General features: G+C 41.1%; 3 protein-coding genes across 6 annotated transcripts; 2 read left to right on the top strand and 1 right to left on the bottom strand.

Moving 5' to 3' along the window:
• The first annotated feature begins 26,306 nt into the window (after nt 1-26,306).
• On the top strand, nt 26,307-42,140 carry ALKAL2 (ALK and LTK ligand 2). Its single transcript, XM_068416768.1, has 6 exons — nt 26,307-26,529; nt 27,580-27,889; nt 30,365-30,418; nt 30,536-30,616; nt 32,967-33,033; nt 41,503-42,140. The coding sequence occupies exons 2-5, from the start codon at nt 27,631-27,633 to the stop codon at nt 33,029-33,031; spliced, it is 459 nt and encodes a 152-aa protein (XP_068272869.1). The 5' UTR covers nt 26,307-26,529; nt 27,580-27,630; the 3' UTR covers nt 33,032-33,033; nt 41,503-42,140.
• On the bottom strand, nt 41,592-64,342 carry ACP1 (acid phosphatase 1). Of its 2 annotated transcripts, none has more exons than XM_068416581.1 (6): nt 64,238-64,342; nt 55,983-56,056; nt 55,758-55,871; nt 49,278-49,339; nt 46,874-46,979; nt 41,592-45,975 (listed from the first exon to the last, which is right to left on the bottom strand). In XM_068416581.1, exons 1-6 carry the CDS (start codon nt 64,278-64,280, stop codon nt 45,898-45,900), a joined length of 477 nt encoding a protein of 158 aa, XP_068272682.1. In that variant the 5' UTR covers nt 64,281-64,342; the 3' UTR covers nt 41,592-45,897. The 2 variants fall into 2 exon arrangements, with proteins under 2 accessions (XP_068272682.1, XP_068272767.1); XM_068416666.1 differs by lacking the exon at nt 55,758-55,871 and adding an exon at nt 55,589-55,702.
• Nucleotides 64,343-64,549: 207 nt separating this feature from the next.
• Nucleotides 64,550-115,997, top strand: SH3YL1 (SH3 and SYLF domain containing 1). 3 transcript variants are annotated; one of them, XM_068416376.1, is made up of 10 exons: nt 64,550-64,668; nt 77,756-77,866; nt 78,883-78,996; nt 79,502-79,566; nt 82,768-82,880; nt 85,517-85,645; nt 87,665-87,809; nt 88,498-88,570; nt 89,286-89,342; nt 115,426-115,997. In XM_068416376.1, coding segments are annotated over exons 1-10 (1,008 nt in total). In that variant the 5' UTR covers nt 64,550-64,667; the 3' UTR covers nt 115,626-115,997. The 3 variants fall into 3 exon arrangements, with proteins under 3 accessions (XP_068272477.1, XP_068272402.1, XP_068272558.1); XM_068416301.1 differs by having other exon boundaries at nt 87,665-87,827; XM_068416457.1 differs by lacking the exons at nt 64,550-64,668; nt 77,756-77,866; nt 79,502-79,566 and having other exon boundaries at nt 78,932-78,996; nt 87,665-87,827.
• The last annotated feature ends 28,182 nt before the right edge of the window (nt 115,998-144,179 follow it).

Here is a 144,179-nt window from a genome sequence, read left to right as displayed (position 1 = left end):
TACTCCTTCTAGCCTGGACCTTAATTCACTGGGGTAGGAATTAACCTCCTGGTCTTATTGCAAGCATGTGTGTTTCGTTTTATTACAGAACACAAACAGATGATTTGCTAGATTCAAAAAAAGACATATGAACTCTGTTTGAGGGAGCTAACAAAATGAGTTCTTGTGAGTCATCACTGCATTGCTGGTAAAGTGAAAGTATTCAGAACAGGAAGAATAGATTAATTAGCTTTAAATTTGAACCCTGCAAAGATTGCATAGCTAGGATAAAACCAGGAACCAGCAGGCATATAACGACTTTTATTTTATTTTCTAGCAAGTACTGATACGTGGTTTATAAGGGTAACAGAGCTGAAGAGCAAAGGACAGTCATCTACAGGATTATAATGAGGGTCAGAGATCATAACTGTCATGGGTCTTTGGCCTACAGCAGAGCCATCAAACTGATGTTTATTTCTGAAGCAAATATGATCATCATGTCATATAAGAAATATAGCTGGTTTTCAACAACTCAAAATAGGTTATAGTGCATGTGATGGGATCCTGGGCTACTATTAAGTAAATGGTTTTGCCTGGAGTTGGGCTACGGTTCAGGACTGCGAAGAACTGGGACAAGTGCTGTATAATTCAAATCTTCGGTTGAGTAGGGTGAAGGCTGGAGTTAACAGGCATGGTTTATGGTTAACATTTTCTGAATTTACTTCTAAATATAAAGTGACTTGTTGCTGTCATGAGCAATAGTATAAATAACCTGTGACTGCATTTCTCCCCCTACCCCCATTTATGAGAAAAGTAGCTGCCATTATGTAGTTTAATACTCCTGATGCATAACAACAACAGAATAAGATATGGAAAGTCTGAAGAAGTGTCCTTGGAAAGATAAATAAAAGAATATTCCAGTCAGTGCAGAAACAGCAACCACTGAGAGTGGAGGTGTTACCAGCCTCAGTCAAAGAAATGGAAAAAAACTTTAAAAGATGGTAAGAACAAAAAATACGTGAATGCTTGAACTGGTAAGCACTTCGAACTTAAAGGAACTGAATATGCACAGCTCTCTGAAGTATCTGTTCTTCAGATACCAGAGCGTTTCCCAAAACATCTGTCCCATAGATCACAAAGAGATCCTGTTAATGGAGGCTGTATAGTACTGCCTAGAATTTTGCAGCAAATACATTCATTAAGACGCATGTGTTGGAAGACAAACTACCTAACTTCCATTGCTGACTGCTCAGATGTCCTCTATTCAGGTCTGTCACTTTGGTAGATCTATTGGTTTGTAGGCTTGTAACTTAGGTAAGAGGTGGGATGAGGGTGACATCAGCGGCGGCAGCCCCGACAGCGGCGGCAGCGGCGGCAGCAACTGAGGTGAGTGCTGGGGCGAGGGCGACATCGGGCTATAACCAGACGGTTTTCATACTCTGGGCCCCCCGAGCAGCAGCCCCGAGCTGCTTCCCCCCCAACCCCGGACCCGGAAGTTCCCAGCAACGAATCAGGAGAGGAGGGGGCGTAGCACCACCCCCTGTGATCAGGTGATAAAAAGCCTCCTGGAGGACAGGGACTAGTCCCTGCCCAGAGGGGAGAGGGAGACTTAGCTGTGACTGGGTGTGTCCCAGGGCGGGAGAGGTCGCAGCCGTTTGCAGCTCGTTGGGGAGGGCGCTGACTCCCTCCCAGTGCACAAGGCGAGGAAGGTGCCAAGGAGCTGTGAACCAGGGGTGGCACCAACAGGTATTTCCCAGTTCAGTGAAAGAACAATGGTATCTACCCGGCGGAAGAAGACCAAAATGGATGTGGGAACCCAGACAGAGCTCCCACGGAAGGAGGCAATGGTGCAGGTCGCAGGCTGCAGGGAATGCTACAGCGTCTCTGTGGTGACAGGGGGCTGCGTGCGCTGTGAGCAAGTAGATGATCTGCTCGGCCAAGCGGCACAGCTGCAAAGCCAGGTTGAAAGGCTTCAAGCTGAAGTAGAAAGGCTTAGGAGCATTCGGGAGGCTGAAATGGAGATAGACTGGTGGAGCCAGGCTCTGCCCTCCCTGCAACAAAAATGAGAGCACCTGCCGGAGAGCTCCCAGGATCGAGGGACCCCTGTACTCTGCCCCTCTCAGGTGGAAAACAATAACCTAGAGGAGAGGAGTGAGTGGAGGCAAGTCTATGGCCGTGGCAAAAGGCGAGTGCCCTCCTTGCCTACCTTGCCTCCACAGGTGCCTCTGAGCAATAGATATGAAGCCCTAGTGGAATACAGCCGGTCCAATGGGGATGTGGTGGAGAGGCAACCTATATCAGAGGTCCCACCACAGTCAGAAAAACCTGACAGGCGTATAGCTACCTCCTCCACAAGGAAGAAGAGAAGAGTTTTAGTGGTTGGAGACTCCTTCCTAAAGGGATCTGAGGGCCCAATATGCAGAGCTGACCCCCATCACAGGGAGGTCTGCAGCCTGCCTGGAGCCCGAATCAGGGATATCACCAGGCAACTCCCCAACCTGGTGAAGGCCACAGACTACTACCCCCTGCTGATCTTCCAGACAGGTGGGGAAGAAGCTGCATCCCATAGTCTGAGGGGGATGAAGAAAGACTACAAGGCCCTAGGACGGTTGGTGAAAGAGTCTGGGGCACAAGTTGTTTTCTCCTCCCTCCTTCCATTTTCAGGTGATGACGTGGGATGGAATAGTAGGATTCTCTCTATTAATGCCTGGCTACGAGACTGGTGCTACAGGCAGGGCTTTGGGTTCTTTGATAATGCCTGGTTTTATAAGACACCAGGTGTGACCGTAATACATGGGAAAGGTTTATGTCGTAGGGGCAAAAGGGTTCTGGGACAGGAATTAGCAGGGCTCATTCGGAGAGCTTTAAACTAGATTCGAAGGGGGATGGGGTAGTAGCTGGGCTTGCACCACTGGGGCAACGCTCTAGTGTTGAGGTAGACCAGGAGGCCTCCCATCCCCCTGGGGTGAAATCGGTGTGCTCAGCTCGCTCCCTGAAATGCCTGTACACCAATGCGTGCAGCATGGGGAATAAACAGGAGGAGTTAGAAATCCGTGTTCGGTCGGGGGACTATGATCTAGTGGCAATTACAGAGACTTGGTGGGATGCCTCGCATGACTGGAATGTGGTCATGGATGGCTATGTCTTGTTCAGGAAAGACAGGTCGCTAAGGAGAGGTGGTGGAGTTGCTCTTTATGTGAGTGAGCAGCTAGAATGTATTGAGTTCTGTCCAGGGGCGGATCAGGAGCAAGTTGAGAGTTTGTGGGTGCGAATTAAGGGGCAGGCTGGCAGGGGTGATATTGTTGTGGGTGTCTATTACAGGCCACCGGATCAGGATGAGGAGGGTGATGAGGCCTTCTACAGGCAGCTGAGAGCAGTCTCGCAATTACAGGGCCTGTTTGTCTTGGGGGATTTCAACTACCCTGATATTTGCTGGGAGGCCTACTCAGCCAGCCATCCTCAGTCCAGGAGGTTCCTCCAGTGCATTGATGATAACTTTCTGATGCAAATGGTGGATGAGCCAACTAGGAGAGGAGCGCTGCTGGATCTTATCCTCACTAACAAGGAGGGTCTGGTTGAAGCGGTGAAGGTTGAGGGCAGCCTTGGTTGTAGTGACCATGAGATGGTAGAGTTCAGGATCTCATGTGGCAGGAACAGAACAGCTAGCAGAATCGCAACCCTGACCTTCAGGAGGGCCAACTTTGGCCTTTTCAAGCAATTGCTAGGGGAAATCCCATGGGACAGGGTACTAGAAGGTAAGGGGGCCCAAGATAGTTGGTTAGCATTCAAGGACTGCTTCTTCCGAGCTCAAGATCAGACCATCCCAGCAGGCAGGAAGTCAAGGAAGGGTACCAGGACACCTGCATGGTTAAACAGGGAACTGCTGGGCAAACTCAAGTGGAAGAAGAGGGTGTACAGATCATGGAAGGAGGGGCTGGCCACTTGGGAGGAATATAAGTCTGTTGTCAGAGGATGTAGGGAGGCAACTAGGAAAGCTAAGGCCTCCTTGGAATTAAACCTTGCAAGAGAGGTCAAGGACAACAGAAAGGGCTTCTTCAAATACATTGCAGGTAAAAACAACACTAGAGGCAATGTAGGCCCACTGATGAATGAGGTGGGGGCCCTGGAGACAGAGGATAAAAAGAAGGCGGAGTTACTGAATGCCGCCTTTGCCTCTGTCTATACTGCTGGAGGCTGTCCTGAGGAGCCCCGGACCCCTGATGCCCCAGAAGAAGTCAGGATAGAGGAGGAATCTGTCTTGGTAGATGAGGGCTGGGTCAGGGACCAATTAAGCAACCTGGACGTCCATAAATCCATGGGCCCTGATGGGATGCACCCGCGGGTGCTGAGGGAGCTGGCGGAAGTCATTGCTAGGCCACTCTCCATCATCTTTGCTAAGTCGTGGGCAACGGGAGAGGTGCCTGAGGACTGGAGGAAAGCCAATGCCACTCCAGTCTTCAAAAAGGGCAAGAAGGAGGACCCGGGGAACTATAGACCGCTCAGCCTCACCTCCATCCCCAGAAAGGTGATGGAACAACTTGTCCTTGGTGCTGTCTCTAGGCACATCAAGGATAGGGGGATCATTAGGGGCACTCAGCATGGCTTCACCAACGGGAAGTCATGCTCAACCAACTTGATAGCCTTTTATGAGGACGTAACCCGGTGGATAGATGATGGTAAAGCTGTGGATGTGGTCTATCTCGATTTCAGTAAAGCGTTTGACACGGTCTCCCACAGCATCCTCGCAGCTAAACTGGGGAAGTGTGGTCTGGATGATCGGGTAGTGAGGTGGATTGTGAACTGGCTGAAGGAAAGAAGCCAGAGAGTGGTGGTCAATGGGACAGAGTCCAGTTGGAGGTCTGTGTCTAGCGGAGTTCCGCAAGGGTCGGTTCTGGGACCAGTTCTATTCAATATATTCATTAATGACTTGGATGAGGGAATAGAGTGCACTGTCAGCAAGTTCGCTGATGACACAAAACTGGGAGGAGTGGCTGACGCGCTGGAAGGCTGCGCAGCCATTCAGAGAGACCTGCACAGGCTGGAGAGTTGGGCGGGAAGAAATTTAATGAAATATAACAAGGGCAAGTGTAGAGTCCTGCATCTGGGCAAGAACAACCCCATGTACCAGTACAAGTTGGGGGCAGACTTGTTGGAGAGCAGCGTAGGGGAAAGGGACCTGGGGGTCCTAGTGGACAGCAGGATATGAGCCAGCACTGTGCCCTTGTGGCCAAGAAGGCCAATGGCATCCTGGGGTGTATTAGAAGGGGTGTGGTCAGCAGGTCGAGAGAAGTTCTCCTCCCCCTCTACTCTGCCCTGGTGAGGCCGCATCTGGAATATTGTGTCCAGTTCTGGGCCCCTCAGTTCAAGGAGGACAGGGAACTGCTAGAGAGAGTCCACCGCAGAGCCACGAAGATGATTAAGGGAGTGGAACGTCTCCCTTATGAGGAGAGGCTGAGGGAGCTGGGTCTCTTTAGTTTGGAGAAGAGGAGACTGAGGGGTGACCTCATTAATGTTTATAAATATGTAAAGGGCAAGTGTCATGAGGATGGAGCCAGGCTCTTCTCAGTGACATCCCTTGACAGGACAAGGGGCAATGGGTGCAAGCTGGAACACAGGAGGTTCCACATAAATAGGAGGAAAAACTTCTTTACGGTGAGGGTAACCGAACACTGGAACAGGCTGCCCAGAGAGGTTGTGGAGTCTCCTTCTCTGGAGACATTCAAAACCCGCCTGGACGCGTTCCTGTGTGATATGGTCTAGGCAATCCTGCCCCGGCAGGGGGATTGGACTAGATGATCTTTCGAGGTCCCTTCTAATCCCTAACATTCTGTGATTCTGTGATTCTGTGATTCTGTGATTCTGTGATTCTGTGATTCTGTGACATGTTAGGGCAGCGCTAGTGAGAAGATAAACCCCAAGATCCAGGAAGTGGGCTGCTGCTGGTAGGAACAAAATGTTTATGATGGCATGGTCCCATGCTGTTGTGTTAGGGCTTGGTTGCACAGGAATTTCAGGTTATGTTAGGACCCCTCAAAACCTGCAGTTAAAGTGAGGACTGTATCCAACATGGGCAACTGTAGGTTTATCAAAAACTGCAGGGAAAAGCTAGTTCACTGACTTCTGTTAAATCTAACACTGGGCATAAGCTAGTGGGGCTTCTTGATAGAGCTTTAAACTAGACATGAAGGGGGATGGGGATAATATCAAGCCTTGCCTGTGGCAACCTGTGGGATGACACGCCAAGGTTAGAGGGACGGGGTGCTAGTGAGGGCCCTCAGCCTGCTGCACTGAGACATGCTGAGTACACTGGAACACAGTTAAGTCTTATAGAGATGAGCCAGGGGCTCCTGAGGTAATAGGAGACAACACGGAAACACCAGTGAAATACCTCAAAGGAATTAAGGGCTGTTCCTCTAAGAAGGTGACATGGTCAACAGCCCAGCTGAAGTGCCTCTACACCAATGCACGTAGCATGGACAACAAACAGAAGGAGCTGGAAGCCACTGTGCTGCTAGAAAGCTACGACATAGTTAACATTACTGAAATCTCGTGGGACAAATCCTATGACTGGAGTGCAGCTATCGATGGCTACCAGCTGCTCAGAAGGGACAGGCAAGGAAGTAGGGGTGGAGGTGTTGCCCTCTGCATCAAGAAATGGATAAGAGTGTGAAGAGCTGCCTCTGAAAAATAGCCACGAGCAGGTTGAAAGCTTATGGGTAAGAATTAGACACCAAGGCAACAAAGGAAGCCTTGTGGTTGGTGTCTACTACAGGCCGCCTGATCAAGGGGAGCCTATTGACAAAGCCTTCTTACTCCAGCTACAGGAGGCATTGCACTCCCAGGCTCTCATCCTGCCGGGTGACTTCAACCACCCCAACATCTGCTGGAAAAATAGCACGGCAAGCTGTAGGCAATCAAGGAGACTCCTGGAGTGCATTGAGGGTAACTTCTTAAGCCGGGTAATACACAGTCCTGCCAGAGGGGATGTGACACTGGACCTGATGGTCACCAACGCAAGTGAGCTAATTGGTGATGTCAAGATTGGAGGCAGCCTGGGCTGCAGTGATCACGCACCAGTGGAGTTCACAGTCCTGAGGGATATGGGTCAGGCAAAGAGTCAGAACCCTGGATTTTAGGAAAGCAAACTTCCAGCTGTTGGAGGAATTAGTCAATAGGACCCCTGGAAAACTGCCTTCAGGGACAAGGGAGCAGAACAGAGCCTGCAGATCTTTAAGGATGCTTTCCATAGAGCACAAGAGCTCTCGATCCCCAGGTGTAAGAAATCAGGCAAGGAAGGCAAGAGACCGGCATGGCTGAGTGAAGACCTGCTGGTCAAACTAAAGGGCAAGAAGGAAATGCACAAGCAGCAGAAGCAGGGGCAGGTATTCTGGGAAGAGTACAGAGACGCTGCCCAGTTGTGTAGGGATGGGGTCAGGAAGGCCAAGGTGCAGCTGGAGCTTAACTTGGCAAGGTATGCAAAGAATAAGAAGGGCTTCTACAGGTATGCCAGTCAGAAAAGGGAGGTGAAAGAAAGCCTACCCTTCCCTGATGAGCAAGACTGGCAAACTGGTAACAACGGACAAGGAGAAGGCTGAGGTACTTGACAACATTTTTGCCTCAGTCTTCAGTGGCAACCTCTCCTCCCACACCTCTCGAGTGGATGGACCTCAAGGTAAGGACCAGGGAAGCAAAGTCCCTCCCACTGTAAGAGAAGATTGGGTTCGAGACCACCTGAGGAACCTGAATGCATGTAAGTCTATGGGACCTGACAAGATGCATCTCAGAGTCCTGAGGGAACTGGCTCAGGTAGTTCCAAGCCACTCTCCATGACATTTGAAAAGTCATGGCAGTCAGGTGTAGTCCGTGGTGCTTGGAAAAAGAGAAACATTGCACTCATTTTCAAAAAGGGTAGAAAGGAGGACCCTGGAAACTACTGACCTGTCAGCCTCACCTCCGTGCCTGGGAAGATCATGGAACAGATCCTCCTAGAAGCTATGCTAAGGCAAATGGAGGACAGGGATGTGATTCGAGACAGTCAGCATGGCTTCACCAAGGGCAAGTCCTGCCTGACCAGCCAGGTGGCCTTCTATGATGGAGTGTCTACATCAGTGAACAAGGGAAGAGCTATGGATGTCATCTATCTGGACTTCTGTAAGGCCTTTGACATGGTCCCCCACAACATCCTTCTCTCTAAATTGGAGAGGTATGGATTTGATGGGTGGACTGTTCAGTGGATGAGGAATTGGTTGGATCGTTGTATCCAGAGGGTAGTGGTCAACGGCTCAATGTCCAGATGGAGACTGGTGACAAGTGGTGTCCCTCAGGGGTCCGTATGGGGACCAATACTGCTTAATATCTTCATCAATGACGTAGACAGTGGGATTGAGTGCACCCTCAGCAAGTTTGCAGATGGCACCAAACTGAGCAGTGCAGTTGACACGCCTGAGGGATGAGATGCCATCCAGAGGGACCTGGACAAGCTTAAGAAGTGGGCCTGTGTGAACCTCATGAGATTCAACAAGGCCAAGTGCGAGGTCCTGCACATGGGTCGAGGCAACTCCCAGTATCAATACAGGCTGGGGGATGAAGGAATTGAGAGCAGCCCTGCAGAGAAGAGGATTTGGGGGTACTGGTGGATGAAAAGCTGGACATGAGCTGGCAAAGTGCACTCACAGCCCAGAAAGCTAACTGCATCCCGGGCTGCATCAAAAGAAGTGTGGCAGGCAGGTCAAAAGAGGTGATTCTGCCCCTCCACTCCACCCGTCTACTCCACTCTGGTGAGATCCCACCTGGAATACTGCATCCAGCTCTGGAGTCCTCAGCACAGGAAAGACATGGACCTGTTGGAGCAGGTCCAAAGGAGGGCCACAAAGATGATCAGGGGGCTGGAGCACCTCTCCTACAAAGTCAGGCTGAGAGAGTTGGGATTGTTCAGCCTGGAGAAAAGAAGTCTCCGGGGACACTTTATTGCATCCTTCCAGTACTTAAAGGGGGCACTTTATTGCATCCTTCCAGTACTTAAAGGGGGCCTATAAGAAAGATGGGGACAAACTTTAGCAGGGCCTGTTGTGACAGGACAAGGGGTTTTAAACTAAAAGAGGGTAGATTCAGACCAGATGTAAGGAAGACATTTTTTACAATGAGGGTGATGAAACACCGGAACAGGTTGCCAACAGAGATGGTAGAAGCCCCATCCCTGGAAACATTCAAGGTCAGGTTGGACGGGGCTCTGAGCAACCTGATCTAGTTGCAGATGCCCCTGCCCACTGCAGGGGGGTTGGCCTAGATGATCTTTAAAGGTCCCTTCCAACTCACACCGTTCTATGATTCTGTTCTATAATTCTACGATGTTATGATTAAGGTCATTTTATAAATGATGACAGAAAGCAGATTTATTACTAGATTCTATGAAATTTGCAGAGCAAGGATGTTGGACACCAGCAAGGGTGAATTGACTAAATTCTGCTGTTGATATAAACTGAACTGGTTAAAAACTATGGTTAGGTTTGAAATAAGATTATAGTTATAAAAATAGAGACTGAAGATGCTAATTAATTGCTATGTTTTACAGTGTCCTCGGAGCTAGGAGAAAAGTTAGAGCCAGTTATGCAATTTGTAGTTGATTTTGGGGTAATTGAAGGCAAACAGGCTCCGGATAGGCTTAAAACGTAGCCCCAAACTACAGTCACAACTGCTAATTTTTATTCTGACAGATCTGGACTGTGTTGTGTTTTAAATTTCTTAATGCCCTACGCTGAATTATTTGATCTCACCCATAACATTCCTCAAGAGTGGCCATACCTGTTGGAACCAAGATTCCATGTAGACCAGCAACCAGACTCTGACAAGAAGGTGCATAGGTGATAGCATAGAAGTGCATGCATTTAATGATATGTTTATCAGAAAAGATTACACTTTGAATCCCCAGGAGCTCATTCACAAACTGAGGGGATAAAGGTGTCATTTTTTTAAATTCAGTAGCCTTTTGTTTTAGATTTTTCTTCCATAAATTTTTCCAGTCACCTCTCAATACTTTTAAACTCTCACCATTTGGAGCACCCTGTGTCAAGGTGTTTTGCAGATAAACCACACGTTGTGTTAAGAACCACTTCCTTTCATCTGTTTTGGATCTAAGGCCCTCAAACCTTGCATTAGAAGGCACATCATTCCCTTTTACTGCTCTACCCATGGCACTCTTGATTTCATAGACCTCTACCACATACCCCTTCACTCATATAATTTCCAAGTTGAAAGTCCTAATCCACTTAGCTGTTCCCTGTGCAGAAGCTATTTCACATACCTGATCACCTTTGTTAAACTTTTCAGAACCTCCTCCAGTACTAGTACATATTTCTGTAGTGGGGAGGGAGGAGGGGACACAGTTGCAGACAGATCAACCTGTTCTGTGGAGAGGGAAAGAGTGGTTTCCACTGTGTTCTCTGTTCTTTTTTAAATAGTTCTTAATATCAACTTGATTTTGAGCACCAGGATGATGTTTTTAACAGAACTATCTATTCTAATTCCAAGACATCATTCCAGAGGAATAGTAACCAGCTCAGAGATCAATCTACTTTCTGTGTAAAATTTATTTTCCTTATATATTTTGCTTAACATTGGACGTATCTACACTGAGTTTCATCTGCCATTACAGTGACCATTCAGTCTTATAAGGGTCTTTTCTGATTTTTCATAGTCAGGCTTTCCTGAATAACTTAATGTCAGTAAACACTATCACATTTTCCAAGGAATGCCTCATTCATGAAGATGCTGGTAATTATCAATCTTAGCACAGATTCCTGAAGGGTTCACTGATAACCTTCTTGCACTATGAAAATTTACTCCTTATCCCAATCTCCATTTTCTGTATTCTAGGCAATTATTTACCTATGTAAGGACTTTGGTTCTTATTCAGTGAATGCTTTATATGTAGGAACCTTTTGAGAGAGTTTGTTGACAGTACCAGCCAGATTTCCCTAATGCATGCTGATTCCTCCAAAAAAGCACAATAGATTTGTAAGGCATGACTTCCCTTTACAAAACTGGTGTTAATAATATTGAAACACAATGATAGGTAGCTAAAACCACCTGAACTATAGGAAAGCTAACGACTACGGAAAAAAAAAAAACATTTGTGGCACAGCTGAGTGAGGAATTCTAGTGCACTGAAAAAGCAATGAATCATAGCAATGAAACTGGCCTTTTAACTAGACATGAATTGTTAAATTATTAATAGTGCAGAAAAGGAACACTTATTCAATTAATACTTTCGTTCTGTCTTTAGAAGGAAGCCAGATAAGATACACAGATCACATAGGAATAAAGGAAAGATTCTTAATTCACTAGTAACTGAGAAAGATATTAGACAACATCAAAAACAGATAAGCATCTTACAGGCACATAAGATGTTTCCAGTAACACTTAATTGTTTGCTGAGGAAATATTTGGCCTCCTGATTTTAATTTTATTTATTTATTACAGTGACAATGAAACTGTAGAAGACTAAAAACACTGATTGGTTTTTTTTGTCACCATTCAGGATGAGGAAATGGAGTGATATGGATGATAATTGATTAGTCTGATTCCAGTCAGAGGTAAATTAATAGAAAATTATTTAAAAAACAATAAATAAAGAATCAAAAGATGGGATTCTAGTTAATCTCAGTCAACACAGATTTTACAAAAAAATAAGTTTTGTCAAACAAGACAGGATGGATTTTTTTTTTAGACAATAGATTTTTGTTGACAAAAGTAACCACTCAGATATCATATTGTGAAGAAGTTAAATCTGTGCTATTAATATAATAACCCAATGCCATCCTGTAGCAAAATGACAGAATGAATTGGCACTTGAATTTACTAACAAGATATACAACTGTAAATCCAGATACAGAAGTGGTGAGACTGTTACTGGCATGGTATAAACTCTTTTGATGTTTCCTTTTACAAAAGGATGCAGGGGGAAAAAGTGGAAGGACCACAAAAAAAAAGAACATAAAAATAATTTAAGGGCTTTAGAAAGTGTCAAAAGAAACACTCCAATATAAACTGGAACAAGTGTCAGTAGTTCTTTCCTTGAACAACATGAGAATCTGTTAAAACAGGCAAGTAAACACAATAACTTATGTCTGTTATCTTCCATCAAGCTATGGTTAATCCACTGATGTTTGAGTTGTTAATTGGGGCTGGCTTCATTAAGACCTTTTCTAGAGACATAAAATATATGAGTATTTCATCAACTGAGAGAACTAGGACCAAGGTTAATGTGGCTCTACTGAGTTAAGTATCACCTCAGTTTGATCTTCTGTATGTATTCCTTTGGGTAAGACAAGAAAGAACCACACAATTTCCCTTTCAAGGCAACAAAAATGTACCTGTTTTCCACATTACCTGGAGCAACTAATCAGAGCATCCACTTACCCTGGACATATATATGATCAATATTGGAATAACGTTTCTTTTCCCAAGTATGCTACAGAAAACTGCCAGAACCATTTGTCATTCTCCTGGGATATGCTGCTGACAGATAACTGTTCTGCTGTCAGGGCCATCTCACCTTGAATATAGATTAAGATGAATACGATGCAAACACTTATGTTTGCCATGAACATAAAAACCAGAATTTTTTCTGCTGTTTGTTTGTGCCTCACTGTTTGGTACGTAACTGCTTGTCTGCACAAGGACTTGCTTGTTGAACACAGTGAGTTTTACCTTGTCTGTAGAAAAAAAAAAGCAGCAATATTTAGCATTTTGCTACTAAGAAATACCCTAAATGGATGATGCTCCTTTAATTTCTATTCCTTCACCCAGTTTCTCAGACTGAGAACTTCCTACTACATGAAGAAAGCTAGTAAGATGTTTTCAAACATGGCAGTATTTCATTAGAGGAGCACAAAGTTCTGCGGAAATATTTTACTTTCTGTCAACCTCCGACAAATCACAAAGGCAGCTCCCTAGTATGTTGCATCAGATTGTTTCAGAGTCAGGCAATTGGGGACTTAAAACAGACTGAACAGCCAATCTCAAGATCAAGTTTCTTGGCACAGTCAGGAGTTGCAGGACATCATGGAGCCAAGAACATAGTAGTCTTGGGAAATCTAGTTAGATCCAAGCTTTAAAGAACCTGGAAGGCCCTTCAAGACTTCATTTGTTAGACATCCTGTTCCACATGTTCACTGCGCTAGTCCTAATTCTGGGGAAGTCCCAAGAGTGCACCCACTTCTGAATTAGATGGGTGCACCATTTAATTTTGGAAAAAACATGGGATATTCTGATTTCCTGAAATTCTTTTAATATTTTTGAAGGTTTTTTATTTGTTTGTGAGATTGTCTCAAATGAAAAGAAAGATGTTTTGAAATGTTGGACTTTTTCAGAGAATGGAAGTCCCAGACTTCATCTAGCTCCTAATCACTGTTACTACTACCCTTTTCCTTTGCGTATTGTCCTTTTGCTTCTCTACCAAGTGAGGAATGGACACAGGAGACAAATAGCTCCATCTGAAATGAGGGGTTTTTTTTCACTCTGAATCCTGTGTTTTCAAATAGAATAATTGCAGAGCTCACAGCTGCATTGGGCAACACCGAGAAGGGAACATTCTCACGCTATGACAGCCTCTAACAGAAACATCTGACTGCAGTTCCTGACTTAACTGAAACTACCAAAGTGATATTTCCACTAAACTAGCACTGCAAAATAAGTAAGAAGATGGGTGTAAACAGCCATATTTATGTGCAGTACCTGATGGCAGTGATAGAAGTCAATCTGCATTCCTTTAATTACAGACACAAATTCTTTGGTATATCAGAACAACATTTTACAAAAATTTGCATACAAGAGAAATAACCTCTTGGTTGAATATTTTAATTGGAAATTAACACTTTAAGACAGAAACGTTTCCCTTTTGGTATTTGTCATTAAAACATTATAAAAACGCATGAAGACTTTCCCAGGTGACTATGCCAACTGGAAAAGGTGAAAACAATTGCACTGCTTCTGTTATCCATGCTGAGCTCAATGTAAAATCCAAACGAATAACATAAATAGCGAATCATCAATTAGCTTTTTATCTTTTATGATAACAAATAGCTACTAATTCAGCAACGTAAGGTCTTCTCATACCTGTTGTTTTTTTTTTTTTACGGTTAGCTGTGTTTCCAAAATAGGAACAAGTTAGAGCAAAAATTGTAGAAAAGAATTTTACAATGTGATTTTTTTAATATGACACTTCAACACCAACAATAAAACAATTCAAATCCAAGTCAGTTTTCAGTTTCAGAACCATTTGACATTAATGTGCTATGAGACAAACTTGGACAAACCTGACATTTTAGCTTAGAATAAGGCAAAAAAATTGTGTGTGTGTGGGGAAATTCAACAACAAAAAACAATCCCTCAAATGAACAGAACATTTTCACTGTTCTTAAAATGGTATTATTCATTTATGTGTGAAAATTGAGCCCCCCACGAGCATCAGCCCCGAGCTGCTTTCCCCCCACCCCGGACCCGGACCCAGAGGCTCCCGGCAACTAATCAGGATAGGAGGGGGGCGTAGCCGGAGGCACCGCGGAGGCACCGCGGGCAATTTAAGCGATTTAAACGCACCACCCCCTGTGATCGGGTGAGAAGAAGTCTCCTGGAGGACAAGGATTAGTCCCTGCCCAGAGGGGAGAGGGAGACTCAGCTGTGACTGGGTGTGTCCCAGGGCGGGAGAGGCCGCAGCCGTTTGCAGCTCGTTGGGGAGGGCGCTGACTCCCTCCCAGTGCACAAGGCGAGGAAGGTGCCAAGGAGCTGTGAACCAGGGGTGGCACCAACAGGTATTTCCCAGTTCAGTGAAAGAACAATGGTATCTACCCGGCGGAAGAAGACCAAAATGGATGTGGGAACCCAGACAGAGCTCCCACGGAAGGAGGCAATGGTGCAGGTCGCAGGCTGCAGGGAATGCTACAGCGTCTCTGTGGTGACAGGGGGCTGCGTGCGCTGTGAGCAAGTAGATGATCTGCTCGGCCAAGCGGCACAGCTGCAAAGCCAGGTTGAAAGGCTTCAAGCCGAAGTAGAAAGGCTTAGGAGCATTCGGGAGGCTGAAATGGAGATAGACTGGTGGAGCCAGGCTCTGCCCTCCCTGCAACAAAAATGAGAGCACCTGCCGGAGAGCTCCCAGGATCGAGGGACCCCTGTACTCTGCCCCTCTCAGGTGGAAAACAATAACCTAGAGGAGAGGAGTGAGTGGAGGCAAGTCTATGGCCGTGGCAAAAGGCAAGTGCCCTCCTTGCCTCCACAGGTGCCTCTGAGCAATAGATATGAAGCCCTAGTGGAATACAGCCGGTCCAATGGGGATGTGGTGGAGAGGCAACCTATATCAGAGGTCCCACCACAGTCAGAAAAACCTGACAGGCGTATAGCTACCTCCTCCACAAGGAAGAAGAGAAGAGTTTTAGTGGTTGGAGACTCCTTCCTAAAGGGATCTGAGGGCCCAATATGCAGAGCTGACCCCCATCACAGGGAGGTCTGCAGCCTGCCTGGAGCCCGAATCAGGGATATCACCAGGCAACTCCCCAACCTGGTGAAGGCCACAGACTACTACCCCCTGCTGATCTTCCAGACAGGTGGGGAAGAAGCTGCATCCCGTAGTCTGAGGGGGATGAAGAAAGACTACAAGGCTCTAGGACGGTTGGTGAAAGAGTCTGGGGCACAAGTTGTTTTCTCCTCCCTCCTTCCATTTTCAGGTGATGACGTGGGATGGAATAGTAGGATTCTCTCTATTAATGCCTGGCTACGAGACTGGTGCTACAGGCAGGGCTTTGGGTTCTTTGATAATGCCTGGTTTTATAAGACACCAGGCGTGACCGTAATACATGGGAAAGGTTTATGTCGTAGGGGCAAAAGGGTTCTGGGACAGGAATTAGCAGGGCTCATTCGGAGAGCTTTAAACTAGATTCGAAGGGGGATGGGGTAGTAGCTGGGCTTGCACCACTGGGGCAACACTCTAGTGTTGAGGTAGACCAGGAGGCCTCCCATCCCCCTGGGGTGAAATCGGTGTGCTCAGCTCGCTCCCTGAAATGCCCGTACACCAATGCACGCAGCATGGGGAATAAACAGGAGGAGTTAGAAATCCGTGTTCGGTCGGGGGGCTATGATCTAGTGGCAATTACAGAGACTTGGTGGGACGCCTCGCATGACTGGAATGTGGTCATGGATGGCTATGTCTTGTTCAGGAAAGACAGGTCGCTAAGGAGAGGTGGTGGAGTTGCTCTTTATGTGAGTGAGCAGCTAGAATGTATTGAGTTCTGTCCAGGGGCGGATCAGGAGCAAGTTGAGAGTTTGTGGGTGCGAATTAAGGGGCAGGCTGGCAGGGGTGATATTGTTGTGGGTGTCTATTACAGGCCACCGGATCAGGATGAGGAGGGTGATGAGGCCTTCTACAGGCAGCTGAGAGCAGTCTTGCAATTACAGGGCCTGGTTGTTGTGGGGGATTTCAACTACCCTGATATTTGCTGGGAGGCCTACTCAGCCAGCCATCCTCAGTCCAGGAGGTTCCTCCAGTGCATTGCTGATAACTTTCTGATGCAAATGGTGGATGAGCCAACTAGGAGAGGAGCGCTGCTGGATCTTATCCTCACTAACAAGGAGGGTCTGGTTGAAGAGGTGAAGGTTGAGGGCAGCCTTGGTTGTAGTGACCATGAGATGGTAGAGTTCAGGATCTCATGTGGCAGGAACAGAACAGCTAGCAGAATCACAACCCTGAACTTCAGGAGGGCCAACTTTGGCCTTTTCAAGCAATTGCTAGGGGAAATCCCATGGGACAGGGTACTAGAAGGTAAGGGGGCCCAAGATAGTTGGTTAGCATTCAAGGACTGCTTCTTCCGAGCTCAAGATCAGAGCATCCCAACAGCTAGGAAGTCAAGGAAGGGTACCAGGACACCTGCATGGTTAAACAGGGAACTGCTGGGCAAACTCAAGTGGAAGAAGAGGGTGTACAGATCATGGAAGGAGGGGCTGGCCACTTGGGAGGAATATAAGTCTGTTGTCAGAGGATGTAGGGAGGCAACTAGGAAAGCTAAGGCCTCCTTGGAATTAAACCTTGCAAGAGAGGTCAAGGACAACAGAAAGGGCTTCTTCAAATACATTGCAGGTAAAAACAACACTAGAGGCAATGTAGGCCCACTGATGAATGAGGTGGGGGCCCTGGAGACAGAGGATAAAAAGAAGGCGGAGTTACTGAATGCCGCCTTTGCCTCTGTCTATACTGCTGGAGGCTGTCCTGAGGAGCCCCGGACCCCTGATGCCCCAGAAGAAGTCAGGATAGAGGAGGAATCTGTCTTGGTAGATGAGGGCTGGGTCAGGGACCAATTAAGCAACCTGGACGTCCATAAATCCATGGGCCCTGATGGGATGCACCCGCGGGTGCTGAGGGAGCTGGCGGAAGTCATTGCTAGGCCACTCTCCATCATCTTTGCTAAGTCGTGGGCAACGGGAGAGGTGCCTGAGGACTGGAGGAAAGCCAATGTCACTCCAGTCTTCAAAAAGGGCAAGAAGAAGGACCCGGGGAACTATAGACCGCTCAGCCTCACCTCCATCCCCAGAAAGGTGATGGAACAACTTGTCCTTGGTGCTGTCTCTAGGCACATCAAGGATAGGGGGATCATTAGGGGCACTCAGCATGGCTTCACCAACGGGAAGTCATGCTCAACCAACTTGATAGCCTTTTATGAGGATGTTACCCGGTGGATAGATGATGGTAAAGCTGTGGATGTGGTCTATCTCGATTTCAGTAAAGCGTTTGACACAGTCTCCCACAGCATCCTTGCAGCTAAACTGAGGAAGTGTGGTCTGGATGATCGGGTAGTGAGGTGGATTGTGAACTGGCTGAAGGAAAGAAGCCAGAGAGTGGTGGTCAATGGGACAGAGTCCAGTTGGAGGTCTGTGTCTAGCGGAGTCCCTCAAGGGTCGGTACTGGGACCACTTCTATTCAATATATTCATTAATGACTTGGATGAGGGAATAGAGTGCACTGTCAGCAAGTTCGCTGATGACACAAAACTGGGAGGAGTGGCTGACGCGCTGGAAGGCTGCGCAGCCATTCAGAGGGACCTGGACAGGCTGGAGAGTTGGGCGGGGAGAAATTTAATGAAACATAACAAGGGCAAGTGTAGAGTCCTGCATCTGGGCAAGAACAACCCCATGTATGAGTATAAGTTGGGGGCAGACTTGTTGGAGAGCAGCGTAGGGGAAAGGGACCTGGGGGTCCTAGTGGACAGCAGGATGACCATGAGCCAGCAGTGTGCCCTTGTGGCCAAGAAGGCCAATGGCATCCTGGGGTGTATTAGAAGAGGTGTGGTCAGCAGGTCGAGAGAAGTTCTCCTCCCCCTCTACTCTGCCCTGGTGAGGCCGTATCTGGAGTATTGTGTCCAGTTCTGGGCCCCTCAGTTCAAGAAGGACAGGGAACTGCTAGAGAGAGTCCAGCGCAGAGCCACGAAGATGATTAAGGGAGTGGAACATCTCCCTTATGAGGAGAGGCTGAGGGAGCTGGGTCTCTTTAGCTTAGAGAAGAGGAGACTGAGGGGTGACCTCATTAATGTTTATAAATATGTAAAGGGCAAGTGTCATGAGGATGGAGCCAGGCTCTTCTCAGTGACATCCCTTGACAGGACAAGGGGCAATGGGTGCAAGCTGGAACACAGGAGGTTCCACTTAAATATGAGGAAAAACTTCTTTACGGTGAGGGTGACCGAACACTGGAACAGGCTGCCCAGAGAGGTTGTGGAGTCTCCTTCTCTGGAGACATTCAAAACCCGCCTGGACGCGTTCCTGTGTGATATGGTCTAGGCAATCCTGCCCCGGCAGGGGGATTGGACTAGATGATCTTTCGAGGTCCCTTCCAATCCCTAACATTCTGTCATTCTGTGATTCTGTGAAAATAACTCCATTAAAAAATAGACTAGTAATTTTGTGGGGAAAATCAGGTTGGGAAAGAGGCTGAAGAGAGCAATCGCAGTAGCAAAATATTCAGTAAGTATGTTATAGCTTGTTAAAAATAATGTAATGTGAGGCAAAGTCATTCTCTATCTTAGGAGAAAGACCGGCTTGTAAAGGTCATATAAAATTATTTTTTAACCTTTTCTTTTCCTCTGGGCCAAAACTAAAGTTATTGATAATTTAGTCCATTGCCACACAAGATCTAAAAGATCTTGCATTTATACAGACATTGCACATGAGACAAAAAAAGAAAAAAAATTGTTTTATTCAACTCAGTTGATTTCACTGTGATTCTGCCCAATTTACATTGATTGTTTGCTGCCTCCATTGGAAGCCGTGTACAGCTGCTTCACCGTAAAGATATGGAACTATTTTTTAAGCTGATTTCAAGTTTGGAAGCTGCTTTTTGAAGATGCTGCAGTTCGCAGATTTTATTCCAATTTAGGCCATGATGCAAAAAAGCTCCTGTCAGTTCCACTAACTGGTAAGACTCCCCAAAGGGATGGCCAGTTTGCAGCTGTCTCTGTCCCTTGCGACATGGATGGGACCCACAGGTTGTGCCTATACCAGAAGATAAAACTGAATGCTGCCAGGGTTCCTGGCACTGGAACTCACCCATCAATACTGTTAAATTGTTAAGAGTGGTCCCTGGCACATGGTTAGTCTGTGACAACTCTCCTGATCGATTCCTGGGTACTGTTGGGAAGCTAGGCAGTCCAGGAAGTGTTCCTAATGAGTAGTTTGCGTAAAGCTGTCCTCTCACAGGCAGAAGAATGGACAGAATGGATGTGGCCTATCCTGTGCCAGCTGGCTTAAGTGCCACAGACTTTATCAATGCTCTTGAGCACATGATATTTACTCCTGCACATGTAGCCTCTGTATGCCACGTCCTGGACCTCCCGCCGTTTGGCTGACTCAGGATTTTTTCTCTCCTCTAAAGGACAGCAGACTTCCATACAAGAAGAAATAACACTCACCACCCTGGGCTAGTGGATGATTTCTTTATATTACTTCAAGTGCAGAATCAAGAAAGGCTAGGAGTTGAAATTCTAAATCTATAGACTGTTCTTTATAGTCTGCTGCTGCTGCTGAATAAACTTTCTGCCTTTACCCTGGAAGGCAGCTTACTTCGTTAGGAAGTTGGTCATGAGGAGGCTGCCTGGGTACAGTTGGGACTGCAATGCTGGTTTCTGGAGGGAGTGAACCACTGGTCAGCAGTGAACACACATATAGAGGCTCACTGCTGCACAGTAGCTATAGAACTGCTTACGGCCTGAAAGACAGTTTCTTAGAATGGGATTCACCTCCCACCCTCCCTTAGCTGCTTGTGTAGGCACCTCATCTTCCAAAGAGTATGCTTGCTTAAAAGCAGTCCCTAGACCATGATCTTGCCGATAGGCCTGCTCTACATCTGATCCATAAAAAGTCATCCAGCTGTCCACCAGATACTCACGGGGCCTGCTCGCTGAATGAGCAGCGTGCCTGCCTACTGATGACCCACAGAAGGAAAAAAGTACTTCTGCTTTTTAAAGTTCTCGATGCTTGTGCTTAGCATTCAGATGCTGATAGTCATATGGGAGATCCTTATGTTGCCTAAGAAGGCATTTGTTTTTCAGCATAAATTTTTTAGGAAGTGGTGCAAACACACTGTGAGATAACATACTCAAATTTAGGCTACACTATCAAAACATATTATCATTTATCAGCAATGGCTCTGAAAAACACATGTGATCCACTTGTCTCCTTGAGCTAAGAACCACAATTGGCAATGAAAGAGGAAGCTACTCTGCCTCTACAACTACTGAGTTCTTATGTACACTGAAGCCATCCTCTTTCCTTTGGCACAGAGAGATCAGAGCAGGCCAGAAAATGTAATGCACTCTATTAGCTAATGAGACATCAGCTATGGCTTTTGCTCATAGTCTTAATTTGATGTAGAAAGACAGTTTCTGCAGCTGCAGCTATATAACTCTAAGTGAACAGATAGGAGTCAACAGCGAACACACACATATAGTTATAGGCTCAATGCTGCACTGTAGCTATAGAACTGCTTATGGTCTGAAAGGTAGTTTCTTAAAATGGGATTAACCCCTCACCCTCCCTTAGCTGCTTAAAAGTTAGTGGTCTGGTCTATGTTAGTGTCCTCCTGTAGGCAATAGTCTACAGTCAAGAGAGATTTGACTTGCTTCCCTGGAGCACTTATCTTTACTGTGCAAAATAAAAGTATCTCTGAAAAACTAAATATGGAATAATTCAGAGGGGTGGTCTCTGGAGATATCAGGGGATACACTGAAGACCATGAAAAGCAACTAAAAAAAGTGAGACTCTTCTTGAGAGACTTAAACTTCTTCCTGCTGGTTCAGTAGCATCTCCACAGTAGCTTTTCATTGGTGCAGGACTGTTGCATTGGTGCAGCAGTGCAAAGCTGACTGAAGATAATGTTGAAACCGGCTCAATAACTGGTGTGTTGGCCAACTCAGAGCTGTCTTTAGCCTTGAATTTACATGCAGAGAAAAGTTCTAGCCAGAAATCTGGTTTGGGTTTTTTGCTGTGTGGGGTTTTTTTTTTTTAACTTCCTACCAAACATCAAGCTGGCCCTGTCTGTCATACTGATAAAACGTTTGGGAACTGTATCAAAGTCCTTCAGTTTTGGTTGTAGAGATGACTGATGGGATTTTAATCCTGTTGGCATTTGCATCAGGTAGGAAGTGGGGAAAGTCCTTAAAATGCTCATTTGGCTTTAATTGGCTAACATCTGTTGGAAGTTTTTGTTCTAGTTATATATGTTCTCTGGTTGATTTCAGTGCTACAGGAATTCTTAATGCCTCATCTTTACTTTCCCCAGGAGCTGTCATTGGGCATTGCCTCTGAGAGTTGGAGGCTCACAGAGATGACTGAGCCAGGTGCATAAATATTATTTTATACTTATGTACAATACATTATATTGAAAACATATTCTGCATTTTCATTACTTGGAGCAGAGGCTGTGGAAAGTATCATCTGTTGGATGCAATGTATATATTTTTCTATACAGATTTAAAGAGTAACTATCAATCACACATGTAGATTCCATGTGTGTGGTCAGTATTTTGGAAGCCCAGTTGCCATGTCAGCCAACTGATACCCACTCAATTAACCTAACAGAATTACCAGCCCCATCTCATTCCATCATATTTATCTCTAGTGGGATTGACCTGTAACCTGAAGATTAAATACTGCTTTTCTTCTGTGAGGAGTGAAAAGTCTGTTTTTTAAACCAACAGTGCAACTTGACTTTTTAAGATTTTTGTAAGTTGATGTGATGTTTAAGGAAAAAATGTATTTAAAAATATTGTTTTGAGGTTCTGAGGTCAATAAAGAGCAATGCAAGAAGCATTTTTGTAGTCTAGTCATATGAATGTCCGTTGCAAATTTCTCCTAAGCGTACACTCACTTCATGTATTGGTTATGAGCCTGATTTAGACAATCAGCTCTGCTCTGCAATCACTTCAGAAAATGTTGCACTTGCTTTTATTAAATATAGATAGGAACCCTTATGTCTGTTATAATCAGCTGAAACAAGAGCATTCTTGAAACTCTAGGGCTCTTAGCATGAAAATTTCACCAGTCTTAGAAGACAGAACCAAAGAGAACACATTTTCTTGTTTTCACATACACCATGGAAGTAAAAGAAGTCAAGATATCTTTCCTTTACTGTCTTAGCATGGCATAATAGAATGGAATTGGTGAAAACACTAACTAATATGTGTTATTTAACAAAGCTAGAAGTTATGCCTGGCATTTGTTCCAAACCCCAAAAGTAGTGCCTCTGTTTCACAATCACCAAGGCAATGTGGGACAGTACAATGGTTAAAACTATCCACCAAATACTGCATCTGCATTTGATCTTCTCATTCATGTATGCTTACTTCACAAGGTCCTTATTCTGAGGATCACAATGTTTAAAGATGATAGGGCATTTTTAATAACATTGTAGATTGCTCTGTTCATAGATTTTGATTGCAGAAGAGTTCACTAACTTGATGTCCTGTAAAAATAAGCCAGAAAAATCACACCAGGTGTTTTTAAATAACACTCACCCCTCTAGGACAAGCCAAAATACTCATTGCATAGCATTACCTCTACGATCTGCTCTCCCAGGTTCATGTTACTTTTTGAGACCGGGTTTCCTATTTCCCTCTCCACCTACTTTCAAGGAAAGCAAGCAGGTTTTTGTCCTGGCTGGGAAGGTGTGTTCATCTTTCATCTCTGCCTGAAGGGATTAAAACTTATATCTTGTAAATCCTGGAAGAATGTTTTCTTCACCATCCTCGCTGCTTAGTGTTGACAAGAGTAAAGCTCTTCCCGGTATCCAGGGAAGAAGTCCAAGAACGTGTGAGCGGTCATGGCAAACAGCGCACCTACTCACTTCAGAAGGTTCAGGAGTCAGACTGAGGGTGGATGGAAGTCTCAGGGATCACAGTTTTGGCAATATATATGCAGAGTAGGAGTTTGGTAGCATTTAGGTAGTTAGCACCAAGGTGGTTAGCTTAGATGGAGCCCTAAGAAAATGTACTTAAGAAAATGTAACCTGTTGGAACATTAAATTATGATCGTAATTCTATCAGTGTGAATTTCAGTTAGCTCCACTGAAGTCATGGGAGCTACTACACATCTTTGTATAATTCAGTGTAAACAAATCAGAACAGACCCTTGCCTCAGTTTCTGCATTCATAAAAAGGCAACAGGTTGTTTATTTATCTACCTCATATCTCAGTTAATATCTCCATTGTATTTTGAGTCTACGTCTATATTAGTGAATTTAAAGGGAATATTCCTGTGCATTGGAATGAAATTGTCTGTGATGTTAAGTTGTCCTTGGTGTGTCTTTGGCCCATGCCAGCTATCCCATTCCCAGACTCATGGTGGAGTTACCTCATAAAAGGGATTAACACAGAGATTTTGATAATGTCCACTGTCTCTTCAAAAGGAAGAAAGCTATATAAACCATACTATGCAACCAGTCGCAGGTTGTTCCATGCCAGCTGGTGTCTGTGCCAGACATGACAGACATGTCTGGCTCCATCTAACTTACTAGGAAAGACGCAGCCTGATGTTCCTGAGTTGAACTGGTGTGCACTCGAAACACAGGCTGCTCCTTCCTTATGGGATGGTGACCAAAAATGACACAGAAATTGCAGTTGTAAGCTAGGGGAGAATCCACACAGGTGTTTAGTTGACTTCCTGAACATCTCTTTCAGTTCTGCAGCTGTATCTACCTTTTGCCAAAGAGAATACTTTGGGTGAAGGACTGCTTGGAATGTAATCGTAGAAACAGAACACCAGGCTGTATACTACCTGGCTCATTTTCCATCTTCCCTGTTTCCATTAGGTGACCCTAATGTGTCAATATTTGGTATGACTAACTTGTAAATATAGCCGTACCAAGTCATGTCATGCAAGGGGCCGTTCTTTCTTGCTGTTGAACTGCTCATTCAGTTTATTTTTTTCCCCCCAAGTCTTAAGGTGACTGGAAACAAACCATGAAGCCAAAGAGGAGGAAGGGCTCTGGACCCCTGACAAACCGTTCTTGCTCAGTCTTGCCTCTGGGTGTCTTTCTTCATCACGCTGTGTATTTTTCCCTCTTTTTCTTTTTTTTAGAAACTTCATTCTGGCAGCACGGGCTAAGACTTTTGTAGCAACAGACATACATGCCATCTATATCTTGTTTTTAAAGGAAAGGTAAATCAGCTAATATAAGTAAAAACAGTAAAGTAGTCGCTAGGGAATACAATTGCATAGAACAGGAGATGTACGGGGAGAAATCTCCATTTTCCCTTTCGCCTGCCCGACAGCCCCCCGAGCCCACCCGCACCGCTCCCCCTGCCCGCCCTCTGCCCGCCGGGAAGCGGCACCGCCTCCGGGGGGCACCGGGGACGGCCGTTAACGGCCGCCCGCCGGCCCTCGCGCGCGGGGACCGGCCCCGCGTGGCGGCCGCGCCCCTCAGCGCCGCCTCACGGCGGCAGCGCGCGGCTCAGGCTGGGCAGCGGCCGCTGGGGGTCGCCGTTGCCGCTGCTCGCGTAGGGGCGCGCGCTACCTGTCCGCGGCGGCCGTGGGGGCAGCGCGGGGCGCGCGGCCCTGCCCGCCGTAACCGGCGCTGGCCGCCGCCGCTGCCCCCTCGTGAGGCGGGCCCCGCGCGCCCCCCGCGCCCACCCCGCCGCCGTTCGGGGTTTGGGAAGTGCGCCCGCCACGCGATCCCGCTCCGTTTTTGCCCGTCTCGGCTGCCAAGGGAGAGGTTTATCCACGCAATCAAAGTAAACAGGAAAGTTCAGCCGGATCGTGTTTCTCACACGCACCCCACCCCCCCCGCCCCGCCCCGCACGCTCCGAGGGGCTCCGCGGGGAGAGCGGCGGGGGATTCGGGATGAGTCTGTTTGGTTTGGGGGGGTGTGCGGGGGTGCCTCTCGCAGGGGGGGTGTGCGGGGGTGCCTCTCGCAGGAGGGGCTCTGGCTTTGACAGGGAAGCACCATGCCGCCAGGAGGCTGTCGCCCCCCTCGCCCTCCACCGCCGGTTCCCCCACGCCAGCAGCTCCCCTTCGCTCTGGCTGTCACCCTCTCGAGGGAGCCGGCAGCGCTCTGCTGCCGGTGGCACTGCCTTCGCCTTCCTCCTCCTCCTCCTCACCCCACCCGGCCCCGCCGGGAGCGCTTCCAGGCAGCCGCCGAGAGCCCAGGAAGCGGCCTGGCCACCCGGGACTGCCCTTGCCAAGAATCGGCGAGGAAGGCGACACGCCCGCCTCTTCCACCCAGACCCCGCTCCAGCCACCTCTCCGCGGGCTTCCCGGTCGGCAGCGGCAGAAAATAGCCTTCCTCTTCCCCGGCAGCTCTCCCCCGCCCCAACACCTCCCCTTCCCCGCCGCAGCCAGGCCCGGAATTCCCGGTAAACAAGCGGCTTCCCCACCCGCCCCCGCCACGCGTCCCGCCGCGGGGGGCGGCGGGCAGCGGGGCGGCTGCGGCCGCGGGGCCGGGGACCCGCCTGCCGGGGAGCCGCGCCAAGGCCATGAATATTTCAGAGGTTCCTTAGCGCGCTTCTAATTAAAGGCTCGGGCGAGGCGCGGCCCCCCCGTCCCCATCTTCCCGCCGCCGCCCCCTCCCACTTTACACACACACACACACACTTGAGACCGTCTCCTTACGTCGGAGAGCGGCGAAGGAGTGACTGAGCCCTGCCCGGGAGAGCCGAGCGAGGGGGAGGGACGGGGGGGACCGGGGCGGGAGGGAAGGGAGGGCGGGGAGGGGGGGGCTTGTGCAAGCAGCGACGCTCCCGAGGTTGCCAAGTGGACTTTTATTGTTTTCCACCCACTTCCAAGTCGATACTATCTGCCGTCTCATGTCCATCCTATAGCCTATATAAGCGGCTGCGCTGGGGCTGGCGGCGATGGAGTAGTTTGTGGATACGGCGAGAGCGCAGGGACGGGACGGGGGGCGGGCGGGCCAGCCGCGGAAAACTTGGACTCCCCGCCGCCCGCGGGCTGCTGCCGTCCGGGGAGAGCCGGGGGAGCGGCTCCCGGGGGGAAGACACCTCGACTTCTGGGACGGAGAGACAGGTAAAGCGGCCGGGACGGGCCAGCAACCCTCCTTCCTCCCCGTCCCTCTCTCCACGCCCCCGCCCCTCTCGCCCCGCTGAGCCGGAGCGCGGCGTGCGGCGGGGCCGGCGGCACCGCGGGGCCGTGCCGGTGACAGCCAGCGGGCGGGAGGCGGGCGCCGCCGGACACCCGCCGAAGTTGGCAGGGGAGAGCCGCCACACGGAGCGCGGGGCAGCCGTGTGCCGCGGGCCGGCCGCCCCGCAGCCGGCGGAGCGGGCAGTCAGCCGTCCGGAGGCGAGCGGCTCCGGCGATGAGGCAGCGTCCCTCGCCGCGCCTCGATGCTGCTCCCCGCTACTCTCTGCGCGGGTGGCCGGGGCCGCCCGCGCCCCTTCCCCGAGCTGGGAGGGAGAAAGCACAGCGAAGGGGAAGGCTGGCGTTGCCGCTCCCTACCCCCGGACGGCTGCCCCCCGCCGCGCACCGCCCGTCCCGCCGCTCCTGCCCGCAGCCCCGGCGCGGAGCCCCGCAGCGGGGGTGGGGGGGCGCGTCGCTCGTGCGCATCCGCCGCGGCTCTGCGGCAAAAAACTTTCGGGGAAAGTTGTCGCCCCGGGCCCGCGCTCCTCCGCTCCGCGGGCGGGGCGAGGCGGGGCCGGGAGGTATGCATCGGTGGCCCGTCGCGACCGGGGATCTGCTCCGCCGGGGCGCGGGGGGTCCCGCCGAGGCACCCCTCGCCTCGGCCCGCTGCGCGGCTGCGCAGCCCGCCCTCCCGCGGGGCCCCCGTGGGCGCAGGCTGCGGGGCGGGCGGCGCTGGGGAGGCTCTCCCCGCGGGGCGCTGCGGCGGAGCGGGGGGCAGCGAGCGGGGCTCCCCCTCCAGCGCTGCCCCCCTCCAGCGCTGCCCCCCTCCAGCGCTGCCCCCCTCCGCGCTGCCAGCCCCCCTGCAGCCCCCGGGGCGCGCTGGGCTCCCGCCTTGTGTGACCTGCGGAGCGGTCTCGGTGCTTCCCTCCTGTAATGTTTCCGATTTCACCGCCGTGATTCCCCCACCTCCGACCCACCCCCGTTTTTCTCCTCCCATAGCCGCGGATCCTTCGTTTCCATCTGCTCGTGCACCCTTCAGGTCAGCCTGCAATGAGTGGACTGAGGTCTCCTGGGCTGCTGGGGCTGGTGCTCTTGATGCTCTCAGCAGGATATTGCAAAGAGAAATCTGACTCCGCAGATTTGAAGGACAGGCAGAGTCTCTTAAATCTGATCATGGAGATCATTCAGGAACTGAAAAGGTACCACCTGGAGAAAGACAGTGGGGTGCAGTACTTCTCCAAGCACGACTACAACTTAGATCGAAGGGAAGTGGCTGACTATGGAGGATACCAGGATGAGCAGAGAGTTGGTAAGTCACAGTCCATGACTTAGGAGATCTTTTTTTTTTCTATAGGGTGCCTTGGTGAATCAGACATCACATCAGGTTACTAATTTTATGTCAAGAATTCACCGCTCAAAATACCTGCCGTTTCCCTTTGGTATCAGAAACTGACACAGACGGCAAATTTGGAATAGAAAAACTCCCTTCACATCTCAGAGTCTCTTACTCTCCGGATAACGTACTCAACTGAAAGTCCGACTTCCTGTGTGTTGGCTTTGAACAAAACCTATTAATAAGGGAAAAGACTGAAGTGGGCTGAGATCAAAGAAATAAGGGATGAAAATGCTCTTTTTCCTGGAAGTTTACCACTTTCTAAAATGTGCTTGGTTTAACTGTTTCTTGGAAATTACCCTAGCAAGAATTCACCTGCAGGACTACAGTATGTCCTTATAGAAGCCTTTCCTGCAGCTCAGCTTCATTAAACTTTTCGCCCCACTTGCTAGTTCCTTTTGTACTCGGGAGGTAGCACCTTTGAAATACTGGGGAACTGAAACAGAGTACTCCTTTGTCACTGTCCAAGCTATGACTACTTTGGGACACCCCTCCAGTCCTCCTCCTACTCATTTGAATGGCTCTTCTCTAACCTCCAGTGAAAGCCCAGGCTGGTTTGTGAGACGTTCAGGGTTGTCTAGAGCAGTCCGGAAGCAGTCGCACCAAGCCACATAGTGATGGATAGTTCCTGCTCAGTTCCGTGATGTACTTCTGTGCATCCAGCTGAAAGTTGATTTGGCTTCTCCTGATGCCATGTCTAATTTACTCTTCACTGTCACTCCCAAACCCCTACAGCATTACTGCTGTCATTTTACCCCTCCTACTGACAGTGACTTTCTGAATATTTTCCAGCAGGTATCTACTCATCTTTTTCCAAACTGGCTTTCATTTTGCTAGTGTGCTATTTATTTTGCCTTTATAGATGTCATAAAGCTTCATTGTACCTTTTCTTCGTTCTCATTCAAATATCCTCATGATTAGCATTTGGTGGTGGTAGTCACAAAAATGTTACTTCTCCATCTGGATGATTAATGAATATACAAAGGAGGACAATTTTGTTCCACTTAAGATCAGCATAGTGAGAACATGTTGTTTTATAAATGTTGAAAAGTTAAGGAGGCCAGGCTAAGCAGGGAACCCTGATCTGCACAACTCTAAATCTCAGCGTGGAACATGGGCATAGTTTTTGGCCACGCTACATCAGTGTATTGGTGCAAAAGTCTGGTTTGTGCTGAACAGCTATCTATGTGAATAATAAACCTACTCCAGAGCAGATCAGTTGGTAGTGGTGTCATTGACTTCTAAGCAGGATTTTTCATTATAATGGAGTTATTCCCAGCAACTCTGAAAAGGAACTACTGCTAGGAGTCTTTCATTTCAGTTTTGGCATCGCTTTCCCAGTGAGCCTGTCCCACGGGAAATTTCTGAGTGAAGCATGTGTGTTTTTAATGCTCTTCATGACATAATTAGGTCAAATTGATAAGGTCAATTTTACTTACACTGACTAAAGTTAGAAGTAAAGGAAGAATGACTTTCGAGAAGTGTCTAACCTCACAAGTGAATCAGATCTGGATGGAAATACTCTCTGCTTTATATCTGATAAGAGGTGCCAGGGGAATGAAAAAGGCTGCTCAGGCATTTATGGTCAAATAAATAAAGCACCATGTAGTGTATCATACACAATCAGCACTAAGCTATCAGCATAGAGTTCGTAACGGAAAGCAATCAAAGATAGCTGTAAATCAGGAAGACACAAGCAAGAGTTAGGGATAAAATGGATTTCAGTAAACCAGTTTCATTTTGCCATCTGCTGAACACAAAACGCAAGGCGGTAAACCACAAACACAGGGAGCCAGAAGAGAGCAATTTGCTTGGGATCATTTCCTGTGAATTTTATTTACTGCTAGAGGGAGGAAAAAAAAGATTCCCGTAAGGAGATAATCCAGTTTCACAATTACAGCAGAACAGTGCTTGTACAAACATACCTGTGACAAAAGAGTGGATACATTTGCATAAAAGAATTAGAAGACACTAAACCAAACTTGAATATATCTTTCGTTCTTCACCACTAGTGGAATATGCCATTTCTGAGCAACTGTGAACTAAAATTTCCGGAAGAATTTAAGTCTAGGTAAACTTGATAATGTAGTCCATAGAGAGCTAAAATTTGACTCTTAGTTAACTGTCATCATCATTAATGACTGCACACCTAACAGACATTACTTGTTTCATCATCACAGTGTGTTTCACAGTACATTTTACAGTGGCTTCTTCTGTAAAACAAATGCTTGCAATTTGCCCTATTGTACGCAAAGGACTTTTGACCTCTGTGCATCTGTCAAGATGCAGTGGTGATGTTTGCCGGCCAGAGTTTATTCCCTTTTCTCATACTGTGCTTGGCAAGCAGAGTTCCAGTGCAGGAGAGTGACTATTCTTTTTTCTGTCCAACAGAAATAGTTCCCAGAGATCTGAGGATGAAAGACAAGTTCTTAAAGCATTTAACAGGTATGTTAATGTTTTAATTTTGCATTGGTATCCATCATCTCACGTGCATACCATAAGCTGCACTCTTCTTCCTGTGAGCTGTGCTGATTCGTAACTTCTTTTTTCTTCATATTTCAGGTCCACTCTACTTTAGCCCAAAATGTAGTAAACACTTTCATCGGCTTTATCACAATACAAGGGACTGCACCATCCCAGCCTGTAAGTGCCAAAACCAGAGACTTCCATAAAACAGAAAACTCTAAAATTGAATAGCTCTATGAGGTACCAGTAGTGATACAATGTTAGAATACATTCCTTGCAATGAAGAATTTGGAGTGCTCTAAAATGTTCTAAGTACAGTTTACAGCCCTGCTAGAACAGCGTCGGCATTACAGTGAGGAAGACACCACTTTTTCACTGCAAATATGCTGTGTAGAATGGCTGTAAACACTGCTTCCTTAAGTACTGATGCATATGCCTCTCTGGTTCCAAACCAAAGGAGTTTGCTTTTCATAGAAACATGTGACTCCTCTCACAAACCTCTCATATCTAATTTCTAGTGCTGCAAATTCAAGATAGGATCAGAAATCCAGGTGGGGCTATTTCCTTGTCATTGATTATTTATATACAACATATTTTATAGACATTTTACAGTTTGACTGTTCAGTTACCAGTCTACTAGTGATGTTGACAGTGAATCTTTGCAACCCTTGTCTTCAGTGAATTACGAAAGTGTAACTTCATAAGGCTTAGTAAAAAAAAAAATGCGGATGAACACATATAAGCAAATTCAGCTTATGATATCTCATCTGTGTTGGCAGCAGAGAGAATTAAAAAAAAATAAAGTCTAACATCGATATTTATCAGTCAGTAGATGTGACTCCAGATTCATACTGAAGTGGACCTGTTGAGTAAGCAGAGGCTATTTTAGTACAGCCTTTTCAGAATGGAAGCACACTTTATTTTACTTGTCTGAGGTCAACCAGTTGGGTCAGTAGCAGAGCTGGGAATAGAAACCAGAGTTACAGATTCCAAGTTTCAAATATTAATAAATATTTCAGCCCAATATATTTTAAAGGCATATTTGGTAACAATTGCAGACTTTCTCTATTTGTAAGGCTTCAGATTAGGAATACATTCGAAAGAGAAGGATTTATACATAACGGCTAATGAGATCACGTTCTGTTTACATGGATGGAGATGGAAGTCGTTCATAACTAGTCTGTTTTGAACAAGCAAATGGTCAAACTTTTGGTCAACAAGCAAAGTCCTTTTTCATAAGTATCACAACACAAACATCATTTGACTCAGCCCTAATGAGTACTTCAAGCTGTGAAGCTGAAAACTAGTTGGTCTTAGAGTCTGAATTAGCCTTTTCCTCCTGACAGGTGACATACCCACCATCATAATGGCAATTATAGCATATCTATGCTGTGAGTTAAGGATTGTTAACATTGCATCTCTAGGAAACATTAGATGTAGTTACTCATTAATGAAATACCGCCTAACGAAAATCAACATCAGTCACCGGACTGGACTGACTAGCATCTCCTTAAAGTAACTTTCTTCTAGGAAAATGAGGTAAACAACCTGCTTTAGTTCTTCATGCACAATATGATGTTACTTTTTGATAATATCCTGATTTCAGGTAATACTGTTCATTCTATGTAGAAATTCAAAGGCCAAAGAACAAAGAAATTAAAAGCACCTATGATGCTGCGACACGGGGGTAGTCAATACAAAAGCATTTAGTTGGCATACCTTCTAGTACTTTGTACAGCATAGTAGCATTAGCACCTAAAAAGTAATTTACTCTGCTGTCTGTCCATAACCAACTTTCAGAAAATTTGCTTTCAGTTTGCCATGTTAAAGAAAAAAAAATCTCTTGATTAATTTTTTTAGTTTTGCATTGGTTCTAACCCTTATTGCAAATGCATCAAAAAGCAGAAGGTACCTAAAATAAGAACTACTAACAATAGGACTACTGTAGAAACAACAATTTCACTAGTTTTAAGATGAAACGATACAGTTATGAATGAATTTGTATGATGTGGTCACCTACTCAGGCTGGACTTAACATTCCTATGACTAGAAGATGATATTTGTGTAAATTAACAGTTTTTCCAGGAAGAAAATTTGCATTACTTAATAGTAAGTTGATAGACGTAATCACTGAGGGCTGGATTTCAAAGATGGATGAGCACTACTGAGTATGGAAATACTATAGTCACATGTTTAGATCAAACATTTAAGCACAGATACAGATGTATAAACTTTCATACATACATACACTTGGAGAGCCTCCAAGCACAGTCATGCTATTTGTTTATAGATAGTATGTATGCAGAAGTCAGTTGCATAGTTACATGTGCCGTTAGACTTGGCTTTCAGTTATGCAAGTTTTACACCCTCCATTCGTGAGTCTAAGGAGCTCATTTCTACGCTGTTGCAAACTAAGGTGTTCACTGAACTTTATTATGACAATAATTTGCACACCATTATCAATTTTGATTTTTAAAGGCAAAATTGGTCACTTTAGTAATCTATTAATGCTCTTTTTTCATGACAGACTATAAAAGATGTGCCAGGCTTCTTACTCGATTGGCAGTAAGCCCAATGTGCATGGAAGGATAAAGGTAAGCTTTTTCATAGCAGTGATGACATTCTCCTGCATAGCAAAGCAGTGGATTTTGTGTTTCATACATGAAAATTCATGGGAGTATAATAGCAATTGTCCTTTGGCTAAGGTATTCCCCTCTCAGAGTACTTGAAGGAACTGGGTTAATCTGGCAAATACTGTCAATAAATAAAGGGTACCCCCCACTGGAAGTCATTATATAAAAGTCCATGTGCATCAGCTGTGAATTATTCATAGCAGCATACAGTTAGCAGATAGTGAATTTGTTGTTACAGAACAAGACACAACAGCTGTAGCTTATTTTTCAAGAGTTGACTCAGTACACATTTGCCTGTACTGGCAGCAGCAGCCCTTTTATGTGTGCAGCTGTAGATCTATGGTGTACATTTTAGTATCAGTTAATATATACATAGCTATACATGTGATAGCTTTATAAATGCAGATAGGTTGCAGGTGCTTTTATAGTAATTCAATTTAAATATATTATTAGTAGCACTGATAAACTAACTTTAGCTAGTCATATTTCTTGGGGTTTTCATTGTGTTCACCTCTCATATCTTCGGGGTTTATTACCTCCCTTTTTGCCTAGATGTACCTCTAATTCCCACAAATACTTTGGGAATTTCACCATGCACCAAAATAGAAACAAAAAATGAACCAAACAAAAAAGTACTTCCAAACTATCTGTATTTCTAGAGAACTGACACGTAAGAATACAAAAGGGCTAATTTACATTCTGTCCTCAACCTTTACGTGAGACAAAAATGTGACCTCTGACAAAGGGATACGTAATAACCCATATGGATTTATCAGTAACAAATGCTGTCAAACCAAGATATTTTAAGTCTGTGACAAAATACACATCTTGTGGAGAGAGTCAGTGAGAAAAAGCAATAAATGTTAAGCATCTTCGTTTTTTTTTTTTTTTAAAGCATTGACACTCTTTTGCATGGCATTCTCACAAACAAGCTAGGGAAATGTGATCAAGATAAATGTAAAAATGGCTGGAAGAAATATACAAATAATAAGTTATTAGTGCTTCACTGTCAAACTGAAAAAATGTATTGAGCAGTCACAGCTTCATTATGAGTATGGTATTGTTCAATATTTTCATTAATAACTTGGGTGATAGAAGGCAGTGTATTTATGGATGACAGTAGCATAGGAGAAAAAAACATGGTAGAGTACAATCTTGAAAATAATCTTGGAAAATTAGCTGAATAGTCTAAAACAGGATAAAATTTAAAGGAAAGAGCAGAATTATGAAGTCATGCAGGAGTAATCAATTGCAGAAGTACATGGCAAGTTGTGAATAGTTAGATAGTTCTGTAGAAAATGTGGGGGTTGTAGAGGATCACAAACTAAGCACATCAACCACGTCACACCTGAAAAAAGACAAACAACATACTGCAATTTATAAATAGAAACATTGTTTATAAAATACCTGAAATAATCACTGTTGCTGGAATACTCTATTTAATTAAGGACACCAGAAAGACGTATGGGTGCTTCTTTTAAGAGTCCAAAGAAGAGCAACGTGGATGAGCAAAGACCTAAAAAACTCAATTTACAAGAACAGCTAAAACCTATTGGGATTATTTAATCTAAAGAAAAGAGAACTGCAGAAAAACATGATGGAGATATTCAGTTTCATAAAAGTGGCATCAAGCCGTTCTCTCTATCAAGTGTGGATAAATAAGACATAATTTATTTAACTTTGCAACAAGAGAGGATTCCAGCTAGACATTAGAAGACTTTTCTAATGGCAAGGGCAGAGGTAATATAGTAAATCATTAGGTATAATTCAGCATCCTGACTTTACGCTAAATTCCTCAACATATCTTTATTTTCTGCCCGACTTCCTAAATAAACCTAAACTAGCCCAGCTTCAATGCAGAATGTTTCTAATGCCCAATAACTGTTACATTACTTGTTCTCTTAATTTGAAACATGCAGCCATGGAGAGGAATCTTATCCATATATCGTGTGTTCAGGGATAGAATTGCGGAAACAATTGGATATAGTGTTAGGACAAATAAAAGTTAGCAAATAGGTAAATCCTGTGATGTAACTAGGAGAAATGCCAGGGATTCAACCTGTCAATTGTAAAATCCAGAAAACAAGAACAAATTAGCTATTATATAATGATACCCACCTGCAAAAGATAGGTGAATAATGTTATTACCAAGACTAATAAGCAGATACATCAGAGTAGAGAATTCTTTTCTCCCCTTCCTTAGAGAGTTTTATCTGTGTCTTTACAACGTATCATGTAAACACAAACTCATAATATGAAGGAACAGTAACTAAGGTAGTTCACATCTCAAGCTGGGAGGCTATTTAAAAAAAGTCCATCTCATTTTGACATTCAACTCCTTTGCTCAACTAGGAGGTATGTTTCAACACGTGTAACAAGCTTCCACTTCTGCTATTCTCCAGACAGACACAAATCATTAATAGTATCAGTGCTCTTAAGCAACCTCTATTAGGAGAAAGGAAGACTATTCTCTACCACCTATGCCTTGAGATCCACAGGTGTCTCCATAAAATTAAGCATCCCTCCTCCTCAAAGCTTTTCCACTGCATCAGTTCAATTTGTGTGGGTAAGACATCCTCTCTCACAGAAAGGTATAATGCAGGCTTTATTTATTTTCATAATTTCATGGACTAAGCTGTAGAAAAATGCATTCTTTTTGTATTTTTACACTTATCAAACCATCCTTTTTCTCCACAAAGCATATAGCTTTAGTCCAAGGTGTTTTCAAGAAGTTTCAAAGTTTTGAACATAGTACCACTTATATATAGCAAGACAAGATTTTGAAGCCATTTCTTATTTAAGATGGCTCTCCAGTGTAAAAAGTTTATTTACAGTCTGGCAATAGGTAAACACTTCTGGTTTCTGCCATAAGGCTACTAGTTAGTATCAGTTCTAAAGCTCAGACTAACTCCTGAATATGAGATAACAAAATTTTCTTACGTGATACTACTCCACAAAGGTCTGAATTCACAAGTAGAATTCGATCTTTTATATTAATTGTAATCACAAATACATTTCAAAAAATCTTTTTAAACTCCTATATTATAAACTAGTAAAATAACACATTCTTAATTATCCACACCTACTTTTTTTTCTCCAATAAATCAGATTTCCTGTTTTGCTCAGTAGCTGATTTTCATTTCATTGGAGGCTTATGAGTGGGCTGGCCTATAGATGAATTATTGCTTTTTGATACTTTGGGAAACTAGTAGTTTTGGTGCATTTTTCAGATCCATGGACATCTGTCCATGTTTAGATATCAATTTGAGGGGAAGAAAAAAGAATGGATAGATTTGGTTTTTATTTGTACTTAAAATACATTTTGGACTGTCATAGTTTTAAAGCACACAGGACGTTGAAACTCACTGCTAAGATCAAACAAGAAAATAAGATGCAAAAACAGGAACCAGGCATCTATGACTATCACAGAACATACCTAAGGGTGGGGTGGGTGTATGTGATACAGTGTGGCTTATGGAGCCTTCACTTTCTCTCATTCATTCTACACATACCTAATGGGCTCCACCTTCTCTTTTTTCAAAGCGTATGTTCACATTTTGCCTGTCCCACAGGTACAAGCAGTGCAGGGGCCCAGTAACAACTCTTTTACTTGTTGCGATTGCATGAGTGAAGCCAGAGCAGCATATTTGTGTTACCACATCACTCAGTAGCCCTTTTTTTTTTTCCGGTCAGCAACTCAGGCCGCGTTCCCTGGTTGCCACCAGCACTGTTTCTGACTCGTTTTATTCTGTAACACCTTCTCCCTCTTGTGTTCAACACAGCCATGCTACAGTCCTGTCCTTGATGCTCTTTTTTGTTCTGTCCTTCAGCCTCGTTTTTCTCCCAGTTTCCTAATAGATCCCATACCTCATGCTTGCTTTGCTCCACCCCATGCAGGTACATCCAACAACCATTCTGTTGTCCATATCTGCAGCAGGTAGGAAATGTCAGGAACAAGATTCCCAAAGTCTTTACCTGAAGTTCCCAGTTCAGACCTTGTGGATTTCCTGTGATAGATGGTGATTACTCTGAAAAAGAAAATCTGGCCTCTTTGACAGCATTTGTCACAATCACTTTGGCTACAGTCATACAGATTTCACTGCTTTTGTTTGAAAACTGCAGGTGCGACTGTTGGTGCCCTCCCTTTTCCATTACCTGTTCTTTAAGTGTTTGCTAGAGACCAACACTGATCTCATAATGTATGCTTAAAACCTCCTTGCACCCTTAAGGAGCAGCTTAAGGACTAAGAACTGCATTATCACGTATGATTACATCCGTTTTGAAGATTTCTTCTAATTACTGTACTGACAAGTATTGATGTATTGTTAACTTTTTGTAAGTTTCTACAGTTATTTCAAATGAACAAAGTAAAACTAGTGACACAGCTTTACACTAATAAACACAAGACTAGTGCAAATAGTAGGAATCTTGGGCTAAGCAGAGAAAACAAGCTTTATCTACTATAAAAAGTGTATGAAAAAAATCTACCAGTTGGTTGTTTCCTAGAGAAGCACGTATAATTAACAATATTTAAATGAAATATTTAAAGGAAATTTAAAGGAAAATTAAAGCAATAGAAACAGTATTTCTTGCTTAAAGTACATGATAGGGCAAGAATAAATATATATACATACAAAGGTCAAAGATTCTTTATAAAATTCCTAATAAGCTAAAGCACACTGATAACTGAAATTTTTCCTTTGGTACTCAGAAAAATCTGTGTAAGCTCCTCAAGATGTATTGACTATACTAGTAATATATGTTTAAAAAGCTGAAAATACAAGATAAACTTGGAAACTTTAAATATATAAAGAGAAAACTGGAATACCACACTAAATATTCCATTCCTGTACACCATATTATATATCCATTATTTGAAACTATTCTTAAACCTAAATAGTATTTGGGCTCTTAAGTTTTGCTTCAGGTGTTTTGTAACAATGGAAACAACAGCCCTTAATTGCTTTCTCTCAACACAGTTTCTTATTCGGACTAACATCAAGTGCACTCAAGAAACATCAGACACTTTCATTGCGTAAAAGAAGTGAAGGTGGAATTAAGATGTGGGTTTTGCATATTATTCAGTGAAGACAGACCCTTTTTTTCTAGAAAGCATAGTCTGAGCCATCATATACAACTTCCCATGACATGTTCAGTCATCTCTGCTTGGTGACAGGAAGTCATTCCCAGGGGAACTAATTTAAGGCTTTTCTCAGAACTATTTATTTGAATTAAATAGCCAGCCAGTAGACATGGTTACTAGTGTGGCAAAGTCCAACTTTATTTAGAGGCAATTCTGAGTTTTCCTTACTCTGGGATCTCTGTGGCTAGCACCAGATGTAACATTAAGAGCTTTATCATCTTCAATGCATGGATCTCTGTGATCTGATGCTCACGTTAGAGCAGACTCCCACCTGGGTGCTCACACTCGGGAAAGGAATTTTTTGATGTTAGCACATGGAAGTTCTGCTACAAAATCCTACCGGCTCAGTATTTTAAAGTTTATATTGATACTTATAACACTAAATTCTTCTCTTATATAGATTAGCTTTGTCTGACAGAGTTTATCTCTTATCATCATGCACAGATAATGACTAGAACCAAATTTGGAAAGCTGTAATATGCCTTTACAATAGCATTCATTTGTGCTTTTAAAAATTGGAACAATTTTATGGTTTGGTTGGTTTCAGCTAATGTTGCTGGTTGGGTGTTGTGGTTTAACCTGGCCAGCAGCTGAACACCACACAGCCATTCACTCACTCCCCCCCTCCCCGCAGTGGGATTGGGGAGAGAATCGGGGAAAAAAGGTAAAACTCGTGGGTTGAGATAAAGGCAGTTTAATAGGACAGAAAAGGAAGGGAAAAAAATAATAATGATAAAAGAACATACAAAACAAGTGATGCACAATGCAATTGCTCAGCACCTGCTGAGCGATGCCCGGCCAGTCCCTGAGCAGCCACCGCCGCCCCCGGCCAACTCCCCCCAGTTTTATTGTGCAGCATGTTCAGCACGACGTCATATGGTGTGGGACATCCCTTTGGTCAGCTGGGGTCAGCTGTCCCGGCTGTGTCCCCTCCCAACTCCTTGTGCACCCCCAGCCTACTGGCTGGCAGGGCAGCGTGAGAAACTGAAAAGTCTTTGAGTTAGTGTAAGCGCTGCTTGGCAACAACTGAAACATCAGTGTGTTATCAACATTTTTCTTATCCTAAATCCAAAACACAGCACTATACCAGCTACTAGGAAGAAAATTAACTCTATCCCAGCCAAAACCATAACACTGGGTTTGTGTTTTGTTTTTTTTCTTTTTTTCTTTTTTTTTGCATTAGCAGAGGAGAACTAAGTATCAAAGAGAAAGGAGTTGTATAGCTACCCATGTTCTCAACACAGACTGTAGTCAAATAGTATGCAGGATCTTCACTAAGACTACCTGCCATCCTTCAGCTAAATTCCAGTCCAATTTCCCCAGACTGATGCATATAACAGACTATGTGAAACAGGAAAAAAAAAAAAAGCACACAACAGATTGATCAATGCTAAAAATCTGGGGCCTTTTCAAAGGTTTCTGAAAATGCCAGAGATTTAGAAAACTACAATGTAGCTGAGCACTGGGAATCTAAGACCCACAGCTTTTCATCAGATATCCACACAAAAGCAGGTATAGATGAGGTGACAAATGAGCATCCTGTCCACTCCTAGTTTTTCACCCGCAGTGAGCTGCATATTCCCATTAGTGTTAGTAATGCAAAAAACTATTTATTAAATTCTCAGTTGTACCACACACTGATCAAAAGTATGTGTATTTGTTTTTAAACATCACTTTTAAACATCACAGCTTAAACAGTGTACAGTAGGGGCATACATACAGAAAATAAGGTACATGAAAATGCAAGACATGGAAAATTTACATCAGTTTCCCCTCTAAGGAAGGAGATTTTTTTTAAAAAAAAAAAACTATTTGTCCTATCTGCAAAGCCAGAAAAAAAACCTAAATTACATTAAGCTTTTCTGTAACATTATTACCTTTCCTAATAGCTTAAAAAAAATTGCAAAACTAAATATGTTTAAATACTAACAAGTATTTCTGTATGCACCAATAGCTTGATTTCCAATGGATTATGTCAAGTCTGACTGACTTTGCATTCAAATGATTCTATTACAAATTATACTTACGCAGTAGAAAATGTAGAGAAACTCATAATATCAGAGTTCACACTGATCACGGGAAAGTGAGCTATATATGTTCAGACAGACAATATGAAAGTTTTAACTGTGAAAAATGACATCAGCAGAACTCTAGTATGAGAGAACCACTGTTTTTATCTCCCACATGGACTTTTGGTGTCTATGAGACACACAAGCTTCAGCTGAATCTGCTCCCGTGTAAGAGTGTAAGAGCGGTGTCTTTCACCCGTGCACCTCCTGTTGACTAGTAAGACATAGTGCATTTTGTACTTCAAAATAAGGGCATTAACAGGTTGCATTAGAAACTGGGTAGACAGACTTGCAGCTTTCAGTGGTCACCTGTCTAGAAAATGCGGTTGCAGAAAACAAACTTGGAAGTTACTGGAGAGAGGATGGATTTCTAGAGATGTATACACAGAGAAGGTTACCTTTTCTCAGAAGGCTTAAAGGTTTGGGGGAAAAGGGTCGTGGAAACCTCCACTGCTTTCTAGAGTACAGACTATACGTATGTAAGTAATGTGGAAACCTATAACTTTGTATCAGTGATTTTGATACCAGTGTCATAGAAATGGTTTTGATCTCATTCCAAGAAACCGTTCGGGGAAGAGTTAATAGAATGGGCAGCAAATTGAACCACTGCAGCTCCTACTCAGTTTGTGTTGCCTCAGTGTTTGCACATCGCACATTGCAGGGGCTATATTTATATGACTGAAGCTCAGAAAGTTACTTCTATTTGTTTCGTGTTTATGGGAGTCCAAATTTCTTCACTAATGGGCCCAATAAAACATCAGATCCTTCCTCGATCCTTCAGATTTTACCTTGACAGATTTATATTACTGGACATCTTATCAACAGCTTCCTGACACCAAGGCATTAAGACAGAGATTTACAATCTGTTAATACTATCCTTGAGGCTTATTCATTTTGACTTCACAGCCGCACTCACAGGAACAGGCTAAACATGAGAACATTTTGAATAGGTAGAACTGTATTTTCCAACTGTCTACCTAAAATGAACCAGCACAAAAAAGGACGCTTTCCAAAATTTCAGCCTTGATTAATAAACAAAACAGTAATTTAGCAGTCAGGCTGATATGAACTAGATTGAGCTAAATCAGAAATACACTACTGGATCTTTCCGAAGTTATTACTGAATTCTCCAGTTTTATTTACTATTTTCAGTACGATAAACGTGTGTGAGTATAAAAATGATGAAAGGCAATTTTCTTCTTTCTTTTAATCCACCAGATGTTATTACCATGAAAAGAAACACCAAGAACCAAGAGAAGTGCCTTGGAAACCAACAGGGAAATAGAACTTATTACCTTTATAACATATTCCATTGTGAACAAGAGATTTATTTTTGCAGATTGACAGACTACTTCCCACAATTCTTTTAACATACATTTTGTATGTCGTCAACAGTTTGCATATTGACATTCTTTACGTAGCATAACTGCCAGTAGTACTTAATGCTCCATCCTTAAAAAGACACTTTACAACTGATGTGTAATGCTGCCAAAAATTATGTAAACACAAATATTTCACCAAGAAAATTGATGTTTTATTGCTTAATTCTACAATTTTAAGGAATGTTTGTTTGTATATCTAAAACTACTAAAAATCTGCTCCACAGTAGTTGTGGTCACTCGATATCCTTCATGCTTATGCAATTTTTTAAAAGTTTGGTTAAAACAGACTTGGCATTGGGGTCACATTGTACCCTAGGAGTACAAATCGCATGACAAACAGGAACGTAATTCCAAGTAGACATATTTTTTGGGACAGTGGAGCATGGATTTTGTACACAAACACAAGCTGCCATTAATTTACTTTATATAATAAATGTATAAAACATTCCAGAGAACGTGCAATATGTAAATACTGTAAATAACAAGCATAAGTAATAAAGTGTTTGGTATTAAGTTGTTCTCAGTTTGCTTTCTGTTCACTGAATCCAGATAAACAAGCCATCTTCCAGTAGCTACTATCACTTACCCACACTTAAACCTCTTTCCAGGAAGAGTTCACGAGAGTAAGAAAGGCACACCCACCTCAGACAAGTCCAGTAATTTGGACACTCTCTATGGATTTGTGAGGACGGACAGATCTGTGTGTTCCAGTCCCACAAAATGACCAGACCAGGCTGCTCCAATTCTCTACAGTATTATAAATCTGAATCTTTTTTTATGACAAACAGTTGTTTTTTTTGTTTGGGTTTTGTTTTTTTTTCCATTTTCTATTCATGATACTACAAGGCAATATAATCAGCATATATCCAATAAATCATTTTAGTATCATAAAATTTTTAAGGAGTCAGTGAACACTTACTCAAAAAGCCTTGATACGCATTTCTCTTGCTTCCTTAAATCAGATATTAAATCCAGTTGTCATAATAAAATGGTTCAAATGGGAAGAAAATTTTTGTATGATCTGTAGATGAACCTCAGGTACTTTTATCTTAATACTGGCATTTAGCTTCCATTTTATCCTCAATACAAACCACAAAATGTAAGAACAAAACCAAACACACCCCTCCCCACCCTGAGAAATACCTAGGAGCTGGGATTCTTGAATTCACGCTTAAGAGCCTTCCGCATCTAGCTCTTTAGAAGAAAAAAGAAAAAAATGGCAGAAGCAGAAAATCCCATCCTAGAACATGGCTGTATTTAGTAAGGGAGAAGTACATAGTTTGTAGTTGCTTTCAGTGATCTCTAAAGTTTCATTTCTCAACAGAAGCAATACACGCACACCAAAAAACTGGTAGTTAAAGGAATCTACTGCTGCAGGGTTCACTTAGCTGCTCATCTGCAGTAAATGTGGGTGGAACTGTGCTTCCCTGTGGTTCCACTAAGATCAGATCACAGCATATTACTTAACATGGGAGTTTAAATTAGTATAAATCTTTCTTTTTGTAGTAGGACACCTGAAATCTGGTTAAATAAACACTTTCTAGAAAATGTCCTTATAAAAGGAAAATAGTAATTTATTTAATGATTTAATAAATGAATATAAATAAATTAATCCCATGGAAGTTTCCTCTAGATTTAGAGGTAGTCAGCATGCTTTGACAGAAGATACAATTATACTATAGTGTTTTTTTTTAATTTAGTCTTAAGTATAAGGTTACTACCTAAACTAAAACAAGCCATGGTTAGTTGGGTATTGTTTCATTCAACATTACATTTTTCATGAGTGGTATTTTAAACCTGTAAGAGCTTAGTCAGCTGTATGACACACGATTTGTGTATTGATCCTATGTTTACTGTTTCTCTTGGAACCCAAATAACAGTACTGTGCAACTGGCCTTCCTGAAAGCAATTCCTGTTCCATATTCTCGTATTCTACAAGCTCTTTTAAAATGCCATGGTGCTCTCCTTCCCCTCCTCCAAAAGAAACCCACTAAGGATAAAATCAATCAATCAGCTTTTTCCTCCTAGTAGGGCTAGTGAATTATTTAGCCAACAGATGACTCGCTGAAAATATACCTCAAGGCTGAAACTTTTAAAATCTGAACTGAACTTAATAGTTTTGACTTAGTACCATTTTACAGGAAGATTCCTAAGCCTAGTGAAGGTAAACAACTGTACCCTTTTATCTCCTTTCTGTTAGCCCAGCAGCTCAAAGATAAAGATTTAAGACTTTTAAATCTTAACTTTAATATGTAGGAAACTATAGGTTCAACTCCTACTCAGCCATGAATGGGAAAGCACAAACGACCACGTTCTCAATCTTCCGAGTTATTTTACTTTCACTGGAATATTTTAAATGGTCATTCTGGCAGAGAGTAACATTAGATTACGCCTAAATACTTCCACTTCTGAGGTCAGTGCATAAAACCACATTTAAGATGGTTTGTCCCTAACTGCCCATTATTTTCCCTCATTTATTTTGTCAAAGCATTCATAAAAGAAAAGGAAAATAATTTTTTCCAGAGTCAGTGCTTGATCTGACCTCAAATATATATATAACTCTTTGTCCCTGAAGTGAAATAGCTATTAACTTGCAAATCCCTAGTTTGTCCTTTAAAAGTCAAAACTATTGGTAATGCAATAATGCATAAAGATCCTGATTTCTGTATTTAAGTGTTCCATCTACCACTTGCCTTTTGTAAGCAGGTTCTTAAGTTTTATGTCTGACTGAAATTTTAGCACAAAACAGAAACCTCACTAACACTACAGCAACAGTCCCAGGAAACTTAATCTCCGTTGTGCAGACCACAGCACACGCAGAGCAACACCAGGATTCTTTCCTCCCCAGAAATAACAGGGTCCTCTATCGAAATGCATCCCTCTCCCAGAAGGGAGAGTGGGTGACAAATACAGAGGCTACTAGCTTGGAAGGCAGACCGAGGCAAAAACAAGGCTAAATAAATAAGAAAGCACGTTTTACAGATCCAGTTTTACAAATCATGTGGTAATGCTAGTTCATACCAGTGTTGGTATTACTCTACCAATGCTGGTATTACTCAAAACAGGAGAATTATCATGGTATCAGTTACATTACTGATGTCAGTACATTTACATTTCTAAGGCAGAAATGAAAAGTCATGTTCAGACAAACAGGCATGGATTTTTACAAAGCATTCGATTTTTGTCGAAGAGCACAACCTTCTACTTAGTGGCCTTCTGTTAACTTTTTATTATATTACAGATGGACTGTCTTCAAGCTGAACTATACTCTCAGAGAACACTTTTGACAGGCTATCCATTCTGCTGAGTAAATCTGAAAATATTGTCTGACACACACATAGGAACTGGGATTATAGCAAATTTCTCATTGATTGTATTGGATGGATTTGAGTATCTACTACTATGAGATACAAAATGTACATTTCACATTTAGGCTTTTAAGCTGACCTGTTTTGTCCTCCAAGTAAATGCTATGTTACATGTACTTGTATCAGTGTGCTAGGAATAGACCACAAGACCAAAGAGACTAGCCAGAAAAGTCCTATTAACATCAGTCACTATTTCTGAACTGACTTCATCTTACTTAGTACAAAAACGTACTAGAACAAGAATTGTTTCTTCTTTGAATAACTGAGCATTTAAACTAATACAAAACCCCATTTTCACACGATCCTGATGACACACAGTGGTTTTGCTTGCTTTGAAATAGTGCTAAGAGCAATGTTTGTCTGGGGGCAGGCAGTTCTTTTAGTCTAGCAGGCTCAATACGAAACAGCTTCAGTCCAAAGGCTGTCTAATGATTCTAGGATGGCATGCCTAAGTTACCGTACATGAACTTATCTCGCATACTCCCATTGAAAGTTGATTTAAATTAAGTCACTAAGGGCACAATGAGAAAATCTCAGTTTAGTTAATATAGCACATAAAGAAGCAAGATGTTACTTTTACAGTGCTTGTGAAAAAGCACTGGAAGAGTTTACAGATAAATTTATTCTGAATTATATACTTTATTATTACTTTGATGTGTGACAAAATGGTTGATTATCTAATCCAATTCAAACTTTTCTATATTTTTTAATTAGGTGACAGAAAAGCTGAAATATAAAATTAAACTGAAAAAGTTTTGAACCTACTGAGATGTAATTTTACAATTGAAACACATCAATCAAATAAGCTTTACATGTTTCAGGATAAGCTAATTATTTTCTTTTAGAAATAGAATGATGAAGCATTAATGAGACTTCTCCAAAAATGCTTTACAGCATCTAACGCACTGCTCGTAAACAGTTTCAAAGTCCTCTTCATTCCCCTAGAAAAGAACAGAGGAAAAAAGAACATAAGAATAGCAATACTGGCTCAAACAAAAAATTTTTGCAAACTAGTCTCCCCGCTGTCAGTAATGGCAAGTAACTGACATTAGGGAAGAATCAGAACAGCACAAATACTTGGTGATTGTCTTTGCATATTTCTGCCTAATTTTAACTACCTGCAGCTCAGGAATTTCTGCAGCCAAACACTGTGACTTTGTACTCAACAGTCCTGGATGAATTTTCCTTTACATATTTCTTCCACTCACTTTTTGAGCCCTTATAAGCATTTTCTTTTTTTCTTTACATTCACAGTAACCATGTTGAGTTGCAGTTTAATGAAGCACTGCGTGGGGAAAAAAAAAAAATGCTTCTTTTTGTTTTGCACCTGCTTCCCACTAATGCCATATGATATTCTCTACTTCTTGGGTAATGAATAGCAATTCCTTATTCACCTTTTCCCATGATATCAAGACTTTATAGAACTCTACTGCATCTTCATTCACTTCTCTTTCCTAAACTGAAGAGCCTTAATCTAATTGGTTGCTCTTGGCTGGTATTACTCAACTTCTTTGACCATCTCTGTCCATGTCTTTGTCTCTGTCTCTCATGATTACATCTTCTTTGCAAGGAAGCTGACCAGAGCTTCACCCAATATTGAAAGTACAGGTGCATTGCATTATTTAAATTTAAGTAATTGTTATAAGCATAAAGGCATGTTTTCCTTTCTTATCCCAATAATTTATATTGGTTTGTTACATCGCTTTAAAAAAATATGTTTACACATATTTTATGTATGTTTACATATGTTCTCATATGTCAACTGTGGGATATGGAAAGATTATATACTATACACACACAATTTTTAATCAAGCCACCACAAGAATTTCTTACACATACATAGTACGGATCTTCAATGATAAGTTGTTTCTGTGGATCATAAGTTCCAAGGAGTTCAATTTTGGCCTTGCAGTCTTTCACTTGGTTGCTTTTCCTTTTCAGATCTCTGTAAAAGAGAAAATAAAATTTTCCCATTAAATCTTTTCTTCAGAAGTTTTGGCATCAGCATGAGATGCTCATGACCATTTCTAGAGAACACAGGAAAATAATATGCATCTGGACGCAAGTCAGTTCTGTGGACTTTCTATGCCACTGCTGGTTTTCATTTGTTTCTTGTTGTGTGGGTTTTTTTTAATTGAGTATGGAGGACATATAAGTAAACTTAATTCAGAGCATAAAAAAGCAGTCAGGCACTCGACCAAAAGCTTAACAGGACTTTGCAGCAGTTAAGTTCATCAACTTCTTCCTCAAATCAATCATTAGTACTTTCAATATCCACCTTTAGTTTATATTGAACAAAAATAATGAAAATTATCTAAGTATTTTTCCAGAAGTATGAGTAAGATTCTCCCATCTGTTCAATACCAGTGTTTTCAATTGGTATGCTGCAAGTTCTCTCAATACTGCCTCTAACTCATATGAAGTCCTACTACATTCAGTTAACAGAAAATGGTAAATCAGTGAGAAAGACCCGTCTTCCCTTTGACATACTATAACATTTCATCAGTTGTCACATCCTTTCTTCTACATTGCCTCCCACTGATCAAACATACTGGTTTTGAGATGGTATTTTTCCCCATCTACTTACAAATGGCCCTTCATTATCCCGAATGCAGTTAAAATGTACCTCTCGTCATCTTCAGACTAAAAGCAGCTCAGTACCATGATTTTCACAATGCTGAACAGCCAGAACATATTAAATTCTTTTAATATTTCACATCTCCATACCAAATCATTTTACCTACCCCGCATTTAAAAAAAAAAAAAGGCAAAAAACCCTGTAAATACTTACAGTCATAAGCATAATCAGTTTTAAGACATTAAATTCTAATTATTAATTAATTTTGATTAAGAAATTAATTTCCGAGAGTTTAGAAGTAGCACTGAAACCACAATACTGTTTTTCTGTGAAGAAAAATCAGGAGTCCTCTATCAACTAAGAAGTTATTGCTTGAATTTACAGATTTTCAATAAATTCTCTAGCCTTCTATTAAAAAAAAGTCTAACCATTTCCTTCAAGGCTTTTGGCATACCACTTAACGAACAGGAGAGGGCCAGGTACTGAGGAAAAGGGATGTCCCAAATCTTCCTTTTCTGATATGACAGGCCCTCCTAGTGCTACGAATAGGTATTCCCATGGAAAATGGTTAAACTGGGTGCAAGTTTAAGGTGAAACTTAAGTGTAGCAGTAGTAATATCCCTGTTACAGTTGTGACGTTTCTTCTGCTCTACAGCTCATATCATATACATTGTTAATACAGAAGTAAGTTTCCATTTAAGAATTCAAGTGAAAACAGAAGTAAGCCTAGTCACATCTTTGCCTGACAGGCTGCAATCAAGCCAACTGTTATACACCCTTCATTCATGCAAGCTATGTAAGAGAGGTCATGCAACACATTCTAGAAAATTCAACAAGAAGATACTTATTTCAGTTAAGTGGTGCCGCTTCTAAAAGTCTTTACGTGCTACTAATAGGGTTTTATTTGGGGTTTGTTTTGTTGGTGGTTGTGGTGGTTTTGGGCTGGTTTTTTTGTTCGGTTGGTTTTTTTAAACTAACTTTACAAGTAATAGTCCTTACAAGCACTTTAACACTTGTAGTTTGTTAAAGCTCAGCCCCTTAACCCCAATCATCAATAGGTATGTAATTAAGTAGAAATTCTGCTAATAATATCCAAATGTTCACACTAAGCAGCTACTTAACCAAATCTTTCTAAAGCATAAATTGTCTCAAAGACGCACTTAATTAGAACATGGATAACACTAACAAACAAGATCCCCCCCAGCTAACCACCTTACTTATTTCAGAGCTTACTCTATGGCTATTAAAGAAAAAAGAAAAAAAACTCACACCATATTTAATCCCTTCCAAGTTTCCACAGTGTCTTTTAGATCCCATGCAATTAGAAAAACAGATCACTTTACTCAAGACAGTACGTCCTCATTCTTAACTATATAAGCATCAGCTGCACATCTATAGCACAAAGTATACTAAATTTCCCTGTCCTTAATCCTTGAGTGGCATGTATCACACAAATAAACCATTGAGTTCTAGCTCATTAAGCTTATTAGAAGTGAAGAATCCATCTATTAGGACATCACTCACACACACACACAAAAAAACCTCAAAACCAAAAAAACCCCAAGACAAGCTAAGTAGTAAAACATGACATCTGTCTTCAAAGTGACTTATGAGACATCACTACAAGTAATCAATATGAATTTGTTCCACAGCTTCATACATTACCTTAGATTGCTCTCATCCATACAAAGTATATAATCAAAGGTCTGGAAATCATCTTTAGTAACCTAGAATTAAAAATATGTGCTTTAGCCTACAAACTGTATTTGATTTATAAAAAGGGGAAGGGAAGTATTTTCAAATTTTGTAGTTCTGATTTATTAAGAGACACAGATGCAAAGAATAAAACTGTGTACCTTCATCAACTTTTACAATAAATTAAGGCAATTTAAATATACTCTACCATGATTATTTATCAATTTCTGCAAGTTTTCCACAAAAAAAACAAGTCACCTATTTTACCAATACTTTTTTTTTTTTTTAAACATCTCATGCATCAACTTAGAACATCATTACAAGTGACATTTCTAATGCTTTCCAATCACTAAAACTGAAGCAGGTCTCCAGTCGTGGAAGCCATGCAATAAAAATGTAGGCAAATTACCTTCTTGACAAGAAAATAAAAATGCAGGTACCCTGAAATCAGTTGCAATACGTCCAATCTAGAAATTTGTCACTACACAGGAAAAGATATCAAGTGAAATTCAAAGCTGAAGTATGATGGTATGAGTTATAATCTCTAAAAAACAAAAGCATTAACAGTATTTTAGGCCATGTAAGTTCACAAAATTTATGGTATTACATGAAAAAATCTGGGATCTATTGTACATCTTCCTACCATCATACCATCTGTTCTTTTTCTTTCCTGTAGTTTACTGACTCCTAAACATGAATATTAACTAAATTCAGAGATCCAAGTTCAGAGTCAGGTAGGCAACCACTGCAGATAAACCACTAACTTAAGTACTAATGTTATTTGTATTGGCATAAAGATGGCTGCACATTTGTACCAGTATAATTATATTTTAGTTTACATTTAAGCCTTAGCTCAGGGTAAAATCTTCCCAGACCATGCCCACAATGCACAGTATGCTAGTATAAGATATCTGAACCAAGCGTCCATACTGAGGATGAATAAATAGAATAAAATCTATAATGAGTTCACATTAAGACTGCATTTCACACATAGTCCTATGCGTAGAATCATAACCAAGAAACCTGGAAAGTTTGTTCGTACAGGTTTTTCTGGCAGGTGTCTCTGGGAAGAATGGGCTAGAGAAGTGAGTAAACAAGTGAACAGACAAAAAGGCAAAACACATTATCCTATAATAATGGAGACAGGCTCTTCTCAGTGACATCCATTGACAGGACAACGGGCAATGGGTGCAAGCTGGAACACAGGAGGTTCCACAGAAATAGGAGGAAAAACTTCTTTACAGTGAGGATAACTGAACACTGGAACAGGCTGCCCAGAGAGGTTGTGGAGTCTCCTTCTCTGGAGACATTCAAAACCCGCCTGGACGCGTTCCTGTGTGATATGGTCTAGGTAATCCTGCTCCAGCAGGGGGACTGGACTAGATGATCTTTCTAGGTCCCTTCCAATCCCTAACATTCTGTGATGTCAGAGTTTTAACTTGTAAAAATTATTTACATATTAAAAAAAAAGTTTAGATGGTAAAAAAACCACTTATTTTTTGTGCAAACAGCAAATAGATACTGATTAAGCTCCCATAACAGGGAGTAAGAAAAGACCTACAGAAATTATCACCAGACTAAAGCCATAAATGAAACATTCCACACAAGGAGAATTGAAGAGGTGAGGTGTGGGGGGAACATTTTAAAAGAATCACAGAATCAACCAGGTTGGAAGAGACCTCAGGGATCATCGAGTCCAACCGTTGCCCTGACACCACCCTGTCAACTAGACCATGGCACTAAGTGCCATGTCCAGTCTTTTCTTAAACACATCCAGAGATGGTGACTCCACCACCTCCCTGGGCAGCCCATTCCAATGTCTAATAACCCTTTCTGAAAAGAAATTCTTCCTGATGTCCAACCTGAACCTCCCCTGGCGAAGCTTGAGGCTGTGTCCTCTTGTCCTATCGCTAGTTGCCCGGGAGAAGAGGCCAACTCCCACTTCACTACAACCTCCCTTCAGGTAGTTGTAGACTGCAATAAGATCACCTCGGAGCCTCCTCTTCTCCAGGCTAAACAACCCCAGCTCCCTCAGCCGTTCCTCGTAGGTCAGACCCTCCAGACCCTTCACCAGCTTGGTTGCCTTCCTCTGGACTCGCTCCAACACCTCAACATCTTTCTTGAAGTGCAAGGCCCAGAACTGGACACAGTACTCAAGATGCGTCCTCACCAGTGCCGAGTAGAGAGGGACGATCACTTCCCTAGACCGGCTGGCTACGCTATTCCTAATAGAGGCCAGGATGCCATTGGCCTTCTTGGCCACCTGGGCACACTGCTGGCTCATGTTTAGCCGGCTGTCGATCTGCACCCCCAGGTCTCTTTCCACCGGGCCGCTTTCTAACCACTCTTCCCCCAGCCTGTAGAGCTGCATGGGGTTGTTGTGGCCCAAGTGTAAGACCTAGCAATTGTTCTTGTTGAACCTCATGCCGTTGGTCTCGCCCCATCTATCTAACCTGTCCAAATCCCTCTGAAGGGCCTTCCTACCCTCCAGCAGATCGACACTGCCACCCAGTTTGGTGTCATCTGCAAATTTACTGAGGGTGCACTCAATCCCTACATCTAGATCTTCTATAAAGATATTGAACAGCACCGGTCCCAGAACTGAGCCCTGGGGAACACCGCTAGTGACCGGCCGCCAGCTGGACTTTGCCCCATTCACCACCACTCTCTGGGCTCGGCCATCCAGCCAGTTTTTAACCCATCGAAGAGTCCACCCATCCAAGCCCCGGGCAGCCAGTTTGTCTAGGAGGATGCTGTGGGAGACAGTGTCGAATGCCTTACTGAAGTCTAGATGTCCTACATCCACAGCCCTGCCCTCATCTACTAAGCGGGTCACTTGGTCATAGAAGGAGACCCGGTTGGTCAAGCAGGACCTGCCTTTCATGAATCCATGTTGGCTGGCCCCGATGCCCCAATTGTCCTGCATGTGCCGTGTAATGGCACTCAGGATGATCTGTTCCATCACCTTGCCTGGCACCGAGGTCAGGCTGACAGGCCTATAGTTCCCTGGATCGTCCTTCTGACCCTTCTTGTAGATGGGCGTTACGTTTGCTAATTTCCAGTCAGCTGGAACTTCTCCAGTTAACCAGGACTGCCGGTAGATAATAGAGAGTGGTTTGGCAAGTTCAAAAGAAAGGGTTAATAGTGAAAACTAATGCAGACTTGTTTATTTTCACTGTAAAAATATTTGCTGTGTTCATGCAGTGCCTTTGACCTATGAAAATATTTTTGCAGTGGAAATAGCTCTGTTTTCCTGGCAACTCTAAGCAGTACCTCTACAAGCTGCTTCTGATTGCTCTACACAGCTAAACATTGGCCCCTATGAAAATAGGTGGGCACAGATTTCTTTGTAGTACAGACATATGTAAGAATACAATAAAAAACAGTGAAAAGGAAAAACACACCTGCCGCACTTCCCACACCCTCTGTATACTTGAGAACTTGACAGTTATTACCCTATGAACCAACACTAACACAGTTGCTAATGCAGCCCTAAAAACAAGATTATTGGTCGGCTTGTGCTCTTAAGCCCTACAGTAATATCAGATACAAAAAGCTTAGTTGAGCAAACTCCAGTGAACTGAAGATATTCCTCAAAACTATGGAAACTAGTATTTTGGGGGAAGAAATTGAGGGCATAAAAATTTATGTACATTTTGAGAAGAGTAGTTGAGAGCTCAAGTAGCCAACTTTGGATGGAACTACACAGACAACAATAACTTTACATTAAAAAAAATGCATATAACCATTATTAAAGACCATCAATGGAGAAACACATCATCATTCCAATGTATTTGTTAAACATTTCCCTTTGTTTACAGAAAGGAAATCTCCTTTTCTCTGTCTAAAAACCAAAGAGAGGCAATAGTCCTCAAATTTATCCAGTTGGGAAACAGTGTTTAATACAACCTTCCTCTAATCTCAATTTCATGTTTAAGGCAAATGCACAGTATGAGTCATATAGCAATCAATTTTGGCCTCAGCATGAATAAAAGTGAAACTGATTAATACCTATCTGTTTTGTGCATGAAGACTAAGAGCTGAGAATTTCAATGCATACATAAACACAGAGCAACCTACAATCAACTAAACTGTTAACAAACTCTTTTATACATATACACATTCATTTTATACTTCACTTTTCACTTAAAATTCACTTAAACAATCACTGTATACTACAGTAGGATGTAACCAATTTAACATTCTCTCTTACATAAAACATTCTTGTAGCATTTATGTCAGTTTTGAATAAAAAAAGATACACTCCATGATTATCAAAATTATGCACAAAATTACATGAAAGAAAATGCCTTTCACTGGGTGGGTAACAGTTTTCCACAGGAGTGAAGAGGATAATTGCATGAGGTAGTCATCTTATGACAGTATTTTGAAGGCAACAGAAGATAAATCCCTCCTATTTCTGCAGCTTCTGTATTAAATCTTTCTTAAAACTGTTCTGAAACAAGTCATACACAAAATTCTATCCTTGAGTTTGCCTCTTAATAGTGAAACAAATACACCTCCAGTTGTACTAACCTGAGCACTCTGAAAAGTCCTATTCTACACTGCTAGCCCCTCTCTTTCCAGAAATACTACAAGACCATATCAGGTCCAAGGTTTAGAGAATCAGCAGAGACCATTTGACAGAAGTTTGAAAAAAAACATTGAAGTTATAGTTAACATCAGTGCAAAATGAACAGTTACCTGTAGTTCAGGGATTTGAAAACTTTCTTTATAAAAGAAACTGCTTGTACTGGGATGCTTTAGACAAATTTTCATCCAGTTAGTCCTTCATTTTATTGTCTCATTCCTGTTAATTTTCTCTCCCTGTATATGTAACATTTTAGGCTCTTCTGCTTTAAACATCTCTTCATTTGCCAGAATGTATAAGCAAATGTCTTCATTAAAGTGTTTTCATTCCCTCTCTGCCAAAGGAGGATATATAGATTTGTTTCAAGGCAGAGGATCAACTGGTTTTGGATGCTTTGCTTTAGTTTCACTGCTCATAAACCACTCTAGTAATACCCAAGAACAGTTCTCAAGTTTCCAAGGCTTATCTTTTAAGAATACAAACATGTTACACTACTGTGACTGAAACACTGACTGATTAGTTTCAGTACCATTTAGTTTGTATAATTATAAATAATGCTGTTTGTAAGCACAGGCAAATAGTAAATCCAGAACTTGTAACAGGAAAAGATCACAACAGACTTTTCCTAGTAATTATTCTAATAGTAAAACACTGAAAATCTGAAACGATATTGTGCTCAATCCTGTTTGTCTTGTTATATAACGGAGATAAGCAGCAGGAGAGGTCAGCAGAGGGCAACTGACTAATTGAGGGAATTTATTTTAAAAAGTTAAAACCTAAACGTGTAGTCTTTGAAAGTGAAGAAAGTAAATATGACCTCAGTAAGGTCTAACAAAATTCTGAAGGGAACAGAAATGGAAGATAATAACAAGACTACTTGATCTTTTTGTCAGTACAAGAACTAGTGACATAACTCAAGCTAAGTAAAGGTCAAGCCCTGAAGGAATATCTTATATCCAGAGAATAGTTAACTGAAGTAAGTTATGTGCATTTATTTGAGTGTTTGAATGATTTAAATAGATGCAGACACATTTATTTCCGATCTCTCTGGAATGCAGCATGGAAATAACACATTCTTTTGTTAATGAAAACTGAGATCACTTTTGGTAAAACTCAGAGGATTTCACTAAGTGACAAACCTGTCTTTGACTTAAGAATGCTTCAAGGGTACGTTTTCCTCTGAAGTTACCATCAACCATGCTACTAATCTTAGGTTTGAGCGCCTTTGTTCTAATTTAGCACTCTAATTTTTTTTAAAAGATCTTCATGAGAGAGAGAAGCTTTTTGTGATGGGTGAACAGGTATTCTACTTCTTTTTGGACCTGCTAAATAAAAATACACTTCCTTGCTGAAAGAAGCATCACAGATTACTAGAGTAAATCCATTTTTAAAAAGTATTAAAAAAATGTTTCAGAAAAATGCGCAAAATACTAAACATTTGAAGGCAGGATTTTTCTACAATGCAGAAGCTGCTCCAATGCCTCCTAGTTATACGTCCAATGAAGCTTAATAACAAGAAACTCACTAACCTCAACTAGAAGAGTTAGGCCACTTTGGAGTCCTCTGAAAAACTGCATATAGTATTTATCACTTGATGCTTAACCATGCATTGGTCAAATGACTTCTGTGATTGTAATGGTTAGGGCAAAAAAAATATCATGGGTAAGAAAGAAAATATACTCTCTTCTACCTGCCGTGCTTTATGTGCTGTCTCAATGCCATGATTTCTTAGACAGCTTAAAGCCCTTGCATCTGGGGAGCGCCCCACGTTCCAGTCTGAAACAGCAGCACTGTCTGTCATCCACTGTAACAACAAAACAAATACACACACATATTTAAAGAAAATTAAAGTATAGTACCTGCCTGGCAATATGATTCATGGTAATGCCATGCTTCTTCATGCAATTCTGTCCTCGATAGTCGGGAGGGCTTCCTATTTCATAGGTAGATGTCGCTGCACTGTCTATCCTCCACTACAGAAAAACAAATTTATATTTTTAAGTTTCCTTTCTCACTGCTTATGTTTCCACTAACTGGCTACAAGACAATTATTTCTTAGACAGGAACAGAAATAAAGAGCTTACCTTATTTTCGACTTTTTCATCGGTTACAAGTTTTCTAAAAACTGCTTCAGCTATTGGAGAGCGACAAATGTTTCCTATAGAAACAGGAGATTAAAGTGAAACGTCAGATGATTAAAACCAAAAAAATCAATAATTGTGTGGATTTGTCAGCACAGATCAGATTAAAGATTTTTATTTACTTAGGTAGAATGTGGATTGCTTATGTTATTATAACCCAAGAGATTCTGCAAAGGTGGAAACCCAGAGTCCTGCACCTGGGTTGGGGCAATCTCCACTATCAATACAGCCTGTGGGATGAAGGGATTGAGAGCAGACCTGCAGACAACGACCTCGGGGTACTGGTGGTTGAAAAGCTGGATATGACCTTATTTTCAATAAGAACCTATCTCAACAATGAAATAGTGCCATGCTAAAACCTGAAATAATGGATCTATAGCATTTTAGCTCCACTGCTGAAGCTGTAACTAAGTTAACCAGCTAAGGCAGACCTTCAAACGTGCATGCAAAAATACATATTCTTTGAAAAAGAGTGAAAAGTCTCAACAACAATAAAGTCTATTCAACTATTACTTGAATTCTTTCTACCTTTTCATCCTTCAGAAATTCTGAGTAACTAGATGGATATTCATAATATTTGATACACCACACAGATGCATAATAAATCACACAATTCTTCACTTTCCATCAAAGAGAATGTATGACTTTGCTCATCTCTAACTTTCGAGCAGGTAAGTATAAAATATCACAAATGGCAACACTCATTTCTATACCTTTAAATAAATAACTCTTCTACTACTGATTAAATTCTTTCCAAATCTCAAACATTAAAAAAAAAAATAAATGCCCATGAACAAAGCTAAATTTCTGGCAGCAAAAAGAAATTTTCAGGTCAGGCACTTAGCCCCATTTTCATGCCTATATTTTCAAACAAAATACCAAGGTAGATACTTCAGTGCTAAAGAGAAAGAAGGTGCTATGATCTGGGCATTTAATAACTTGCTGTCAATCATGCCAACTATAAAAAAAACAAAGTGGAAAGTGAACCACTGAAGTAATACAAATTTGTTGTCAAAGTTTTAAAGAACATCAGATCACTAAATGGGCAAACAGAACTGCCTAACTACTGAGGAACTGATCTTGCTGAAACATTAAGTGAATTTTGATGGCAGTAGATCTTCTTTGAGGAAAAAGCATACTATTTCCTTTGTTTGACCTGGTTTATTCCAAGCAGAGAAACTAAATCAGTCTTGGAAGAAAAATAAAGTCAGAAAAAGTTGGTTATATTTATAAAGTAAGTAAGAAAACACGTTAGTACTTATTAATTATAAAAATGTTAAAGATTACGGTAATAAATTAAAAACTAAATCTCACTTCTTTAATTGAGTTAAACATTAAATAATACAATTTTAATAGGAAACAGAACATGGTAACATACAACATAAGACAGAAAAGAACCTTCAGAACCAATGAGCCCAATCCTTTGATATTGCAGCCGTATACAGCATCACTTCTCTCACAAACACATCAAGCTCTCTTTTAAGCATCATCATCTATCTTAAAAGGCTATTCCAGATACTCATTTCCTGTGGTAGCCAGAAACCTTCCAATTTCCACTTAATATTTATTCTTGGAAGTCTATGCTCATCTGATCGTGGTTAACATCACTCTCTATCTTAAAAACCTTTCTTTCCTTCAACAGATACAGAACCCTTGTCAAGCATAGTGTCATGGTTTAACCCCAACTGTCAACTAAGCACCACAGAGCTCCTCGCTCACTCCCCCCCTCCCAGTGAGATGGGGGAGAGAATTGGAAGCGTAAAAGTGAGAAAAGTCATGGGTTCAGTTAAAGACAGTTTAATAGGTAAAGCAAAAGCTGAACACACAAGCAAAGCAAAGCAAGGAATTCATTCACTCCTTCCCATTGTCAGGCAGATGTTCAGCCATCCCCAGGGCAGCAGGGCTCTATCACACGTAACAGTGACCTGGGAAGACAAACGCCATCATTCCGAACGTTCCCCACTTCCTCCTTCTTCCCTCAGCTTTATATGCTGAGCACGACGTCATATGGTGTGGGATATCCCTTTGGTCAGTTGGGGTCAGCTGTCCCAGCTGTGTCCCCTCCCAACTCCTTGTGCACCCCTAGCCTTCTGGCTGGTGGGGTGGTTTGAGGAGCGCAAAAGGCCTTGACTCTTGTGTAAGCACTGCTCAGCAGAAACAAAAACATCTCTGCATTATCAACACTGTCCTCAGCACAAATCCAAAACATAGCTCCATACTAGCTACTATGAGGAAAATTAACTGTATCCCAGCCAAAACCAGCACACATAGCTGTGCTAAACTAAACAAACCAAGCTCTAAGTCTCCTAATGAAATTAACTGACCCTTATCTAATCACTCCAGTTAAGCCAACTCTGAACTTGTTCTAGTTTGGATTTATTTTTCTTGAATACTGACAAATAAAACCACAGACTACACTGCAGGAAAATTTTTTACCAATTTGTTTTATAAAAGAAAAAAAAGAGTCTGAAATATTTATTTAGCTCTTTTGAAAATAACCTGAGATAACTTCTACAATCACATGTGACTCCTTCAGGAGTATCACATTTGCAATCATAATCCGCTACTTCTAATTTGTTCATTCCCTCTCTTTCGCTGTTACTTCAAACAGGTGACCTTTAAGTCTTCTTTCTACATATCAAATTCTGTTTCCGTTACACCAGCTGTTGAGGCCATACAGTTCTTCCTGTACAGTATTTTTCCTCTGTATGAACGATCCCACACAACTGTGTGTGAACAGTAAGTTTCATTACTACACTCAAAATCTCACTAATAAGCAATGATTAATACTATTGGTCCTACTAATTCATTAACTAGGTCCCAGAATTTCAAAATGGTACTTTTTAAATAAATCCTTCGTGGCTTTTTCTATTAGTTTAACCTTCTGTTTTACCTGGATTGAATGACTAGTTCCAAATTTTCACTCTTCTATAACCTGCTCACTACTTAAAACAAATGCCATAAATATCATATCAAATATCATCATGAATGGCACCATGATCACTGACTGATTAAATATAGTAACTACTACTTCTAGCAATAACTAGAAACTGCAGTTATATTCTTTTTGAAACAAACATGTAACCTAGTTTGTGACTTAAAAATTAATGTCTTCCATGATGACACATTTCAGATATTACCGGAGGAATTAACACTACTACGGAACTGCAATCACCATTCAAATCTATTTTTGGTGACTATGGACAGAATACCAGAACTGACTTAACAGAAGCTCTTTTCTCCGCATACTCTGCAATATTATTTTCATCCATGTTTACCCATGCTACTCCTTACAACTGTTATTGTTCATCACATCATTAATGTAAAAGCCCTATCTTATCTCACTGACACATGCAAACTTCAGTCCTTGTTTTCCAGTCATCATCCCTTTCCCACTATAGTTTCTATCCATTTCATATCCAGTCTTGCATCCCACGTGTGTCTTTCTCGGCTTTGTTGAGGTTCCTCACAGATGCACTGTATTTCCTAAGTTATGGATTGACAGACATAATAGGGGAGTGAAGGGGGAAATATCACAAAAAGATTCATAGGGAGATTACCTTCCTCCTTGGACTTGAAGCATATTTTCCTTAAATGTTATCTAAACCTTATCTTTGCTACCTATCCTCCTCTGGTGTTCCTTTCTCCTTTGTCGTATTTCTGACTGATCTGATCATGCTCTTTTTACGTAGAAGATAACATCCATCTTTCCCCTTCATTTTTTAAATTTCAAGCTGTTTAAGTTGTAGTGACATTTTTAATCATAGAAAACTAGGTACCCAGATTCTGCCCACTGAAATAAATCTACAAATATCTCCAAATATGTTTCAAGGATAAAAGACTTAAATTTCAATCACAGAATCAGTACTGAAACCATTTGTTGATCACTTTTACAGAGTCACGCTTTCTCACTCATTTTCTAGGAACAAGGACTGCACTGACAGTTATCCAAGACAATGCTTAATTTTTTGAGTTCTTACTCCAGTCTCTGCATTAATCTTTGATCCATTCCCATATAGAAATGGAATCACTGCTTCTACTGACAGAAAAGACAACTTGAATCCATTTCATGCTCAGGTCCATAGCTCATCTCTAGGTACTGTTGATCTAATCATCTATTCTCTCAATCGTTTTTGTATCTTCATTGTTCCTTATTCAGCTCTCTAACTCTTTCAGACCTTCCCCAAATGCAGACAGATTCTTTTATCTTCTTCCTTTTTTTTTTTTTTTTTTCCTGTCAGTTGTATGTACCAGAAGTTTTACTAGCTTTCATCCTCTCACATTTAAAAACCTGTTTTTAACTCTGCTTATCTTTCCATGCATGGTCAGTTCATTTGAGTGACTGTAATACTGTTTTCCAGTATCATTAGCACCATCCATCAAGTCCCCTTCATGAGCAAGTGCTTAAAACTTACTACTCACTCTATTCCATTCTGTACTCAAAACTCCTGTCTGAACTTCACTGTGATTCCTAGTTCTTTCCAGTTAAGTCTATCTCGTCGCACCCAGCATTCAATTAGCTTTGTAAGGAACCATTCAAGGCTCTGATTTTCGTCCAGATTCCCTGGCCTTTCCATTCACAGTCAATTTAATTGAATACTTACACTCTTTATCTGAAACACTTAAGTATATATCTATCTAAATGACATCATCTAACTTCAACACCTTCCCCCGCTACCAACACACAGTGGGATTTCTCTCAGAAGTCAAATCTTAGCATATGTGTGTGTGTGTATACATATATCTAAGCAGAACTCAATTTTGGCTCAAGATCTCTAAATAGGGACGTCTACAGGAGCACTAGTTTTCAAAGTCCCTAGCCAGTCAAGGCTTAGTCGATGTAATCAATGCCAACAGCAATACGACTCACCAGGATTCATGACAGTCAAACCATCAACTAATTAGCTGAATGTTCACATTTTAAATATCTTTCCCTGCAGCAAGATTAATTATACTGAGTTATCAGTTACTGGAACATTCTGCTTTTATCAGCAACCTAAAGGTTCCCCAGTAAAAATAAGTTTTCAACACATAAGCACCTACTCACAACAATCAGACTCCAGACTCTTAACATTTTTAAGCGTACATCTTAATCTTATTTTCCAATTCCAAGATCGCTTTTACAACCATGCTTTTAACTCTCTAGTACTTCTGCATTATTCTGAAACACAGATTAAATAAGGCATTGTATTCTTACAGCTATCTTACCAATGCTGCACAGAAGCAAGGTACTTTCCTTACATTTATCTAACATTCTCTTCTTTATCCAAAAAATGTCATTAGTTCTTTTTGTCAGCTTGCTAAGAACCCTCATTACAGCAGCTGTTTTCCATGACTTCTTCAGTGTCTTATCCAAGCTATTGCTTTCCCATTCGGCAGCTATAAATGGCATTTTGTCCCATGAAGCCTTGTATTTGGCTATATCTAAACGCATATAATGGATTGTGACAACCGAACCAGGAAACTCAAATCTCCGTAACTGTAACCTAATTTCCTCATACCCAATACAGGAATTGTCATTTTAGAAATTATTTTATGCAGCCTAGACCTCTGATGGCAACACTCATATTCAGTGGTTCACAACAAGCATCAATTTTCTGAGGACCCAGCCAAAACCACTTTCCTTGGTGTTCACCTCTCTTACAACTGTTCCTCCATACATGGAGATCAGTAAGCCAGTGCCTGGTCTAAGATGCCCGTGCAGCTTGTTATGTTATAGTGGACAAGTCATCAGAGAGAAAGACGCTGACTTATATAACACAGCATCATATTAAGTTCATTTCTGGAGCTCAACCATTAATTACATGAGCGACATAAGTGTAAAAAGAGCAAACTGCGTCTCAGTTCACCTCCAGTTTTGATTATTTCTTTGCCTTAAATGAAAAAAAAAAAATTCTTTCTCAGTGCCTTTTCATATACTGTAATTATGTATGTTGCTGGGTGCTTCATTCATTTCTCAGTGAAGAGGAACCCTTATCATTAATGTATTTTGTTGTGTAATGAGTATCTGCTTATCTCATTACAAAGAACACAGTCAGTAGATATTTCAGTAATAGGTTTCTTTCAAAATAAGGTAGAAAGAAAATGTATTTTTTCATGAAGGCTTGTACTTTCGGTGATGTGCTCTCACTGAACGTGGCATACTTCACAATTGATGTGCTTCTTTAAGGTCCCTTCCAACCCAAACCATGCTATGATTCTACGATTCATTAATCAGCACAGAATACTACAGATAAACGCAGTTCTAGAAATCTCTTTAGTACTCTCTTCAGCAATAACCATAGGTATTATTTCCAATAAAATTTAGGAGGAAAAAAAAAAATCTATTAAGGCATAAGTATCACTCTTCAAGCCTAAGAAAAAAAATTAAGCAAACTTAAAACCAGGAAGAAGAAACAAGCTGCCTTCAAAACTTAACTGAAAAGAGTATATATTTGACTGGAAAAAAGAAGTGCTTGTCACATCAATTAGATTCTATGTCAAATGCCACATACCATTATGGCTATTTTTTTATAACCCAGTAACACAGAAGAGGAAATTTAAAAGGTATTTACAACATTCGTTTTAAAAAAATCCATCCCATCAACATCAGTCCTGACTTGTAAACCCCTTCCTCAAGCTTAATATTTTCACTCCATACTTAAATGATTATATTATCTTCCACTAATAACAGTTCCTCATAGACTCAACTGGATTAGGATCTTGTTACAGTGCAGATCACCATCGTGGGCTTACAGACCCATAGATACATATGAAGCATTTCTTGAAGATTACTACTGCCTTTAGAACAGAGTGTTTGGAAAGAAGGATGCATATTAATTAGATGTTTTTATACAAAAATGTTTGTCTAGGCCACTGGCTCCCAAACATACAGCGACTGATAACCCCTTACTACAGAACGTTTTCCCTAAATTATTATTAGGGGTTGATTTTACTCTAAGGTAAACATCAGAACATATTTCACAAAACTAAACTCTTGTTTTGCTATTCAGTTAATCTGCATTTCTCCTATTACAGCAAAAAAAAACCTCAATATATTAACCACTGGTTTTGTAACAAAACTGGCAAAATGCCAGGGATTCACAGGGATCAACTCTCAGCACATAGGAAGATGAGAAGGGCTAGGAGGCAGATAATGTTAAAAGCCCTCCTAGATTAGAGCAAAGAGCCATCTAACTTGTTATCCCCAAAAGGGAGCAGAAGCAGATGTTTAGAGACAGCATGTACAAAATGGGGCACGGCCCTGTAATCCATGTAGTCAGGTTAGCAATTTGTTGGTTGTAAAGAAGCGGAAAATCATCTTGCTTATCAGTAATCAATTGTCTTAAGCTTCAGGAAAACATCCAAACCCTTTCTGATCTTATTTACACTTCTGTTTTCCATGACTTCTCATGACATGAGATTCACAACTTAAACACACAGAGTATCTTCTTAATAAAAAAAGTTTCCTAGTTCTTCATTTAGGTAGCCCTTCAAAAAAGTCTTATTCTTTTCACTCCTTTTCATGATGGCCATAAGTTCATAGATCAAAATCACTTGCACCCTCCAAGTTCTTTTTCTTACTTAAAGTCCTAACATATCTTCCCTCTTTTTGCAGAGACTGTTCCACTAACTTCAGTCATTCTTGTCACGGTTTTCTCTCCCTTTTTAATGTCAGGTGCTCAGACTGCAAACCCCGTCCAGGAGGTACCATCACGCTGCAGACACGCAGTGTCAGGACACTTGCTGACGGGTTCTCCGTTCTCTCCTTGCTGCTCTAAAAGCCGAGCACTGAGCAGCCCGTTCCAGAAAGCTACTCACAGCCAGCACGCAGGGCTGCTCTTGGGTTAACTCAGAGCTCGCGTTGGTTCATGCGTATTTAGGAGCCGCTCTTCCCCACACATCACCTTCGCGTTTATCAATACTGAATTTCACGTGTTATTTCCTATCAATTACTCCGACCTATCACAAACGGGAAGGAAACGGATACCGCTTTCTGCCTCCGTTAGCAGCTACTACTCCGGCCCTCCCCGAGAAGGCAGCCATCCGCAGAGCCACCCTCGGGCGGCACGCCTGCGGGGGGCGGCCTACCCGCAACGCCGCCGGCAGGACCGCTCCCGCGGCAGCAGCCCCCACCTCAGCGTGCTCCCTACACCCCCGCCCAAAGGGCGGCGGGAGGAGGACGGGAGAAGGCCCGCCTCTCCCCTCGCCCCGCTCACCCAGGCACACGAACAACACCGACTTCGCCTCCCCCGCCGCCATCTTCGTTCGAGGCCCGCCACCCACTGGGGAGGGGACCTTCTCGGCTGTCGCACCGCCTGCGCCTCGCTTTACGGCACCGGCCGTTACAGCTGGCTACTTTTTTTGCCTGATTGGAGAAGAAAAAAAAAAAAGGGCGAACCGTGAAACTCCGCCAAGCACAAGTGTACGCACTGAGGGGGGGACGGGACGGGACGGGACGGGACGGGACGGCGCCGCACGCGTGCGCGGGGGCGACAGCAGGGGCAGGCGGTTAGCGGCCGCCTCGGCCCCGCCCGCCTCACCTGCGGCAGGTGCGCGGCTCGGCGGGGCCGCCCCGGCGCGGCCCAGTGCGGCGGCGGCAAGGAGAGGAGAAGCGAAGCGAAGCGGGAGTGCCCCGGCCCGGGCAGGAGTGAGTATCCTCACGGCGGGTAGGAGGGCTTCTCAGCGGGGGAGCCGCAGCGGTGGGGCTTCCCGCCCTCCTGGGTCGCCGCCGGGCTTCCCCTGCTAAGGGGGCAGCCCACTCCGTCCTGCCCGCCGCCTCCTCCTTCTCCTGGGCTGGCGGCCGTCTGTCCGGCGAGCCGCTGGGGCGGGCATGGGGTAGGGATGGGGGACGAGGGCGAGGAAGCCGCCTGCCTCCCCTGTCACTTCAGAAACCACCCAGAAGGGCGCAGGGCGCGACAAGGCCGGTCAGCGCTTGGCGGGGCGCTGGGGTTGCTGCCCCCGCGGGTCTGAGCCGCGCTGAGCTGGTCACGCTCTCACCGCAGCCTGAGCAAACGTGCTCTGCGAGCAGCGCTGAGCTTTCCCATTAATTTCCCTTCCCTCCCAGTGTTGTGGCGTGTGGTGCGTTCTCCGAGTCGAAATTTAAGAAGCGTCGAATGCAGCGTTGGCCTTACTGGGCTGCTCGTGAGGTTGAACACACGTGCTCATCGTTTTGCAGAAGAGCTTGAGTATTTTTTTTTTTGTATCTGGTTTCATCTGTTGCGATACCTTGTGTACCTGGCTGGGTTTTGTAAGGCTGGCCGCCGGCCCTGCGATGGCAGGGTGTGGCCGGGACTGGATTCCTCTGCTGCTTTTAAGACTTGTTTGCCTTGTTTTTCAGTTAAAATGCAGCACTTTGGAGGTTAAATAAAAATGCTAGATTCTAAATTTTGTGCCAAATCTGTGACTTTGAAATGAAAGTGGTGACTAATTAACTGTTACAACCTGAAAAGCTTATATATAGCATATTTTCTGTGGAATGGAACAAATAGCACGTTTTCTTTTATGCAGCCTTATTTACTGGCCTGCATACGACACTTTTTTTTTTTGTCAATGCAGTTGTACACCTGCGTTTTTTAATATTTATTTTACTTCGCAGTGGAAATGATTGGTAATCAGAAACAATTCATTCTCTGTCCAGCATTCCCCTCCTTATTCACTGCAGCACTCTGCTGTCACACAGGTCTGCTTGCAGGTGTCAGGAGTGCAAGGTGGTGGAGCCAGAAGGGAGCCATGGCACTGCTCAGTTATCAGATGTGGCTTCGTCAAAGGAGAGAAGGGGTAGATGAGTCGGTTGTGTAATGCTCTGCCATATTACATAAGTTGAGCAGTGTAGAGTGTCTATTCCTTCTTTCTATGAAGTGGAGTGCCTTGAGGTGTTGATATAGGAAATAGATTCCCCACATTTCTCTGCGTCTGTGGGTCGGGGGAAAGTGAGGCTGAATATAGAAGTGAATGCTTTGAAAGACCATCCTGGAGTTCATGTAAAACCCAGTATTTGTATGTGTGTATGTTACATGTAGGCACATGCCTAGCTCTAACTTGGAGATGAAGTATTTCACGTTTCCACGTCTTGGGGTGGGGGATGGGGATGATGGTTTTCTTAAGCTTTGTTCTGCGTTTTCAGCCCTCAGTAGCAGAAGAGTCACAGTCTGTACCTTCTTCAGTTAATGTCAACTACATACCTTTGAAATAAACAGTAACAGAATTCACTGTTGTCTTTGTCTTGGACCATGGTTTCTCACCACTAAGAATTGCTATTTCTGATGTGATGTTTTGGGTTTTTTTTTTAAACATGCATTACGTTGTTGTGAAAGAGCCTATAATGCAAGGCTGCTATGAAGAATAGTGTGTATGACTTAGTGGGAGAGAAACGCTCTTGTGAACAAGACAATCTAAGAGCTTAGGTAGAACTAGGGCTCTTCAAACTCTTGATTAATAAATATCAAGCACTTACACTTTTTTAAATGTTTATTCCTTTTAGTTTGAAGAAGTGTTTCTTGTGTGATTAACTGTAGAAATTAATTCATTGTGGGTATTGGGAACTTCTTAGATTTGATGCATGCACGTAGGGAATTGGGACATGTATGAAATGGTGAAATGAGAGGGTCAGAATGATAGTGACAGTTTTATTGATAGAAGTGTTAAATATTTTCTGCAGGAAATAGCTGGAGTCTGTATTTTGTTAAGGTACCCAAATATTTTTTTCATTTAGGTTATTATTGTAGCATACAGGGCTATTGTGTAGTGCACACTGGGGTTGTAGTCTGTCACGTTTTTGTTCTCTCTATGCTTCTGTCCTTGGTGAGAAGATAAACAAGATGGTTTTTAGGATTTTTTTCTGAAAAGCACAGCTTTGTTTTAGTTAAAGCTTTCTTGTGTAAAGGTTAATGTACTTGTTTACCTGCTGGAATTGCTTTGAAGTGTGTTCTTCGTGATTAGAATAGAGTTAGCAAGCCAAAGTTGAGATTCTCTTTGGGATTTTCCCCTTACCCCCATGTCTAAATTTCACATATCATATCAATCTTGTATTAATATGAGGAGAGACAGGTGGAGCAGAATTCCTTGCTCTGACATAGCTTCGGTTGTGGTACTTGTCTTGCTTGGTGGGCAGCACCCAACGCCTTTGGTACCAACTGTTTACACATCAAACATACTACAGTAAGTGTATACGAAAAACTTGCTAAAAGGATTTCAGTAGACAGTTTCCCAGGGCTTGGGTGGCAGCATGGGTAAGTGTGGTGGCGTGTTTTGAGCAAAAGGCTGCAATTCTCGTAGTACAAATTCTTGGAAGAGTTCACTTGTTAGTCTCGGACAACCCCCACGGTACCTCTGCCTTTGGTGCTTGTTGTAGAGCATACCACTGACTGTATTCTTGAAAATACTGTTTTTTGACTGTCTTTTTACAAACTGAGGGATTTCTTCCCCATGCCTCTTGTGTTCATCCTCTCTCCTAGTCCAAAGGCTACAACTCAGTTGTAGAACTGTGGACTCAGAATTTTAGCGTTCTTGTCATTGCTGGAAATTACAAGGCTTTTTGAAGACTTTTAGCTACAGGTGTTCCACTGCTCTGCTTCCCGTGCACTTGAACAGAAGTCTGATGTGCATTTTGAAACAAATCCTCTGATTCAGCTGTGCCTCAGGCCGTTAGCGACTGTCTTCACATGCCACAGTTCCTTAGAAATAAGGAGGCATCACCTAGTTGAAGCATCTTGCATATACAAAGGGAACACATTTTTCTTTAAAGTGCCATGTTTAGCTATATCAGTATCATTTTACCCTCATGTATTCCAGCTCTCATCAGAAAGTTCATCCTTCTAGGAGATGAGAGGAAATTCAGCATCTCTAATTAGAATTTCCTCCGAGCTGACTTCAATACAAAAACTGCTGGGAACCCAACTCATCAAATGCTTTTGATAATGTGAGTGGCTCTGTTACAGGGCTTTTTTAAAATTCCTTGACTTTTCTCAAGAAAATAGTAACTTAAAAGTGGGATTGAGAACTGATATCCCATTAAGTTACCAAGTGATACACTTTGTGTTTGGATTCATTAAGTCCTTTCCTCTTTGTTGAGAAAAGTAATAAAAAATATGCACATAATGAAACTGTGAGCATGGGGGTTTTTGCATGTTGTGGGGGATTTTTAGCATTAACAAAATGGATATTCCATATGAAAAATATTGAGCTCCCATGGTCTAGAAGTACATACAAAATTGGCAGCAAAATCTGAAAAGGCAGCTTGTCAACATTAGAAGCTGAACAAAACCCTTGTATGCTTTCGGACACTATACATGACAATATTCACACCGACATAGCTAACAGGCGTTAAATACTTTTATCACATTTCATACAACTTAATTTATTCAGATAGCCTGTGCAGAGGCTAAGCTTATTTTTGGATGTGTTATTTTATGTAATTACTGCATTTCAAATAAATTTTGCTTTGCTTTCAGAAAGGTCATCAGCTAACATCTCAGTTTGTATCTCTTTAAGCTTGGGTTTACAAAATCCCTGTGCTTAGAGGACAACAGCCTAAAAACCTGAGCAGGACGGAGAAGTTTTCTCCTTTAAAAAGGTCATAGCAGAATGCACTAAACCAAGGTGCTTATAAAGGCTGCAAAGAGCAACGTGCTTTGGAATACCGGCTAATAGTAGAAGTAGTACAAGTGCAGGTTGGGGTGGGGCAGTTTCCCTCTCCAGGTTCAGAGCTACCACAGTTGCGTGCTTCCAATAATACTGGCTTCCTTCGAGTTATCTTCAGAAGTGTTTTGATAACTCACAGTAATATGTATTTAAAAAAAAAAGAAAACCACCACAGGCTTACAGAGATGAGAACAAAGGAAGAAATCTTCTCTGGATCTCCATTACCTCACTTCAGTTAATGGAAAGGCTTCTGTGTTTGAAGTGATTCTTTTTTGAATAAAGACTTGTGATCCTGTACATTTTGGTTTGACTTCATACTGTGTATTTGCATAACAAAATCCAAATATAGATGACTGAGTTTCTCATCGTTGTTGTCTGACTTCTTAGATGTCTTGGAATAAGCATACAGATGCAGGATAAGATTCCATAAAGGTTTTTCAAAGTACTAATCTTTAAAATGGCATTTGTCATATTTTTTCACCTCAAATCACTGCGATATAAATATATATGTATGTAATTTTGGAAATGTAAGCTTCATAAATTGAAGAATGATTTCTTATTATAGCCCTCTCCCTAATTCAATAAAAAAATCTTAAAAATACTGTAAGTATCTTAGCTTTATGTAGTGATAGAAATGTCTGTGAGATTCTCCTCTTTGAGAAATACAATTGTTGAGCTATTTTCCTTTCACAGAAGGTGTTATATTCTGTTATCACAGAATCACAGAATCAACCAGGTTGGAAGAGACTTCAGGGATCATCGAGTCCAACCGTTGCCCTGACACCACCCTGTCAACTAGACCATGGCACTACGTGCCATGTCCAGTCTTTTCTTAAACACATCCAGCGATGGTGACTCCACCACCTCCCTGGGCAGCCCATTCCAATGTCTAATGACCCTTTCTGAAAAGAAATTCTTCCTAATGTCCAACCTGAACCTCCCCTGGCGAAGCTTGAGGCTGTGTCCTCTTGTCCTGTTGCTAGTTGCCCGGGAGAAGAGGCCGACTCCCACTTCACTACAACCTCCCTTCAGGTAGTTGTAGACTGCAATAAGATCACCTCTGAGCCTTCTCTTCTCCAGGCTGAACAACCCCAGTTCCCTCAGCCGTTCCTTGTAGGTCAGACCCTCCAGACCCTTCACCAGCTTGGTCGCCCTCCTCTGGACTCGCTCCAACACCTCAACATCTTTCTTGAAGTGCGGGGTTATGTGACATTCCTTTTTCATATTTGAGTTCTTGAAGGCTGAATTTAGTTGTAACTTTAGTATGCTCGTGAGGCTTTTCCTGTGCACAGGCTGTCATCAACAGCTAACTTTAGCAGGTTATTGCAGGTGAAACAAGGAAAAACAGGCTGGTTTTAACATAGATAAGAATGGGATTTTTTCATTTTCAGCTTTATTTTTAAGCACCATTTCACGTCCTTCCAATGCAGTGTTAGGAAGAAAATCTGATTGTTCTTGTATTTCCATCTGTGTTAGGTAAACCTTAAAATACTTCCAACTCCTTCTTTTCTGTACGCTGAAGGCTGCAGGTTCTGTGGACCTTTCTGTTCTAACTCCCCCACCACTGCCAGCACCAGCTTCTTAATGCAATACCATCCAGTAAACTTCTTGCTATGCTGGGTGGGGAGGGAAGAAAGAGTAGTTACAATAATTCATAGTATGAAAACGTTTAGGGTTGTGAAGGCACACATTAGTCTTCCAATGTTAGTGCAGCTCAGCTGCCACTTTGCAAGGCCATGTAGTTCCTGCTGTAGTACTTGTACTCTGCCACAACTTTTACTGTCTTTGACATGGCACTAACTACTCACACCAAGCTTGTTGAGGAACAGTACTGCATGAAAGCTGGTAAAATTTCAGGAATCCAAGTAATGAGGAGCATGGTAGAAATGCATGAGATTAGTATAAGGCTTCACTGTACAGAGAGACCCTGTTTTCTCCTTTTCAACTTTGTTTCCATTGCCTTGCACCGATGTATTTTCTGTTGTCTTCCGTCTCCCTCGCTGTTCTCCAGGTGCCTATGGCAGAACTGTACAACACAGACAATTGGCATGAACCTCTCTGTCAATAATTGCTACTTTCTCCTTCCCTGCTATTGCTTTCCTACACTCCTTGCCGTACCATTAGTACTTTCTGGCAGGATGATCAAAGTGCACGTTCTGAGGCTTTCCTCTTTCGTGCTTCTTGGACTCTCGAGGAAACAATATCTGCTTGTTGCTGTTGGCTCCAAAACCAGGAGTAAGGAGCTCAGGCTCTGACGACAGGAGTCTGCTGGGTTTCAACTAAAGGGATGGTTATTGCCTTTATTTTATTCCATCCTTTTCCTCCAGGTTCCTTTTCAACTTCTGCCACTATTTCCTTGGACTCCACAGATCTTTTCTTGACGTTTCATTGACCTGGCTGCTTTGCTGGCTACCATTGGCTTCAAGTGTTGGAAGTAGTAAATGGAGGGAGACTGATGGAGACATGTTTGACATAGTCTGCTGATTGTCATCCACTGCTCTGTATCACTTCACTTGTTCTTGGGTTAGGCAAAATGCTTATGATGCACGTCTTGCACGCTGTACTACGAATTGCAAGTACCAGATGAATCCCAAGGCTGGAGCTGGCTACCACAGTACCACAATGTTACACATTCGTGAAACCAAAATTGCATTCATCCCTTTAATTGTAATGCTGAATTGAAATCTCTTGTTTAGGTTCTTTTCCAATGCTGCCCTGACTTGCTTTTCGGGTTTCTCTTTCCCATTAGATGTTCTTCTTTAACCTTTTTTGACTATGCTAGTTCTCATTTTCATGAATGTTTTTAATTCATAATGTTCATACAAGCTTTTTAGCATTGATGTTGCTGCTATAACCATGGGTATTTGCAAATCAGCTATGCTTTAATGTATTCTTATGCTGTTTCTGAACTTTTTAGTGAAGTGAAGACTGAATTACTGTCTGAGGCTTGTAGAAGGTATTTGCCATTGTTTTTTCTTACTTTTGTAACCAAAAAACCCCAAACCACCTTCCACCAAAATACTTCAAAGCTCATACATATATGGGTAACTTATGTATGAAATCTGCATGTGAGGCTTTGTCTCCGCTTTATCATCGATCTCCTTTGAAACTGTACTTTTGATGTTCAGGTTCTCATAATGCCACCATGCTTTATTTCATCTGTTCATATTCAGCAGAATTTTGATTACATCAGAATTAGTTACAGCTTTTAAGTAAAATGGTTTTATTTATTCTTTATTACACCTTGCTCAGATAATTTCACTGAATGTTCAGCCAACACATTATTACTGTTAGTCAGAATGTAAATTAGAGGCTGACGCACTTGCCTCATCAGCTTACAAATTAAGCAGTTAATCAATTTTGGTGTGATATTCCCCTATGGGGTTTGTGTTGCTGACTCACATATGCTCAATATCTTTTCCTTTCAAACAACAAGCAGCAGTGCAAATGAAGCTTCCTCCCAGCTGAGCATTCGCTGGTCGCGGCATTCCAAATCCATCAGTCAGTATATCCTCCTGATAGATATTATTGTCTTATTGCTCCTGGTTACCTCTTTCCTGAGCATTACTTGAATACAAAACAGGCAATTATACATGCATACTTGAAAGCTAATAGTGAGGACAGTGCTACAGGATTATTCCTTATGTTATTGAAGGGGTAAACTGAACATGGAACTTCTGCTTATTTCTAAATATTTCATGCAGTATTTTTATTAAAAAGCAGGTATTTCTATAACATCTGTTCAATAGACTTGCAATATTAAATCAGTTTTTAAGAAAAGAGTTTTACAGTTCAAATCTTAAGGTAAGCTTGAGAGGGAGAAGGAGAATTTGTTAGGTGAACAGAATTTAAACCATTTTTGATGTAAGAGAAATCCCACTTGTGGTTTTGTCTGTTTATACAGTGATTAAAATAAGTAGAAACAAGATTTTATCCCTAACATTTACTATAATCTTTAGCCATTTTATTTCTGTCGTATTTTGGGACAGACACCACCATTTCATAGTGCAAACCACCATGTACTTCTTATTTATTTGTATTTTAAAAAAAAAAACCCTAGTTTTGAATTGTCTTTGACATATTTATGCAATTTTCCACTTACTAGTTTTTTTTTACCGAATAAAGCATAATGTTGTTTGCTTTTGGACAAAGTTTTACAAAACTGATTGATCTAAAATTTCATAGTAAAAGTGAGGCCTCACCCATGCTGTATAGCTAACCATTAAGCTTTACCTGTTTGGTGTTGATTCTTGTCTGTGTCCTTATTTAATCTTGAATTCTGACAACAAAATCTGGAGTGTGGCATAGCCTAAGAGGGAGAGCCAAACCTCCTGCTTTCCTCAGTGACAAAAATACTAGATTCCTTTTGCTGTGGCTCTAGCAATCTTAGCAAAATGAGAGTCCAGCCAGGCTTTATCAAGCATCATATTATACATAATTAAGGTCAGGGTGTGTGGGCTTGTTGTTTGTTTGTTTTTTTTAAAAAAGTCATCAGTTCCTCAAGACCCCTGTAGGCATCCTGCCAGTTCCTTAGTATCTACCTAACATTATGGAAGTAAATAAAGAAAATGAGCCACTATGGAAAGAAGCATATGGTAGCCACTTTGCGAAAACCAAAACACAGCTACTCAATGAAAGTGTTTAATCAGTTGACTTGTTGATCCTGTACATTGTTACTAAAACCTTTCTGTGCCATGCTTGCTTGCCAATTAAAGTCACTTTAATTTTCGTACCTGCTACTGTCTAAATTAAAATCTGCATGTAAGTCATCTTAGTTGCAACCAACCTTTCTCTACAGGTGTAGGTTTGAGCTCTTCAGCTGACAGTGCGTTCAACTTCTTCCTTTTTCCTTCCCTCTCCCTGCCTCTGTATCTCTACTGTGCTTTAGAAATATCACACATTTCTTTGCCCACTTCTGAAAGCGCACAAATCTGTCTCCATGCAAAGTAACTGGCAGAATGTTGTTGTCAAATCCTCCTGCTGTTTCTTAGTCCAGAAAAATAATCCTGCATTGCTTCAGCCTGTGGCAGGAAGGGAAAAAGCAAGGGACAGTGAAAGTGTGAATTCTTGTAGATACCCAGGGGGTGCAGAAGCAATATTGATGTAGGAAACAAATACAAGGAAGAAGTGACGTTCCTGCTGTTATTTTGAGGATGGGAAGTTAGGTTATTCTCTTGCTTACTGTTGCAGTGTACAGGTAGATGAGTAATCTCTCTCCATCTCCCCTATCCTGTGGTAATAAAGGAACTTCACAACATGTGGCACAAAAAATAACCTTTTTGAGGGATTGGAGTGGAAATATATAATTTTCATTTTGCTCGAGTAATGCTATTTTTCTGTGCAAAATTGGCATTTGGGAATATAATGTTTAGAATCATAGTGCAGATAAATCATAGAATCATAGAATAGTTTCGATTGGAAGGGACCTTTAAAAGCCATTTAGTCCAACCCTCCCTGCAATGAGCAGGAACATCTTCAACTAGATCAAGTTGCTCAGAGCCCCGTCCAACCTAACTTTAAATGTTTTCAGAGTTGGGCATCTGCCATCTCTCTGGGCAACGTGTTTGTAAAAACATCATCTTCATCATAAAAAATTTCTTCCTGATTTCTTCCTAAATAGCAACACCAGGATAAAAATAAGCCAGGTAAGGAAAATCTTGGAGTCAGCCCGGGTATCTTGTGAAACTTTCAAAGTAAGCACTGAAAAGGGTTACTTTGTCATCCTTCCCCCTGCCCCAAGGTGCGATCAAAACCTGATTTTGAAACCAATTATGTATTGAAAGTTGAAGGAACAGTGAGGTAACAGTATTACTTTTGCTGGCTTGTGAAGTTCAGCTTTGAATTGTCTTCAATTAAATAGTAACTCCTGCATGCACATAAACATGCACACACATGTTTTCTGGTAACCATAAAATGCTTCTGAAGCAATTCTGAGGGTCTGATTCTGAAAATGCATACGAAAACTGTAGAGTGATTTTTGTTTTTTCCTTTTTACTCATCTCTTCTTATTTGCAGACTTAGGTCTGAAAACATCTCATGTTTTCTCAATGGACTTAGCTAAGGGATTTATCTCTTAATCTGTTTGAAATAAGAGACTTTTTTTTTTCCTTTTTAGTAATAAGAAGAGATGAATTGGAGATGTTCCTCGAAATTCTGAGGTTGGCCAAAGAGAAGCCAAAGGGGAGGAAGGAATGCATGCAAAGATAAGGAAGAGGACAGTGAGAGGAGCATGGAAGTGTATTTTATTTCTCTGTAATCTAGAATCTTGGATAATGCTTGCTCTTGCTCCGTAATGTTTTTTATCTCCAGTGTGCACGTCTTTTTTTCATTGTCTAGATTACTTTACTAGGAATCCTTCATGGTCAGGCATGTAACTGTCTGTTTTACCACAGTTAAAATGAAGCACATCTTCCACTTTAATCTTACTGAACAGTAAGAAGAATTAAGTATCATGGAAGGTGTATCTTGCAAAGATTGGGTAGGTTGCCCTCCCCAAAATCAAGACCTCTAGACTTACAAAGTATGTTAAGTGACAACCTACATACAAAAGTGTTCACCTGATTATGCAAATAGCCATGCACTGTGTTACAATAATAATTAGGAATTATAAGTTATAATATGCTGAAAGTGTATTATTAATGCCTTTTTGAGAAGAATGATGTTGCAATATGCTTTTTGTGACTGCCTCAATTGATCTCTGTACAAAAACCTTCCTATTTTTCTCTTACAAAATGCTGGTAATGTTTCCCCTCTGACCTTGAAAATGCACTGTCAAGTACAAACAACAGAAATAATGGAGACATTTGCTCCAGCCAAGTTTGTTTACCAAAAGCAATTGTCCGTTCATGTTTTCTTTGGGCTACACTGGCCTCTCTATTTGCTGTGTCCGTGTAGCCAGGTTCTAGCCTGGTGAACCGAGGAAGAAATGCGTATTCAAAACTCGTGCAAGCTAGCTTACAATTTTAGTGCAATAACAGTCAGAGAAAACTGCACGTGCCAATAGCTTTTTCTGAAGGTCCTGAGCTCTTAGAGCTTAGAGCTTTACCTTCCCCTATCCCTTCACTCATGGGGACTTACCCATCACCTTAACTTCATGCAAACAGAAGGAATGATTAGGAGACAGAATTAGTACATCTTCTCTCTGTTACTGCAATGCAGAGTCTGTTGCATTCTATGCATCTGTTTCCTTCTGTTCCCAGAGAGGCTTATATTTCTGCACAACCTTGTGGTGGCTGCTGCATTTTCACCAAAGCCAAGTCTTGCTTTGAGCTTTCACAGGGAAAGCTAGTTCAGAGACTCAGCTGTCAAAACCTCTCTTGTTCTGGGAGTCTTCCTTCTTGCTTGGAGAACATACTAGAGGAATATACTGCAGTTTGAAAAGCAGAGCTGTAATTCCTATTCTAGTCAATGGAGCCTGGACAGAAACTTGGCTGCCTTGCTGCTATGTGTTTGACTTAGTCTGAGCTGAATTGCTCTCCAAGCTTCATTGATTTAATCTCAAAATGTATTTAGTCCTCACCTTCGTGGCTTTGGGTGGGAATGTTGCCCAGAGTGAAGAGGTGAATGAATGTTCAAGGAACGCCAATTTAAAAACTAGGCCATTTTTGGCTGAAAGTTGTTTCTCTATGCACAGTTTTTTCTGTGCTTTTGTGAATTTAAGAACAGTGGAATTTTATGGAAATATTGTCGGTAGTTCTTTCCAGAAACAAGACATGAGGCTAGATGCATCTTTGTTATGACAATACATTCATGTGTTACTGGGACAATTCGTTGCTGATAAACTTGGAAATGGTGGGTATTGATAAGTTCAGACAGGAAAACAAGAATAATTTAAGTGATAGCTTTGAGGGGTTTTAGTAGATGTAAGAATCAAGATCGACTCGTATCTTTTTATCTGCACTAAGGCCTCTTTTTGCAAATCTACAGGAGAAATGTTAGTATTCATATATAAAGTGGTATTTATACTGATGCAAAATATTAATATCATATAATACTTAATTCTGTCAGTAGCTGATTAATGACAGCAGATCTGGTAGATCTAAATGGAATCAACAGTCCTATGTAGAATTTATGAGCTCGTGGATTTGGGGGGTAAATTTCAAGATTTTTTTTTTTGTTTGCTACGGTAGTCTAGAGCTTTAGAAAGCAAACATAGTCTATCCCTAATCCCTGCTTTTTCCCCCAATTAGAATCTACAGAGGTGCTTATGTTGGATCACATTGGAGAGAAAATATAGATAAGCCCTTCAGCAGGAAGTAGACTTCTAAAGGAAATTTCTTGGTCTGAAATAGAATTTTGTTCACTTTCGGAACGTGCTGCAAGTTTAGCTCTGTAAGAGAAATCTACTGAAGAGAGGTTAACCTTTTAGTGTTCATTGGTCAACAGCTGCTGATTTGAAAGACAGCAGAGTTGGTGGTAGTACAGAGAAGAGCAATTGGAGTGATCAGAGTGATGGAGCAACTACCCTGAGGAGAGACTAAGGCAGCTGGGACTCCTGGAGAGGTGGAAAAGGCTGGGAGGCTGTGGCTATTTATAAAAGTATGAAGGTAGTGGGTAAGTTAAATGCAGTAGTTGTTCACCAGAATTCATGAGACTTTAACTAGCAGGCTTTCACTGTAACTAGTAGATTAATTTAAAATTGATCAAGTCTTTCTTTAAGTAGCAGGTAGTGAACTGCTGCTGCAGAAGCTCTGGAGGAAAAGAGTGTAGGCCGGTTTGAAAAGCTATTAGACAAATTCATATGCAACAAGCCCAGAAATGAATAGTGACAGGAACAACTGCAGATGTATCCTTGTTGTTATCACTGTGGATTCTGAGGAATTCCAAGGGAAAGAGACTGGGGAAAAGAACCAGGCTTGTGTGCTCTTCCTAAGTGATGTCTTCTGTTACATCCATCAGAGACAAAATGTGGGTCTGATGCAGAAGATCATTTCTTATATTTGCTGTTTCCAGCTTTGTTTGGTTTACTCTTTTCCCATACTTTACTTGTATGGGAAAGAAACACTTTTCCCATACAAATTACGCTGATACATTTTTATATGAGCTATCCTGAACCGATCATAGATATCATTTATTATTTCTTTCATGTTTTACAGTGAATAACCCTATACCTTCCAACTTGAAGTCAGAAGCTAAAAAGGCAGCTAAAATATTACGAGAATTTACAGAAATAACTTCCAGAAATGGACCCGATAAAATCATACCTCGTGAGTAAAGAAAATGTTTTAATTCATCTAAAACCTCCAGCATTCCCCTGTGTTGCAGTTGTGCTCTCTTTAGCAATTCCCTCTGTGTTCACTGACGATAACTTAAAGAGAAAGGAAGATCTGGGGTGCCGTAACTTTTATGACAATATTTTGGAAGTAAAGGGTTTCAGTTTGCTGTATTCAAGGCAGACATTACTTACTGGGAGAGATCTCTTGCCATGTTTACAACCACAGGGCATCTGCACAGGAAGGCTTCTCTCTGGGGTGGATGGACTGTCTCATGCTCACCCTGTGAATGTCTGTTCTTAAGGGAGAATTTGGAATAGTATCTCTAGTTCTTGAATATCTGTATTTGTTAGAATTAGGTCGATGAAAATAAGCTGAGGAAAAGAAATCAGGATGCATTTCTCCTTTGATACTGATTAAGCACTCTTATTTTCAGCTGTACTCTTTATTTTTGCAATTGTTATTCTGTGTTTCTCCTAGTGTCTTCCTTCACCTGGTGTTGCTGGTTGTGGCTTTGAATTTATAACTATTATGTTCCAGAAGGTCTGTAATGAGACTTGCAGGATGATGACACTTTATTTGCCACAAACACTGTCTAATGATATAAGCTGATTAGGCTGCTGTGTGTGGCTGTGACTTAAATTCAGACTCCTCCAAAAAGTCTGTAGAGACATGGATGTCAACTCTTCACTGCCTCTTTATCTTGCTGAGAGTACTCACGCACAATGTTCATGGCAATAAGCAAACTAATTCTATATGAACTAACCGGGATAGCTGAAGCAGTTGTGGCAGTGTAGAGACTGGCACAGGCTAATGTGACCTGTGAGCTTTGTGGTTGACTATGGATTGGAGGCATCACTATCAGTTCAGCTTTATTGCAGTTTTCTTCAAGCTTTTGCTTCAGTTGTTTGACTCTTATGTGTTCAAAATTGTTAAATGTAGAGTTTTATTTTCCTCTTCTCTTAGAAATTGTCTTACAAGATCTTGAATAAATGATTTTGCTGTTTCAGCTCATGTAATAGCTAAAGCCAAAGGACTTGCAGTTTTATCCGTTATCAAAGCTGGATTTTTGGTGACCGCTCGAGGCGGAAGTGGAATTGTATTAGCTCGTCTTCCTAATGGAAGTAAGTGAATATTTTCCTTTTGTACTTCATGGGAGAATTAAAAGAAAAAAAAAATTTTCTTTCTTCATTATTTCTTTTCATAGCATAAACCATGAGATGTGTGAGGAGTTAAGCCAGTAGGTGACAATGTTTGGTTTGAAAGCTATTTTCAAAATTTTGTACCTACTTTTGACCAGATGTAAATGCTTTCAGTAGCTTTGTAGAAAAGGATGAAATATAAAAGTGTATAGTTTAAAGCTCATAAGAAGAATGAATTATATCCATTTATGGACCCCTGTATGATAAATAATTTGTAACAAAGATTTGTTTAAGTCATGAGGGTTTGTATTTCTTAAATTCCTTTCTGTCGGATAAACCAGTATAGTTATGTGACTGCATTGTAGTGGTTTTGATTGTAGTTTTAAACAGAGAATTTGTTAGGTTTTTTTCAATTCTAATAATAAAATGAGTATTTATTGTAACATGTGGTAAAAATTCTGTAAATTTGTCTTGTTTTGCATGACAGCCTGGTCTGCTCCTTCTGCAATAGGAATTGCTGGCCTTGGTGGTGGATTTGAAATTGGAATTGAGGTATAATTTTGCATTTGAAATACTTGTTAGTAACTTTTTTTGCAATAAATTAAAATGCACTAACAGCGATCTAAATGTTAGTGAGACAGTAGAATCTTTTTTTTTCTGTGTGAAAAAGCTATTATAAAATTCATTTATACAAGACAAACAAAATGTGGGTTTTGATCCTATCAGTCTAATTTTTGGAGACATTTAAATGAAAAGAAGTGACGTAACAGCTATTTCCTCGATTTCTGACTTCCAGCAGACTGAATTTTTCACTTATGGAAAGCTTCCAGTCAGTGTTCACATAGAAACCAATTGAAGTTAATTAAAATTATCCTATACTTAAGACTGTATCAAATGCTTTGTTAAAGTGCACAGGAACTCCATCTGGCAAGAAACAATGAAAGGAATTAAAGGTGGAGTAAAATGGAGTCTAGCTAATGCTACTGTACTTCATTCATTTCCCACTCAAACTTGTGATTACTGACTTCATACTTCAGTTTGGGAGCACCAAAACTGATGGTGCCTCCTCTGAAGGAATGCTATAGAAAACAAGCCGGTTTTCAGCCAGCAGAAATGGTTAAGTAAGGGACTCTCAAAATGTTCAGAGAAATCCTGGTGATCTGAGCCCTGACAGCTCTCTGCTTCCCTTCTCTTCTTCCTCACAGCTCCTTCACCCTTGTTTGTTTCAGTCTTTCCTCCTCTTTCCCACCCTAGCCTCCCATCCTGTCCTTCTCTTTTCTTTCTGTTTAGCTTCTGTTCTGCTGATTCCCAAAGAAAATCAAAGTAGCAGTATGCTGCCAACAAGATCTCTTGCTATAGGTGTTCTGCTCTTCAGAAGAACCCCTGTATAGCTGATCTGGGTGGTCCACGCCAGCCCCCAGTGTGATTCCTACAGCTAACCAGCTATCCCTGTCCTGACAGCCAGTCAGCCAGCACTCATGTAATGAGCAACAGATCAGTATTTTATTGTATCCTCATTGTTCACTACGTGATCTCAGGCATTACTGTGCACTTATTAAAGGATGCTGTGAATACAAAATTATTAATTTTTGTAAGGGTTTTTCTTTGGTTTTCATGACTACAGGATCTGAATGCATTACAAAACATTGAGTTTGAGCCCCATGGTTTGAGTTTTGGTTTGGTTTTTGCTTTTATGACAATGAAACAGACTCTTCGCATGCTTTGATTAATCTATGGAACTTTTCCTTTAATTATCTCCATCTGATATTTGAGATAATGTAACCATTTACCATTGATACGTACTCAAAGAATTTCAATACAGAAGCTATTTCTGAGAGGCTGTTTTTTCTGAGCAATATTAGCTTACAAAATTTTAGTCAGCTTACAAAATACTGTTTCCTTCCTGGCATTATTATAACATAATCTTATTTATTTCTTCCAGAGAAGAGATGCTATTCAGAAATACCTAAGTGGCTTAGGAGCCCAGAGTCCAATTTCAGCATTCTTTTAGTCATATATAAACTCAAACCTTGTAGAAATTGGTTTAATTTTATTCCTGTAGGAGGGATTGTAGTTGGCGTAGTTGTAGTGGTACTTATGGATGCCTTTAAACAACAAGAAGGAAATCACAGTCTTCAGAAGTCATAGTATTTGCATGTTTTTCCAAGCGAAACAAATTGGTAGCGCAAATTAAAGACCTGTTTTAAGATCCATCTAAATACTTTCCTTGAAGGTTTTCTCACTATGGATTCATTTGGCTTTAGCTGTGAATTCATCCTCTTAATGGGTAAGAGGAGGTAGCAGCATCATGAATGACATTCTCTCTCCATCCCTGGATGATTCAGAAACTACTCATGTCAGCTATCTTTTGTTTGGGATGGGGTGGAGGTTACTGGGGGCTAATAACAAAGGCCTCTCTTACACTGTGTGTAATACTTCAGGACCAGCCTTGTTTTGCAAATAATCTGGTATTTCCTCTTGTATTCCCTGCTGTCACTGTTTGGAATTTGGGGTAAGTTGAAAGTTTTTTCTGAACCTGGCTTTCAGTCAAGTCCATCAGATGAAAGATCAGGCACAGTAGTCCTTGGGTACTCAAGATATCTGTTGAAAAGATGATCCATTACAGTAAGCTACAAAAGTATAATCTTTTCTGTTGAACAGGCTGGTACAGTTGCAGTATTTTTTTTATTCATGTAGTGTGTGTACTGAGCTTTCAGTAAGATAGAGTGATCTTTATAGGATCATGCTTGTGTTTGAAGGACTTTTTCCATCTTTAAATGCTTCCTAGTTTGGGAAAAGAGTTGAAGAAGACTTCTATCAAAATCTGTTAAATCAAAGAGAGTTATAGTTTTACAGTACTGATGGTAATAGGCATCAACTTGAATAGTAGTAGAACTTCTTTGGTATGTGCATTATATGTCACAATCCAAGCAAATGAAGACTTTTAAAAATAGTGATTTTCTTTTTTTTTTTCCATTTTGCATTTGAATCTTTCAAAAATACTTTGTTAGCTCTTCAGTTATTTGGTTTAATAGTTTCTTGAATAAACTGACTACATCTGATATATTCAAGTCTTACAAAATTAAATATTAATTCATATATATATACACACACTTATATATATATATATAAAACCCCGAATTTTCTGTCAAGAAAGTAAAAATTTGTCAGTAACAGGAAAACCTGTATCCTTTTTGCTGTTCGTTCTTTGGACAGTTATTTTTGTTTACTAAGTTCTGTCTTGCTGTTATTAATTCAGTTATGGAAGGATCAAAATTATTTTCTTAATCTGATCTGTCTTCGTGTCTGAAAATGCCTTCATAATTATTTGCAAAAGCCATAGAAAATAAAAATTTGATCATTAGGAAATTTTGAATTAAAATAGGGTTTCTGTTACAGCTGTTGTTTATCACATACTGACCATATCAGCATTTAAAAAAAAAAATCAGTCAAATTTGATGAAAAAAGTAGGTGAAAGGATTTTTAGTTTCAAAATACCTTACAGAAAAAGAATCAGCTTTGTTATGAAAACCGTTTCAAAAGAATCCTCTGCAAGAAAGGAAGTAATTCTCTGAGAGAATGGGAGATTCTCACACGAATTAAAACCTTGATGAATCTGGAGCTAGTTTTCTTTTGGGGAAGGGAATATCTTCAGTACTTCCACCTGTTTTCCTGCAAAACGGAAGATACTTCTCCTGTGCTCTTCTAACTTTCTTCTTAAAAAGCATAGTACTTTTATTTGGTATTTTGTAGGTTTCAGACTTAGTGATAATATTGAATCATGAAAGAGCAGTAGAAGCTTTTGCCAAAGGAGGGAATCTTACACTTGGAGGAAATCTTACTGTGGCAATTGGACCTCTGGGGAGGTGAGTAAAACACTTTCCTAGTATGGGGTAGATTTATATATGGGGTAGAATTAAATATGAAAGGTAGTTTTTAAAGCTGTGTATAAACATTGATGTAGATTTTTTGATATGTTACAAAACCACCTGTACAACCTGTATGTTGACTGGATCATATTGTTCTTGTAGTGTTATGCCTTTTCAGTCACTTGTTGCTTTTTTTTTTCTTTTTTTTTACCTTCCTGGTAAAGGCATTTATTGGTAGAAGGAAGGTGTTACAAGATTTATTCTCTTTTTGCAGGAGACTGCTTGGCTAGGCTCAATAAAGAGCACAGGTGCTACTGTGCGTGACTGAACCATTATTTTCATTAACCTCTGGGTCTGTGCTTTCTGTCACCACAGATCTGCCTGACAGTGAATAAAAAACACACCAAATAATTACTTCTAAACCTTAAGTGGTTAAGCCATCTTACTTTGAAGGATGAGATTATATAAACACGGAATAATTTAACTTGGAAGGCACCTTACGAGATCCCTACTCTAACCTCCTGCTCAAAGCAAGGTCTGTTATGACTTCAGATCAGGTTGCTCAGGCTTTTATTCCAGTTGGGTCTTGAAAACCTCCAAAGATGGAGACTGCTCAGGCTCTCTGGGCAACTTGCTCTACTCTTCAGCAGTCCTCATAGTGAAAAGTTTTGCCTTACATCCAATCAGAATATTTCTTGTTTCAAATTATGTCCTTCAAATTTTATCCTTTCACCATACACTGCTGTAAAGACCCTGTCTTCGTATTCTTGATTGCCTCTTCATAGATGCTTGAAGGCTGCTGTTAGGTTCCCCCTAAGTCTTCTCTTCTCCAGGCTTACCAAGCCCAGTTGCCTCAGACTCTGCTCATGGGACATGTGCCTCCTTATGCCTTTTTTTTAATGAATAAGTTTTTACTGATGGTTTTTCATCTTTTCTGACAAGATAAAAGGATAAGATGATACCTATTCCACAGATGAAAGAACTGTGGATCAGGGGAGGGCAGTGAATGTCATCTGCCTTGCAAAGGCGTTCAGTATGCTGTCCTGCAACATCTCTGTGACCAAGCTGGGACATTGTGGCCTAGGTGTCAGGGCGGAGCACTCTAGCAAATAGGTGAAAAACTGGATCATCAGGCTTGAAGAGTAGTGGTAAATGACACGTGTTGTTCTTGGAAGCCATGTTTCTCTGGAATTCTTCAGGAGACTCTTCTGGGATCTCTCCTGCTTGATATTTTTATCAGTGACCTGGACGAGCAGATGCAAAGTATCCTCTTCAAGTTTGTGGATAACACCAAATCACGGAGTGCAGCCAATACACTTCAGGGTAGGGCCCCCATTCAGAGAGATGAACCTAGAGACTGTAGAGGAAAGCTCCAACAGGAAACCTCATGAAATTAAACAAGGACAAATGCTAAGTTCTGCATTCTTGGTTGGATGAACCCTCTGTAGTTATGTAGGCAGGGCCTGCCAGGCTGGGTAGCTGCCCTACTAAGAAGGTGCCAGGGTCCTGGTGGACAGTAAGCTGAGCCAGCAGTGCATCTTGATAGCAAAGGCAGTGAACAGTGTAGGGGGCTGCATCAACAGAGCTGTAACCAGTAGGTAAGGGAAGTGATTGTTCCGCTTTGCTTGGTACTTCATGTACTGTGCCTAGAATATTGTGTCCAGTTTCAGCCCTGCAGTACAAGAAAGGTGTTTGTAAACTTGAGTGCATGGAGTGGACAGCTACCAAGATGGGCAGGGACATGGAGTATGTGAACGATGAGGCTGAGGGAGCTTGGCTTATTTAACCTGGAGGACAGAAGACCCTGAGGTCTTCCAAGAGGCTGCATTCCCAACAGGGGATCACCAAGAAGACAGACCCCAATTCTTTACTGAGATGCATGGCAAGACAGTGAGAGATGGTAGCCATAAATTGAAACAAGGAAGATTCTGATTGTATATCAGGAAAAAAATTTCAACATGAGTATAATTGAGCACTGACACAGGTTGCTCAGAGTGTCTGTCGAATCTGTCCTTGAAAGTCTTCAAAAACTGGCTAGAAAAAGCCCAGAGCACCCTGATCTCAATTTGATGTTGAATCCATTTTGAGCAGGAGGTTGGACTGGCTGACTACCTGAGGTATCTTCAAAACTAAAATATTATGTGATCCTGTGTAGGACAAAAATGTAATCTTCCAATTCTATTGAGGTCTGGTAAGGCCTTACATGACCTATTTTCTGCTGTTTTGGGCACCATAAAATCAAGGAGGATTTGGATATATTGAATAGAGTTCCAAGTCATCGGAAACATAATCAGATCGTTTTAAAACATTATTAAAACATGAGTTAATCATTTTCATACTTGTGAATGCGAAAGGAGGTCTAACATAGAGCATTCGCATGAGGCAACATTGTTTTGTGCTTCAGAGGGAAACCTTATCAAACAGCTTAATTACTTTGTACTGGATCCTGCCTGAAATGAGAACTGAAAGTGGATTTCAAGTCTGACCCACTTGAATATATTCAATAGAGTTTGTAAGAACAGAAGAAAGTGAAACTCTTGCTGACTTTTGGTAGGATTAAAATAAAAATATAATCACTGTTCATGTTGCAAAGCCATATTGAAGAATGTCAACCAAAACTTTTTTCCTTCTAGGAACTTAGAAGGGGATGTTGCCCTGAGAAGCTCTGCTGCTGTCTATACATACTGCAAATCTCGAGGACTGTTTGCAGGTGTATCTCTGGAAGGAACCTGTTTAATTGAAAGGAAAGAAACAAATCGCAAGTAAGTTCTCTTCAAATCTAGAAGATTCAGTGAAGGCATAGTGACAAAATGAGCTAGGACATATTCAATTTGGAAAAAAGAGTTTGTTGTGAGAACATACTGTGCTTAGTTTAGAGTTTCTTAAGGGGCAAGGGTTTCTTCAATTTAGACATCTTGCAATGGGGATTGAGATGATGCTGAATGTTTAGAGATTGTGTATCTGTGGCAGGTTGACCTTGGCTAGCCACCAGATGCCAATGAAGCTGCTCTGTCACTCCCCCTCCTCAACAGGATGGGAGGAGAAAAAATATGATGACAAGCTTGTGAGTTGAGATGAAGGCAGGGAGATCACTTACCAATTACCATCAAGGGCAAAAAAACCCCTCGACTTGGGAAAGTTAATTTAATTTATTGCTAGTTAACAAAAAAGTAGGATAATGAGAAATGAGAACAAATCTTAAAAAAAAAAAATCCACCTTCCCTCTACCCCTCACATCTTCCCAGGCTCAACTTCAATCCCAACTTCTCTACCTCCTCCCCGTAAGCGGTACAGAGGGACGGGGAATGGGGCGTGCGGTCAGTTCATCACACGTTGTCTCTGCTGCTCCTTCCTCTTCACACTCTTCCCCTGCTCCAGCATGGGGTCCCTCCCACGGGAGACAGTCCTCCATGAACGTCTCCAGCGTGAGTCCTTCCCACAGGCTGCAGTTCTTCATGAACTGCTCCAGCGGGGGTCCCTTCCATGGGGTGTAGTCCTTCAGGAACAGACTGCTCCAGCGTGGGTCGCCCACGGAATCACAAGTCCTGCCAGCAAACCTGCTCCAGCATGGGCTCCTATCTCCATGGGGCAACAGATCTTGCCAGGAGCCTGCTCCCGCGTGGGCTTCCCATGGGGTCAACGTCTCCTTTGGGCATCCACCTGCTCTGGCCTGCGGTTATCCATGGGCTGCAGGTGGATATCTGCTCCCCTGTTACCCTCCATGGGCTGCAGGGGCACAGCCTGCCTCACCATGGTCTCCACCATGGGCTGCGGGGGAATCTCTGCTCCAGCACCTGTAGCACCTCCTCCCCCTCCTTCTTCACAGACCTTGGTGTCTGCAGGGCTGTTTCTCTCACATATTCTCTTCCTCTCTCCCAGTTGCTGTTGTGCAGGTTTTTTCCCTCCTTCTTAAATATGTTATCCCAGAGGCACTGCCACTGTCACTGATGGGCTCGGCTTTGACCAGCAGCAGGTCCGTCTTAGAGCCAGCTGGAACTGCCTCTGTCTGATGTGGGGGAAGCTTCTGGCAGCTTTTCACAGAAGCCACCCCTCCAGCCCCACCCCTTACCAAAACCTTGCCATCTAAACCCAGCACAATATTGTAGAAGATGGGTATTGAGATATTTACTGCATAACGAGAAATATTCTTTTAGGCCACTTGAAATAAAAAAAAAATCTGGTTTAGAGCGTCACTGAATTTGATAAAATACCCAGCTTATGGAATGCTGCTTCCTTTGTTCAGCCTATTAAATTTAAAATCCAAGGAACTTCTCAGTGTCTTGCACTTGTATGTTCTGTGTTCATGAAAACTTTAATTCTGCTAATATCAGCAAAGGCTAATACTGATTTTAATGACAGCATGTCAGTAACTTTTAGCTATCTCCATTAATAAAGTGGAAGTCCCAATGCTTCCATTAAGGAATTTTATTACGTCATTAAGGAATCTATTACAGTGTAGTAATAGTGGTGTGTGTTTCTTCAGTTTGCTGTGCGATTGCCTTTCAAATGGTCTAGCTGATGCGATACTGCGTGACCAGGAACAAAATATTACTGGTAAAGAACATTTTGAGATAAGGTAGTAGGTAGGCATTGAGGTTTGCTACAATTGCTTATCATTCCAAATTTACAATGTTGAACTAATTCTGTCATTTCTCTGTAGATGATCAGTATGAGAAATGCAGGGCTAGGGAGGAGTGGGGGAACATTTGCACAAGATGAATTTATCTAGACATTGAAATGTAGTGATGATCAAATACCTGGCGTCTTTTCTTTTGTATCAGGTTTTATGGGCAGGATATTCGTGCTAGTGCCATCTTGCTTGGTGATGTGCCTTTTCCTGCTCAAGCAGAAGATCTTTATGAAACTCTAGCATCCTTCACTGAAGTATATGAAAATGAAGAGCAAAAAAATAATCCAGGAAAAGCTGTAAGGGAACAACGAAGGGTTTGTGCATCTCTTTTTTCACGTTGTCTTTTTCTGTTCCTGAACTGTTCCCAGTCAGTGGTAATGTTGATGTTCACATGGCGTTCTTACCTCCCCTATTGGATGCTTAAAGGCATAAACACATTGTAGATACTGCATGTGAGTAGTACATTCGTTCAAGTATTGCCCTGGTAGGCTCTTCTGGACAAGAATGTTACTGGTTTTGCTTTGCATCCTCCAGAATAACAAAGTATATCCTTGTTTTTATACCAGTGCATAGTCAAATCTGAGGGGATGATTAGAAAAGTTTGTTCAACTATTCAAGTTAATATGCAAATAATGAGCATACCAGGTTTGATGTGGATACTCTTCATTTTTCTACTTTTTCTATCTTCCATTCATACATTTACAGTATAATACTGAGAACTGTGGAAGATGTTTTCTTGTAGATGTTGATGTTACTGATAGACAATAATTTAGTTTCATCTTTGTTAAACCCATGGTGAATTACTTTACAGTCGTGTATGTCACTAGTTCTTTAGCATGCTTCTCGAGTTCATACAATTTCAATGGAGAAGGAGTGATTTTTTTTTTTTTTTTTTTCAGTGTAGCTTTACATACCTCTAGGCTCTGAAGTTACAATCTACTTCCAGGTGTGATGCAACTTTTTATAAAAATTTGTACATTTTAGGTAAACGACCCACCTGCTAGACCATCATCAAGACCAGAGCCACCTAAACCCACTGTTAGACCAACACCACCAGGTTGAAAACATTTTGATAATGACTAATTTATTCTCTATATAAAATTAGAGCATTAAAGCTAATGAATGTAATGCAATTATTATAGTGGTAGCTGTCTCTAACAAAATATTTTTGTAATGTTCTTCCTTGGGCAAACACCGAAAGCATGTCGGGATAGTGCCATGAGTAATAAAGGGTAAATGTTTTGTTTGTTTTATATTAACAAACCTTTTCCCTCTGACAGATTTGCTATAGAAATTGTATTTGTATAGTTACAGAAGCGTGTAATAGTTCAAAGGAAGCATTCATGTTTATTGGATAGTAGAAGCCCCATGGTACAATGAAATTTCTTAGTAAAAAGAGCAGTCCTACTGGAAACTGCTAGTCCTACTTCTAGAATCTTCTGGTTTCTAGAAAACTTAGTTTCTCTTCTAGGTTGTCATTATATTTTAATAGGTCTTACAGTAGAGCAGAGGAGGCAGAGTTTTGGCTCCGTAGCAGTTTGTCTACCAAAGTGCTCTCATTGAAAGAGGCTTTACTCTGCAGCTCGTGTTATTAACTTGATTTATTTCTCTGGACAAAAATATAAGGCAAAGTCCTTATTTCTTTCTTCTGTACTGCTCCTTGGATAACTGCGATCATTTCGTAACTACTGAACATGTATTAAAAAAGAAGCATATGAAATATAATATAAGTTAGTATATCATATAACTTGCTACTTTATTTTCTTTTTCAGCTAAAAAGAATACAAACAAACTGTATCCTGAACTTCCAAATGATTATGCCTCTGTGGGTAAGTACTAAGCTTACACATATTTTATTAATGCAGTGTGGAATCTGAGAAGTCCTAAAAGTACTTTGGAAGACATCTAACAATATCTGGCCATAGGTATTTTTCTTTACTGTCCGTGTGTTAAAATGAAATTCAGGTTTTGTATGCTCTCCTGAAAATATTTAGTAAATGTGGCTCTTATTTCCTGGCTTTACGTTGCAACAACGATGTTCTTTTTCTGAACAGCAAAAGTTCTTTTGCTTTATTCAGTGGTCTTGAAAAATGCACTGAAAGTAGTAAAACTGTTTTACGTTACCAGCTAATTGAAGTGAAAAAGAAAGCTGATATAACAAGCTTGTGTCCAAGTCCTTATGCAAGGTACGATAACTCCTGTTTTAATTAAAAAGTGCTTCCACAGGTCATATCTGATTATGCTGGCATAAACACAGATTTCCATTGTAGTTATACTCCTTGAGGTTTTTGTATTGAGTTGAGATAACTGCATTATACTAAAAAGTTACTACTTGTTCGTTGTTCTATTCTGAATCTGTTAAGTTTAGAGCAGTTTCAGCTCTAATGGAAGAATCTTACTCTGTAGTATTTGCAATGTAACTCTTGAACTGTGGGGCCTATCATCTGGAAACTTGTGATCTGTTAGGAAAAAATTCTATTATGAGAGTGGTTAAGTTCATTTGGCTGGTATAGTGTTCTCTTCCACCAGGAGTCTTATCTTTCACAGGTTAAAGACTGTTAGCTGTTTCAAAGTCGGTGAAATAATTTATTTCTCCCATATATAATATTGGAAAAATTATAATGTCCATTTGATAAATAAATGTTTTAGTCATCTCTGCTAGGATCAAAAGCAAGACCAAGGCATACTATATTACATATATATGTTTATATATATATGTGAATATGCACACATATTTTCAGATATTGCATGCACCACTTAAATGAAACAAAAGATCTCTTTTTTACTTTTGAAAATGGAGCTAAAATCAAGCTTGATAATAGATCACAGTGAAAAGTCTACTTCAGGCAGAGTACTGTGATTTAACACAGTATTTAAACTCTGTTGTCTGAAGGCCAAAATTGTTATTGTATTTTTCATTTCTTGGTTCATGTAATTAGAGAATTTCACTAAAAATTAAGGTAAATTATGGGTGTTGTTGTCTTTACATTCTCCTTCATATCTTCTCTTCATACATGCTGTTGGATGTGTGTATGTGTTGAGGGGAGCAACACAGGAGGATCTTAAGCTGAGCTGCTGATGTGACTTCTGCAGATCACAGACTTCCTTAGAACCAAAATTTGCTATTGTGCTGTACAGCTTTTACCAAGAAAAGAATGATGACTAGTGATCTGTACTCAGCAACTGTCATCCAAAAAAAAAAAAAAGAAAAAATAGTCTTCTGGCCATTAAAACTAAACTTTCCCAGTCTTAAAAAAACCACTGACCAACTGAGAAGAGGTTTCTAAAGCAGTAGGAAAAAATTGCACACACGTTTGCTATATTAAAGGGATTGTTACTCCATGCAGGTGCAAGTGACAAGGTAAACACCTTCCAGAGCCATCTGTTGATGGCTTTCAAGATTCTTTGAAATCAAAATGTAGACTCAGTCTACTACTGAGGATTCCTAATGGTTTCTAGAAATACACAGGCTTGTCTTTGAGGAGTTCAAGAGGCAGTAGGATCTTGTTTAGATGACACTTCCTGCAAGAAATGTTGTCTCATGGTAAGTTTTTGGTTATAAGCTCAACATGGTATATTTTTCTTTCTATTGCAGACTGTATTTCCATAGGTAACAGCTCAAATGCTATCTGAATCCACAAAAGTACTGTATGTTTCTAAAGGCTAAAGAATTCTTCTTATCACAGGGAAAAATCAAGGTTGAAGTCAGTTCCCCTGAGTGTCTCTTGATACCATAGCCTCAATGCATGTTGATAGGAGGCTGGAAGAGAGTTGCAGTCCCTTTCACATCAGTAACAAAGGGTGTATTTATGCTGGGTAATGGAATAGAAGGAGCCTTAAGGCCATACCTCCTGCCAGTAATCTCTTCCGGCCTGTTTGTAGTCCAGATAATTTCAACAGAGCTGTCCAGCAGCTCTAGCTTGCACTAACCTATCTTTATTGCAGGATTAGTTGCTGCAGCGGATGTTCTACTGTGATCTGAAAAAAAGGTTCAACATTTTTTGCGTCTTTCTAGTTTAGAAAAAAAAGTTATTAGATAACGAATAGAAGAGTGGATGAAACTAATCTTTAGGAAGCTACAATTTAGGTAAAATGGCTGGTGCAGGGGTAGGTTTTGATGTTGAGCAACAAGCTTGTCTGGGTTGCCAGTAGCAAGGACTTGCTTTTGGGTGGGGAGGAGAGAGGTTGGCATTGTGTTATGAGGCTTTGGTTTGCAACAGTTACGAAAGTAGTGGAAAAGATGAAACATTAGTTCTTCTCATTAGATGGAAGAACAGCTAGACTTGTGGATGAAACATTTTTAATTATTTTATGTGGACCTGAATTATCTAGATAGGTAATGTAATAGAACCTATTTCAAATGCAAGAAGAATGTTAAATTAAAAACATGTTTTTCTAAACTGATAATGTGATACTTGAACTCAGATGCAAGTAGATTGTTTTCATGTAACTGAATAATACTTAAGGTAATGCAGTTAGTTGTAAAATGATGTTCAGTAATGCTTTAAAATGTTTCCAGAAAGTTGGAAATACCACAAATTTTATTTAAACAAAAATAATTTGCAGAGACCTTTTACAATTCTGGAAAAAAAAAACCCGATAGCTGATATTGTCATTCAGTGAAGTTTCTACAGTAGTAGAAATTTTTCTGGAGACTGTTCAGGTAAAGAAATCGGATTTGCTTATGAGTATGAAAGTTCATGCCTCTTTCCTTACTAGAATTATGGATTTGCAACTTCATTTTTCTACTTGTCACCTCTGCGTTGTACAATCTAATGAAAGGGCTGGCTGGTCCTCTTCCAAGCTTTATTACCACGATCTAGCTTTACTTTATCTGGATAGAAGGTTTCTGCAGAGTTCTGTACCACATCTGTAATGTAAATGACCCGTGGTTCTTTAGTGGACTACCTGAGCGTTGTAGACTCAGGAGAAGTTTATTTTATTAGGACAAGTTTTTTAGATACATTAGGTTGATAGTTTGTCACACTAGAATATCTAATCCTATATATTAGTTTTTCATTAGTTTTATGATTTCTGGTTATTTCTGCTTGGGGTTCTGCCATGAAGCAGCAAGTAACCAAAACTCTAGATAAACAGTTACTTGACTTACCTGTCTATCCTTCTACCTCTATCCTCCTAACTATACAATTCTGAAAACATTGCAGTGATGTGGTTTCCCAACTGGTAGCAGCAGGAGTAGCGGGAGCTGGGATAAAGTGAATGTTGGTGAGAACTGAGTCATTAACAGGCAATTAGTTCAGAATCAGAAGTCAGATATTTTTTCACTTTTTCTTCAGCTCAGCTAATCAGAAAAGGACTGGTTCACATGTTTGGAAAAGCATCACTAAAAATTGCCAAGATGCTGAAACAATCAGGAAACAGACTTGAGGCAGGAATGGGGATGAAAATGCAAAAAACTTTTTCCTTCCAAACACTGTTCTTTTACTATTCATTCACAATTATCAAAAATCATCATGGGCTTGAGTTCTCCGGCCTCAAAAATGTATACTTGCTTAGTGTTTCATTCTGCCTCTGCTCAGTAATGTGTTCCCTTTCAGGAACGTTTATGAACAAGAGGGTGGGTTTATGGCTACAATACTGTAAGATGAAATGCTCATCGTAAACACAAAAGCACTTCTTTTTATAACAGCGTAAGTATTTTGTCATCATTAGGAAAAAGTAATGATCCTGTTTGCATCTTTTAAGCAGTCATCTGATTTGCTTAAGAAACTCAGGAACTTTTGGCTGTGAAGCCTTAAGTGTTCAAGGGGTTTTTTTTTATATTTCTCTCATAAACACTGGCTTTCTTACCTTCCACAAGTACTTGAACTAAATATTTTAATTTTATCTTGGGGAAAATGTGTGCCCTCTTCTTTTTGATTTTTGAACTGAATAAATTATCTATCTGCAGACATTGAACCCTTAAGACTATTGTGCATAAAATCATCACACCCAAACTTGATTACAGTAAACTGTGAAAAAAAACAAAATACAAATTGTAACTAGTTTTTTCAGCAGAAACTTTTCACTTTGAAAATAATATGGAATTATTAACAGATTGTTACTGCCCCATTAGGCATATATTTGTATTCTTATATACTGAAAGTGCTATATCAAGCCTACTGATGGAGACATGGAGGCAGATGAGAAATTTGTCAGTTTTTAAGAAGCTAAAAAAAACTTTCTTCCTTTCAATGATGGTTTGAGTGTTTTGTCAACCTTATTATTAAAAATTCATGCCTTCCCATATGAATTTGTCTGCAGCTTTTAGACGATCATGTTTGTTGTGGCTTTCTTCACTATAATAAACAGCCCTTTCCTACCAGAGGCTTTTTTTGTTCCCCTCTTGTTCCCTTTGAGTCACTTGTGCTGTAATCAAATCACCCCTTGATCTTTCTTTTGATTGCTAAACAGATTGATGAGCTCTTTGTCATAAGTAATTTTCTCTTCCCTCTCAAATTTTAAATAGTGCTACAAATAACAAATTCTGAGATGTGAGCTCACTGAGATCAATAAGATTTGGGCTCCTAAAAGCCATAATTAATTTTGACTAAACCCCAGTCTTTACCTTTTTTTATTATTTATTTATTCATTCATTTATTTAACCTTCTTACATATAGGTACTTTATGTTAAAGTAATTGAGATAATATCAGCCATTTTTGATTAGGTGGTACCATGAGGTTGTGGTAAACTCGGTTTGTGTTAACTAAATCCCTTTCAGAGATGCTCCTTTTCATGGTTACAATTCCCCAGGAATCAGGTCTGGCATAATTCTCTATAATTTCAGAGATTATCTCAATGTTTCTTTCAGTAATCTGTGAATGCCAGATGGTTCGGTAGATCTGTGAAAATCTGTTTGCTGTGAGAATTCTAAGACAGATTTTCATGCCTCCTGAAGCGTATTTTGTCAAGGAAACTGGAGGGTCTGTTTGTGAATTTCTTTTTGTTAGTATGTTATGGATTTTTTTGTGGCCAGTTAAAAACGTGTTAACTAGGCCAACACAATTATATGGTCTAAGAATTCACAGACTGCTTCTGAGGTAAAAAGCTTTAAAAAAAAAAATCTGTTTGGCAGCTCTCTGAGGGCAATAGCATAATTTTTACTTGTGACTTCACCTCCTGTTTCACTTATTTTACTTGCATGCCTATTGTGCAGTTCAGTTTCCGTCTGACTTATGATCTTGTTGTTTATAGAACTCCTACCCTGTAGGATAATATTGATAAAATTTGGGGAAAAGACAAAATATAACCTGGAACATGGACGCCATTCTAATTGTCTCTGCATTAGTTAGTACCTCTAATTACGTGTACTGCTGAGCTTGTTTAAACTGTAGTGAAACAATGGAATTTTTAGTTAGAGCTGCTGAAAGAGAGCATCAGTCTGTGTGCTTGCAACTTTAAAATAGACTTGCTTTGCTAAATGTGTATTGAAGCAATTGCTTTATTTTTCTGATATACTCTTAACTTAGTTTTAACAAAACTATTAATATTTTGGAACAACTCAAATTTAACTGGAAATCTAACATACAGCTATTTATATGAGCTGTGCAGTTCCACCTTTAGAAATATCCACTCACAAAAAAAATTCTGACAACGACAGTGTAAAAGAAATGTAATTGTGCTCAAATCTCCTCTTGATGAGTGACTTTTGACTTAGGCATTTTTATTGTAATAGTAAAGGAAAAGTATTTCATCAGGTTTGGAGCCAATAAAATCCAGGTATCTCTGTGGTCTCAGGCTAACTTTTTCCCCGTGTAATATCTGAATTTTTGCTTTTCCTGTGTTGACAGAAAGCATATACTTAAAGTCTGTCTTTCTAGAATGTTGTCAATATTGCAATTTTTCCTTCTTTCTGTCTGTTCTGGATCAAGATGTTTTAAAATGGTGTCATCATTCTGATTATTCATTTGCCAACTTGAATTGTAGTAAAAATTAATCAAAAGTTTTTAACTTTTAGTTAAGTAAGATTATAAAATGGTTTTTGTACCTTGCTACCTGCATAGATGTGGAAGGTAGAAGTAATCCAAAACCTGTTGTCTTTAAGGACGGAGGAAGACTCCCTGGTTCACAATGAGGGGAAAGATGCATTTTGCTTTTGAACTGGAAATGAAGTCATCCATGGAAATATGATTTATTTCTGTCACTGAGACTGATATTTCAGAAATGTTGGCCCTGAGTCATTTTCATAGGCAGTAGACTGTACACTTTTAAAAGTCTATTCATTAATCGGAGTATGAGAACTCAGAGATAAATAGAATAATCTGTTCCACCTGATGGAGTCCTGATAAAGGAAACCATTCTTTCAATTGAATTTCCCATATTTCCCTGTGATATTTCTTGCTGTTACTCACTGCTTGTAGATAAGGAAGTTAACTGGTTAATGAAATTGTTCTCCCATTATGTGTCTTCATGGGGAAGTGGAGTAGACAGTTAATTAACTGAAAACTGAATAAAATAGTTAAAATAAACTCAGATAAAATCAGGTATGTGCATATTCCTTTAGGTGCTATGGATGTGTGCTGTGTCTTTGGAACAGAAAAAAAGCCACTTTTGATTCTTGAGTTCATTAATTACTCCTGTTCCAAGAAAGGCAGACATTTGCTGTAGGGTCAAGTAGAACTATTTCACACTGTAAGCAAGAACCCTCATCAAGCTGTGCAGTAATCTGTTCCTTCTATTCTATAACTTGAGGAAGAATTCTAGCAGATTACAAACTGTAAAATCATAAGACAGCTCAGTGTGACTAATAGGTATTTGTTTTAGAAAATTTTTACAAAGTGAAATACGTGATGTATCCATCATAATCCTTCATGACACTAATTTAGTAAACATGAAGAAGATAACCCCCTGGAAAGTAACTAAAGTACCTTTTTTTGTTTGTTTTTAAGCTAAGCTTGGTCTATTTTTGTGTTTTTCGTGGCAAGGCTTGTGACATGATTATATTTAGATACCAGAAAAATAAAACATCCATCTGGTGGTCCCCCGCAATATTAATTTTCTTGCTATTATGAGCTCTTTCTTAATACTAACCAAACCCAGGAAATCCCAGGAAATTATTTTTGAGACTATTTTTATCCCTGATTCACTTTTACTAGGATCGTACTATTACTACTGTGAATGTAATAAGTCAGATAATCAAGCTGCTTATGGCTTATGTTGTGGCAAGCTGAGAGGAAAACATGTACCATGCAAGACTTCACTGGTCATATGGAAACAAATAACTTACTGCATATAATCAGCTACCTCAAAATACAACAAGGCACAGAGAGATTAAGGTCAGACATGCTAGGATGAAATTGGGGTCTTTCTGATGTGTGCATGCATTGGCAGAGAGCTGTTATGCTAAATATGGGTTAGATATAAAGGCATGGGTAACAATATATTTTCTTGGCATTTTTTAATGGCTTGGAATGAAAATTAGGAAATTAGAGCTGAACCATAGGAAAATTTCAGTGCAGTCTATGCTTATTTTTTAAGTGTAAAGCACCATTAAGATGATAATTCTGATTCACAGCAGCTAAAATGTGAAATCATTCATGTAAACATACAAATGTTAAATGGTATAGGTTAAAAGTCTCTTGTCTGAGGGCCTTGTAAAGCATGCAGCTTAATGTTTTAGCATATTTAAAAATACTTGCTTTAAAAGTTGTTTCAAAGCTGTGTACTGCATTACGTAGTATTTTCACAGAATCATGGAATAGTTTGGGTTGGAAGGGACCTTTAAAGGTCATCTAGTCCAACCGTCCTGCAGTAAGCAGGGACATCTTCAACTGGGTCAGGTTGCTCAGAGCCCCATCCAGCCTGACCTTGAATGTTTCCAGGGATGGGGCATCTACAGCCTCTCTGGGCAACCTGTTCCAGTGCTTCACCACCCTCATCGTAAAAAAAATTCTTCCTTATATCTAGTCTAAGTCTACCCTCTTTTACTTTAAAACCATTACCGCTGTCCTATCACAACAGGCCTTGCTAAAAAGTTTGCCCCCATCTTTCTTGTAAGTCCCCTTTAAGTACTGGAAGGCCGCAATAAGGTGTCCCCGGAGCCTTCTCTTCTCCAGGCTGAACAACCCCAACTCTCTCAGCGTGTCTTCATAGAAGAGGTGCTCCAGCCCTCTGATCATTTCTGTGGCCCTCCTCTGGACCTGCTCCAACAGGTCCACGTCTTTCCTATGCTGAGGTCTCCAGAGCTGGACGCAATCCAGGGTGGGGTCTCACCAGAGTGGAGTATCGCAGACTCACAGAATCAATCAGGTTGGAAGAGACCTCTGGGATCATTGAGTCCAACCATTGCCCTGACACCACCATGTCAACTAGACCATGGCACTAAGTGCCACGTCCAGTCTTTTCTTAAACACATCCAGAGATGGTGACTCCACCACCTCCCTGGGCAGCCCGTTCCAGTGTCTAATGACCCTTTCTTTCTGTGAAGAAATTCTTCCTAATGTCCAACCTGAACCTCCCCTGGCGAAGCTTGAGGCTATGTCCTCTTGTCCTATCACTAGTTGCCTGGGAGAAGAGACCGACTCCCACTTCATTACAACCTCCATTCAGGTAGTTGTAGACTGCAATAAGGTCACCTCTGAGCCTCCTCTTCTCCAGGCTAAACAACCCCAGCTCCCTCAGCAGTTCCTCATAGGTCAGACCCTCCAGACCCTTCACCAGCTTGGTCGCCCTCCTCTGGATTTGCTCCAACACCTCAACATCTTTCTTGAAGTGCGGGGCCCAGAACTGGACACAGTACTCAAGGTGCAGCCTCACCAGTGCTGAGTACAGAGGGACGATCACTTCCCTAGACCGGCTGGCCACACTATTCTTAATAGAGGCCAGGATGCCATTGGCCTTCTTGGCCACCTGGGCACACTGCTGACTCATGTTTAGCCGGCTGTTGATCAGCAGCCCCAAGTCTCTTTCCGCCGGGCCGCTTTCTAACCACTCTTCCCCCAGCCTGTAGAGCTGCATGGGGTTGTTGTGGCCGAAGTGTGAGACTCAGCACTTGTTCCTGTTGAACCTCATGCCATTGGTCTCAGCCCATCTATCTAACCTGTCCAGATCCCTCTGTAGGGCCTTCCTACCCTCCAGCAGATCGATACTCCCACCCAGCTTGGTGTCATCTGCAAATTTGCTGAGGGTCACTCAATCCCTACAGCTAGATCATCTATAAATTGGTGGTCAATGGGACAGAGTCCAGTTGGAGGCCTGTGTCTAGCGGAGTCCCGCAAGGGTCGGTACTGGGACCAGTTCTATTCAATATATTCATTAATGACTTGGATGAGGGAATAGAGTGCACTGTCAGCAAGTTCGCTGATGACACAAAACTGGGAGGAGTGGCTGACACAACGGAAGGCTGCGCAGCCATTCAGAGAGACCTGGACAGGCTGGAGAGTTGGGCGGGGAGAATCTTAATGAAATATAACAAGGGCAAGTGTAGAGTCCTGCATCTGGGCAAGAACAACCCCATGTACCAGTACAAGTTGGGGACAGAGCTGTTGGAGAGCAGCGTAGGGGAAAGGGACCTGGGGGTCCTAGTGGACAGCAGGATGACCATGAGCCAGCAGTGTGCCCTTGTGGCCAAGAAGGCCAATGGCATCCTGGGGTGTATTAGAAGAGGTGTGGTTAGCAGGTTAAGAGAGGTTCTCCTCCCCCTCTACTCTGCCCTGGTGAGGCCGCATCTGGAGTATTGTGTCCAGTTCTGGGCCCCTCAGTTCAAGAAGGACAGGGAACTGCTAGAGAGAGTCCAGCGCAGAGCCACGAAGATGATGAAGGGAGTGGAACATCTCCCTTATGAGGAGAGGCTGAGGGAGCTGTGTCTCTTTAGTTTGGAGAAGAGGAGACTGAGGGGTGACCTCATTAATGTTTATAAATATGTAAAGGGCAAGTGTCATGAGGATGGAGCCATGCTCTTAGTGACATCCCTTGACAAGACAAGGGGCAATGGGTGCAAGCTGGAACACAGGAGGTTCCACTTAAATATGAGGAAAAACTTCTTTACGGTGAGGGTGACCGAACACTGGAACAGGCTGCCCAGAGAGGTTGTGGAGTCTCCTTCTCTGGAGACATTCAAAACCCGCCTGGACGCGTTCCTGTGTGATATGGTCTAGGCAATCCTGCTCCGGCAGGGGGATTGGACTAGATGATCTTTCGAGGTCCCTTCCAATCCCTAACATTCTGTGATTCTGTGAGAACGTCCTGTCTTCCACCAAGTCCCCACCACTCCCCTTATCTCTGATGAGAGGCAGGAAGGAGATGGGAGGAAATGCTGCATATTTGCTCCTGGAAGGATACTGAACACCTGCTTTATACTAAGTGCTAAGAGAAGACTGATAATACTTTCCTTTCTTTGGGAATTAATTAGTTTTTACCCTGATGGAACAACCACTTTAAATGTATTTTTCAGCGAGCAGTACAATTAAGTACCATGGTTCCCCAGAAAGTGATGTGTTCTCTGTCATGGAGGGACCTGGGGTCCTGCATCTGCTTTGGCTGTGCTAGTTCAGCATTACTTCATGCAGATCAGCCAGCTGGATGTTGCTGATTGAACGAAGAAGATCATTCACATTTTGTGGAAAAACTGTCAGTTCCTGAATGAGAAATAGGAGGCCTCGCAAAAATAAATCAATAAGGCAACCACTGATATAAACTAAATTAGTATGACAAATAACTGTTCTAGAAATGAACAGTTTAGTGTTCATTTCTAGAATGAACAATATTTATATTATTATGATATAATAATATCTTCTCACTTTTACAAAAAGATATGGTTTCAAGACACTTCTTACCTGTTCGTGGGGAGGTCTGGCAAGGATTTCGTTGAGGCTTCTCTGGTTATATTCCTTTGGGTTTCTCTTTCTCATTAACAGTTTTATCGCCGTATTAGGCAACCTTCACATACTCTTTTTTTCCAGTTGTTCGTTTCTTTTAGAAGCTCAACTGGGAACGACCTCTATTCTTCTGGAAAGGAAGTGAGGTATTATTAATTTGTTCATTTAAAGTCTGTGAGACTTGCACCCCTCTTCCCCTTTTCCTCTCAGTGGTGCACGTTTGTGTTCTTAGCAGCTCCTTTGCTATTTGGCAAGGAAGGAGTCAAAAGAAGGTAAAAAATAAGAAAATAGGAAACTCTTCTGTAAGGAAAAATAGAAGGGAAAACCTTGCTCTGGTACACCATTTCATGTATTGGTCCCTGCCTGTCACGGTTTAAAGCTGGGCCGGCTATTAAACCTGTGCCAGATGCTCTCTGTTATCCCCCCCCCCTCCCCGCAAAGGGAAAGGGAAAGGGAAAAGGGAGAGAGACTTCCGGGTTGGAAAGTTAAAACAGTTTTAATAAACTATAATAATGGAAAAGAGTATAATAATAATAATAGAAATAATCAAATATATACAAATATATATACAAAACCAAGATTGAGCTCCCCTGAAGTCAGCCACGTCACCACCGGCACTGCAGGGCAGGCTCCGGGAAGGCCCAGGCTGGGCCTAGCGACGGTCGAGAGCTGGATTCAGGGATGCACGGATCGGGATCGGGGGCAGCAGGAAAACAGACGGAGTCCTCCTTGGACACCGGCCATAGCAGAAAGAGAGCGAGACCCTCGTGATCCCCCCGCTTTATACTGAGAATGACGTGTGTGGGATGGAATACCCTCGTTGGTCAATTTTGGGTCACCTGCCCTGTCCGCTCCCCCCTGCAGCTGCGACCCCCCTTCGGCTCTTCACTCATAAGCAGTGAGGAATTCGGCAGTGACCTTGGTTTCTCTAAGACTAAGTACAGCAAGAGCCTTACTGCACAACATCCCTACCGGTGCCTCAGCAATAACTACAAACTTCGAGCGTTATCAGTCCTGGAAGCAGACACTGTCTGCAAAACATGCAGTTAGTTTCAGAAAGTGCAGTTATTTAGAGGAGACTTAGCTGAAAGTAAAAATCACTGAAAGGAAAATCGGCCTGGTTTAGGCCAAACCAGGACACTGCCATAAGGTTCAGTGTCTCTTCCCTACTTCTTCCACCTGTTCTGCCATTTGTCAACTATAAATGATGAGGATGAGGAAGAATTTGAGATTAGTTGTACATCTCGGTACAGGGCAGCAGAGGAAGTTTGAAGATACTGTTGGGGGAATAAACCTGCCTTCATGTTTGTTGCACATTGGATAAACTGAAGTTAGTGGCTGAATCCCATCTGCGAGACAGAATTTCCTAATACTTGAACTAAGGGATATTTTTTCAAAATGTAGTGACTATAAGCTTTTTCTTTTGAAGGAGCATCTACACATCCAATATTTCACTTGACCTAAAAGCATACGTAGCATTGCATCATGTTCATAAAAGTATGAAGAATACTGTGAATACAGTTCTTAAATTTTAACTGAAAATTGCAGAACTGTTTGCTGCTTCATTTCATGACCTTTATCATAACTATGTACTTTTTGGCCAGGCTGATGTAATGAGTACTCAGTGAAGGTTGGCTATGCTAGCCTGGGAAGCGTAATGTGAACCCAGGTTGGGTGGTGGTGGCAGTCCAAGATGCTTCATCCTCGTGAGAGTGGATGTTGCAAGTTGCAGAGTTTGCACTGATCAGTTTAGGCTCTAGTTCATGGGTCAGTGCTGTTTCTAGCTCTTACTGGATTTGTTCTGTGATGAAGTAGGGGTATCTACCTTTCTCCTACTGGTTTACACTGTGATCAAATGATACAGGATTGTGCCATGGGACACTGTAAGTGGAAGTACAATTGCTTGGGTCACCATTTAGCAGAGGAAGGGAACATCTGTTGGAATACCTTTTGAAGTTATAAGCAGATGGAGCCCATGTTATAGGTAGAGTTACTAATGGCTGTACTGGTGGTAGAGTAACATAACAGCAATGAGAATAAGTAACTGTGACAAGAAGAAATCTTAGTATAGATTTCAACAGCCCCTGAGCCCATTAACCCAACTAAAGTTAACAAGAGTTTTCTACATATTGCAGGTGTTCACATAATATAAATAAGGTATCATGAAAGTGGTAGACTTCATATCAAAATAGTTAGGAGATAGTCAGCAGCTTTTTTTACAGAAAGCAGTTTCTGAATCTTTCTTTTTTAATGCAAGGCTGAAAAAATTTTCAATCAGTATTTCACAAAACATTACCCTAGAAGCCAGCAGAAACTGTATAGAATTGAGTTATTAAGTTGGGTTTACTACTTTTTTTTTGGGGGGTGGGGGGGGCGGGGCTGTAAGTTGTTTCCCAGGCTGAGGTAAAAGCTAAGACTTATATCAAGTGAACTAGCTCATGTGCCAATAACACATTAGCATAATTTTTTTAATCTGACAGTACAGAGATTTGAGAGGCAAAATGCAGAGACAGTGTACTCAGGTTGAGATGTTAACTCAGTATGTGTAGAGGAAACATGGAGAAGCTTGTTAACATAATAAAAGATCCATCAACATAATAAAATCATTCTTAAATCATTTCTAAATCATCAGTTTGACCTGAATAAAACAGTGCTCAGTTCTCGTTTACTGTTCTGTACTTTTCCAAATATGAAAGTTATGCTTAGCATGGCATCTCAGCTTTTGCAGTATGATTTCAGCACAGGCATTATTTGCATTAATGTAGTCTTGAACATAATAAAGCCCTTGACATTGATATAGTTTATTTGACCGTTTCAGTTTGAATGAAAATTTAAATGTTTTTTGAAAAGGCAGAAAAATCAAAAAAGTAATCAGCAAAAGTACTGTTACAGAATTGACTTTTGCAAGCAGGAGGTGGGTTTTTTTATATCCTAAATATCAAATATATCCACAGATGCTTGACAAAAAAGGCACTTCTTTAATGCAAAAGCTGAGTGTGCTGAAACAAAGATAGAAAGCATTCCATCAGCAGATGAAGATGATGAGCCAGCATGTTCCCTAGTAGGCCAGAAACTCAAAAACAGTGAAATATATTTCATACTGAATGAGCTTAATTTACACAGTAGCTTAAACTTTAAATATAGTCAGGTCTGTTTCAACCACCAATGAAACCACTGCTTTTGTTTGCTAGACATGACACTGTTCAGTTGGTGATGTGGAAGCTGCTTCGAAATCGTCCATTTCCAGCTTATGTGGAAGGGGTCAAAAATACTTGAGCCTTGTTCTGGGTTTTGTGAGTCTATTATAAAACTGTGTATGATATCTCTGTTCTTCACCATACACAGATGTGTAGCTGATGGTGGATTTCTTATCTGTTGAGGCTATAGAGCAAAACTCTGATCTGGGGATCTGATTAATGTGTATAAATATGCGAGGGCTGGGTGTAAAGAGGAAAGGGGCAACCTCTTTTCTTTGCGATAGGGCAAGGGGCAATGGATGCAAGCTAAAGCACAGGAAGTTCAACCTCAACATGAGGAAAAACTTCTTTACTGTAGGGGTTACAGAGCACTGGAACAGGATCCCCAGAGGGGTTGTGGAGTCTCCTTATCTGGAGACTTTCAAGACCCGTCTGGATGCATTCCTGGGTAACCTGCCCTAGATTGGTCCTGCTCTGGCAGGGGGTTGGACTCAATCTCCAAAGGTTCCTTCCAACCCCTAACATTCTATGATTCTATGAAAACTGAGGATAGTGTACCTTGTACAGAACATCTGTGGCTAACTTTGCTTTGTGCTGTCTTTAACGACAAGTATTAAACATGGAATATTTTTTTACAGCACCATTTCTTTGTTAATGGAGAACATAGTTATTAGGTTATTCCAGAAATCAAGCGGAGGGCTTTGTAACACTGGAAACCTGGACAAAGTACCTACTTGAATTAATACGTAACGTCTAGCTCTGCAACCAATTCAGAAAACAGGGTTTGCTGAGACGGTCCCCATGGAAGTGAAAGAGGGCTTAGCATTTGGTTTTGCACTCCTTTCCAGGGGTGTACATTTAGTACAAAGAGGTATTAAAGAGTGTAGTTCCTGGAATGATACAGGCCTTCCTTGATATTATCCAAGGTACCTTGAACGTTTTGAAATTGCCTTAGATCTACAGCTGCTGTAACAAAACAGACCTCACGTCTTCTGGATATAGGACACCTCTTTGCCTGTAAGTGATTGTAGAATAGAGCAAAGCAACTGGTGCCTGCCCTCCCTCTTCAGAGCAGGTTTGTGTAACTGATAGCACAAAAAGGCATTTGTGTGGGCATTTAAAGGGTACTGCTTTACTGCAGTGTCAGTGAAGCTCAGTTACCCCAAAAAGTCCATCCTTGTTTTCTAGTTATGAAGAAGGAATTGTTTTCAGATTTCAGTGTTGAATTTAAATACTTTGAGAATCTTAAGAAGCTTTTTTTCAGAAAGTACAGAAAGACAAGTGGTTTTGTTTACTTACCGAAAGCAAGCCGTAGTTAGTGGCAAAACAACAGGTAAGGCAAGAGATTATTTGTTCTGAGCGTGATTTGCTGAATATCATGTCTCCTGACCTTTGATCAGATGAGCATTATTGGAGATTAATTGGATCAGTGGTGGCATATGACATACTTCAGGTAGCTGTACAGAACGATTTATGCTTATATCTGATTATAGCAGATTAGTACCTGTAGATATAAAATGTCAAATCTACTGTGCATATTTAGGCCTTCCCAAACATCTGTTCACTGAGATCTGAGGTGGTTGTTTTGTGTATGCTGAGGGCTTTTTGAGGTGAGTCTACGTTTAAAAAACAAAATAGCAAAAGCCATTAAGGAAATTAGTAGTTTAATGTGGATAGGACATTTGAGATTTCACTTGTAAGATTGAACAAACACTTGTAATTTGTCCAGAAACAACGAAAATGAAATTTGTAAGTAGGTATATGTCTGTTCTGCTCTAGAAGCTGAGATAAAACCTTTCTTTTTAGGTTCAAGGCTGAGAGGTGTGGTCTAAGAACATGGAAAATTAAGCACATTAGGTTGAATAAAGAACTGATCTGTATACTGGTATGATTCAAGAACTGGAATTATTTCCATGACTTCTAGTATTTAGGATACAGTTAGGCTACTATTTTTCTTTCTGAATGAGAGTTGCATGGAGACTTTTTTTTTCTAAGTAGGTATTAGCACATGTAATATTTTGTTGCCACACAGGACCCGAAAAGTTAATTTCTTCAGAGAGTCCCAATGTGTGTCATACTACATTATGCTTCTGCTTTGCTCCCTTTTCCCCATCCTCCACTGGCTGATGTTTCATCTTGTCTTGAGAGTAGAAAGCCATGACATTTTTAGTTTACTGCCCTCTTTTTCTCTGTGTAATAACTCATGTGGCACTTCCTTTCATCCTTTCTCCAGCTTTCCTTACTCCACTTCCATCTCAAGTCTTTAAACACAGACTAGCTGTCACTTTGCAAAGATGATTCTGCTTTTAGGCCTGTCACCAGGCGTTGTGAATGATAAAGCCTGAGAACGGACATTGCCCAATAAGCACCCAGGAAGTGAATCTTAACATTATAAGGTATTTTGTTTCTGCTTGTCATGACATTCTAACCTAGGTAATTCAGTAAGCTGACTTAACTTTTGTGCAACTAGCTGTGAACATGAGCTCAACATCACCTTTGTGGGTCTGAGCCCCAGCTTTGAGCCAAAGTTCACATTAGCTAAACAATATTTGTTAGAAACTACTTTCAAATAGTAAAGCCTCGGAATTCAAATATCATCAAAACATGGACTATTAATGGCATTAAACTTCTACATCCATAAAACATTAAGAAGTATAACTATATAACTATACCTAATGAGGTCTTAATCTCCAAGATGCCAATTTTCCAAAAGTCACATGGAACAAGATACTATATCTGTCATGTTTTTATTATTGCATGTGGTCATAAAGTGGCTATTTTGAGGCAATGTTGTTTCAATATTTTATAACATCACTGTGGAAATATTTCTTTTCTTTGTTTACGTTTTAGCAAGTAAATGAGCCAGTCCTTTTTAATAAAGGAATTATGTAATATATGCAAGAGGTTTTTAAATTTGAGGAAATATTCAAACTGGTAGTCACATCCATTGAAAGCCGTATATTTTCTATTTCAACAACAGAATACTATTTTCTGTTGCAGTTTTCATCATTTTTATTGCTTTCTAAACTGAGTGGAAAAATTAGTTGTAACAAAAGATTTCTTTTTTTGTGTGCATGTGGTTAGTAATAAACATACAATTACGTGCTTTTGTAGCTTTATTTCTTTACATCCTAGAGTATCTTTTTCCTTGTTTTCAGAGGTATTCTATGCGGTTTTGACTGTTATCATAACAAATGGAATAGTTTCCATTGTTTTGTTTCTAAGGAGACAAGTTTAGTCACATACATGCATGTTTTCAGACAACTGAACTATTTCTAAGATTCTTTTAGAATATCAACAAAGCGTATCTTCAATTGTTTCTTTGTTCTAACTTATTAGAGTGTGATTCATTAGAATTATGATGATCAAAACCACTGTTAATTCACATATCTTGAATTTAAATCTAGTATTCATTCTTGTTTTAAAACTCTTAATTAAAAGCAATTACAAAATGTAGAAGTGACGTAAGGCATGAGGTCCTTAAAATTAAAGGACTGAACAGCTTGCAGGAAACTGGCATGTAGGAATAATCAGTGGTTTCCTCAAAAATCCAGCACTCAGCCTTACATCTTTCTTCCACACACTCCCTATCAGTTCCCTTCCAATGCTTCTTTTACTATCCCTGACACAATTTTCCTAAGAAATCAAATCTCTATAGGGCATAACTTTATGTTCATAAGTTATTTTCATAGCTGCTGGTTTACATAATAGTTCAGAAATAGACATAAAATATAATGGAAACCAAGAGGATAAGTTTAGATGTAGTAAAAGGTAGATACTCCCCAGCATGACTGATCATACGTAACCAAGACATCGGATTTACCTCATGTTCTTGAAAAAGGTGCTGTGTCGCTGTGACTATTAGTAGATTCAGCTTCGTAATTCTTTGGAGAAAAGAGAGCTGAAGAATTAGCATTATATCAGACAACACGCCGTCCAATTTCTCTTTCTGTATGGGTGATCTAGCACACAGTTAGTGCTTTGACTTCAACTTGATTAATGCTGTTCTTAACCGTTTTCTAAATTAATATCAACAGGTCAGTTTTAAGCCTGTTTCCTTAGTCTCTTTGAAATAGCTGCACCATTCATATGCTGGTATTTCTTCTTATGGGCAAGGAACAGATAAAGGCACTAATCATAAAGACATCTTTATTTTCCCTCCTAAGTATGCATACCTCTAGTCTTCTGTTTGCTAGCTTCCTTTTTTTGTCTTCAGTAACCTTGGAACAGGTTCCATTATTGTATGCAGACACTTCTCTCCTTTCAAAACCTACTAATATTAAAACAGTTCATAGAACTGATGACTTTTTGTTGGATTAATGATCATCAAACTAATGAGTAACATCTGTGTTCAATATTGTATTACATTGAATTCTAATATGGCTCTGGGTTTAGAGTTCTGGCATTTGGAATACATCCATTCATATTCAAAATCTGCATCTCTCTGAATTGAAGTTTCTTTAAATTATGTATACATCCCCTTTATTTTGATTTCTGTCAATCTTCATTGTTAGTTTTTGTAACATTGTTAGTTTTCTAAATGCATTTGACCCCTTAGCTCTGTGTTGTCTAGCTTTATCACCTGTTCTGCAGCTTTGGTTCAGCTAAGCCTTCAGTTAAAAGAGCAGCTCCACTCATCACTAATACCCCTCCTGTTCTTGTACCTCAGCTTTCTGTGGCTTTCAGTTCCTCCAGTGTTCTCTGCTCTCCTTCCTCTTTCATTTTTTCTTTGCTGATTTCTTCATTCATGGCTATCTCCTCATCAAAAAATCTGTTCTGACACTCTCCTGTGCTGATTCATCACAGATATTTTTTTAATTTTCACATTCAGAGATAAATCCATGATCTCCACAAAATGAGTTCTCTATTCTTTCAGTTCTGTCACCCTCTATTTAAACAGCTCTGCACTGAAGGGTAGAGCTTGAGAAGTCAGTTACCTACGGGCCTCTTACCTGATGGTAATATTCTGTTTACAAATATTCAAGAAAAATTAGGTAAAATTGAATAGATGTGGAGACGAATAAGTACAATGAGTGGAGCAAGGAGTCGTATGAGGTAGCTAAGTTATTTTTAATGTGACGGTCTGAAGGTTTAAAATAATGTTTTTTGACTATAAAAGCATAAGGAAGGTAAATGCCAAGAAAGAAAGGTTTCAGCCAAAGGCCAATGTCAAGAAACAAAAAAATAAATGTAAACTAGTAGTGAATTACTTGAAGCTGAACATTAGGAAATCTATCTTACCAGCTGGGGGAGTATGGCTCTGAAATAGTCTCCCCAGATGACTAATGGAGGCAAAAAGAGGAGTGGCCAAAAAGGTGGTTTAATGTCTGGCAACATACCAGACTTCGACCTAAGTCTCAGAGAATGTCCTTTATTTAGTTGCATGCTCCCAGTCTCACCTGTATGGAGGTCTTTCATTATTAGACCATTCTTCAGGTCCTAGCCAGTGTCTGTCCCCTCTTACCAGTCCATACTGGATATCTTTCAGGAGGATACTGATATGATGGTTTTACTCATCCTCAACTCATATATTCTCTAAACTTTATAGCTTTCACAGATGCAGAAGATTGTCTTTGTTTTGTCCCCTATCTCTCTGTTTGTTCCAGGTATCCATCCTATCCTGTCACTTCTTTTTTGACCCTTAAACTCTCAATCTCATCCAGGAATATCTCTTCCCAGAGTTAGTATCTCATCTTCTGTCATAAAGCCCATAGCTGATCATATTGCTGTTACCTAATCTTCTTTTGTCTTGTTTTGAAGTTATTCAGTACTATGCTGGACCTTCTTCAGAGCAGTTTCTCTTGCACTCAGTTCAAGCCATTGGTTCTATCTATACTGATAAATTAAACATTGCCAGGGAATGTGCTTGAGCACTGAAACTTTATCATTTATTCCATTAAATTGTTAGCAGCTTCCTGGTATGATTTTGATCTGGGAAAGGTAGTGGGCTGTCCTTAGTAGTTTGGAAGTTAGCAAGTGCCAGAGACTGTCCCCGAGTCAATATGAATGAAGCTACTCTGATTTGGAGACACAGAGTTTAATATCATGGATAGGGCCAGACTGGCAGTTGGCCTTGGTACTGCTCCGTTCACTGATGTAAATATAACTTATTTTCAAGTCTCTGGTGACCTCTTTATAACCACATATTAGAAATCACATTTCACCCTTCCTTAACCCGATAGATTAATGTTGTCTTCTGTTTTCTTTGGTAATACTTGTGCTCCCTGAATTCCATTGCTGGGCTATGTCTGTAATTGCCTTTACATCTATATTTCCAGATGTCACTGGGAAGGCATCCTTATCAGCCCTCTATTTTTCTGTTAAGGTTTCCCAGCTAGCTATCCTTTGTCCCTTTTCATTTGCTAGATTACACTCTCCCTTTAACCAATGAGAATTCTTATTACAGCTTTTCTGTAAGCTGACACTTCTTGGTGGAGCTTTTCTGGCAGCACTGCTCAACTTCTGTCATGTCTGATGCTGGCAACTCACCTGACTTTTAACATTTTGTGTGCTAGTTCCAGTCACTTCTCTCTGCTTCTTTACAAAATACAGAGAAAGTAGAAGCTAGTATGTTGAATGTATTGCTCATTCAGATTGTTTTTTAAATAACAAAAACTACAGCCATGCATCCTAAAGGTTGCACAAAAAATTGAGTAAGATAGACTATTCAGTTTCAAGGAAAAATGTATCTACCGAGACAGTCATATTTCTATACAGTATGTTGCATCCCAATAGAAGCAATGTTGTAACCTTTCGACTTCAAAAGGAACCAGACCCACAGCCCATTTATCCAACTCGAGATTTAGCAGAAAGTGCATAATGTGTGGACAGTCAATAATAGGGTTACCCTGTCACTCATCAGTACCCCAGATCAGATGGCTTGTTGGTAGTGACAGTTGAGTCACAGGACTCCTTTTTTTCAAGCTCCTTAATACGGTTTAGATAACTCAAAACCAGCAGTAATAGTTTGTATTAGATCATTTATAGTTTCTGTCATATAGGTGCACGCATGACCCACAAAATCATGCTAGCTCTCTAATTGCTGACAATTAGCGGATTTTGCAAAGTGGATGTTTAGCAATCTCACCACTAACCTCAAGCACATTAAACTTATTCCAGTTTTATTGCTGTGTCAATGGCCAAAAGCAGTACTGTACAGTTTTTATATAGTTCTTCTGCAAGCACTTCAGCATCAGATGTTCAGTGGCTATGGGATATATACATCTATGCCAGTAAAATTTAATTTGGGACTCACAGCTGGACTGTACTATTCTGTCTTTCAACTCAGATTTAGTTTTTGAAAGCATAATAAACTGAACCCAAAATGATGTAAAATGCCTATTCTTCTATAAAAACGAAAGCAAAAAGTTCAAATCATTATGGTATGTAAAGATGAATAAAAATGAAAGGACGTTGTGGTCAGAGCAGTTTGTTGTCCAGCATATGCCATACCCATGTATGCTAGAGCACTGAATATGTATGCTGGCTACTGCACTAATTGATCTCCAGACAAAATTTCTATATTTCTGGTTTGACCACTGTGTTTGTAGAAGTGTGCTGTGTGTATTTAGATACCATTAATTAAGGATTTTCCACAATGTGATTTGTTTACATTCCAGTGTGCATACTCATAAATCTCAATGATTTCAGCATCATATGCTGTATGTAGCACTGTAGCACCATCTTGTGTGAGCTGCAAATGTGGGTTTTATATATGCGTTCATCAGTCTTTGTGTTGACTATAACAATTTTATTTAAAACCCTTTTATGTAAAACTGAAATCAGGAAGCAAGAACATGAAAGAGCTCCCCCTTATAATATATGCGCTAGATTTCATAACAGTGCACTCATTTAAGATACTGATTTGTTAGGGTGATCCATGGAAGTATGAGGCATGGGATGCTGCAATCTGAAGGCAATAGATATGCATTTTATTTGTTTTATGCTACAAAAATACAGAAGTAAAGCACAGAGATTAGAATCTTTGGGAGAAATAAAATGAAACTATAGTATGGGAAAAAGCTGCTGGGGAAAATTAAGTAGGAATTTTTATGAAACAGCTGACAGAAATAAAGCTGGAAAATGCTTTTAAATGATAGCATGTAGCAAATGGGGCAAGGACTCTGAAATCAATGTTCATAACCAGCTGTAGTGCTTTGAGGTTTCTGCATGCTTGGAAAGATACACGTGCACAGGGACAAAAAGTGAGAAGGGAAATGCATAAAACAATCTTGTTCACGTGACAGAGCAAACAATGATTGGAGGTATGATTGTGGTATGTCAAATGCACTCCTACACTTTAATATCTCACACACACTTCTTTTGTTCCACCTTTTCATGCTTTAACTTGTGTTTAGTTTCCCTTCGTTTTTCTTCGTACTTTCAGTATACTCAATATATTGTTTCCGTAAGAGGAATTACAGTCTTACTCTTAATGCAAGTTCAGCCGTGGAGGAGGTAAATACTACTTCTTGCTATTGCTACGAGTCCAGCATATTAAAGTGGAGGTGACAGTTCTTCTATTGAATGTAATTGCATTGGGTTTGCATGGCAAGGTTTTGGTATCGCGGGGGCTACAGGGGTGGCTTCTGTCAGAAGCTGCTAGAAGGTTCCCCTGTGTCCGACAGAGCCAATGCCAGCCAGCTCCAAGATGGACCCACTGCTGGTCAAGGCCGAGCCTATCAGTGAGAGCGGTAGCGCCTCTGTGATAACACATTTAAGAAGGGGGAAAAAAAACCTAAGCCACTGTAGCCAGAGAGAGGAAGAGAATATTTGAGAGAAGCAACCCTGCAGACACCAACGTCAGTGAAGAAGGAGGGGCAGGAGGTGCTCCAGGCATGGGAGCAGTCATTCCCCTGCAGCCCATAGGGGTCCACCATGGATCAGATATCCACCTGCAGCCCATGGAGGACCCCACACCAGAGCGGGTGGATGCTCCCAAAGGAGGCTGTGACCCCGTGGGAAGCCCACGTGGGAGTAGGCTCCTGGCAGGACTTGTGACCCCGTGGGGGACCCACGCTGGAGCAGTCTGTTCCTGAAGGACTGCACCCCATAGAAGGGACCCATGCTGGAGCAGTTCATGAAGAACTGTAGCCCGTGGGAAGGACTCATGCTGGAGAAGTTCGTGGAGGACTATCTCCTGTGGGAGAGATCCCACTCTGGAGCAGGGGAAGAGTGTGAGAAGTCCTCCCCCTGAGAAGGAAGGAGCAGCAGAGACAATGTGTAATGAACTGACCACAACCCTCGTTCCCCGTCCCCCTGCACCGCTCGGTGGGGAGGAGGTAGAGAATTTGAAAGTGAAGTTGAGCCCAGGAAGAAAGGAAAGGTGGGGGGAAGGTGTTTTTAAGATTTGGTTTTATTTCTCATTATCCTACTCTGTTTTGATTGGTAATAAATCAAACTAATTTCCCCAAGTCATCTGTTTTGCCCGTGACTGTAATTGCTGAGTGTTCTCTCCCTGTCCTTATCTCAACCCATGAGCCTTTTGTTATATTTTCTGTCACCTGACCTGCTGAGGAGGGGAGTGATAGAGCGGATTTGGTCGGCACCTGGCATCCAGCCAGGGTCAACCCACCACAGTAATGAAAAGCAGGTCTTGCTGTTACTTTTAGCACTTTCAGTCTCTTCTTTTGTGATGTCAATTATCTAATTTTTCCAACTACATAGTTTGGGCAGTTATATAGTATCTAATTATTCTTGAGTGATTATCCATTTGAACATTTAGGTGATGGAAACACATATGGTTAAGAACTCAAAGTGTAAGAACTTGTAGCCTTCGTCGTAACTTATAAAATGCACTTCTACCCATGCGTGCTGACTGAATGTGGCACGGGGTAAAACACACCTCATTTTCCTTTTTATATACAACTGAGTCATAACCGTTTTCATGCCTTAGTACCTAAAGAGTCCTGAGCCACAGTATTTTCTTACTGTTCTTCAATTAAAACTAGGAGTAAAAAGTCAAAGTGTCTTTTACTTTTGTGGGTTTTGCTATGGTTTCCTCAATCAAAATATCTAGCTTCAAACCACACTTTGCTTGGGAACACATCATGTGATCTTGACTGCATCAAATGCTTGAATTCTTGGAGGAAGATCATGTAATTGCTGAATACTCTGTCAGGGTTTCAAGTGTGAAAGTAAAAATAATACTTAGAAAAGCTGTATTGCTGCCTTTTTTTGGTAGGAGCAACTGGTGGAGATAAGGACCTGATAAACATGGGTGTTCTCATCTGGTTTTGTTTTCACATCAAAAGAAATACTGGTGTGTGACTTTAGGTCCTGCATATAGATATCAGGAGAGAGAGGCTACATGATCAAGGAAGACAGCATTTGACTTCTCTGCAACTAACACGCTCCCAGAATGTGGCCAAATAATTTTGTGTTAACCTTTGACGATTGCTATAAACGCAGATCATGAAGGGAAAGAACTGGCCTATGGAATGAACGTATATGTTGACAGATGCTGGGAAAAAAAATCTGTTCTGTTTCTGCATACATTTGTAGTTCATTATTCTTCTCTGTCCTGTTTTGGCTGCAGTTTGTACTTGGGAGGCTTGGGGGAAAAGGATTTTTCCTCTTTCTTTTTGAAGTGATAAAAGCAACTAGAAGAAAAGTTCTGTGGGTATTAGTTGTTTACAACAGACTGACAAAAAAAAAAAAGTTGTATCAGTGCTTCTCTTGCCATCCTTTCTAGCTCCGTACTTGAAATGTGTAGACTAAGAAGAGCTTGGATTTCCCCTTTTGCAACACAGTTTTGGCAGCAAGCAGATGCAGCTAAAAGCCTTTAATCTTGCATGCTTGAGCATTTGTGCAGCCATCATGTCTGTATGAGCAGTACATCCTGAAATCTCTCCACCTGATTGTGTAAACGTCTTCATTATTTCCTCTTAACTAGTCTTCCATTGCACCTTCGGTTTTTCACTTTTAGATGCATTCATGCGAGAGATTTTACTGTTTTCTAAATAGACATTAAACAAATGCAACTACCTCGTATAGTTCAGACAGTTAAAGGATTTGAAAGCAAACATAATGATTAGCAAATTGAAGATACTCACTTAGATTAAAAGTTCAATAGTAATAAACATTGAGATATTGGCTAAAAAAGTGTCAACAGGAATGGAGGCAGGATAATGGTATCCAAGACTTTAGATGATTTTAAAACTAGATCAGAAGACTCATGGCCTGATTCCAACCCCAGCTAAGGACTGAAAGAGTTATGTAAGAGACTGGTGGAAAGAGAATAAAAGCCGTTTGTACATGTGGTCTAAAATACCACTATGCAAGCCAAGTCACTTCAAGTACATCAAACCATCATCAGTTCTTTCCACTAGCACACTTGGGTGTGTTTTGTTTAACATGCAAGAAACACCAAGATCCTGGGCACTGCAAACCCTATGGAAAGAGAAGGGAAGTGCTGTGGATATTTTGTATTTTAGTATGCTATATCCTGAGTATTGATTAAAAAAATCAAATCCCTGCTTTAAGTTTTGCAGTTGCTATGAAGAAACTGTCACAGAGAACACACACCAAAACTAAAACCCAAAAGTGATTCTGTTCAGGAATCTTTCAGGAGGTACTCGCACTTTCTTCAACACACCGCTTTTATTCCCACTGTCTCTGTTTGACTGTATGAGGCATATAGAAAAAAATGCTGATCTTTATTTTGTATAGAGTACTACTTTATTAAACAGACTGTGCTGATAGGCTAGAATCCAAATTTCACTTACCTAAAAATGTAGTGGAAATGGAGGGGTTTTTTCATCAGTGGTTTATATGCTCAGATAAATTATTTTGGTGTCTTTGTCACTGTTTTCTACTGTCATTTAAGAATATTGTATTTAAGGACTTACTGTATGTGCAGTTTAGTAATTTCCTTTTTACTTAATTTCTTTCGCTTCAGGTAACACTTGGAGTAATCCAGTAGAAGTGACAGCACTTTATTCATTCGAAGGACAACAGCCGGGTGACTTGACTTTCAAAGCTGGAGACAAAATCACAGTCACAACCAAAACGGATTCCCAGTTTGATTGGTGGGAAGGAAGAATAGGAGGACAAACTGGCATCTTTCCAGCCAATTATGTTGCCATAAGTAACAACTAAATTTGTATAGAAGAAAATGTTGAAGCAGTAATATATTTATGCTGAAAGATATATTTTAACTTTTCAGAATTTATTAAAATGAGATTCTTGATCAAGACTATTCTAACACAAAATTGAAATGCATTAAATGACCTTAACTTTCCCCTAAGCTTATTTCTTAAATAAACAGTAGGTGATAGTCAATTTATGATGAAGTTTTATTTTTGAGCAAGTTGTCATATAAGAAGTACTCCAATTTGTCTCTAGTTTCAATTCTGTCTTACTATATGGATTCTTTTTTACATGAGAGAAAAATGACAAACAATTTAAAACTAGACATGCTGAAAAAATACTGATTTTTATTAAATTATAATTTATAGGCTCTCTATAATAAATGCTCTTAAATTTGCTTCAAACCGTCTCTGAGTTGGAGTTCTTTAATTTTACTAAACAGATACTTTTTCACAGATAAGGCAGAAGAAATTACCTTTATACTTGGTTTTAAAAAACACTTTAGGCATTACAGTTTTTCTAAGTAACTACTTTAGGTCTGGTCCCCAGTGTTTGTCCTTGTTAGGCATACAAAGACCTGTTTTTAAACAACTCTGTAACACTTAAGCAGCTAAGCTTCTCTGATAGCTTGTCTTGTATTTCCCTCATCTTTGAAGAATTTAATCACTTCTGAAAGTTTGTTTAATAAAATGCATGAATAGTCCCTCTCAGAAAATACATAGGCTTATGATGTCCCTTGATTCCTGTAGGAACTTGTTCCACAGATGGAAAGCAAGATAGAGAAATCTCTGCCTGGTTAACAAGTGAGCTTGCACAACTCTTCCTACTTCTTCCCATTTAAGTTTTTTAATGTTTAATCTTTAAGAAAAGAGCAACACATAGTAAATTGCAGAGTAAATAGAATAAATTAGTAAGATAGGGAAGATATTTCTGTAGGATATATTTGGTAGTAAGGTATAGCACTATCATTGTCAGATTTCAACTTCATTTTACAGATGCAGATATTGGCTTGAATGTTGATGTGACAGATCAGAGCAGAGGTGAGAATGAGACTTGGAGTTTTTGAGAACCAGTTTAGTTTCCTTCTCGTTGCTGGATATGCTGAATTTGCCTCTTATATGGAGTAAATGCCAAGATGATAATTATGCTTTTTCAGTCTCAGCTTTTCCCCACGTGAGAATGTATTTTAAGTCCTTGCTTTTTCTAATGGTGCCATGAGTACCAGATGGAAAATTAGTATGTGTGGTCTTCCCATAGACCAAGTTGCAGTTGATCTGCTGTTATGTGCTACTAATCTATCAGGTGCTGTTTAGCTTTAAGTTATCCCATCTGAATGGCAAGGTTAAGCCTAGTATAGAGGAAGACTTACCATCATTAGAAAATCATTCCGTTCCACTCATTGGCAAAAGTTTCAGGATTTCTTTCAGACTGGGCCACACATTTTTGACAAACAAACTCAAAATGAGACAGAAGAGACTGAAACCATAGTCAAATGCGCTTGCTGCCTTTCAATGAAAATCCTTCATATTCTTTGCCTTATAGACAAGACAGATGTATGTGATCTCTCTTCAGACAGATACCACCACCAAACGGGTCCATACTGCTTGCGGGTATTTTTTTAGAAAATATTTTCCAAACAGTTGGAAAGAGTTATATAACCTTACGTAGCTGCAGTGGAAGTGTTAATATATGTCTTTAGAAGGACTGTTGTAGCATCTGCCAGTTTGCAGTGAGAAAGCAGATTCTGTGTTTACCTGTCTTTCATAGACTGCATCTATTGCTTATTAAGCAAGAAAACACTAAATCATCCAATATCAAGACTCATTGAACAGGATTAATAAGACACAGAAGCTACAGATGCCACATGTTCACAAAGAATCACTCCTGCATTTATTATACCCTGTTGCTGCACTTCAGTAATGCAGTACAAGCTGAAGCATCCACTAGCAGAATTGTGCTATAGTACTTCATTAGTCATTTCCACAATGCTGTCTGCTTTTTCAGCCAGTGTACTTGCCTTTGTGTAGGGTTGTTAAAGCTTCTTAACTCATCTCAAGTGTCTTCTTCCATGAAACTGTCACAATTTATGAACTTGCACAGTAACATCTTTTTATTGTTCATGTAAATTCAGTTTCTTGGATTGCCTTAGCTGAGTTCAGGCAAAATGAGGGTTGGCTAATCTAAGTGTTCATGATAGTCTGTAGACTCTGCAGGATAGCACTGATTAATTACTAAATCCAGGCTGCATTTTGAGGGGGACGTATTAAATGGGAAGCATATCTCATACCTGGAACATTTCTTTCTTAATATAAATATAATAGAGGAAAGAGAAGATTCAGTGGGTGAGCCTAATGCAAGGAAAGCCATTGGTTGTCAAAAACACACCTTCTTGATGCACTACAGAACTCTACTGCCTGATTCTACATGCCTTTGACACAGGCTGGATCAACCCACATCAGTGGGCTTTGACTAATCCCAAAAGTGTTTTTGTAGTAAAAACACTTTACAGTAAAAGGCAGTCTGCACAATTCAGTAAACTAAGAGATCTGTAAGGCACAAGTAGTTATACAGCAGGTTCTCTGCAGTAGGTTTAGGAACCAAAACCTAGAGATATACAGAGTCACCAAAGACACACATGTTCTGGTAAGAGGTTTTCCATGAAAGAGTGTCCGTGTATGTGTTCCTTTGCTACAGGATGCCTGACCCAGGTCCAGAAGAAAGAAAAGATATTGAAGAAGTTGATGCCTCTAGCACAAAGTATTAAGTGTTTGTAGACCAGCTCTGAGGTGCCTGGCATCTGGTTGTTAGTGGGCAGTTGGGAGGATAGATGTCTGTAGGACCAAATCAAATCGAACAAGCAGCTGACAGCGGCTGCAGCAGTGACAGCGGCGGCAGCGACTTGAGGTTAGTGCGGGGGCGAGGGCAATATTGGGCTTAACCGGGCAGTTTTCGTACTCTGGGCCCCCCCCGAGCCCCCTGCGAGCATCAGCCCCGAGCTGCTTCCCCCTGACCCCGGACCCGGAGGTTCCCGGCAACGAATCAGGAGAGGAGGGGGTGTAGCCGGAGGCACCACGGGCGATTTAAGCGATTTAAACGCACCACCCCCTGTGATCGGGTGATAAAAAGCCTCCTGGAGGTCAGGGACTAGTCCCTGCCCAGAGGGTACAGGGGGAGTCAGCAGTGACTGGGTGTGTCCCAGGGCGGGGGAGGCCACAGCCGTTTGCAGCTTGTTGGGGAGGGCGCTTACTCCCTCCCAGTGCACAAGGCGAGGAAGGTGCCAAGGAGCTGTGAACCAGGGGTGGCACCAACAGGTATTTCCCAGCTCAGTGAAAGAACAATGGTATCTACCCGGCGGAAGAAGACCGAAATGGATGTGGGAACCCAGACAGAGCTCCCACAGAAGGAGGCAATGGTGCAGGTCGCAGGCTGCAGGGAATGCTACAGCGTCTCTGTGGTGTCGGGGCTGTGTGCGCTGTGAGCAGGTAGATGATCTGCTCGGCCAAGCGGCACAGCTGCAAAGCCAGGTTGAAAGGCTTCAAGCCGAAGTAGAAAGGCTTAGGAGCATTCGGGAGGCTGAAATGGAGATAGACTGGTGGAGCCAGGCTCTGCCCTCCCTGCAACAAAAATGGGAGCACCTGCCGGAGAGCTCCCAGGATCGAGGCACCCCTGTACTCTGCCCCTCTCAGGTGGAAAACAATAACCTAGAGGAGAGGAGTGAGTGGAGGCAAGTCTATGGCCGTGGCAAAAGGCGAGTGCCCTCCTTGCCTACCTCGCCTCCACAGGTGCCTCTGAGCAATAGATACGAAGTCCTAGTGGAATACAGCCGGTCCAATGGGGATGTGGTGGAGAGGCAACCTATATCAGAGGTCCCACCACAGTCAGAAAAACCTGACAGGCGTATAGCTACCTCCTCCACAAGGAAGAAGAGAAGAGTTTTAGTGGTTGGAGACTCCTTCCTAAAGGGATCTGAGGGCCCAATATGCAGAGCTGACCCCCATCACAGGGAGGTCTGCAGCCTGCCTGGAGCCCGAATCAGGGATATCACCAGGCAACTCCCCAACCTGGTGAAGGCCACAGACTATTACCCCCTGCTGATCTTCCAGACAGGTGGGGAAGAAGCTGCATCCCGTAGTCTGAAGGGGATGAAGAAAGACTACAAGGCCCTAGGACGGTTGGTGAAAGAGTCTGGGGCACAAGTTGTTTTCTCCTCCCTCCTTCCATTTTCAGGTGATGACGTGGGATGGAATAGTAGGATTCTCTCTATTAATGCCTGGCTACGAGACTGGTGCTACAGGCAGGGCTTTGGGTTCTTTGATAATGCCTGGTTTTATAAGACACCAGGCGTGACCGTAATACATGGGAAAGGTTTATGTCGTAGGGGCAAAAGGGTTCTGGGACAGGAATTAGCAGGGCTCATTCGGAGAGCTTTAAACTAGATTCGAAGGGGGATGGGGTAGTAGCTGGGCTTGCACCACTGGGGCAACGCTCTAGTGTTGAGGTAGACCAGGAGGCCTCCCATCCCCCTGGGGTGAAATCGGTGTGCTCAGCTCGCTCCCTGAAATGCCTGTACACCAATGCAGGCAGCATGGGGAATAAACAGGAGGAGTTAGAAATCCGTGTTCGGTCGGGGGGCTATGATCTAGTGGCAATCACAGAGACTTGGTGGGACGCCTCGCATGACTGAAACGTGGTCATGGATGGCTATGTCCTGTTCAGGAAAGACAGGCCACTAAGGAGAGGTGGTGGAGTTGCTCTTTATGTGAGTGAGCAGCTAGAATGTATTGAGTTCTGTCCAGGGGCGGATCAGGAGCGAGTTGAGAGTTTGTGGGTGCGAATTAAGGGGCAGGCTGGCAGGGATGATACTGTTGTGGGTGTCTATTACAGGCCACCGGATCAGGATGAGGACGGTGATGAGGCCTTCTACAGGCAGCTGAGAGCAGTCTCGCAATTACAGGGCCTGGTTGTCGTGGGGGATTTCAACTACCCTGATATTTGCTGGGAGGCCTACTCAGCCAGCCATCCTCAGTCCAGGAGGTTCCTCCAGTGCATTGATGATAACTTTCTGATGCAAATGGTGGATGAGCCAACTAGGAGAGGAGCGCTGCTGGATCTTATCCTCACTAACAAGGAGGGTCTGGTTGAAGAGGTGAAGGTTGAGGGCAGCCTTGGTTGTAGTGACCATGAGATGGTAGAGTTCAGGATCTCATGTGGCAGGACCAGAATAGCTAGCAGAATCACAACCCTGGACTTCAGGAGGGCCAACTTTGGCCTTTTCAAGCAATTGCTAGGGGAAATCCCATGGGACAGGGTACTAGAAGGTAAGGGGGCCCAAGATAGTTGGTTAGCATTCAAGGACTGCTTCTTCCGAGCTCAAGATCAGAGCATCCCAGCAGGTAGGAAGTCAAGGAAGGGTACCAGGAGACCTGCATGGTTAAACAGGGAACTGCTGGGCAAACTCAAGTGGAAGAAGACGGTGTACAGATCATGGAAGGAGGGGCTGGCCACTTGGGAGGAATATAAGTCTGTTGTCAGAGGGTGTAGGGAGGCAACTAGGAAAGCTAAGGCCTCCTTGGAATTAAACCTTGCAAGAGAGGTCAAGGACAACAGAAAGGGCTTCTTCAAATACATTGCAGGTAAAGCCAACACTAGAGGCAATGTAGGCCCACTGATGAATGAGGTGGTGGCCCTGGAGACAGAGGATAAAAAGGAGGCGGAGTTACTGAATGCCTTCTTTGCCTCTGTCTATACTGCTGGAGGCTGTCCTGAGGAGCCCCGGACCCCTGATGCCCCAGAAGAAGTCAGGATAGAGGAGGAATCTGTCTTGGTAGATGAGGGCTGGGTCAGGGACCAATTAAGCAATCTGGACGTCCATAAATCCATGGGCCCTGATGGGATGCACCCGCGGGTGCTGAGGGAGCTGGCGGAAGTCATTGCTAGGCCACTCTCCATCATCTTTGCTAAGTCGTGGGCAATGGGAGAGGTGCCTGAGGACTGGAGGAAAGCGAATGTCACTCCAGTCTTCAAAAAGGGCAAGAAGGAGGACCCGGGTAACTATAGACCGCTCAGCCTCACCTCCATCCCCAGAAAGGTGATGGAACAACTTGTCCTTGGTGCTGTCTCTAGACACATCAAGGATAGGGGGATCATTAGGGGCACTCAGCATGGATTCACCAAGGGGAAGTCATGCTTAACCAACTTGATAGCCTTTTATGAGGATGTAACCCGGTGGATAGATGATGGTAAAGCTGTGGATGTGGTCTATCTCGATTTCAGTAAAGCGTTTGACACGGTCTCCCACAGCATCCTTGCAGCTAAACTGAGGAAGTGTGGTCTGGATGATCGGGTAGTGAGGTGGATTGTGAACTGGCTGAAGGAAAGAAGCCAGAGAGTGGTGGTCAATGGGACAGAGTCCAGCTGGAGGCCTGTGTCTAGCGGAGTCCCGCAAGGGTCGGTACTGGGACCAGTTCTATTCAATATATTCATTAATGACTTGGATGAGGGAATAGAGTGCACTGTCAGCAAGTTCGCTGATGACACAAAACTGGGAGGAGTGGCTGACACAACGGAAGGCTGCACAGCCATTCAGAGAGACCTGGACAAGCTGGAGAGTTGGGCGGGAAGAAGTTTAATGAAATATAACAAGGGCAAGTGTAGAGTCCTGCATCTGGGCAAGAACAACCCCATGTACCAGTACAAGTTGGGGGCAGACCTGTTGGAGAGCAGCGTAGGGGAAAGGGACCTGGGGGTCCTAGTGGACAGCAGGATGACCATGAGCCAGCAGTGTGCCCTTGTGGCCAAGAAGGCCAATGGCATCCTGGGGTGTATTAGAAGGGGTGTGGTTAGCAGGTTAAGAGAGGTTCTCCTCCCCCTCTACTCTGCCCTGGTGAGGCCGCATCTGGAATATTGTGTCCAGTTCTGGGCCCCTCAGTTCAAGAAGGACAGGGAACTGCTAGAGAGAGTCCAGCGCAGAGCCACGAAGATGATGAAGGGAGTGGAACATCTCCCTTATGAGGAGAGGCTGAGGGAGCTGGGTCTCTTTAGCTTAGAGAAGAGGAGGCTGAGGGGTGACCTCATTAATGTTTATAAATATGTAAAGGGCAAGTGTCATGAGGATGGAGCCAGGCTCTTCTCAGTGACATCCCTTGACAGGACAAGGGGCAATGGGTGCAAGCTGGAACACAGGAGGTTCCACATAAATATGAGGAAGAACTTCTTTACGGTGAGGGTGACTGAACACTGGAACAGGCTGCCCAGAGAGGTTGTGGAGTCTCCTTCTCTGGAGACATTCAAAACCCGCCTGGACGCGTTCCTGTGTGATATGATCTAGGTAATCCTGCTCCGGCAGGGGGATTGGACTAGATGATCTTTCGAGGTCCCTTCCAATCCCTAACATTCTGTGATTCTGTGATTCTGTAGTCTAAGTGTATGGCCAGCACCAGACTCTTTGTTAGTACAGCTATCTGTTTTATATATATATTACCCATATATTAATATAGTTATTAAAAGGGCCATTTTTTTGTGAATGTATCTCTTAAAAACTCCTGTTTTATCCAGCCAGCTGACTCAAGTTTAACATCAATGATTGTAATGAATTTTGAGCATATGACAACATATTAGTGACAAAAGGAGAACAGATCATTTGAAAAGAGGTTATTAAAAGATTACTCTCTTCAGGTAAACTGAACGCTGTGGCGTTGAGCAGGTTCAATTCATCATCTTGCTCTTATAAGCAGTTACCTTCAGCATATAAAACAACTATTTTTATTGCTGAAGCACAGTTAATCAGACAATAGTAATTTCTTTATATATAATACTGGTACTTTCCACATTTATTTTGCGACTGTATTTTATATATGGCAGCAGAATTTCCTGTCAGTCTTCATACACTTTATTCTGAGCAAGGTAATTCCCGAAGGGTAATAGTTAGGACTGTACGCTCTGTGTTCAACATCATCAGGTAACTTAATCATGATTCATCTTAATATTAAATGTTTCACCATCCTAAATAGTCAAAGTAGAACTCTTTCTTGGAGGAAATCTTATGGCTTACTGTATTATAGGCTTCAAATTTTGAATTTCATGGTGCCCAGAAATAATTTTTTCCATTGTACCTCTAAGCGTTTTTCTGAGGATATGATTACTGATGGGTCACTGGACTGGCAGATCAGTATTGCAAGGTGCGGTACAAACAATCTTTCTTCTGACGTGCCTAGCTGGTGTGTATTCACTAACACTTGTACACATATTGATGGCAGGTTTGCAAGAAAGTTTTCACCCACTCTGGCCTTTTGTAAAATATGAAATGATTTGTTTTCTACAAGCATTTGAATGCATCTTCCCTGCTATCTGTGTCTGTTCATCTTTTCAGAAGCTGAGATGCTTGCATAAATGTCACAGCTGAAGAACAAAAAGAATGAAAACTTAGTTTTTTCTCACCCTCAGCATGAGTTTGGGTCTTGCTTGGTTTCTACTGGACTCAAAGATATTCCTTGTAATAGTTTAGAGGGCTAAACAAAATTTTTTGAGGTACATCCAAAAATGATTAAAGCCTTAATCATTTAATTCCTGTTTAACAGGATTTAAGACCCGTCCTGTTTAACATCTTCGTCGGCGACATAGACAGTGGGATTGAGTGCACCCTCAGCAAGTTTGACGGCGACACCAAGCTGTGCAGTGTGGTCGACACACTGGAGGGAAGGGATGCCATCCAGAGGGACCTTGACAGGCTTGAGAGCTGGGCCTATGCAAACCGCATGAAATTCAACAAGGCCAAGTGCAAGGTCCTGCACATGGGTCGGGGCAATCCCAAGCACAAATACAGGCTGGGCGGAGAATGGATTGAGAGCAGCCCTGAGGAAAAGGACTTGGGGGTGATGGTTGATGAGAAGCTCAACATGAGCCGGCAGTGTGCACTTGCAGCCCAGAAGGCCAACCGTATCCTGGGCTGCATCAAAAGCAGCGTGGCCAGCAGGTGGAGGGAGGTGATTCTGCCCCCTTACTTCGCTCTCGTGAGACCCCACCTGGAGTACTGCGTTCAGCTCTGGGGCCCCCAACATAAGAAGGACAGGGAGATGTTGGAGCGAGTCCAGAGGAGGACCACAAAGATGATGAGAGGGCTGGAGCACCTCTCCGATGAAGAGAGGCTGAGAGAGTTGGGGCTGTTCAGCCTGGAGAAGAGAAGGCTCCAGGGAGACCTTCTAGCAGCCTTCCAGTACCTGAAGGGGGCCTACAGGAAAGCGAGAGAGGGGCTTTTTACAAGGGCATGTAGTGATAGGACAAGGGGGAATGGTTCTAAACTGGAAGAGAGTAGATTTAGATTAGATATGAGGAAGAAATTCTTGACTGTGAGGGTGGTGAGACACTGGAACAGGTTGCCCAGAGAAGCTGTGGCTGCCCCCTCCCTGGGAGTGTTTAAGGCCAGGTTGGATGGGTCTTTGAGCAACCTGGTCTAGTGGAAAGGTGACCCTGTCTGTGGCAGGGGGGTTGGAACTAGATGATCTTTAATGTCCCTTCCAACCCAAACCATTCTATGATTCTATGATTACCATCTATATCCATTTGTGATAGTTTTCATTGCTTACAACTGGAGAAAGATAAAGGGAAGAAGTTAGTCTTGTTCCTTTTAAGTTTCTGTAGTGTCCCTAAGCTGTATTTTCCTCCTACTTATATTTTCAAACCTGAGTTTGAATTAGTTCCTAAGCTTGCTCTGTCACCTATAGGAAGGCACTTCTGGAGCCTTAGACACGTTAAGATGATGTAGCTTCTCCATTGGTCTGAGTTTGTTCAATGCGTGCAAGTTTTTCCTCATGAGGCTGTTCACTGTCCAATCCACTGTCATCAAGTAAATTCTATTTTTCCACAATAAATGCTTACCAGAGAATATATATTGATGGTAACAAGACTATCTACCAAGTCAATCCAGCAAGACTTCAACTCACAGGAAGATCCTAGTGCATACAATCTCCTCATCAGCTTTTGGATCAAGACTCACTCTCCTGTGTTTTATGTGGTTTCAAGTTATATGACAGCTTAGTTTCTTCAAATCCACCCTTTCCATAGAATAAAACTTCAAAAGACTTGATATCTGTTTTATATTGGTTTTTAGCAAAATTTACATTAACTGACTACTGGGTCTGTTAGTTTTGCAAGGACAATCCATTGAAAAAAACTCAGAAAAAAAACCATAATTATTAAATACACCAAGTCTGACATAATGTTTGTAATGGTGAAACAATAATATCTGACAGTTCCATGCTTCCAAATTTTCAATATTCAGAGTATTTAGGCAACCGTCTGTCAACAAGTTATGGAAATAAGAAAAGTATTCAGCTTTTGATAATGGCACAGGATGGTACATTTTTAATTTTGTCTTTAAACCATTAAGATTAACTTAAAAACCAAAGTACTCTTTTTATCCTGATACCAGCCAAAGATACAAAATGCAGGGGGAAAACTGAAAAAGAAGTTTTTTTCTTTCTTACAGGCATTTCATCAGCTAGTTCTTAAAACAGAAACTGTGTGCAACTGTTATCAACAGATCTTTTTTTCCACATCTGTTTTAATTAATACATTGACTTTAATTAACTATTTGAAATGGTATCTATGCTTTCAGAAATTTTAAAAAGTTTTGTAAAGCTTATTCAATTTATTCCTAACATCTCTTTGACAGCTTACATCATTTTGTCCATTTCTGTTCATTTGCGATACTTTTAAGTACATGACTAAAACCATAATTAGAGTGTGTTCAAAGTCTATTCTTTGTAATATCTGTTTTGCAAAAATCTGTTAATTTACTAGTAATTTAATTTTAACTCATAATTTTAAAAATAACTTTGGTAATGGGTATAACTCCAAAACTTTGACATTTTCCTTCATTCTTTCTTTCCTTGCAGACCATTGCTGACCAAGAAATATTTCTGTTAGGTGTAGGTGTAAATTCCCATCGTGGCTAATATCTCCAGTTCTTCAGCAACAAGTAAACATGTGATCCCACTCTCCCTTCTCATATCAGGCCAAACATTCCCATTTATTGAACCTTCCACAAAATCCTCTCAGGCAGGTCTTTCCTGATTAACTGTTCTGTTTCACTCTTTCTGTATGTGTGCGTACACACACACACACACACACACACACACACACGCACACACATCCACTGGGTGGTTGTTTTAGCTTCATGTTTGGATAAGGACCAGCTCAGTCTGACTGAATGTCTTCCCCAGTGATGTTCTGTTCTGTTTGCCGTAATAAATAGGGAGTAGGATGGTAGGCGGAAATTCCCCAGCATTGAGTACTGGCATCTGCTTGAAAAATTACAGAGTTTCTCCTTTAAAAGCTCAATAAATTCCTACTGTAGCTCTAATCATGCTTGCACAAATTTTGAAACCAGATTTTTACAAATTGTGTCAAACTTTACGGTCTTAAATCCATGTTGCATACATTTCTACCAATTCTATACACAGCTTATGCCTACATGATCAGAAGGAGGAGAAAAATAGTCATTTACATAGCCTTTGCAGTAGATCTTTAAAAAAATTGTCTGATCTAAAGGGAGCTGAACTGCAGCTGTTTATGTCGATTTATTGTGGGTACTTAGATGCACAGAACTTTTGAAATGTAGACCTTTCTTCTGTGTTACCTAGATATAGACACAGCATCCTACCTATAGACATCTGTTTCTAAAATACTTGGTGAGAACATTTTGAAATCAAATTAAGTTGTATCAAGAATCTAAATTTATCCAACACTTCAGTCTAAAAGTTCATGAGAAACCATTTGTAAGTTTTTAATTGGTTCTTGCTCTTAATTGAATTAGAAATACTGCAAAGAAAGCCTTTTGGGCTTTTCCCATGCCATAACTAATGTAAGAAAAATAAATAAGAAGAAATAGCAAACTTCATTCTTTGGAAACGGTTTTAGTTAATTTTATCCAAAATTAAGTGCAAATAGTTCCTTAAATGTTAGGAGTGTATGAACTACTGCATACTAACCCTGATGCTAGATTGATATCCACATGTTCTGCATCCATGATACAACCTGTAATTACAGAATCACAGAATCACAGAATCAACCAGGTTGGAAGAGACCTCAGGGATCATGGAGTCCAACCGTTGCCCTGACACCACCCTGTCAACTAGACCATGGCACTAAGTGCCATGTCCAGTCTTTCTAATTCTTTACCTACATGTTTTTTTTACTGGTAGAAATAAAAATTCCTGAAACTGTAGACTGCAGAGGAATTCTGCCATCTGCATCACTAAGATAAGTCTTTGCATCTGCCTTTATAAAAACCTCTGTAGCGCTGGCTTTGGAGTCCTCTTCAACAGTTCTTGAACCATTTACCTGGCAAAGTTCGCCTTCTGTTTAATCTTAGAGAAAAGGCAAATACCCCTAGCATGCTTATGCATATTTCTAGCCTTCAGCTTGAGAATTTGTTTTGTACAAAAGTCTAGATGAGAGGCAGAGAAAGCAAGGCAGGCAGTGCCTGGAGGAGTTAAACATAGCTGTGGACTACATGGAAGACCTGTCTAGCTGAAGAACCAGGAGCTGCTTGCTTGTTGAACCTGAAGACATTGTCTGTAGTGGTAATAAGAGCCTGAAGATCGTTTTAAGTATATGAAGCGTTCCCATAAACTACTTGAATACAATTAATTCCATTCACAAAAGCAATAATCATACTTAAAGTAATTTTATTGTTTAGGAAGTGTTCAGGCAAAGAGTTTCCCCTCCTCTCGCTCTCTTTTCCACCTGTGTATCCTTCTCCAGTCTTGTACTAGTCCTGTGCTATGCGTGGCCTTTTAGTATCTGACTTGCTGAATGCTCAAGGACTGTGTTTGACAGTGTCCAGGGCAATTAAACCTACCCGTCCTGTGGCCTCCTCCTAAACACTTGAGTCATGCTAACCACTGTACCAAATAGTTAGCTAGTTGGAAAAAAAAAAAAAGAGAGTGGTTAACTGGCTTTGGCAGCCTACATTCTCGCATCATTCCTGTAAATGAAAGTTGTTGTTCTGTCAAATCAGATATATGGTCTCACAACAAGTATTAGAATTCTGAGTTTCTGAATGTACTGTTTTCACAATATTTGCAGTGCATTTTATGCTTTCAGACATTTTAATTTTATTTTCCAGATACAAGTGCTAGTCATATCCTTTTCTCCAGGGGTTTTGAATCATTTTAGACTCTAATTTTTATGCAATTAAATGTGAGCTATGCCTCACAATAAATTTAGATAATGCTGTTAAGGGAAATTAATAAAGCACCTGGATGCAAGAATATTGTCACAGACTGACAGTTCCAGCTGTTTGGGAGACATTTTTGATTACTAAAGTATCAAGTCGCTTAAATAGGTGCCACACTGTAAGATTTTATCAAATGCAGGAGTCTGGGCCAAAATGAGCTTTTTTTAAGCAGAGGTAATGTCTGTTAAAATACTGGGTTTAATGTGAGTTGTACATTCTGTGGTGGTCATTTTTTGTGGAAACTCGATCTGCCCATTACTTTTTAAAACCTTTCTCAGGCTATTACTCGCTCTCAGCCTGGTATTCCCTTTAGTGTATCTTGTATTTTAACATGCCCAGTTTCCTTCTGTCATATTTGATGTCAAAATTAAGGCCACAGTTAAGCCAGAAATTCAAAACATCAGTCTCTTATTCTAATTTGTTTCTTGTCAGCATCAGATTCTTACAAATGGGAACCGGGACAAGCTGCTTTAAGATTTCGCAGCCAAAGATTGTGTTTGATGTGTTTTGGATCACTTCTTTTGCATATCTGATTTCATGCTTTTCAGACTAACCCCTTGTTTCCTTCTGGCAATGCTGAAAATACTTGAGCCTGTTCCAGCTGATTTTGCCTCAGTGGGATTCTTTTGGTAGCTTTGAGGTAGACTTTAAACATTAAATGGTGCTACATTTGCTTAAAACCTACATTACTCTGCTGACTTTACTAGGAGCCAGGCTGCTGCTCAAATTACAGTGCAAGAGAGAGATTATTGATGTATTTACATGCTTCTGAGAACTATCCAATCAGAATTTTCTCCATGACCATCACACTCCCAAGAAGTACATACTCAATGTAGCTATCCAGTAGCTCACATTCCTAGCAGAAAGGATACTGACTTTGCATTAGTCCATGCTAAGTATTTTTTTTCTGTATTACCATCTATGTGTTCTTCTGGTTAGTTATCTTCTGGTCAGTTACTTCTATCATTTAAGAAGCCATCCCCATACATCATCTCACATGTTTGAAGCCAATAATAACTGAAGCTCTGAAGCAGCCCTGACCTTCTTCGGAGATTCCTGTGCAGGTTGCCAGCATCTTTTCCTATAGATCCCTTAGAGTATGGTCATGAACATGACAGACAAAGGAGACAGACTTTCCTTTTGAAGATTCCTGATCACAATTGCTCTTTGGACAGCATAAAAAAGAATTAGCTATATAAAAAGTAAAATCCTATAGCTATTTCCTTATTTTGCCTTCTCAAGTTTTGGAACATTACCTTAGCTTACATTAGAGTATTTCACGATGTGAAGAATTTTTCTCTTGTAGCAAGGCTTTTTCTTCTGATACACAGAGGTCCCCTTCTGTAGAGTGGCGCTCATTGCCTCATTGCTGATAAATGTTAAAAAAAACAAAAGCAAAAGTAGAGGGGAAGGATATTCAGCACCAACCAACACATCATCCAAAGAGCATTTTTATTTTTGAAAACATACCTAGATTTGTGCCATCTGCTTTCAGGTAGCTGTTCAAGTAGGTTTAGGAGTCCTCCCAAGTTAGATGTCTGTTTTTCCAAAGCAGTCTGTCGAGAGAGGTCGGTTGCATAAAATGCCTTCTAGAGTGCTTTTCTGGAGTCTGTAGTAGAGCAGATTAACTTGTTCCTTGAAACTGTCATCCTAATGTCATTTTGTTGGCACTCATTCAGGATGATCTCTGTATATAAATACTTTATTCTTGTGTTTCAGAAATAAGTATGATTTTTTTCTCTATGACCTACTAAATTAAGCAAGGAGGCACAATTTCAAATCCTATTAAGAAAAGTTTCCAAACTAGAACATGAACTGAAACTATGGATCACTGCCACTGTGAATGAAGAATGGAAAATCTAAGGGAAAGATATAATTAACAGCAATGTAAGTTCATTTCATCTGCTTCAGTAATACGAATTAATAAGGGATATTAATCTTAGTTGCTAGTTTTGTCACACTCAAGCTATCTGCTTATTTTATCATTGCCTTTTTTGGTACTAAGACAAATACTGCATAAAAATATGTATCTATCTAACTTCATAGTCAGAGAATTGTGTTAGATTAATAGAACACCTTTCATGTTATTCTTCTTTTGATCAGTTTAGAAATATTCTTGGCAAAACAAAGTAGTGGAAAATAGAGAGCTGAAAAGAGAACTTCCTGAACTGGAGAAAATACAGATGTCATGAAAAGTTGTTATTTCTTAAAACTGTTCAAATCATACATTGCTAAATGGATTATCTTAATCTAGGGCTCTTAATTTCACATTATTAATTGTTGATGATAGCTAACAACAGTGTACATACCAAGCCTAAGTAACTCAGGTAGCCTGGAATATCTGTCTTTTACATGTTATAATACTAAAATATTACATTTATATTCTCTCCTGAGGGTAACGTCAGAATAAAAAGCCTAAATGTTACTCGCTTACATTTTAAAAATGACAATTTTCTTAAACATGAAGAGTTTTCTGTTAACAACTGGGCTCTAAAATCCAAATTAACAAAATGTTTAACATGAAACTCAGCAGTTTCACATTAGTAGATCCTAGCTGACAGTATGAAACTTTGACATTATTGATTACAGTTCCAATGAGATGTACTAACTTTAGTACAGCGTACAAGCAACATCTGCAGGCAAGCCAGATGCAAAACTGAAACATTATCTAAACAGAGTTGATTTCAAATGTTTCAAATATAAATAACCCACAGGGTGGTCCTTCAGACTGTCAGCAGTCATTATTTTCTGTAGCGTAAACAGGGCTGTCAGCTGGGATTTCTGTCACAAAGATAAAAAGTCATTCTTCCCTAGCAAAGTCTAGGCTGTTGTTTTTAAAGAAAGCCATGCACCTCCATGATAGACGGAGAGTTCCTTTCTGGATTTTAATGGAAGTATTTTATAAGCTGCCATGGAAACCAGAATAGATGAACGATGTAAACTACAAGATAAGTAAAGGTTGATGGAATTAGCAAAGTAATAAGCTTTAAAATTGTGACACGTCTAAATAAATGCATAATTTCCATAGACTCGCTGTGTTTGTTTTTCAAAGTTTTCTGCAGGTAGCAAAAGCTAAACCAAGAAAACAGATAACAAACTGTCAAGGTTTAAAGCTGGGCCGGCTATTAAACCTGTGGCAGATGCTCTCTGTTAACCCTCCCCCCCCCCCCCACCGAAAGGGAAAGGGAAAAGGGAGAAAGACTTATGGGTTGGAAAGTTAAAACAGTTTTAATAAACTATAATAATGAAAAAGAGCATAATAATAATAGAAATAATCAAATATATACAAATATATACAAAACCAAGATCGAGAGCTTGGAAATCCTCCTCAGGCAGAGTTGCTCCCCCCAGCATGGGCAGAGGGGAAAATACAGTAGCTCCCCCTGCCATCACACCTGCAGGCTTTTAACTGGAGAATTGGCAAAGCTGGTACCAATCAGTGGAAGACAGGAGGGCCCGTCCCTCCTGGGCCCCACCTCCAGGAGGCAGTGGGTTAGTGATAAATAGGAAAGTGAGAATGACGTGTATGGGATGGAATACCTTGCTGGTCAATCTTGGGTCACCTGCCCTGGCTGCTCCTCCCTGCAGGTGTGACCCCCCTTCGGCTCTTCACTCGTAAGCAGTGAGGAATTTAGCAGTGACCTTGGTTTCTCTAAGACTAATTGGCCTGGTTTGGGCCAAACCAGGACACAAACATATAACCTTGGATGAAAAAATCACTGTACGTTTGAGGCTACTGCTTGAATTAAAAACATGAACAGTTTAAGTGATCTGAAGTATTAGTTGATCATAAGGATTTATACAATGGCTTTAACATTTAAGTCCTCTAATCTGATTCAGATTTTGTAGAAGAGTATTATTACACTACCTGCCTCTACTCAGTTTAATGGCAGCTGAGCAATTAAAATATCTTGACAAATCTGGTCTGACATCTCTAAGCACAAAATGAATTATGTAGCACTATCTTCTGTATCAACAGTCACATCTTGATTTTATAGCCACTGAGATCTGCAGGAGCATTGCCATTGACTTCAGTGGAAATATGATTTTGGACAGTGGAACACATCAAAGTTTTTTTCAAAAATAGCTGAAGACTTTTCCAGTTGATTTCCTGGAAGAAAACAAAATTTTCAGGTTCTCCTCAAGACCTCTTTCAGATTTCCTTCTGGAAATGGATCATCAGTGGTCTGTACCTCCTTTCTGTAATTGTCCTGTGCATTGCTCAAAAACTAGAGAACTTCACACTTTACTCAACCACAAAGATGTATTCTTCTTATGCAGGTATTTTCTTTGTGCCTGAGGGACTGAATATAGATTCTACCTTCCATGACAGAGTAATCCTTTACAACCTGTATTTATACTTCCTTACATGGTACAGTGAAAGATAAGTAGCCAACTGAAAGCATTAACAATGTGGTTAATTCCTCCTGGTGTCTTGGCTCCTGAATATATATTATGTCCTTTAGTAATTTTTGGAATGAGGAAGGAAAAGGGATTTCTTCCTCTGGAGTGGGAGCTGAAGCCTGAAAGTCTAAGGAAACTATATGTTTTAATGTGATAAATGAAAATGGTGGAAAGCTTTTGAAAGTTGTCAGGGCTCCAGGGTGAGTCTACTCTCATCCTTCTGTAGCTAGGAATACCATCATCGTTCTTCTAATCTTAAACTGAATCCCATGGTTGCACTTCTTGGCTTCCAGATGGCAGGACAAGATAAACTCAGCTGTATTTGACACTGCAAAAAGTATCCCTTCATCTAAGTGATGCAGAACTGGCTTTCTTCAGTCTCTTATCATTCAGAGATACATGCAGGAAAGGGTTAAAAAGTCAAGAAATCTTTATTCCTCTCTCTTACCTAAATCTGTATTCTTTGCTTGTATGTTCTGTGAAGTTTGTGTAGTGTTGCCTTTGTGCTTGTCAGATTTCCTGGCTACAGTTTTTCCTTTTCCTTGCCCCCTCTTTCATTGTGCTCCCCATTTCCTCTCAAACAACTGCCAAGTATTCACCTCACCTTTCTTTTCCCAAGAGATTTTGTATGGTCCCTTCAACCCTTGCGTTCCTGTCTTGGAAAAACAGCCGTATAACATGGCTGGTGTCCTGAAACAGCGTCTTCCCCTTTAAATCTAGCAGTTGTACTTAACCCTCTTAAGTTGTCTATAGTTGTATAAGTTTTTCTCACTACAAAAACTTTCAGTTTGTGTAACTCTGTAAAATAATACTGTGGGTATCCCACTACTACTATCCCACTACTGCTAAAAGGAATTTGGTGGCCAGCTCCTAATAAGATCAATGAATTAGATAAACCTAAAACAGTATGGGAATATTGCCTATTTTTCTTTTGTGTTAGAGTTAACTTTAATTCAAATGACAATATATTTTAAACAGATCTTTAGTTCAGCAGATGAGGTCAGCAGCTACTCTGAGTGCAAGGAAGTTACAAATGTCTTTGTACCATACATGCTTCAGGAGGTACGAAACAACTAGCCTTTACTGAAACAAGATGAAACTTGCCCAAGTACCACTCAAACAATGGCCAAAGTTAAATAAAAAGACTGTGAAGAATCTCTTACAGGACTTAGTACTGGAACAAGGTAACCTTAAGTGACGTACTGCACACACAAGGGTATCAATGGTGTCTATGCTTTGTGAAACACGTGAAATTCCTATTGATTTCCACTATTTATGTGGGGAAAGTGAATGTGTTAATTAGTGTTTATTCAAATCTACTTTTTCCAGCTCATGAATTACAGCGCCCTCAGATTAAATGCTATACAATTATAAGTCCAGCATGCTCTAAGCACTTACACAAACCATCCACTGATTTTTTTCCTTGCGTTGCATTTTACCGGAGCTCCACCCCAGACATACAGCTATCTGCATACCATGTGTAGACCTACATAACTGAAATGATGACAGCAAGGGACTATCCTTGCAGAAGTGTTGAGAAGTGTATGGAGACCAGTGTCCCAGTTTCTGGGTCCTGAAAGAGGAATGTGCTCTTGTTGGTATGTGGTCTTCTCTGATTCTTTAAATCAGAGCTGTGGATTTTGTTTCTGACAAAAGTAATTTTTTCAACAGAATGGAATTTTCCATTAAATACTCGCTTTCACTAGAATTGTCCATTTTTTTAAACTCTTCAAAATAGAAGGTGTTTAGATTTCCCTTTTTTCCCCAAAAAAATGTGAAGAAAATGTTGAAGGATCATTTCAATAAAAATCAGGAAAGATAAAATTTTCTTTAAGTGTGTTTCGGGTGTTCCAGCCGCCTGAGACTTTTATTCTACTGTTGCCAGTAGGTTTGTCATCCTACAGTGTTTCAGTAATTTTCATACATATTGTTCTTAGATTTGTGTTTATGCATTTCACAGCCTTTCAGAGCAAAGAAACTTAACTACTGAAATAAAAAGGGATTGAAATCCCTGCAGTAGAATGTGTGTATCAGAGATACAGAAAGCTATAAATGTGCTCTTTATAATTATAGTCCTTTCCTTCCTTTGTTCTTCACTAGGCATCATTTTTCTTGCACTATCAGTACAACAGTCTAGTAATTGTCTGTAGTAAAGAAAATGCAAACTTTCGCCTGTGCACTGATCTGTCAGATTTGAATGTTAAAGGAAAATACACTGAAGCCAGCTGAAACTGTGGTTACAGTGAAAGAAGATTCTTTCAAATCCCATTCTTCGATATCTTTTTTATAAGTATTCATTGCATTTATTAAATTATGCCCAAAGACTTTACTGCATCAGTAGGTATAAAGTAGAGGGACTGGCTACGCTAAGGGTAGATTCTGTGTGGCAGTTTTTATGAGTGCCACCATATGTGTGTGTATCTATATATAGTATTTGGTGAAGAGGTAATGCTGGACTGAACCTCTTTGATTGCATTATATTGCATCTTGCCCTTTCCATCATTATTATATTATTAGCTGATGTTTATTTTCATAACTGTACTTTTACTACATCTGAAAAAATATGAGAGCCTGCTTTGAAGTTCAGGATTATATTGTGCTGGGAATATTACTTAGAAACTGGCTAAAATACAGCAATAGAGGGAAGGGGCTGAGCATGGGAATTTTAAGGCTGAGTGGAGCAAAAGCCATAGATATTCTGAAGCCCTGGTCCTGTGACCTTTAATAACATAGCTTTGCTTCTCTTCCACTCCACGAGCAGCAGCACTGATTTACTTGTATGAATAAGATTCAAAGGATCAAAACTCTAACTTGACACTGGTGGACATATTGGCATCATTTGGTTTAGCCTACTGTAAGATCTAATTTAACTCCTATTCAGAAGAGAAAATTAGAAGAGCAAACTCCCTACATGGTCACTGGAGAGAGGTAAGTGCTTCCAGGGGGCCACTTAGGCAACGTCGGTAAAATGGCTAAAGCAGTCAGGGTAGATAATGTGCTTCTGAAATATAACTGTACCATGTGGTTCTTGGAAAGCTAGACAGAGACTTGCATGCATGTTAAGATTAGTCAAAGAAAGATAAACTTATGGTGGAGTTCTTGCTAATTTCATTTGGAATGTTAATAGCCCAAATTAAACAGTGGAGAATACTCCAAATACCAGAGCAATGAAAAAGTTTACAGCAATGATATCAACATTTGGAGTATCCATATTTTTTCAAGGTCTGCTCACTTCCCATTACTTTCAAAATACTTGTACCTTGCCAAATATAACTCAGGGTGCAGATATGATGTAGGCCTGATTGTAATTTGAGTGCATGAGTATAATTCCTTCACCAATGTTACCCAATGAATCCAAAACAGAACCAAACCAAATAATGTTGCTTTCTATTATAAGAAGTGTATTTTGTCCCCATAGGTGAAACAAACTTCCGGGTTAGCATACTCAGCAAGTAGCCAAGGAGTGAACTGGCACAGAAAAATTCTCCCTTTAAGTAAGAATAAAGTGATTTTCTGAGGTCAGCGTAGAAATGTAAGTGACCCCTGTTAAAATTCTTCTCTGGGCAAACATAGATAAGTTTGTTCTCAAAGTCTGACAACCTTGTCTTTTATGCTCCTGAATTCAGGTGTTATATGCAGCTTTAACATTAGAGGCAGTGGCATGAGATAAAGCTTCATCTCAAACCAGAAGATGAAAGTTTGGTCACACTTTTCTTGCAAACAAAAGTGATCAAGGACCAGGGTGCCAGGATGGGAAAACGGCAAAGCAGGAGGCAGAGAGAAAAAAGCTGGATACTGGTGTCCATCCAGCTCAACAGTCTGCCACTTGCTGGATACAATCTCTTGGGTGAGCCAGCCTTGCCACTTACTCTTCCCCACGTGAAATGTGAGGAACATCCTGTGTTTAAAACACTTAAGGGAGTAATACTTGGAAGGAACTGAACACAGGCGTGTTTGAAAGATGGAAGTGTATTTCTAAACCACTCCTGTTAGATTCTCCATGTTGGTACTTTGACAGCACTGTTCAACTTACTGCTTGTGTGCAGTCATTTTGGACTAGTCACTTGTTTTAGGGACAGCACAGTAAGAAGCTGAGCTCCCTGTGGTCTCCATGGCGTTAAAGAAAGTGAAAGCAAATTAGTTGTAATATTACTATGTGCCCACAAAATAATTGAAGCCATATCTTAGAGAAGACTTGCCATCTCGGGTAAACCCCCGCTGTCCTAGGCATCCATCACTCCAAAAGCAAACCTTTGGCCCCTTTATATTTTCACAATTATATGTATGTTATCAAAAAGAAGCAAGAACGTGGGAAAGGAAAAAAAAAAAGTTTAAAATAAGCATCCCTACTGTGGGAACACGGTGGGGGAAGAGCAGTGAAGGCAGCAGTTCTCCTCCGCAGCCGAATGGAAGTCTGTGAAAGGTTCTGATGCATACATGCCCATTTTGTTTAGAAAGGCACCATCGCCTGAGCACCTGCCTTGCTTACCCTAAAGCAGACAGACAGCAAATAGGTCTGTCTTAGAGATGCTAAAAATCACCATCATTTGTACATACTAAATCCAATGCCAGCAGGAGACCAGGCCAAGAAAATACACCTTAGAGTTTGGCAAGTTTGGGTGCTGACTGTTTGCTGGTGGGAGTATACAGATGCTACATATCCTATCTAACTTGAAACATCTGTGGAAAGCAGAAGTATGACATGAATGATTAATGCATACAAAATAAGACGTTCTCATCACAAAAAAAAAAAAAAAAAGAATGCAAGAAAGAAAAGCCTGATTTTTGCTGCTTTTCCATTGTGGTCCTAGAAGTCCTTTAGTAAAAGCTGAAATGTGAAAAAAAAAACAAACCACCAAACAAAAAAGCAAACTAGACAAAAATAGCTTATATGCTAAAAAGGCTTGATCCAATTGCTCTTGAAATCATTAGGAATTAACTTTAGAGAGTTTTATATTGAATGCCTAAGGACATTCTTCTTTTAAGAAATGAGCTGCCTCACTGAACATATTTGAAGAGTTTAGGGTAAAGTAAAGGGCATTTAATTTACAGAGCTGTTCGCTATGTGACAACATCCATAGAGTTACAGCGGTCACAGCCCCAGGCAAATCACAGATGAAGAGATACCATCAATGTCAGCAAGAACAACGGTGTATTCTGTATTAGCTCAAAGCACCCATGTTTACCATCCTCTTATCTTTTGGGGGGGGGGGTTCGTAATACTTTAAATGTTCTAAATTAAATTAATATCATTGGGACAATATGAGAAGCTGATCAAGGCTTCTTGATAAGTGTTCGTGAGACATACAAGACACTACTGCCCAGATACCAGTTTCCTCTTGCACATGGAGCAGGAAGAGTCAAAGCTCAAGTAGTGTGGGACAAAGGGAAAGGAGCAAGGGATATGTCACTACTGGAAGATCTTGTGATTCCAGATAAATAGAGAGGATAAATAAGTATGTAACAAGCTAACATGATCTTACGAGTATGTTTCAGTAAAGAGGAGCTGTAGTGGCACTGACAGACAACAGGGGAATTTGTGAGAAAATGAGGAGTTGGGCAAGACAGGAAGGGAAGGCATGAACTTGGGAAGAAGATGTAGAATAAAGAGAGTGAAAAAGGATTGTATCAGAAAACTTGCGCCACCAATTAATTTGTCCCGATGTTTTGCAGTTGGTGTGTCAGCCTTATTTTATTTTGGGACTCATCTTTAAGGCCTAGGTGGAAGATAGCAGAAGAACTGAAGAGTCCATTTTCTCCTATAGATTAAGGATAACTGGAAGAGATTCTGTTGTTCTATTGAGTTCCCAATGATACTAAACATCCTTTTATTTCTCCTTATCCTCTTCCTATAAAGCCAAAAGCATAAAATTGGCACAACACAGACATTAACAAGGCCCCCACACAAGGATTACACGGAAATCTGTGAAGTGTTCTGCAAAGCCAGAAATACGATTAAAACTTGGAAGCCTTCTCAACAAAAATGATGTCTCGAGCAAGGCTGTTTGTAATTTTTGATAGTAAAACTTTCCCTCCTGTGGATTATTAATAGCCGCCCCGAGCGCTGGTCAGGGTGAGCCTGCCGCAATAATGGCATGAACAGTAAGCAGAAAGTGTTCAGCTGTGAGCAGACATGTAAGTGATGGACTGTACAAATGTCAGTGAAGCAGTTCTCCTCTTGGCCTTTGCGCACCTACCCCTAATGCGTGTCATTTCCAAAACCCATCAGAACTAAGTAAAAAACGGATTTCTTCACATTCACTGTCCTAGAATATTTTTTTCCACTTGCTTTTAGTATATCAACTCGGTTCCTTGCAGAATCAAAGAAAAATATGCTTTTAAGCTCAGTACAAAATTTAGCACACAGGTGAGAGAGGGAAAGAGAAAGTTATTGTTACTTTTCTTCTTACATGCTTCTGTGGCACATCACTACTATGATTACAGGAGCCACACCTAGCTAACCAGGTATTTTTTTTGAAGGAGAAGCACAAAGGATATCTTGACATCTCAGGTGGTTCTATAACTACAGAAAATTGACACAATTCATGTATTTACATGACCTGATAGTCCTTTCTGCAAAATTTGTCTGATGTTAAAATGCTAACGTTTGTATAAGCTCCATAGATTTTAATATGCTTTTAAATTTTTATGTTTACCTGGTCATTAACTGAGTATCTGTACTTCATATTATGGAATAAAATTTACAATGGAAATAGTATACGGAAGGGATGAAGTCTTCATGAAAGAAGCAAATTTTGAGTACAGTTTGGCTGCCATTCAAAAATGCAGAATTTTGTTGTTTCAGTTCATTTCAGTGGGTGTCTTCCTCTCAGACAGTCTAAACTTTGTTGTCAGTGGCAGCCAGCAGAGCAACAGCTAACTTGGCTTTTTGATAGATAGAGCTTCTGGCTAGGCAGTTGAGTTAATAAATAGTTTTGAAAGTATCCACAGCAATCCACTGTTACATTGACAAAAACTTGCAATAATTGAAATTGAAAGTCTGAATTAGAAATCTTGCATCCTCATGTCTGTATTCATACTTTGCATTTACAACAGTGTATTTTGTTTGGATTCCTTTTCTTTTCTTTAAACAAACACTTGTAATTTTTCTTTGGTTTTGAACATACCATGTACAAGTGACATTTTTTAGGAGACTAATTGTTGAGTTTTTGCTATTTGTCACAAAGGCAAACATGTATCAATGAGAAAGGTTTACAAGTCAATGACCTCTCTTAAACTTTGGATTTTGTCCTCACTCTGGCAACTAACATCTTTTACACAAAGAGAAATAACTAAAGAATTGTATTTTTGCTCCCACTAGAGTCACAGAATCACACAGAATCACAGAATCAATCAGGTTGGAAGAGACCTCAGGGACCATCGAGTCCAACTGTTGCCCTTACACCACCCTGTCAACTAGACCATGGCACTAAGTGCCATGTCCAGTCTTTTCTTAAACACATCCAGAGATGGTGGCTCCACCACCTCCCTGGGCAGCCCATTCCAATGTCTAATAACCCTTTCTGAAAAGAAATTCTTCCTAATGTCCAACCTGAACCTCCCCTGGCGAAGCTTGAGGCTGTGTCCTCTTGTCCTATCACTAGTTGCCTGGGAGAAGAGGCCAACTCCCACTTCACTACAACCTCCCTTCAGGTAGTTGTAGACGGCAATAAGGTCACCTCTGAGCCTCCTCTTCTCCAGGCTAAACAACCCCAGCTCCCTCAGCCGTTCCTCGTAGGTCAGACCCTCCAGACCCTTCACCAGCTTGGTCGCCCTCCTCTGGACTCGCTCCAACACCTCAACATCTTTCTTGAAGTGCGGGGCCCAGAACTGGACACAGTATTCAAGATGCGGCCTCACCAGTGCCGAGTAGAGAGGGACGATCACTTCCCTAGACCGGCTGGCTACGCTATTCCTAATAGAGGCCAGGATGCCATTGGCCTTCTTGGCCACCTGGGCACACTGCTGGCTCATGTTTAGCTGGCTGTCGATCAGCACCCCCAGGTCTCTTTCCGCCAGGCTGCTTTCTAACCACTCTTCCCCCAGCCTGTAGAGCTGCATGGGGTTGTTGTGGCCCAAGTGTAAGACCCAGCAATTGTTCTTGTTGAACCTCATGCCATTGGTCTCGGCCCATCTATCTAACCTGTCCAGATCCCTCTGTAGGGCCTTCCTACCCTCCAGCAGATCGACACTGCCACCCAGCTTGGTGTCATCTGCAAATTTGCTGAGGGTGCACTCAATCCCTATGTCTAGATCATCTATAAAGATACTGAACAGCACTGGCCCCAGAACTGAGCCCTGGGGAACACCACTAGTGACCGGCCGCCAGTTGAACTTTGCCCCATTCACCACCACTCTCTGGGCTTGGCCATCCAGCCAGTTTTTAACCCATTTAAGAGTCCACCCATCCAAGCCCCGGGCAGCCAGTTTGTCTAGGAGGATGCTGTGGGAGACAGTGTCGAATGCCTTACTGAAGTCTAGATAGACTGCATCCACAGCCCTGCCCTCATCTACTAAGCGGGTCACTTTGTCGTAGAAGGAGACCCGGTTGGTCAAGCAGGACCTGCCTTTCATGAATCCATGTTGGCTGGCCCCGATGCCCCGATTGTCCTGCATGTGCCATGTAATGGCACTCAGGATGATCTGTTCCATCACCTTGCCTGGCACCGAGGTCAGGCTGACAGGCCTATAGTTCCCTGGATCGTCCTTCCGACCCTTCTTGTAGATGGGCGTTACATTTGCTAATTTCCAGTCAGCTGGAACTTCTCCAGTTAACCAGTCAAAGGAGCCGAGCTGATAGTAGGAGAACCTAGAGTGAAGGTTACTGGACAGTGGCAGTGGCAATCTCAAATGCACAGTCTGATGCTGTGTAGGTGAAAGATACATAGATATATTCTATTTCTCTTGAGAAATACATTTAATATGTGCTTAAGTCACACTGAACTTTAATAAATGCTTGCATTTAACAGGGAATTAAGCTTCTTTGCTGAACTAGGGCCTAAATGAAGTATTTTTAAAAATAAAAAATTAGTTTTCTAGTCTTGTAGTTTTTATATCTCTAATTAAAATATGGGGGAAATCCTAAAATAAATAAAAAAATAAAAGAGAAATAGGGAGAACAGATGAAATGGCAACATTCAGAACAAGAAATTGTTACTTATTTCGCATTTTTCCTTCTAGGTTTTTAAAAAGTAAGCCCCACAGATTTTGAAAACAGGAAGGACAAAAACAACTCAGAAGAGTGCATAAGGAGTACAAACAAAGAAGTCACCAGAAACAGCTGACCTTGAGCCAATCTTTCAGTATGACAGGCTGATGAAGTTAAGGGATAGATTGACAAGAAAAGACTATCAAAGATCGGACTGAAAAAGTCTTCAACCTTTGTTTTAAATACTTTTAGAAATTTCCTCTGCCATTGTGGTATTGACTTAAAGAAACTACTGGCTTCCCTCACTTCTTTATTTCTTTAAATGATGGGTTTTTTACAGGTAGGACAATGTCAGCTTGGTCATACACAGTGTTTACAGTTGGGAATGTTTGCAAGGATAAAAGGTAACTTTATCAAATTAGTTTTCATAACGGTTTTTTTCAGCAAATCTACTAAAAACTACTAGGTTCACTGCCGAAAGATTTGGGGTGAAATCATGGCCAATGGGAATTTTGCCATCAACTTCAAAAGAGTAAGATTTCATCCTAGATCTTATTTGTCTAGCAAGAAAGTGCTTATTTTTCTGTTCTTTTTTTTGTGCACAAACTGTCAGCATTGCATGAAACAAACCATCCTGATATCCAGAGGGCCTTTCAAAAGCTGAGTGATTGCCAAAATTGCAAATCCAATTTGTTCACGGATTGACCAGTGTGTGATCATTCCAATTATATTTGGCACATGTCAAGTGGAAGAATCAAACCTCCCTCTTTTTGGATCACTTATAAACACTTCAAAAAATAAACTCCCGATATAATTAGCTGCTGAAATGCTTGGCAGGTTGCCCTTAAAAAATCCCCACGAGAAGAAAACACACCCCCTTGATTCTTCCCAAGCACATTCTTCAATAAGCTACTCAGACCTCGTCCCCTGCACCTGCACTGATTAGTGTAATCCTCCTCACTGCCTGTGGGTACCCCCAAAAACTAGTTTTCCCACACGTGAGGTCCAGGAACTGTGTTACATGAGAACTGGATAACGTGGCAAGATCATTCCGCTCCTCAATCTCACCCTGCACAAGCTGCCGTGTAAGACGATGTCCAAGCTGAATGTATGCAGCAGTGTTCATTGGCACCCTTATCCTTCAATAACTTTGTTACTGATAGGTGTTGAGGGCTTTTTTTTAGTGCATCAGTGAAAATGTGTGGCCTTGTTGAGCTGTCTGAAACACTTTGTAGGAGCTACCTTTTCTAGCAAACGTCTGCCTTACCTCTTAAAAAAGTCCTTCTCTTCTGCATTTTGCATAATCCTACCAAAATGCAAAGGAAAATTCAACGTGCAGGTTACTAATTTTTGCTGCTATCTTGAAACACAAAAGCTCTTCCTCATTTCTTTACAGTTTTCATTTTCCTTCCCAGTCATTGTCATGAGAATAGCTTCAAAACACTCAGAAGCGAAGAGAAAAATACGCCACTGAAGAAGGAAAGCAGAAGAGCAGGTAAATATATCATGAAACCCAAGCTTATTCAGCAGAACCATGTTTTTGAGAACAGTTTGTCAAGAAAGAAAAGACGCCTGTGGACTTTTTAAAGTCAGTTTTTACTTTGTCGTCAGAACACGGGCAACCTTCTACTGCTTAATCATTAAAAGATGTTACTTCTGAAGCTAATTCATAATCCTCTGGTGCTCTAACTTCCACTCTGTGCTGTTAATTCTCACCCTATTTCTATAAATTCAGTCTCAAGTTTGTCCAGATTTTGACCCCCGGCTCTGTTCT

This window comes from Nyctibius grandis, chromosome 1 (genome assembly GCF_013368605.1).
Source record: "Nyctibius grandis isolate bNycGra1 chromosome 1, bNycGra1.pri, whole genome shotgun sequence".
Taxonomy (NCBI): Eukaryota; Metazoa; Chordata; class Aves; order Nyctibiiformes; family Nyctibiidae; genus Nyctibius; species Nyctibius grandis.
Note: the sequence above shows the minus strand (reverse complement) of the source record. Positions and strands in the feature narration are given on the sequence as shown.

Excerpts from the sequence above, each read along its gene's own strand:
- ACP1 (XM_068416581.1), bottom strand. The coding sequence starts at position 64,280 with ATGGCGGCGGGGGAGGCGAAGTCGGTGTTGTTCGTGTGCCTGG. Across the intron at positions 56,057-64,237 it reads GGTGTTGTTCGTGTGCCTGG|GAAACATTTGTCGCTCTCCA; the intron begins GTGAGCGGGGCG and ends CTGTTTCTATAG. Across the intron at positions 49,340-55,757 it reads TGAATCATATTGCCAGGCAG|GTTACTAAAGATGATTTCCA; the intron begins GTACTATACTTT and ends TTTTAATTCTAG.
- ALKAL2 (XM_068416768.1), top strand. The coding sequence starts at position 27,631 with ATGAGTGGACTGAGGTCTCCTGGGCTGCTGGGGCTGGTGCTCTTGATG. Across the intron at positions 27,890-30,364 it reads CCAGGATGAGCAGAGAGTTG|AAATAGTTCCCAGAGATCTG; the intron begins GTAAGTCACAGT and ends TCTGTCCAACAG. Across the intron at positions 30,419-30,535 it reads GTTCTTAAAGCATTTAACAG|GTCCACTCTACTTTAGCCCA; the intron begins GTATGTTAATGT and ends TTCATATTTCAG.
- SH3YL1 (XM_068416301.1), top strand. Across the intron at positions 78,997-79,501 it reads AGCTCGTCTTCCTAATGGAA|CCTGGTCTGCTCCTTCTGCA; the intron begins GTAAGTGAATAT and ends TTTGCATGACAG. Across the intron at positions 85,646-87,664 it reads AGGAAAGAAACAAATCGCAA|GTTTTATGGGCAGGATATTC; the intron begins GTAAGTTCTCTT and ends CTTTTGTATCAG.